This window comes from Ixodes scapularis, unplaced genomic scaffold (assembly GCF_016920785.2).
Source record: "Ixodes scapularis isolate PalLabHiFi unplaced genomic scaffold, ASM1692078v2 PGA_scaffold3__209_contigs__length_174095766, whole genome shotgun sequence".
Lineage (NCBI taxonomy): Eukaryota > Metazoa > Arthropoda > Arachnida > Ixodida > Ixodidae > Ixodes > Ixodes scapularis.
The window spans coordinates 97,574,682-97,688,635 of NW_024609868.1; the positions used below are offsets into that span (position 1 = coordinate 97,574,682).

Genomic DNA, 113,954 nt, shown 5'->3' on the forward strand with positions numbered 1-113,954 from the left:
TCCCGTTGGTCCGCCCCCCCCCCCCCCCCCCCCCCGAAATGAAATCCTGCGTACGCCACTGCTTCGTAGTACCCGATGCCGACAGCACGCGCTCACGGGTAAAATACAAAGAAATCGACGAAAACAAAATGTCGCCATAGTACAGTCAGCGCCACAAACGCGTGCAGAGGCATGCTCTTTCACGCGCTTCTGAACAAAAAATAAAAATAAAAGTGTGGGACAAAATGGCCAGATGTTTCCACCCTAAGCAAAGCGCACACGAAGGCACACTAGGTATAACTCTTGGTGACTAAAAACTTTGCGCATGTAAGGTTTTCGTCACGCTCATATCCAGGGGTAGAATAAACGAACGTGCGCTCCAAACCAATGCTGACAAGCTAGAAACAGCGTCTCAGCTGAGACGGGGAAAGAAAGCATTGCCAAAGCCAGCGCACGAGCCGAGCGGGAGTCCGCGTCTCGAGACGCTCGCGCGCCCCATCCTTTGCACTGTTTTCTTTCAGCCAGTCTCAGCTGAGACGCTGCTCTAGCAAGCCGGCCCAGAGCAAACTGTCACCGAGAGGCCGAGATTGAACGCTTGCGGTCTGCTGATTGGTCGACGCTGTGTCGCACCTTTAGTTTACGCTCTAGCCACGGGGGGAGTATTCGGCGCTGGCGGCGGCCTTTGCTCCGCCCATTGGCCAAACTCTGCGACGTTAATCCTTTTACCAGTTGCTATGGCTACGGGGCTTATGATACCAATTTTTTGTGTCTTCTAAAAAGCCGAAAATACGTTAACTGAAAGAAAAGAATAAGTTGCACAGCCACTTGACTTTTGTCACATCTCTCCTCCTCTATATTTCTTCTTCCTCCCCAGTTTAATTTCGGCTTCCAGCAGTTGCGTTTTTTAATTTATTAAAAATATATGTGACGCTGTAGCAAAATATTGGTTGAGTAGCCTTTCGACACCATAACAAATCTCCTTGAGAAAAATGAAACAAAACTGTTGGAGGGTGTCAGCGTGTCAGTGTCCCGTTTTCTCCTCCATATGGGCAAATCCTCCTCTCCCAGAAACTCAGCGCTCCGATTACCGAGCAAACTAAAAAGAAAAAAAAAAGTCTTGCTTTTGTATGTTTATACAGCCTTGATGTTGGTACGCTTCAGCGGGTGACCAGTCTCTTATCTGTAATGAGACATTTAGCCAGGGCAGTACAACCGCTAGCCTGGGGTTTTTAACGTGCATCACGCAGTAGTGATCACACAAACGCGTGCCGGTACGAAACTCATCCAGATCGAAACGGGCGGGGGTGAGGATTGAACCCAGGAGGCTCCCAGCGCAAGCTTTCGCTCCACACCTCGAGCTGAGACGTGTCAGCCCACTCGGCCACCGATTCCTTGAGCAGACTTTATTTGTCTCCACTGGGAGTGCGGAGGCAGAGAAGCAAATCGTGTGTTGCTTGACAGGCTTCTCTCCCCCACATGAGCGGAGAAATACCAGAAATATGCACAATGTTCTATGTAACGACACAAACACACTTGAATGTTTAAATGGACACTGACATGATATGTGCCCGCCAAGGTTTTTATTTGTACCGTATATGACAAGAGAGCCCAGCTACCAGAAACACAACTTGCAGCTCAAAATTCGGTGTTTTAGAGCGCAGCTCTTAGGGGCCCGTTCCCGGCTTGAGCGGCGTCGCCGTCGGCGTAACCAAGGTCACACGACCCCTAAGGTTATCCCAAGGTCACGTGACCACCCCCAGGGTTACGCGACCCCCCGCCGAGGTCACGTGACCTCCCAGATGACGTCACCGGCATCCGCATCGTCATCAGTGACGTCACTGATGACCTCACCGGCATCCGCATCGTCATCATTACTGATGACGTCAACGGCATCCGCATTGTCGTCATCACGGATGACGTCATCAGTGACGTCACCGACATCCGCATCATCGCTGATGACGTCATCGGAGTCCGCATCGTCATCGTCACTGATGACGTCATCAGTGACGTCACTAATGACATCATCGGCATCGTCACGTGACCCCTCAAGGTCACGTGACCCCCCCAGGTCACTTCACCCCCCCCCCCCCCCAAGTACCCTTCCCTCCTCCTCCTCAAGAGCTGCGCTCTAATTCGGCGTTACGGGGAGTTGTAAACAGCTTTCACTTTTTTCCTCCCGAAAACCGCCGATTGAAAACTGTTCGGTTTGAGTCACATTCACTCACTCTCCATGGTCACCTGCTGTTCAGACACAACCACCAAAAATCACCAAAGTCGTGGGTCACTGAAGGCACACGCTCAATATTAAATTACAAAAAATATGAAACCCATATCTTGCGGTTTCTAAAAAACTAAAAGTATGTTGATCTAAAAAAAGAAGAAAGATGTTTACAATTCTTTGTGATGCCGAATTAGAGCGCAGCTCTCGAGGAGGAGAAAAAAGTATGGAAGGGAGGGTATGCCCCTCCTCCCTTTCCACACCCTCACTTCCTCATCCCCTCCCATTTAGCTGAAAATTTCCGCTAAATTTAGCAAGGAAAGTGAATTGGTGTTGAGGTCACGTGACGTCAATTTCCCCGCTAAATGTAGCGGGGAAATTTTTCTGGTAAACTTAGAAGAAAAGTTTTCCCGCTAAATTTCACGTGTTGTCGCATTCATTCAGGCGACGTCACGAGGGTAAAATTTCCCCGCTAAATTTAGCGGGAAAGTTTTGCCAAGTTGAGTGGCGCCACGTGTAACATCATTCAGGGAAATGTTCCATAATGCAACGCGCGGTTATGCCGACGGCAACGCCGCTCAACACGGAAACAAACGCCTAAAAGCTGTGCTCTAAAAAAAGAAAAAAAAAAAAAAGAAAAACGAAGCACACGCACCGTCGTATCGCGTGAGTCGCGGGCTGGACGAAGCGGACTACGCGATGGTGGCGGAAGACGGGCGTGGGACCTCCACTTTAGAACTGTCCTTCGCGGACTTTATCCGCACGGTCTCCCTAGGCAACTGCATAAGTCAGGCTTCACTACAGTTTGGAAGCAACTCAAAAAGCTTTCTAAAAGTGTAATTTTTTGGGGGGGGGGGGGTCTTTACGTGTATTGGCTCTACTATCGTTTCAGGTTTTTTTTTTTTTTTCTTCTTTTTTTTGTAGAGAGGGCGTGTTATTATTCAGAAGTATGAACTGTGTATAGAATAGTAGGGAAGAGATCCTTTTGTTCAAGTTTGAGGGTGGATGGATGTTGCCTTATCGCGTCGACCTGTAAACATTGTCAACCTTCTTGCATTGTGTGATGAAGGCTGTGGCGCTTGATCTGTATAACTTTGTCCTTTTGTGTTGGTGGAGATGACCTTGAGATTGGTACTATATAAGGAGGTGGACTAAATAAATGAGTTAGCTAAGTTTGAGACGTCGTCCTGTCTATTTTCTGTCCCTTCTACGTTTTGATGTTTCTTCTCTACCCCAGTCTCAGGTTAATTCAACATGGTTAATCTTCACCAGCTCGCCTGCACCCTCACGATTTTATCTATAATTGTTTCTTCTTTGTGTTCAGCGCATGGAAACGTCATTGTGCATGTGTCAAGAACACTGTCGATTGTGTCCCAGTAGACAGTCTTGAGGCTTTTATTTTGCACGAAGAACTGTTCCGCTTTCTTCAGTAGCTGGAAAAGGTTCTTGTTGGGGTGTGTAATGCCTCCTCTGTTCTTCACGTTTCTCAGTGCTGCTTTAGTAGAAGTGTTCTTGTCGATGCTAAAGTGGATCGGCATGCAGGGCAGCGTATAGCTTTTTTCATTTTCCCTCTCAAAAACCCAGTTACATAATATAGTATGCAGTCTACAGCCTTGGTTCCTTTAGCCTTTTCTGCCCAGACATCTTCGGATTGCCAGTCTTTGACAGAAATTAGACTGTCAAGTTTGGTGTTCACTTGTTCAACGAGATGAGGAGACAACGGGCTTTTATTGTATGTTCTGATCTGAACTCCGAGATCTGACACGTCAAGTAATGACCTTTTCCCTTCAGCTATACTCTACGGTTGCCGAACTTCGGAGGCTTCAGGATAGAGTAAATTTGCACAAGGTGGAAGAAATACCCCAAATCGCAGTAGGGAATGAAGCACGTCTTTCCCCTCCTTATAATATAACTTCTCCTTCGGGTTAAGGCTTACCTTCGTGCACGATGGTGGCCCCTGTGATCGACACAGCACCAAAGCAAAACACGAGGCCAGCCACTGGCCGCACACCACAACTACACCGCGAAAAAGGGGAGCAAGCTACGCCCCCGACACCGTGGTCACCGCGGAGAGACCAGTCATATCCACGGTGCTCACACCTCCGCGCCAGCGCGAAACTAACTACTCCTGGCTCGAGGCTAGCTTTGAACACCGATCTGGTCGCTCGCTTTCCGCAGGAAGAGCGGCCAGATGTCATCACCTAAATGTATATTTTCCACCCTGATCTAGAGCCACTAAACGAGCTAGCTATGCTTAGAGTATTGGCACTTCGTTCCCTGATCTGCTGGTGTGTGCCACCATTTTGGTGCTGAGAGCAGAGCAGACGCAACTGTCGATCGAACGCTATATAAAAATGCGACTTCCTCAGCTTTAGATACAGTGTTAGGAACGTCCGGTGGTATTGTTTTTCTCTGTCGCGATATGTTTCATTATTTCTGAAGGAGAGAAAAGTGTTTCCAGGAATTTCAGATAAAGCTTCAGATAGCTGGCAACCATGATATTAAGACACAATATGGCTGAAGTGTCGTTACTCTGAAGCCAGAGCCAGTATAAAGGGCTCTGTCTGAAGTGTAGCTCATTTATTGGCACTAAGCTCATCTACTGGAGGCTACCAAGCTGAGTAGTCTCTGATCTAGGCTTCTGATTCGCGGTGCAGTAATTTTTACGTGCTTTTGTGCAAGACATTACGAAGTGACGAGAAAACCTTTGCAACTTGAATAGTTCATTTTTTTTTTTAATTAAACAAATTTCGCGACATAAACGTTCAGCAGGCCCTTTCTTTCAAGACGCAGGAGGACGAGGACGTCTGCTAGAAAGGTAGCGACGCTTAGCGATTGATTTGGCTGATCAATACGATAAAAACTGAGAACGGCTGGATGTTATTGATTACTCTTTCAATGAACAAAAGGTTAGGGCTGAAACTAGCTGGTGATGGTGTTCAACATATTTTAAGACAAAACCCCGAGACTGGAGAAAAAAAACAAATAACTTTGCTGCGTCGCCTTCGTTTATTTTTCATATCAGTTTCGAAGTTGTCTTAAAATACTGTTTTGCAGGAAGGCGCTGCTGTTAGTATGTAAAATTAAAGTGCCTACAGGGAACGGTATTTATTGAGATGCTAAGTTAGGCTGAGTAAATCGTTCCGATAACTACACTCGATAGTTCTCCGTGCTATTGCGCATGCATACTGTAGGTGTGCAAAGCACCCGCATATTTGTAAGGCCACAAAAATAAAGGAAACGGCACGAAGCATGGCACATGCCTCGAGAAGCACCCGCCCAGTAAAACGTTCCGAGCCGGTTGCCTTGGGCGTCCTCACTCCAGTTGCTGTGGAGCACTTTGTCCATTCCCCAGAGTGCCATATCGCTATCAAAGCGTAGAAAGTATCTGTGTGTCTTCATCCCGATTCAGGCATGGTTTTTCTTGCAGTGAAAGAAGCGCGAGCTTGGCGGAAATTTTTTGTTTTCAAGTTATTTACCATTGAATCGGCCAAGGCCAGAACTGACGTTTCTCCCATCTGTCGGGGATCGCAAGATCGACCCCTCGCGATTTTGTCACTTCTCAAGCAATTGGACTAGGACTCTTCTCAGACACTTTAAAAATAGATTTTATTATGCTAAATGAAACAAAAAAGAAATCTTTTATTTTAAAATATGAAAACAAAATGTCTGACATTCTCCTATTTATAATTTCAAGAAAAGTTTGGAATTTCTTACATCAGGCCTATTTAAGATATTTTAATGACATTGATATCGTCAGAAAGCTCAAACGTAGCTATCATTATTTCATATAATTTCAATATTATATGTACAAATTAAAATCTGTTAAATTTCATTTCTTTACCAATACCAGGGTATAATTTGAATCTATCATGAAATAAAAATAAAATGCATATTTTGTGCATACAACCGGAAATAAAACTTTAATCTTGTTAAACGTGCGTTCAAAAAACGGCAAGCTTTGTTGCGTAGTAAAATCACTTTTAGTCCACATTGCGCACCATTTCGGGTAGTTTTAAGTTTATATATTACATATTCATTGTTTTTATACAATGTTATTATTGGACAAAATGATAATATTTCACTCATATTGTCTGTGAACTCTCCTATTTCGCCATCTTACCCGAACACCCCATTTCATGCTTCACCCATGTCTAGAATTCAGTATCTCTCTAATGTAATTTCTTACCCCGATATGTTTCTTGGGAAAAGTAAAACATCGGTAGCATTTGATGCTTTGTTTTGCTTCCTTCCGTGCTCTTCTTTTTTAGCATACAAGTGTATAATTTCCATAATAGTAGCACTTCAATGAATTTGTACCCTATAATCTTGTTTTTGATAGTAATGCTTATAGTAAATTGATGAATATGCACTGTATAGTCTTGTTTATGATAGTAAGGCCTATAGTGCCCGAGGGTGAAACTGTTCAGTGCCCTTATGTATTCAGGCGATGCTTTGGTTTCTATTTTTGTTTTCAGTGTTCCAATAAGAAAAGGCTTCTATGGCTGCTGTCGGACACTACAGTCAAACCCGTTTATAACAAACAGCAGAAAACGCTACGATCAGTTCGATATAGCAAGTAGTTCGATATAGCAAAAAAACATTTACAACGAACTTCCACTATGACTTCGTTGTACGGCCAAGAGCTTCTCTTTCTTTCTCATCTCTTTACCTTGTAACAACGCGGCAAATATATATATATATTTTTTTTTGCATGTGTGCAGATTTTTTTTTATCTTATCTTTTTTTTTAATTGCTTCTCTTCGTGGGCAAACGTTTTGGGATGAAAAGTTTTTTTTTTTCCGTGCGTGCGTGCAGAGTGTATTTGTTTTAGCTTTCTCCCCCTTCTGAATCGCTTCTCTTCGCTCAATCTTGTTTGCAACTTGAGCTTTTGAAATTTTTTTTCCTAGTTCTTTTGTGCGGGAAAGGGCAGGCTAGAAGACGATTGCTAGCGCGCTTTCGGAAGCCTTCCCAGGGAGAAAAGTTCGATATAGCCAATATTTTGTTCGTTCTAAAACATACTTTTTACATGCATTTTTATTTAAATTGTCTGTGAGTTCGATATACACAATAATTCGCTGTATATGAGTTCGTTCTAAACAGGTTTCACTGTATTAGAAAGTAAAGTAATATTATTATTATTAATTTGAGGTAATTATTCATATTAATGCCACAATATTGTCCAGAATATCACCTATGTGAGGATGCTGCCACAACACACTAGTGATAACTTTTAAGTCTCAATCACAGTCATGCAAACAAAATACTATAGTATTTTCTGTTTATATTTTCTGACAGAACATAATCATGCATTGTTACTAGTAAAACACGAAGCAAGTAAAGAGATAGTTTATAAAAAAAATAGGTTTCAAGCTTATTTTTCAAAATATTTGTTAATTAAAAAAAAGTGTCCCCCCAAAATATTTAGTTATTTTCACAGCAAAACTAAACTATGCATCGCCAAACGTTTATTCTACACTCAAATGTAGTGCTAGCGGTTCTAACCATATGCCAAAGTTTCAGTACTAAAAGTCATCTTATTCAAAAGTTAATGAAGTGATTTCTTTTTAAAAAATTTAAACGAGAAAATGGAATTTGTTTTCGCCTTTTTTTGGAAACTGGTGCCATAAAGCTCCATGTATTCGAGAGCTCTGTCGACCGGCATTTTCCTGTTAAAAATTTCAGAAAATCTTGTATAACTGCTAATTAAAGTTACGGTGTGTGCTGATTCGGTTCGAACCTTGGCATCAGGTTCGAACCGCTTTAAATCAAATTTTTTTTAAATCAAAGAAATTTGATCTAAAATAGAGTGAGTCGAGAGGCAAGCTGGTTTATGTTACACATTTTTAAAAACCAGATACGATGGATGTTCGTACATTTGTTGTCTCCATTTTTTTTTTTAAATGTGTAAAATAATTTTTTTTTTTTCCCATTTTGACTAAAAGACGGCAAATTTTTTTTTTTTTTTTTTATTTGTTTTGCGGTAAGTTTTGCGTGGGGGGCAGAGATAAAGGCTTAGTGCCTGACAAGGCCCCTGCCCCCCCGTACAGTTCAGCAAAGCAGCTACACACACACACAAGCAGCTTCTTGTAAAAACATTATAATTGAGAACTAAAACCCACAAATATTTATTTACAGCCAAGGCACAGGGCATTAAAAAAATCCACTATGCTAAAAACAAGCTGGCATTACAGTTGTTGCCAACTTGGCTGGGCTTGTCGACGCACTGAAAGAGAAATGGCGAAATAAACAGGTCAATCTGCTCAGAGTCAAAGCAAGAACACAGCACTCCTTTACGGTACGACCAAGCAGCAAATCAAGATAATAATCACGAGTCATTACCACAAAGCTTCAAGACTGACACGCAATGTCTAGCCGTTTGGAACAACTTCTGCCTTGTGTTGAGTTACCTGGCACTGGGGGTTGTTACAGCCACACTGGCATGAGTCCGACGTAGTCTTGTTGGTTCAGTTGAGGAAAGTTCTGCGGGTCAAAAGGAAGAGAAAAAAGTCTGCACTCTTGCTTGCTACGTCACATATCGATAGCTTCAGCACAAAATAAAGTAGAACTTCTCCACAGTAAAGACGGGCATTGTCTTTAGTAAGAACATAGTGAATCAATATTGAAGCATGCCTGTATTACTGGTATACCTTGCCACACTGTTATATCAATTTTTTCTTTAAAAAAAGGTTTAGCTTAAAGAGCCCCTCCCCTCCCCTTCTCCGCTCTTCCTCCTAAATCTGCCCCCGATCCTATGTACGTATATACCGTGTTGCTCCTTTTTAAGCCACCTAACAGTTGTCTTTTGTCCCCTTCCATTATTTCATGGACTCGAGAATTTGCAGATTTCTTCGATAAATTGCAGAAGGATAGTGGTTCCGACATGGCAACGTCCGGCCTCCCCAAAGGGACCGCGAAAAAGAAGCTGGCAGTGGGGAATGATTCTCTACTTCATGTGACTACCTCGCTAGAATGTCGTCCGGATCTTCGGACGATGTAACCGGCGTCCACTGGCCTACTGGTAGCAGCAGTTTCTTTTTTTCTTTTTTTTCCCCCACTTTTCTGGTTCTATTATTTTTTTAGGTTTGTGGTTCTGTCGTGTTCCCCCTTCGGCAAGACTAAGTGGATTAGCCATTGCCAAGAAATACCCAATTGTTTTTCTTTAAGTTTCGAGAAAAGCATGACTATACGTCTGGCAAGAAAAATGGGCAGTTACCATAAAATACCGGGGATGTGCCCACCCCACTTTCACTGAAAACTCGACTAATCTAGACATGGGCGCTTGTTTGGTAAAATCGGGCGCTTAACATAGAATTTGTAGGATTCCCAAGTTTAGAACGCGTTAAAAGTGGGCGCTTGAACAAAGGGGGAACTTCCGCGGTATTTTACGGTAAACGAGAAAAGAAATCTGAGCCTCAAAATGCTCTTTCTGCGAAACTCGGCCCGTTCAAACGAAAACTGGTATCTGTTGCATGCTTTATGAATGTGAAATGTTTGTCCAGAACATTACAGCCAGGTTCCAAAATTTACTCAATCTCACTCTAGGCTAGATATAGTAAGTTTCAGCTCAAGAAGGTAGGGCGAGGGAAAGGAAGGTTGGGGAGGAAGAAGCAAACGGAACGCTGGAGAGGAGAGGGGGAAATCTCCTCTCTCGAGTGTTCTGTCTGCTTCTTCCTCTCTGGCCTTCCTTGAGTTTCTTTCTTGAGTTGCAACATACTATAGAGCGTTTGCACCTTGGCACTCAGCAACCTATACTTGCATCCAGCGTCGCTCTGTCTGTGTTATTGCGCGGTATTACCCAATGGGAACACAGTGATGGAAGTGCCATTTGACCTTTTGGAGCAGGCCTTGTAGCAGGCAAAATGTTGTTTTGGAGCAGGTAGTGGCCCTTTTGGAGCAGGGTCCGGCATATGTTGGCATATTACTTGAAAATGAAATAATGCTGCATTGCTATATAAAGCCCATCTCTATTATTGGAACACAGCGCCTGTCGTTTTTTTTAAGACGGGATATATCAAATTCAACAAAGTAAACACAAAAAAACATTTTTTAAAAATAAAGTTTATCTGCTCGTCAGATAAAAAAATACAATTAAATATGTCACTGAGTTCTGATGGTACAGGATATTTAGTTTTATCAGCCTGCACTTCTTTTAAGGTATCTGCAGCAGCATCTAACGACCCTCACTGTTGTGGAATGTTTTAGTCCAGATTAGAGTTGTCTTTCGGGCAGCAGCTTCATATATTGCAGTATCTGATATTCGCTTCAAAAATTCCGATTCATTTTCGATGTGCTGGCGAAGTCACGATCGGATCATGGCGAGCTAACCCGTTGAGTGCGCTCCTTGGCATGCACCGACGCGCTCCAGAGAAGCGACACCCGCGGAGAAGACACCGCAGTCGCGCGAGTCGCGCAGTGCTTTGTGCTCCGAAAAGGACGGTAAGGCTTTACCAGCACTACATCCAGAGTTTGGTGCAACTCAACTATACTTCATTTCAGCTTCGGTGCGAGCGCAGCCGAAGCTGCAAGCGCGCGCATGAAGCCCGCAACGGTGCCCACACTGCACGAGCCCACGCGCGAGTCAGGAATGCACAGAGCATTGGGCTCGCGCTAGCTTTGAATTCGCTGGTAGCTAGCGCACGGGAACAGGGCGGGCCAACATTGAAAACATCCACAAGCTCGGCCTTTTTTTTTTAAATTTTAAATAGGCTGCTCAGTGGGATGGTTCTTCGCTTAGCCTCTGCGGCTTTGGTCTCAGATGTTGCTGACGTTGTTCCTTTCAATGATGATGATGATAATGCGCCCTCGCCGTTTCGGTTTGCGTAACAGTTGCGGCGCGGAAAATACCGCGGTACCGGCACGCGCTCTGATAAAATTTCAATTTTTATTTTTTTACTGCTACATCTCATCTCGGCGCAGGCATGGCGCAATTCTTCGGTAAAATGACAATTTGGCGCTACATGTAGCAGGATTGCGTCCTTGGCACAATTTGGCGCAGCACTTCCATCACTGGGAATAACTTCCCGAGCAAGTTTTGGAACGCAGCCTACTCATTAGTCGAGCTAAGAAAATATGTGGCTGCGAGGACGAGGTTCCTAACTAAACAAGGCCGACTGCGCTCTTACGAGACGCCCGAGAGCACGACGCTACTGCGTGCTCCAGGCAGTGAAGCAATGGCCACTCTGGGGTCGGAGGTCACTCACGTGTCCTCGAGGGCAGCGAAAGAGGCAGCCACGGCCGAATCCTGCAGTCGCCCTGGCCGGGGTCCGCAGGTCACGGCCACCACCGCCTGGGAAGTGGTCTTCAGCAGCGCCTCGGGCAGGGCACCCGCAGGGATGCAGATGCCGTCTGCTCCCCATTGGAGAAGAAGAACTCGAGAGATTTGCAAGATGCTTTCGGGTCTTTATCTTAATAAAAAGTAATCGAAATTTCGTTTGACATAAAAATGCACATCAAAATGGGCTGGTCCATGAAATCAAAAATTCTTCTATATGAAACCAGGAAGCCAACAAAACACTGTACATCACTATACAGTACTGTAAGTACATTCTTTTTGACAACTCGAATGGACGATAAATTAAACAGACTCTGCCACTCTGGTAAAGCTTTAAAAAATAAGGAAAAGTATAATGCCGTCTCTTCTTTTTTTTTTTTTTACCGTAATTAGTTCATATTTTAGGAATTGTGAATCTTTCTGTACGCCACAGGTCTCTTTTTCTTACTTCAAATTTAAAACTGTCAAGGATTGAGGATTCCGAGTTCTTCCATCAGCATATTTAAACAAGTGGAGGTCCAAGCCATGCCACCTGGGACAAAGCTAAAACAACCGCACCACCTCGATGCACTCTTTGTCCGTGCACGAATACTGAAAAAGCCGACAAAGCAGAACGACAAGCTGCCCAATACCGCACACTGCTCCGCCCCAAATTCACACCTTCCGGCGCAAGAGAGGAGCCCGCTTGTGAGGTGTGGGATCTTTTCGAACTGGCCCACGAATACAATTTTCTTTTTTGGCATACAGTCGTGCAAGCATCGTACAGACAAAACAGTGCTTTAAAGGTTATCTATCATCGCCCTACGAGGAGGAAAGCAACCTCCCGAAAGCAGTGTTCCAAAATTAATTGCAAAGCAGGTCTCGCAGCTACTTCAGTAAACTAGAATCTCTTTAAATGGAACTGGAAGTGTCGGCAGGTGCTGGTGCTTTTGCTTGTTTCGTTACAATGTTGAAAAGCTGGTTCTGCAAGAAAAAATGACATACATTTGATTGTAAACAAATTAAAGGGCCGTTGAACCCAGACCGGTTACGGAGCAAAGGTTTCCCGTCTGACTCGTGCAGGCATCGAGACAAAGTGAACTGTTGCTCTTAGCTGCCAGCTAGATCATAGTTCAATCACGCAGGAATCAATAGAAAAACCTCGTCGCACGGTTTCTGAATTGACTACTCCGCCGATCGAGAACTGGTCGATTTGAGTCGCGCTCACTCTCTTCTTCGTGGTCATGTGCGTTTCTATTGTTTAGACACACACACCAAATATAACCAAAGTCGTGGGTCATCGAAGGTACACACCTAATGTTAAAAATAGAAAAAAAAATATTAAACCCATTTTTCGTGGCTTTTAGGAAACTGCGAATAAATTGATTGAAGAAAAAAAGTATCACAGAGAACCGGAAGCACTCTGGACATTCTCTGCGTAATTCTCAGCATGGCGTCGTATTGCGGGAGTCACGGGCTGGATGACTGAACGAAGCAGACTGAGCAATGGCAGCAGACGATAGGCATGGGACCCGAAGTTGAGAATTGTCAATTGCGGTACCGGCGAATCTGTCTAGCTTCAAATCTTTTACCCATCAAAACAATTAGGACTTATTTCGTACGACGCGACCGACCAACAAGCTGATTTGCACGAAGACGTCGCCGAGTCGTCGGCCTTCATGGCCGAAGACATTGCTTGCCTTACGAACACGAATTAATAACAGCCTGAAAAATGCACGAATGTCAAGCACAAAGTGCTTGACTTTTGCGTTTTTTGTGCAATGTGCGCATTTTTGGTCTGCATTGCACAACCTAAGAAAAAAAAAGCCACATGTATTTTGGCAATTTTTTCCTCCTCTACATTTCTTCTTCCTCTCCAGTTCAGTTTCGGTTTTGAGCAGTTGCGTTTTTTTACTTTAATATAAATATATGTGACGCTGTAGCAAAATACTGATTGGGTAGTCTTCTGACACCATAATAAATTGCCTGGTGAAAAATAAAAAAAAATTTTTTTTGGAGGTGTCAGTGGATATATGAATAAAAAACATATGCAAAATAACTTTTTTTTTTTTGATAGCTCGAATGGGATAAGGATGTCATAAAATAAATTTACAAAGGAAAAAATATTTTCATGGCTATATTTGCGGCACACAACGAAGTTGTAATTGGCACCCGAGAGAGCTGCCGCACTGCACCAATGCCACTGCAAAGTTACGCCGGAGCCGTTCAGCGTTGCTGCTGAAGTCCCCAGAACCAACACGCCGCCACCGCACGCTGAGCATGGCGCGTCGCCGGCTGAACTCGTTTCTCCACGCCGCCCCTGTCAATTTCTGACACAGGTCTCTCACGTGGTGCTTGTGCTCTTTCGGGAGTCTCGTATGGGATGTAGAAGCTACTTATTAAGCTTTGGTTTAGGTGCAACAAAAAAACAAAGATTAATGGGTAACTTTTAGAGCCCATAGGAAGCTCCCGAAAGAGCGCAAGCACCACGTGACTACAGCGGCCAGTCACGCAACTTTAGCGGCCACTTTTTCACAAGCTCCCGTGGGCAGCAACTACAAATTTGTTTCTTGCCGTAAAGACAGCTCTAAACTATTTTTTTTTGTCATAAATTTGTTTTATGACATCCTTTTTCTATTTAGGTAGGCTGTTTAAAAAAACTTTTTTTCCTTTGCGTATGTTCTTCAACTTGTCACCGACTATAGTAGAAGCTGCAGCCGTTGGAAGACAGGGCCACTTCGAACGTGCAGGCAATCCGATAAACGCTCGACAAGGCAAAGGTCCAACGGATGCCCCACCACGCAGCCGCCGTTAAACATTCTCTTTGGGCAGGACGGAACAGCGCCAACCAGTGGGGTATGAAAAGAACAGACGGTGGTTCCACTCACCGTCCATGCCATTCTGCTCCCCCTCAAACGTCCGGAGGAGCAGGGAAACATCAGGAGACGGCGACGCCGCGTCGGGGCGACCCCCGAGCTTCCTGCGGAATGGTCGAGACAAAGGTCACGACGAGTGCTACGTGAGCAACTCCAGATCCGGCAGTCTGCCAACGTCGCGGGCACGCAGAGCACCCTGGGCATGCGCACACGCTTCCACGCCTGCAGGTTCGCACTCTCTCGATAGCAGAGTCGACCTATCCGGCAGTCACGCAGAACCGCATGAAAGAACTCCGTATCGAGGAAGATCTGAGACTGGGGGATGGCGTCAGTTTTGAACCCGACAAATGTTCGGCCGTTCCGAGCATACTGCTTCCCCCGCGGGAAACAAGAGAAGGGATCTTACCGCCTGGCATGCTGCCGGAGGGCCTCAAAGCCGTACAGGATCCTCAGGGTCCCCAAGTTGACGATCTCGCCGCGCTGGTCCAGCCCGCGACCCCCAAACCTGAACGACACAGAGACCACCTACCGGGCTGTTAGACACTGCAGGCAGCTGCACCCCGCCCTACTGCCGAGAATCCGTACACGCAACAACGCAAAGCGCGTCGACGCATTGGCCTCTCTCTATGGGCAAACTCTAGTGGCGCAAGACTATCGATAGTACTAGCGATACTATCGATAGCGGAACCTGAATCTAACTATCGATAGTACTACCGATAGCATTATCGATACTATACTATCGATAATCGACCATCACAAAAAATATTGATAGTACAATGCTATTGATAGTGAACTATCATAAAACTATTTGTGAGTAAGTGTCAATAGTTTTTGTTAGATGTCACCGTCCTCTTTTTCTGTCTTACTTTCATTTTCTTAGTGCCAGGTAGCTTTCTAAAAGTTGACTATCGGTAGTATCTATAGTCAACTTAAAGCCAATAATCGATAGTCGACCATCAATAGTTGACTATCGATTGTTTTTCGACACTATCAATAGTTTTGAGAAAGCTATCGATAGTATGGATAATCAATTTATACCTAGTCTTGCATCCCTGGTAAATTCTCTTTTACTCGAGAAAACATTTTCAGTATATCAGTACATTCACTACACCAGCACCTACTATTCCTATACCAGTACTACAAGCACACTTCAACCTTGACTTGCTAGATTCATACCTCCGCTACGTCGGTTGCTAGGAAGGTTATGCACTAGGAGGGAACAGGATTTGCTTGATGTTGCATAGCTTTAACTTCGTTAAGGTCTCGCTGCCATTTGTTTGCAGGCTGTGCTGCTGCGAAAATAGTTGCTCAGTACGTCCCCTTGGAAACGTACGCAAGTACCCGCGTTGATGGTCAGTTGGTTCCAACAAACTTATCAAGTTTGTTGGAATCAACTGTACCTAGACCTACAATGTTAATTTCTTATAAACATGATACAAGTATACAGTACAGGAGGTTTCGGGTAGCGTGTGCACATGTTCTCGATTGCATAACACAGATGTCGAAGACCTTCCGACAAAGTCACTTCCACATGCCACCTGTGTTGTGTCAACGTCAACCACAACGTTCCCGGCGCTTCGAACGAACACCGCACATGTCGTCAAGCTACTGATGCAATGTAAACGAGTGTTGCAATTTGTGATAATCTATTTCACCTACCTGCCCGCTTTATTTTGGTCTCTTGACGACGTGACAATGGAAGTTGTGAAATCGAAACCATTTTGACCGACACGAAATTTCAACTTTTTGCGTCGATCGCTATTTTATTTCTCTGCATCTCAGATTTTATCGGAAAAAGCCTATTTTGCTAAATTAAGAATTTATTTATTTAATGTGGTTTATAAGATTGTTTTGTTAAAAAAGTTGCAACACTCAATAATGTGGTCTGGCCACTCTGGCAACTCTACGAAGCTATCCGAAACACACCAAGGTTCGGCCGTTTTTCCAAAACTTTCGAAACCTGTTTGGGAAAGATTTGCCCCATCACTACTATAAATACAATGTGCTTTTAACGCAATATTTCATAATGCCCTTTCATTAATTCCCCTTTAGAAATGAACCCTATAGAGGTTCATTTCTGCCGTCCAGTCTTTTTGGTCTAACGAAGCCTCATGTCCTGTTTTCTTGGGAACATGCGTAGCAGTCGCGAAATCAGTACTAAGTGAATGGAAGAAAAGTGAAAGGATATTTACTTGTTACAGACAATGTTATAAAAATAAACATACTATGAAACATACAGTAGTTGCATCTGCTAATACACTTTGTTCACATAAACGTGTGGACGTATATTACTGAATTTGACGTGCTTCGGTTGGCAACATGTCTTCCTTATTGTTAATAGATGGGGAAAAACGTTCAGCCTTTCCACTCTCATGAAGGAGGATCAGCGGAGCTGGTACTCAATACACTGCTGCAACGCGCACACGCCTGTTTCTTGTTTCTTCTCGTCCGACACGCCGCCGATCGTGGATACGTCTCCGGAAAACCAGAATCCCATAAAGCGCACGTGATGCCAAACGGGTTCTCCACGAACTCCCTCCGGAACCTCGCCGTCGCGCCCGGGAACTGTTCAGCCAGCGTGGAGTGCAGTCGTTGCCGAGCCTTGCGCTTGGCCTCCGTGGCACGATCGTCGTTCGTGGCATTGGCCCGCCGGCGCCATTTACATTGCTGGCTCTGTTCTCGGCGGAGGCTTTCCAGGCGAGCGATGTGCCCTTCTTTGGCAAGGAAATCTGAAGCGCTCGACGCAGTGGAAGTCGAGGCGACAGCGGCGGTTGCAGCCCCATTCGTGCTGCTGCGTGTGTCGCCGCTCCCTAGTTTTCTTTCCCCGAAAGTGCGCGGCCTACCAATCGTAAGTCCAAACCGAAACTGATAAGAGCATAGGAAACAGCGCAAAACAGACGAGGACGAAGAAACACCCGTGACGAGTGCTGCGCTCGTTACGTGTGCTTCTTCTTTGTCGTCGTCTTTTTTTCGCGCTGTTTCCTGCGATATATTCCCACCAATGCGCCCAACTATCCATTCTTCTACGATAGCTGTAGAGTTCCTGTCCGGCGCCGCTATTCGCCGAATTCTATCAGTTTAACTCCCAGGAATGCTTCAAGCACAACAGGAGCTTACCTTGGACTCGTTGCTACGCAAGACAAGGCGTTCGGGTGTCACGGCCAGGTGTCCGTAGGGTCCCTCCCGTGCCGCCGCGTCTGACGGAGACCACCCGGTCAGACTCGGGCGAGAATCAACCGAGCAATCGAGATGCACGAGCGGCAGCTAACTCTGCTCGCTTCCTTCCGAGCTTGTTTATACCCTGTTCCACCTTACCACGAATCGCGATTAACGCTACAAGCCACTGGAGCCAATCAATACCTCGGAGCGTGTCACATGGCCTTCTCGGAGCGCAAAGTCACGAGACGCGCTCCTAGCTGTTGATTGGCTCCGGTAACTCATACTGTGTGTTGCGGTTTGTCGTAAGGTGAAACAGCGTATAGATCCTTTTGCTTATGAACATAAGCCATCCCCTGCCTCCCAAAAGATTTCCAAATGCACTGTTTTTTTAAATTTTTTATCTATACCCATTTTTACCTCAAGGAAAAAGCAAGCGTCTTGACAAGATAAGATGTACCTAATTTAAAATTCACCTACATATACCTTAATTATGAACATAAAGGGAGAAATTAAGAATGCTCTGCAAAGAGCCAGACTTTTTTACTACGGTTCTTGAGGTGAAAACAGGTATAGACATCAATGGGCAGGCATTCCGAGCCCATTGATGTCAAAATTCCTGGGACGATGAAGTTCTACAGAAACCACGAAGTTGGGAATGTAGCGTTATTTTACATATAAGGGGGGATACCCTGTTCCACCTTACCACGAATCGCGATTAACGCTACAAGCCACCGGAGCCAATCAATACCTCGGAGCGTGTCACATGGCCTTCTCGGAGCGCAAAGTCACGAGACGCGCTCCTAGCTGTTGATTGGCTCCGGTAACTCATACTGTGTGTTGCGGTTTGTCGTAAGGTGAAACAGCGTATAGATCCTTTTGCTTATGAACATAAGCCATCCCCTGCCTCCCAAAAGATTTCCAAATGCACTGTTTTTTAAATTTTTTATCTATACCCATTTTTACCTCAAGGAAAAAGCAAGCGTCTTGACAAGATAAGATGTACCTAATTTAAAATTCACCTACATATACCTTAATTATGAACATAAAGGGAGAAATTAAGAATGCTCTGCAAAGAGCCAGACTTTTTTACTACGGTTCTTGAGGTGAAAACAGGTATAGACATCAATGGGCAGGCATTCCGAGCCCATTGATGTCAAAATTCCTGGGACGATGAAGTTCTACAGAAACCACGAAGTTGGGAATGTACCGTTATTTTACATATAAGGGGGGATTGGTCGTTGTACGGGAGTCTTGAACATTGTCCAACAAATCTCTCGCTGTCCGGTCCTTTAGCTAACCACGTAAAGGACTGGTCATGAAATATTTCACGAACATTGGAAGAAGAGGTGCTATGGTGATGGGCCAGTGTTTGTCTTTTCATTTGACTGGAAGTTCGTGGGGATGCAAGGGGCGTATCCTTTTGGCGTCTTTACGAACAGAGTGCATAGAAAGGCGCTACGACCGGCCGTGTATTGCCTCCAGGGAGGGCGCGCTCACCCAGGGCGAGGCAGACGCAGCAGTCCCAGCGGCCATCGTTGGCGAGGCCAATCTGGCGGGAGGCGGTGGCGCCCTCTGGGAGGGGCATGCCCACGTCCAGCACGTGCAGCGGAGGCCCCGCGGGGTGCAGGCCAGACAGGCGGAGGCGCAGCTCGCCCCCAAACCCGTACAACTGCACCTGCGGCCCCAGGCAGCACTTGTTCATACGAAGCCCCCGGCGTCCAGCCCCAAAAGCCCCACCCCCAAATCCCGGGCTTGCCCCTTTTAAACCCAGAATACGTTTTATTAGCCGTTTTGAATAGAAAAATAAAACGTTCATCTATCACGCTTTACTGTCATGCTCAACCATTAGCTTCACCGTTACACATAGCTAAAGAGTAAACTGAACTGCTTTGGGACTTGCACGCAAACGTCTCACAAAACGCTCCACCTCCTCGTGGTTTTGCGCCATTTCAGCAGATGCCCCCAAAAGATAACCCGCCCCCCATTTTTGGCACGATTTCCCATTTTTGTGAAAAACACTAAAAGATAGCCCACTTCTAGTAATTGCAGGACCCTGGTCAAAAACACCGAAAGACAGCCCACATCTAGTAATTGCAGGGCCCTGGTCAATGGTGACCTCGGTAGAAATGCTGTCACTTAGCCACGACGGAAGGTAAGCAAACATTGCTGACTGGGAAGGTCAGTTGTCTTTGGTTCACCGCCCCTTTTTGCAAGTTTCGTATGTCACAAAATCTAAAACTAGCATTTTTTCAACTTTTTTTTATCGCACACCTAAAGTTAGTCCTCTCTATTTTCACCCGATTTGCTCTCGATTTTAGGTGGGCTACCTCTCGGGACATTACGGGTATGCGCTCCCTTTGGAGACACAGTCACTGGTAAATTTTTTGGGAGACTGCGAGAAATATTTTATATTTCGAATATTTGCGCTACATCGTGAGCCGAACTGCATCGCGATATGCACACCATAGAACATTTGGAAGCCCCTAAGAAAGACACGAAGAATCACATGGGACGATGCCACTTGCAGCTTCTCGACACGGCGCGGCATGCAAACGACCAAGACGGGGTCTCACGCTCTTGTTTTCCGCGGAGGTCGAACTGCGGCTCGCAACGGTGAGACGAGACTGTGCGAAGCCCACGCGGATCGGTCGGAAGGTCACCCCAACCTCGAGGCTGGAGCCCGGTGCCAAAGACGCAGACCGACCGCCGCCTTGCACGGATACCTGCGAGAGAAGCCCTCGAAACTGTTGTGCTTGGAATGCATCTCTTAGAACGCCGGCGACAATGTGGAACTTCTGTGACGTCACGAGGGACTGCATTTTAGGACACAGTAAACACACCAGTCAGAGATGCATATTGAAACGTCTCTGGAAACGGGAAATGTTCCGATTTGCAAATGGCTTGGCCGCTTACTGCTTCGTTGATTGAATTCTCACCGAGAAAAGGTTCAGGAATTTTCCCAGAGCATAAATCACTGCGGAACACTAGAGCTTCACCGGACAAGAGCCCCACTAGTGAAGACAGGATGCCAAGATTTGAGCCCAATACACTGCCCAGTAATTCTCAAGCATGGATGTGTCAGGGGCAAGGAAGATAAAAGGGTAGGAGAGGGCATGACGTCAGCCGTGTAGCCTCCTCAAGCCATGCTCCCTTGACACCTTGCCTCTTTCTCCATTTTCCTCCTTACTCTCCTCACTTATCACCCCAATATGACCACATCACGTGACCGTAGCTAGCCTTCGAACTGACGAAACCTTCGATCTGACGGAGCGCGCGCAAGCCTGTAAAGAATCCCTCTACAATCAACCATCCATCTCGCACGTGACATGTCACGCGCACCAATCGCCAGAGAGATCTGCGGTCACGTTGGCCACATTATTGTTTAAACTTCTTATGACTAGGCTTCACCAATATTGCAACGTGCCCCCTCCTACAGTGAAACCCATTTAGAACGAACCCACGTACAGCGAATTATTGTCGATATTGAACTCACGGAAAATGTATATGAAAATGCGTGTAAAAAGTACTTTTTATAACAAACAACATATTGGTTATATCGAACTTTTTCCCCTTGCGAAGGCTTCCAAAAACGCGCAAAATAATCGTCTTTTAGCCTGTCCCTTCCCGTCAAAAAGAAGAACATAGGAACGAAAGAAAATTCCAAAAGCTCAAGTTTCGAACAAAATTTAGCGAAGAGAAGCGATTCAGAAGGGGAGATAAGCTAAAAAACAAACAAAAAAACTAGGGTTGTGCGAATATTCGAAAGCTTCGAATATTGAAGCGAATAATGCCATATTCGATTCGGACTTCGAAGCGAATAGTACTATTCGGAAACTTCGAATATTTTCGAAGTATTTCGAAGTTTGAACACGGTGCAAACCATAACCTTATTCAAAAGAGGTAAGCTAATAACCCTAGTTACACGAGCGCTCTCAACTGCCACTGAGTCAACGATAGTTGACTCAATCGCAATCAGCCGGAGTTAAACGGCGGCTCCAACTTTCATCGAGCCGCTAATCAAACCTCAGTTCAACTGAACGGACTTCCCCAGCGGAGGTAAAATCGCACCTATTTACGGGACTGCTGCCGCCGACCACGTTTGCGAGGCACTTACTGTTTCGGAGTGCAGGGTGAGGCGCCAGAAAGAATCGTGGCAGCAAACATTCCGGGAAGGAATAGGTTTAAGCGTCCGAGCTGCTGCTCAAACAATCCCGGGTAGCCGGCAAGCCACCAAGCGAGCGAAGATGGCGGAGGGCACTAGTTTCGTTTTAGCTTCAACTGTGTTCTTGAGAGCCGCAAAAGATGACATTCGCGTCAGAAACTGTGTGACCGTGTGCTACGATTGCCAGAGCCTGACTTATTTTTGTCCTCTTGCCTCCGAGTACACTTAAACTAATTTCCCACGTGCTGCACATCTAACGCATACGCCGTTGCTACCGTTACTGAGCTGCCCTGCATAGAAAATAATGATGGTGATACCGATAGTTTCTTCAATTTGGAAAATATTCTCATTTCGATAGTTACGATACCTCTTGAATACCATAATTGTTTTTTTGGAATTAAGTCTGACACGGTCTTGAAATGTCTTTCAAAAGTCGAAATCGCGATGCTCTAAGCCAGGGGTCTCCAAAATTTTTGGCTAAGGGGCCGGATGGAGGCTGTCTCGAGGGCCGGAAATATAAATGGGCAGATGTAAATTATAAAAATCTAAATAAATCTATAATAAAATCTAAATGGTAGCCTAGAAAACATGTTGAAGACGACGCGGATAGCTAAGCCATATCAATGTGCAAATTATTCAAGTTCTCTTTCGTAAATTTTCTCACTTTTAAATTAGCAAATGCAAATTATTCGCTTCGCTTCGAAATGAAACGCTTCGATTCGAAACTATTTGTTGAAATTAATTATTCGCTTCGAAAAGAAAATTCATTATTCGCACATCTTTAGGGGGGGACATGGGCCTAAATTTAAAATTTTTTTGAAAAAATTCATTTTTTAATTTGGAGGTTTTCAGTTTTAAAAACTAATTATACACCCTTACACCAAATTTGATAACCATACGCCAAATAGTTACGTTGATATAAAATATTTTCAACACATTGTGAGGCAGTAACAAAGTAAAGGAGTTCAATGTTTGAATGCATTTTTCTCAGTTCCACTTTTTGCTGCAAATTTCATACGAAGGAATCTTTTGTTCGAAGGTGAAAGTATTCTGTTACCACAATCAAGATGTTTCTGAACTGAGATTTACTCAGGAATCGGGCTATCTACTTTATTTTGTTTTAAGTTGAAGTCCTCAGTGATAAAAAACTAAGTTTTCAAAAATTGACAGAGGACAGATATGCATATCTCATAGTTTGAGGTAACAACTCTTTCTGAAATATTTACATTTAAGTTATTAAAACTAGATAGCCCGAGGGTCCATATCCCCCACTTTATATTCAAGCAGTCAAAATGATGCTTAACAACTTGATTTGCATATCATAGATTTCTTAATGAAAAGTGACACATCATCTTATGCAGGTATGCAAATTTGTCCTAGAGAGCTGAAAGTTTGCACAGTACACCTACATCTGAAGCTCAATCTCCCCTGCAAATTTCATTCCGATCACTTGAGTAGTTAAAAAGTTTGACCTCTAGCCAGTGTCCCCCCTTAAAAAAAACTCTGCACGCACGCAAAAAAAAAAAAAAAAAAAATATTTTCAGCGCATTGTTTCAAGGCGGAAGTGTAGAGATGAGAAAGAAAGAGAAGATTTCGCCATACAGTGGTGGTCCAGCCATTTTAGGTTTTGGAGCAATTTTTGGAGCAAGAAAAACCCAATTTTGGAGCAATTCGTATCACATAAACTCCCCTTTTGGAGCAGGGAAAAGCTCGTTTTGGAGCACCTTGGTATCAGGAAAACTAAACATTTTGGAGCAGCATGAACATAGAGCAGGTCTGTGCCATGTCTTTATTATTATATATATATTACGGCTGCCCTTGTCAATCTTACCTCACCCCCATATATATATATATATGTCTGTGTGTGTCACGAACATCTGAATTTCATATAGTAATTTACAAACAAAAGAACTCACCATAAGAAAACCATTTTATTTATGACCGAACATTCTTGCAGCTAAAGCTTAACTACGTAACAAGATATCACAGATGAAAACTAAAATATTGCTTAATACTTCTTGCCTTTTGACTGTAGGCTATATATCACAGGTGAAAAAAATAATATTGACTCAATGCTTTTTGCATTTCTTTTTCAGTTCGTCCAGCTCGCAAAGAGCGCGTGACAAAGTAGCATTGGCTTCAGCTAACATAGTTTGGCCATCTTCTACTTTTTCCAAGCTTCTGGCACTTCAGTCTTGCACCAATGGTCTCTTCCGCCCTCTTCAGCAACGCACGGCACGAGATCACCCTTTCCTCCAACTGCTTCTTTAAGCGCTTGTCATGAGAGTTGTCAGCATCAACTTGTGCGCTGTCAGGCTTTTTTCTCTTCATGTCGGCCTCTTAAAACGCGCATGCAGAAAAAAAAAAGTACTTACGTTGGCTCATCTTCAAGAGGACTTAGTAGTTGCGATGCAGAAATGAACAGCCCCAACGCCGCATATCAAAACGGTCGCAACAAAACAATAATGCGCAACAACGCCACTGGGCCGGAAACCTGAATTGGATTGTGATGGCTATGGTAACGGCTCTACCCTTTATATCGGGCGGCAGCTTGCGCCACCTAGCCTAGAAAATAAAACTCCCACCGGGTTGCCAGCCGAAAACGCCATTCTTCCAAAAAAGGATTCGGTTTACGGACCGACTAGCCCTTTTTGGCGCAATTTGGCACGGTTTGGCGCGGTTTGGCGCAGTTTGGCGCAATTTGTGTCTTTAGGCGCAGCAAGGCGCAGGTAAAGGAGAATTTATCAAAATGGCGCAATTGGCGCAGCTGGACCACCCCTGGCCATACAACCAATGCAACGCGGAAGTTCGTTGCAAATGTTTTTTGCTATATCGAACTACTTGCTATATCGAACTGATCGTAGCGTTTCCTGCTGTTCGTTATAAATGGGTTTGACTGTAGTACTTATAACCTCCTTGGTCAGGGACCTCTTGGGGACCCACCAAAGTGATGGTGGATCCCATGCCAGTGGGGGAAGGGGAAGGGTATAACATAAGACAACTAATTGCAGTGTGAAAAGGGCATGCTTTACTGTTATAGACAGAAGTGAGAAGCATAGAGTGAAACAATGAATGGACGAATAGATGGTAACAGCAGTACCCTTTCTAACGGGCAGTAGCTTGCGCCACCTAGCCAGAATCAACAGAAAACAATTTTTTTTTTTAGAAGAGAAGCGGGGCGGGGGTGGGGGGCAAAGGCTTTGCAGACCCCAAAAAATTTGAGAACCACTGCGCTACCTTAATTAATAAAAAAAATACTGAAGCAATGCTTTTCTTTTTTTAGGTTTATATTGCAGGGTAGCAGCATCTTACGTCGGTGGCAGACATAGGCAGGATATTTGGCATAGCGGCTCAAATCCTTGTATAGTCTACACCTGTGGTTAGTCCACACCACATAAAGTTTAAGCTTTTAAACATGTATAGTTCGCTGACTATAGTCTGAAACATATGGTACTTTGTCATTTGCTCGGCTCCTTCAGAAATCACAAAAATTTGCTTTCCATGGTGTTGTGGAAAATATGTACAACACTGTGTTGTCTATCAAAAAAAGTCAACCTAATTTTCGAGTAAATATGGTACTCGCCCGGATTGTTTTGATGCTAGAGGCATAACTCCTAAAACAACAGGCCCATCTTGAGTAGTTTACATCTAGAGATGTAACGTCACAATAGATAACATTTGTACTTAACAAGAAAACTGCGTGCTGTACTATTTTTAGTATACATAAACTACCTCCCCAACCTTCTTAACTAAACTATTAGGTTATATACAGATGACTGTGTGATTTATAGAAAAATAAGAAATCTATCAGACTGTGCCCTTTTGCAAGCTGATCTGTTTTATGATGAATCGTGGTGTCGAGATTGGCAGATGGAAATCAATGTTAGCACGACTAAATTCCTTAATTTTGCTTTAAATCAACTGGGCACAGCCCAGATTGGCTATAGACTTTCTAGCATACCACTTAAAGCTGTAACAATGTAGAAGTATCTCAGCATCAAGTTTAATAACAGCTTATCATGGGAGCGTCATGATAAGCTATTATCATAATAGCTTATCATAAGCTTCATCTTCATCAGTCCTTCTCAGAAGAAAAACTGGAAGCTGTTCAAAACCGGGCGACTCGCTTCATCTTTTGTAATTATGTGCCTGCTACAAGTATCACTGCATTGAAAACTGAACTAAACCTCCCTCTTTTGAGACACACCTACACAAAATGTGTTACTACTTTCCTTCAGGAAAAGATGCATACTGTCCGTCTGCTTTCCATATCTCCCCTCGAGCAGACCACCCACTCAAAATTCAGCTGGTTTCACCTAGAACTAATCAATTCAAGTTTTCCCCATTACGACTAGTGACTTCCGACTGAAATTATCTACCCTAGCACATTGTTCGTATCCCAGAATTTGATACTTTCCGAGCTGCCATTGCCACACACCATGCCATTTAACATTGTTTGTAGTATATGTTAAAAATGTAACCTAGTGTATATTTATATTGTTTGATTTTATAGTTAAATTTTGCACACTTCATGTAGAATTTCCTGTGGGCATTTCAGGATAAAATAAACTAGATTAAATTATTGTAATATTAGTGCTCTCCATATGAAAGTATCACAAATACTCATGGCATCCTGAAGAAGGTAGCGGTTCGTATATTTTTGCTTGCCTCAAATTGTGATGCATCGTGTTTCTGGACTGCAAAGCTGACTTCCATCGGAAGAGAGTTGGGGTTTCGGAACATCACGCTCTTGGTCCTGGAAAAAGTGGGCAGGATATTGATGCTGTTGGGGTAAACAAGTGCACTGCTTACACAATGAAGCACGCTATCAAGAATGAAACTGTAAAAAGTATTTTTGCAGCAATTTAGACAGCAGAGGAAACTGCATTATGGAGTTAGTATATGGGAGTAGCATAGCCCGACCATAACAATACTTGCAAATCAGGAAGTGATGGAAGCCCCGCAGCTGTTGGCCTAGGAAAATTAGCAGCGACGTGTTCTTCTTGGAATGAAGCGATTCTCTGATTACCAATTTACTTGAAAAAAAACAAAAAAACTAGGCACAGTGAATTGTGGTATGTTGGTACTTGGGCTTTTATATTTACCATGACAAACTGAGACTGTTTCAAGCACTTGAGCATAATTTGCACAAACATTTTATCTCTTTACTAATCAAAATAAATCTGATTGGCTTTAATAGATCCGTAGAAGAACTTGTAGTTGGGCTAGTTGGTGAACGTTGGAAATCATGGTCTGTATGTTTGTTTTCTCTCTCGTGTCTGTTGTTTTTTGCGCCTTACACCATGATTTCTAATAGATCCATTTGTAGTTTACAACATTTGCTAAACTTCTTGCGGTATTCCTTATGGCTGCCTTTTGCCCAACTTTAAAGATCACAATTTTTTGGAATAACAAAGGCCTCTGTCTGCCTATGATCACCAATACCTACACATTGTCGTACACTACGAAACCTACACTCTAAAAACAAATGACGTAGTATAATAATGGTGCAGGAAGTGCCAAAATCGTAACAAAAACAATGACAATCCACCGTCTCGAATCGGCAAAAAGAAACATGACAGTTAGGGAAAGAAGAATCCAATGCAGCGAGTACCGCACAAACCTACCCAAGCTCTATCGACGTTTCACGGCCGAATGTCCCATAAGCCATTCTGGTCATGAATAAACTTGCTCGTAGCTCTTTTGACCAGGCTCCAAATGACTTGTCGGGACCGTCTCAGTCGGGTTGCACTCGCGAGTCGAATACGGCGGCATGCACGGAGTTATACGATGCGGGAGCTGTAGGCAGATTAAACGAGCCTACCGTTTAAAACCGAAGGACATAGACGTCCGATGCACGTCCAACTATTCCTGCTTTTGGACGTCATTTTCGGGACGGATGTTAAACACACCAGTCGGAGACAGGCGTTCCTTCTAACCAAATTTGTCCCGCAACAAGTAGTCACCCCCGCCACGACTCGCGTGTTCCCGTTGACCGCGAGAGGGGGAACCGGAGCGACGTACGTGGAGCAGCCGACTTGCGTGCCGGACCAGAAGAGGGTCCGCCTGGTCGCCTCCAGAGGGCAGCGGTGCGGCAAGGCCCGCGTCCCGGGCACTCCCCGCAGCTGGGCCAGATCCAGCCTGGGGCCCCGGGGCCACAGCAGCCCCTCCAGCACCCTGGGCAGACGCGGTCCCGCTCCTTTAGAGGGCGCCGGACGTCCTCGCGCTGAGAAAAAAAGCTCGAAATGGCTACAATCTCCGACGGCACTTCGGTTGTCTAGCCTCCGGTGTCCCACCTTTAATGACACTTCGGCACCTCGCGAGCCTCGACTGTGCACACGCGGTCGAAGCGGGGCGAAAGGCAACGAGCGCAAGCCACGACGACCAAGTGTTCGAAAGAGACACCCACACGTGCGGCCAAAGTGGCCGGCAAAAGGTGCGTTCAGAAGAGACGCCCCACCGTTCTCATCTTGCGATTACGATTGGCATAGTTGGTTGCAATTCATCATAAAGGGACATTGACCGGGTATCTATGCTCAGCAAGGTTTTTATTTGAGCATGACCAACAAGAGCCCAACTAGCCAGAACACAACTTGCAGCTCGAAATTCGTATTCTTACCGCCCGAAAACCTCTGGTCAAGAATCAGCCGGTTCCAGGCGTGCTCACTCTCTTTTCCACGGTCATGTGCCATTCGAACTGATGCGTACCGAATATATTCAAAGTTGTGGGTCATCTAAGGTGCACATTCAATATTAAAAACAGAAGAAAATATCAACCCCATTTTTTGTGGCTTCCAAGAAGCGGCCAATATGTCGAATGAAAACAATTGTTGCACAGATCGCAGCAAGTAGATGAGCATGCCATTGTCGATATGGAGATGTACTGCGGGCTGGAGGATGCAATGGTGGCACAAGACGGACCAACGTTGCGACGGACGTGGGACCGCTACTTCGGAACTGTGGTTCGTGGTACCGGCCAATCGATCTTCAAGCACAGAACAGCGAGGGGAAGGAATATATTTTTGAAAAAATTGCGTGACAAGCGGTTTAAGTAATGCCCTCATTGTCATTGTCACGCCCGAGAAGCGGAGGAACGTAAGAATATATTGGGTAGAGAGCGATAGCCACATGACTTCCAGCAGCTCTCTCCTTACAGTCACCCTGATCATATTGCAGTTTGAAGCAGTCATGTTTTTTACTTTATTAAAAATATATTGCACGACTCTGTGGCAAAATATTGATTGGGCAGTCTCCTTACACCGAACTTAATCGCCTGGCAAAAAATAAACAAAAAGATATTGGGGGGAGGCCCGTCTTAATGTAACTTTTTACTTCATCCACATCCTTTTACCAATTGACCCTTAAAAAAAAAAAAAAAAAAATGGTGCAGGACGTTATGACACGAATGCAAGTGCTAAGTCAAAAGAAATTTGTGCGACAAGTAAATAAGTGTTGCCGTTAGAATGAGAATGACGGGAATGGTAGTGCTCGGGTGTCTCGCGAGCCTGGAGCGTGCGCGTGCAGCCAAGGCGGGGAAAAGGCAACGAGCATGTGTCAGAGCAACGCCGGTTAGAATCATGGAGGCACGCAAACGTCCTCCTTTTCATCCGCAGAACGTTGTCAAGGTCAAACGGTGCCAACTAAACAACCGGACCCGAGCCCGGTGCCGAGCGTCCTTCGGCGTTCGGCCCGGCCGAACGCCGCTATGGTGCTTGGGTCCAATTTGGGGTTTCACTCGATCTCGCCGTGACGACGTCGAAATTCTAAAGCACGGGACTCTGTTATTCTACGTGGCGTCGACCAGAGGCCATTAGAAAGAAACAGCACTCTCGCTGGTGGCCGACGTCTCGGGGGAACAAGCCTTTGAACCCCCAAGAACCTCTTCTTTCTGGCAAGTGACGTGTACAAAACGTCCCTTGACAGTCCTCTAGGGCCCGCGAAGGGCGGTGGCGGAACCGCACGAGACGGGTAACAACAGCATGCATCTCCTACTGTGAACGCATCTCCAACCAGCACACTTACTGCGTCCAAAAAAGAGGCCTCTCGATTTTTGCCCGACGACGTCGTAAAAGTGTCGCGACGGCAGCGGTGGACGTGGCGGACGCCCGTCCCGCCGCTGGTCGCTCTCCGGCTTGGTGGTTCATGGAAGCGTCGACAACCGAGAGTCGGGATGCCGTGACAACGGCGATACTCGCTCACTCGCGCTTTTCTTGAACTTGCACGACCTCCAGACTCGCGACATCTGACGGCGCGACACACCAACTTTTGCGAGGTCGGTCGTTCCCACTTTGGGCCCCCTTTCGACGCGTGGGTGGAATGAGATGCCAGACGCACGGGCAGCATCGCGGATGGCCGCACCTACCCGGTACAGTCTGCCGCCCCGTCGGCCAGGGACAGCTGCAGCGAGGCCCCGAGTGAGGGTCCCAGCACGGCCCTGTCGGGGCTCACGCGGAACGGGGTCGTCGCCCGGAACTCCACATCCAGGGGCCCGTTGCCTTGGTTCACCACCCGGACTGCCTTGCTCCCGCCACCCTCCACCACCAGGGGCTGCGAGGGAAAAGGGCCTCGCTTCGGACGACTAAAGGCCCGTTGGCACTCTCGCGACTGCTTGTGTGCCTTAAAACCCCTCTCTCACGACGAGACACCACACTGGCTCCGTCCATCAGGCACTCGTGGAACACTCGGCAACCCAATGGAACACTTGGCTACCCAATGGAAAAAAAAAACATTCAGCCTTTCCACTCTGGTTAAGAAGGAAGAGCAGCAGAGCTGTAGCATCTGTTCTTTGCGGTGGCTTTCCAGGCAAGCAATCTGCTCTTCCTTCGCAAGGAAATCTGAAGCGCTCGACGCAGTAGAACTTTAGGCGATAGCGGCCCCGCGGCGGTTGCGGAACCATTCGCACTGCTGCACACATCGCCACTCATTCCGTTCCTGCTTTTCTTCCTCCGAAGAAATGTTCCCGCCATCTATGAGCGACGGCAGCAACCAGTTGTCTGGTTGCCGAGGCTGGAAAGGTTGCCGCGATTTATGAGCGATGGCGGCAAGCAGACAACTGGCAAACGCAACACTCTGGACAGCTACCGCCATCTATGAGCGACGGCGGCAACCAGAGTGTTGTGTTGAGCACAGGTGTCGACATTTGTTTGGTACCGAACACGATCCTGCTGGGGAAACTAGCACTTAACAGCTCCACTGAAAAAAATATTTCCTAATTTATGAGCGCATTTTTTCTTTTTAAAGCTTCTGACGTTATAAACCGCCATTTCTTGTAGGTAGCATAAACACTTGATTTTGCAAATACTGCAAATTTTTTTCCTCTAGTGAAATGCAGTTCCGGGGCCACTTTATAGATGACGCTGGCGTGCTCTCTCACAAATGACTGCGAGGACTCGGTCGTAAGTAGGACGTCGCAAACCTGACCAGGTTAGACTTCAACCAGGTTCCACTTTTTCCAACTTCTAACGCAAAGTTAAAAAAAAAAAGTTCAACTTCTGCGCACTTGTACAAAAACTTCAAGAAGACTTGACGCCACCCGTCGGAGAAAAAGGTGGGACATCTGTTGGAAGTATTATGTTTTATCGTTCTGCATTCTTAAAGCAACTAAAGCTTTTTTAGGGGCGAAGCTCCTTAGGGTCCAGCCTTGTCCGTCCGGCGTCCGTGCTCCCATCGATTGCCATCCCTACTGTCTTCTTAAAGAAAAGAAAGAAAAAAAGTTTGCGCGGTCGACAGGATTCGAGCCTGTGCGGGGATGTGGATTTCTAGTCCATCGCCTTAACCACTCGACCATGACTGCGGGACGAGTAGGGGGCTCTGAGGTGTGGTAGTAACTCAAGAGCTGGGGATGTCATGGATGAAACGTTGCATGCAGCCGTTCAACGTCTATACAGGAGACGGCGCTGCGGTCAAATGCTTAAATGCGTACATAACCACGTTTCATACCACACATTCTCTTTTGACATGGATGAAAACGATGAGAAAGGATGAGAAGAACCACTGGCTCTGCATTTCACTGACCATAAAGCAGTAATAATGAAGTCAAAATGCAACCCGTAACTCAGCACTACCTATGAGCAATAAAAAAAAATCAGCACCATCAGCACTACCTATGAACAAAATCAGTACCATCAGCACCACCAGAGCTTCGCCCCAATCAACATCATTCACCACATGGAGGTCCGGTCATTTTTTTAGTCACTTTAAAGCATTTTTAGTGATGTTATTTGCAATGCTGTTGAGGCATTTTATTCTGGAATATTGTTATTATTGACATACAAGTGAATTTCCAAGTAAAGAAGTATGAAGTATTATTGACTTTGTATAGTGACTATCTAAAAATAAGCCTTTTGTACCTGTATATGCATTTGTTCATGTAAATTTGATTCAACCTCTTTTTCTGTTAATTTAATTTCAAAGTGACTGCTTTTGTAGTAATTACTTTTTTTTTTCCACTCCTGCTTGGGCCAACCATTGGCCTGCTGCAGACATGTACGAGTTACTCAAAAAGTAACTAAGTTAAGTTACTGAATATTGGCCTCAAAAGTAAGTTGAGTAGAGTATAAATTACTCAAATAATGGCAATCAAGTAAATTATTAACTACCGAAAAAGGCAGCATATTACTTTTGAAGTTATTTATATTTTTTAAGGTAACAAGAATTACATACGTTTTGATTCGTTAGCGAAATTCTGCTAGCCGAAAATAAAGCAGCATCTGTGTTCACAGAAATGCTTTAAAAGCTGGTTCTGCTTCTGCGTGCCAAATTGTTTTGTACTTGTTGTTTTGTCAATGATGTATTGTGGATGTATCATTTCTACTTTGAGGTTTAGCACTGGCTGAGCTTAATTTTGCAAACGGCATTTGCTTGTTCACAGTGTTGCATAAGGTACATCTAAAAAGTACTTGAAGCACAAAGTAAATGAGAGGTCATGTACTTCAAATATAGTAGTAAGTACACCGGGTGCAATGTACTTCAAGTAAAGTACTATAAACACAATGTACTTTCAAGGTAAAGTACAACTAGGGGGGATCAGTGGCCGAGTGGGTTAGTGCGCACCAGCTCGGAGCACGTGGAGCAAAAGCTCGCGCTGCGGAACCCAGGGATCCTGGGCTCAATCCCCACCCCCGCCCGTTTCGATCTGAATGAGCATCGTACCGGCGTGCGGTCGTGTATCCCTACTGCGTGGTGCACGTTAAAGACCCCAGGCTAGCGGTTGTACTGCACTGGCTAAATTGCTCATCTACAGCTGGGAGACTCGTCGCCCGTTGAGGCAGACCAAGTTCTAGGCTGTATAAACACACACACAATCGAATTTTTTTTTTAAAGTACAACTGTTTTTTAACACAATCTTTCACGATGCCCATTCATCACCTATACAGTTTTTTCTATTTTTTTAAGTGGTATGCATTATTTCTTTTGGAAATGGCGGCAAATGAGTCCAGTTGCCTCAGCGTACCGTAGTTGTTTTACTCTCACTGATGCACTATTAAACTGGAATGCTATACTTGGGGGTTGTTGAGAAAATTTGAGGACTTTGGGATCCCCCCAGGATACCCTGTTTAAGAACCCATGGGTTAGAAAAACAACAATGTTTATCTGGAAACACCGGCAGGGACCAGACGTGGGCTTACCCCGTCGCCCTGGACGACCAGCAGAGGGGGCAGCAGGGTGGCCGAGAGGGTCATGGTTGCCAGGGGTGCCCCGGGGACGCTGGTTCCCTCCAGGGTCACCTCCAACCTCGCATCCACGCTCAGACCTGCAGCCAACAGGCGCACCCCGCCATTCGAGCACCCGGCAGTAAGAGTCGCAAACGGCTGGCGATGGCAATCTTATTCTTTTTGTTTCATAATACTATCAGCCCCTCGTGGGACTATGATAGGTAGAGCCCTGCACATCTGCAGATTACCCGCGCATCTGCGGATATCCGCGGTCAACTGGTGGATGTGGATAAAAATGATTCAGATTTGGCGGATTGCAGATCTGATGCGAACGTCGGGGACGCTGACATCACTCTACACTCTGCGGGACGGATGAGTGTAGAATGAATAAGTGAGTGATACTATAAAGTGTATCATTGAATGTTTTGCAAGAGAAAATTACTTTTAGAAAAAAAAAATGTGGATCGGGAAGAAAATTGTTTTTTACGCCAAGAAAGACCTGATTCTCACCGAAGATTGCTTTAAGGCACATTCTTTTAACTGCTTGACCGTAAGACCTTAAAACTTCTCATGACGAGAGAACAGACTGGTGCCACCTATTGGGTAGAAACACTTTCAGTGTCTGGACATTTCCGATTTTGTCATTCTTTCCTTCTTTGCTTGAAATACTTTTGACAATGTTATATACTACAGTCAAACCCGTTTATAACGAACAGCAGGAAACGCTACGATAAGTTCGATATAGCGAAAAACATTTAAAACGAACTTCCACGATGCGTTCATTGTAAGGCGAGAGCTTTTCTTTCCTTCTCATCTCTTCGCTTCTGCGTTGGAACAACGCGCTGATTTTTAATTTTTTCTTGCACGAGATTAGATTTTTTTTTTTTTTTTACCTTATCTTTTCTTCTGAATCGCTTCTCTTCGTGGGCAACTGCTTTGGGCTGAAAAGTTTTTTTTTTTTCTGTGCATGCGTGCAAAGCGTTTCTTTTTTTAGCTTTCTCCCCTTCTGAATTGCTTCACTTCGCTCAACTTTGTTCGGAGCTTGAGCTTTTAAAATTTTGTTTCGTTCCTACTTTTTTTTTGTTATTTTTTTTGGGGGGGGGGGGGGGGGGGGGGGGGACAGGCTAGAAGACGATTGTTTGCGCGTTTTTGGGAGCCTTCCCGGTGGGAAAAGTTAGATATAGCCAATGCGTCGTTCGTTATAAAAAGTACTTTTTACGTGCATTTTGATTTAAATTTTTGCGTGAGTTCGATATTGACCATAATTCGCTGTACGTGGGTTCGTTCTAAACGGGTTTCACTGTATCAGTGACGTGATTGGGCTAAGCCGTTTTGGAGCACCTTTTGGAGCAGCCAAAACAATGTTTTGGAACAGAAAAAGTGGCCTTTGGAGCAGCCATTACAGTGTTTTAGAGCAACAAAAGTGGCTTTTGGAGCAGCTAGAACAGTGCTTTGGAGCAGCAAAAGTAGCTTTTGGAGCAGATAATTTTATAAAAATAAAAATATTTGTTTTAAGTGCTGTACAAACGAAGGACACTTTGCTCGCTGCAATAAACCAATTATAGTCAAGTTAGACCACCTGGGAGTCTTTCAAGATGTTAACTGAAATGCCAATGACATGACAGATTTTACAATGGTTCAGTTAAATGATATGTATACAGGGTGTCACAAAAAAGAATACAAGGTTTTTTCACCGCAAAAATAAACTGGACATCGCCAAACGCTCATTCTCCACCCAAAGGTAGCGTTAGAGGTCACAAGCTGATGCCAAAGTTTCAGCGCGATCCGATATTTTATTCAAAAGTTATGTGATTTTCTGAAAATTTCAATGGGAAAATAGACCCGATTTTTGCCCGTTTTCGGTTTCTGGTGCCATGGAGCCCCATGTATACGAAAACTCCGTCGGCCGCCATTTTCCCGTTGCAATTTTTAGAAACCACTTTTAACTTTTGATTACGTTATCGGATCGGGCTGAAACTTTGGCATCAGGCTGTGACCTCTAGCGCTACCTTTGGGCGGAGAATGAGTGTTCAGCAATGCCTAGTTTATTTTTGCAGTAAAAAAAACAACAAAAAACCTGAAAGATTTTTTGGGACACCCTGTAAATGTATCCGCTATAGGTAAATAAGAACCAAACTGCACATAATAAAATTTATTTCAAAATTACCTGCTTAGTAGTAAATAGCACAGCATTAGGTTGGCTAGTGATATCATGAAAGCAGTTTCCAACTGATGAAACACGTAACTACTGCAGTGCAATGCGAAATTGTCGCGCGAGCGGAGATAGCTGTTCGATCTAAACCATGCCACTCCGCTCCGTCGCCAACTGGTTCCCAAAATTGTAGGAAAAATAAACTGTCCAACATACGCAAAAAAACAGTTTAGCGGCACGTGCTTGCCAGGCCGGCAGGCGAGGTTAAAAGCTAAACACACATACACACACACACACACACAAAAAAAAAAAAAGAACCTGAGCACATTGATGGAAGACATCTCGAGTTAGGGTGAAAAAGTTCTTGGAGCGCTATGTGCCGGGATTCAACTCGAGAAAAACAAGCGCGCTGTGCAGGTTCAGCGTGCAGACATTGCCTTTTTTGCTTTAGCTCACTTCCCTTCACCAACTGTCTTTCGTGGCAGATTTTTTCACGCACCGGGGTCCCCCTCGAAAGAAAGCTTAGCGAGAGAAGCCTAGGTAATCAATACTTTTACACAGCAGTCTTTGAGATAGATGAATTTTTGTAGCAGCGTATTAAACAAGAACAGGAATGTTGATGAACACTAGGGCGAACCTGACGTTTCAGTTTAGAAAGCACCATATCTGCAGCGAGGTGGGGACGGTAACACCGGACGTCGCGCGACCACGGTGACTGGCAGGCAGGGACCAAATATTGTTTTCCCAATGCCGTTGCTTTCAGGAGCGAGTGCTTCAGCTCACAAAGTAACTCCCGCCGCGCAAAAACGTGGTTTCGTTTCACAGCATGACGGCATGGTTGGTATTTAGCACGCTAGCGTCGGAGCGCCCACACACGCCCGCGCCTGTCCTTAAAAAACAAAAAGGGAAAAAATGCAAGACAACGAGGTGCGAGAGCACGGAACGAGAGACGCTAGGGGAAACCATGCAAGAGGTGGGGGGGGGGGGGGGGGGGGGGGGGGGGGGGGGGGGCGGGGCGGGGCGATCGGATGAATGATTGATGCAGGGTACTTTCTGTCGGGCGGCGGGTGGCTTGTTGCGCCACCTACCTCACGCGTGCTCAATTACAGTACTCAGTTTAGTTTCGGTTTTGAAAGACGACCGAAATCGGACCTTTGGCGCATGCTTGGCGCAGATTACCTATATCTTGGCAAAATGTAGCAGGATGTAGCAGGGTTAGCCCCTTGGCGCAGTTTGGCGCAATTGGCGCAGCAATCACATCACTGCTGTATGACAGTTTGTCATAGACACATGTACATCGGGGGTACTACGCTACACGGCGGGACCAAGCGGGATTAAGGGATCGGGACAACGCCGTGTAGCATAGCTCCCCTGATCTCGCAAATATTGCAAAACCTTCACTCCAGTGAAATGAAAGTCCAGGATCACCTCATAGATGGTGGCAGCGTGTTCTCTCGTCCTAGGAGATTTTAAAAGGTTTTAAGGAACAGGGACCTAAGAATGCAAGTGGGTGAATGAGCCTCTGAGCCTCCTATCTCACCAAAAATGTTGTCCCTAAAAAAAAAGTAAAGAATGCGGGACATCTATTGTCCCGGGAAAGCATGTTCTTGTTTGGTAATGAAAGAGCGGAAAACATTCTTTGGGCAAAGACAACCTAAAACGTACAGGCCGCAAAAAAGTAGAAGAAGCTTCCTCAACAAGTGAGACCTGACGTGCGTGTACATTTTTATTTTTTCTCGACAGTCGGTATGTTGTAGTTAAGTATGTAGTTATGTGGTTCGGAGCATGCAGTAGGCGTTGCCATTATTGAATATTGTGATCTTTTTTCAGTGGCGTACACTAGCATTACCACGTTTATGTGAGTACTCTGCTGCGGTGATTGATTGCCTTTCCTCTCCCACTTATTTATTGTTTGATTGAAATAAAATGACACAACATTATTAGTTTGTCCTTTATTAATTTTCATGGTTAGAAAAGATGTGTCTGCTAAAAATCAGTGCTACAGTAGAACCTTGTTTATATGTTCCCGGTTTTTACGTTCAAAACTGCTGGTCCCACCGAGCTCCCACAGATTCCATTGTCAATTTGGAACTTTAGAAGCAGAAAGGACAAAAGAGAGAGGGGAATTTTAGATTCACCAGCTCTTCCTAAAGCACACTGCCGTTCCTCGTTACTTTGATGGGCAAACACACAACTGCTTTTGTTTCATAGTTTATTATTTTCCTTTGAGTAGTCGTTGCACTTACCGTATTTATTCGAATATAAGGCGGTCACGATTATAAGGCGAGGGGGCAGTTGAAGGACCAAAGAAAAAGAAAAAAGTTTGCACACTAATATAAGGCGAAAGAAACGAAAGAAGGCAATTAAATTCCTTACCTTTCAGCGAAGCAGACACAAGTATTTGAACTATCTGCACACAAAGATATTTATTCGGAGCGAGACGAAAGACAAACTTAGAAGCTGTTGTCTTCAGAAGTGGTAGCATCCGAATCATCCTTATCACTTTCGCACTCAAAGAGGTCAGCGTCTTCGGTGCCGTCAAGGGCATTGGAAATGCAGCACTTGCGGAACGATGCTGCAACCATAGCTTCGGGGATCGCTGCCCATGCGTCGACCACCCACTGGGCGAGCATAGACGGGGACGCCCGCTTTAGACGTCCCGACGGCGTGAGGGCCACAGTGTCAGACGCCCATCCATTCATTGTACAGCCGTCTGACGTGTGCCTTAAAGGGCTTGTTAAGACAAACGTCAAGCGGCTGTAGTTGGCTTGTCATGCCCCCCGGGATGACGACCAGCTCCGTGCGTTCGTCCACCAGCTTCTTCTTCACACCCTCCGTGAGATGTCCGCGGAACGCGTCGAGGACCAGCATTGACCTCCGGGCGAGCAGTGCCCCTGGTCTTCGGCACCACACCGACTTAATCCAGTTCAGAAAAAGCTCTTCCGTCATCCACCCCTTCTCCTGGCAACGAATGTGGACGTTCTGCGGGAAGACCTCGTTCTTCGGAAAGGTCTTTCTCTTCAGGATGATGAAGGGGGGCAACTTCCGCCCATCGGCGGTGCAGGCTAACATAACGGTGATCCTAGCCTTCTCGTTGCCTGTAGTGCGCAGGCTCACTTGGCGATCACCTTTTTGGTGAATGGTCTGGGGCGACGGCATGTCAAAAAAAATCGGGGTTTCGTCGGCGTTGCCCATCTGCCCGAGTAGAAAGTCGTGGTCGCGTCGCAGGCCGATAACATATCTCTGAAAAGAGATTAGTTTCTCTTCGTAGTCCTCGGGCAACTTCTGCATCACGGAGGTCCGCCTTCGCAAGGAAAATCCGGCCCTCTTCATATATTTCTGCACCCAGCCCCGGCTAGCTTTGAACTTGAGAGCGGGGATGCCACGCTCTCTCGCGATTTCGCGCGCCTTCATCTGCACGATGTCGGAAGTAACGGCCAAACCGCGGCCTCTCCTCTCTTTGATGAACTGCGTCAGCACTTCTTCCACTTCGGGGAACGCTCCCTTTCGCGGGCCACGGAAAGCCTTTCTCGTCGCTGCGCAGGCGAACAGCGCAGTCTTCTGTTTGCGCCAACGACGCACGTTGTTCTCCGGAACACCAAACTTCCGACCCGCCGCGCAGTTTCCAGAAACCTCCGCCTCTGATACAACCTTCCTCTTGAAGGCTGCATCATAGTGGCAACGGTGACTCGCCATTGCGCTGGTAGCGTCCCAACTTGTTTACAAACTTTGCGGCTACTACTGGCTTGGAAGCGGCTACTGCTGGCTCAGCTCGTTGATATGGTTGAAGGCGTCTGCAGCCATCGCGTCTCCTGCATCGCAGCTGCCCAAACTCGGTAGTTACTATCTGTAACTTGCGTTTGTGTAACATTTTGTATGTTTTATTCTTAAATCTCTGCGTTAGATTTGTAACAGTATTGTCGGGCTCTTTTGGAAGCTTGAAAATGGTTGAAAGGCGGAAACCGAAACTGTTACACCAAAATTGCCGTATTGCTGTACTGAGCTTCGAATATAAGGCGGGGTACGACTTTGAGACTAAGGATTTCGGAAAAAAACCTCGCCTTATATTCGAATAAATACGGTAAGTAGCAGCTGCCTCTCAAAGTTTTCATTAGTTATGTTTCCCCGCTTCCTTGAGAATACATCTTCGGCAACGCTGAAGACACTAGTTCTACTGATACGCTCAAAGGAACGTCAATGTTGTGCTTCAGGAAGAGCTGGCGAATCTGGAATTCACCTCTCTCTTTTGTTTTCTCTGCTTCTAAAGTTCCATGTTGGCAATGGGATCTGTGCCTTCCGGTGTTGGCAACATTCGGGTTCACATTCAGCCTGTACATAATTTCAAAAGATTCAACTAACGAACCTTATTCCGCCCGTTGGGTAAAGGACACTCCCGGCTGTAGAGTTCGACTGACGTGTTCAGCGATAAATGATGTAATACTGTCATGCTGTTCAGTTGTTTTTTGGGTTGCCCATCTGCTTTGTCGCAATAAATGCATACTCAGGTCAGAATTAAAATGAGCCTGTTTAAACGGTGTTGTACACGCTACTCCTCAGAAGTAACGAAATACTGTTACTCGTTACTTGGCTTTAAAAGGAACTAAGTATGTTACTCATCCCTTTTCTAAAAAAGTAACTAAATACGCTACTTGTTACTGAAAAAATGAAAGACGTATACAATCCCCTGTAACGCGGAATTAGAGCGCAGCTCTTGAAGAGGAGGAGGGGAAGGCACGGAGAGGAGCGAATTCCCCTCCTCATCCGTACCCTCCCCTCCTGCTCCCCTCCTATTTAGCAGGAAATTTTAGCTAAATTTCCCGCTAAATTTAGTGGAAAATTTCTCGGCTAAATCTGTCGAGGAATTTTTTTTCACTAAATTTAGCGGGAGATTTTCTTTTTGCTAAATTTAGCAGGAAATATTTTTTCACTAAATTCAGTGGGGAATTTTTTCCACTAAATTTAGCAAGGAACTTTATCCACTAAATTTAGCAGTAAATTTTTTCCGCTGAAATTAAGCAGGGAATTTTTCCCACCAAGTTTAGTGGGAAATTTTTCCCGCTAAATTTAGCAGGCAAGTTTTTCTGCTAAATCTAACGGGGAATTTTTCCTGGTAAATTTAGCGGGGAATTTTTCAACTAAATTTAGCGGGCAATTTTTTCAGCTAAATTTAGCGGGGAAGTATTTCCGCTAAATTTAATGGGGAATTATTTCTGCTAAATTTAGTGGGGAAATTGTTTTGTTAAATTTAGCGGGGAATTTTTTCCACTAAATTTAATGGGAAATTTTTTAAACTAAATTTAGCAGGGAATTGGTTTCGTTAAATTTAGCAGGGAATTTTTTTCGCTGGATGGATGGATGGATGGATGGTAATGGCTATACCCTTTGTAACGGGTGGCAGCTTGCACCAGCACCACCTAGCCTAACATTTTGCCATCCTTTTTTTTTTTTTTAAATTTGTAAACGTTTTATTCTGACACAACCCCCCCCCCCCCCCCCCCTTTTTAGAGTGTTTCAATTGCTTATTTTTGTCTGTATTTTTACCCCTCCTTAGGTTTTTTCCACCAATCTTCCTATCTCCTCTTAGTTATCACAATTCTTTCCCTATCCATTAGTCCATCCATGTCTGCAAATCCCAGTGCCCCCTCCAAATGCATAGTCATCCCCCCAAGAGGGTAGGACGAAGCCCTGTGCACCTTAAAAATACATGTTCTACAGCTTCTGTTTTGCGGTTGCATATGTCGCATAGAGTATATTTCCTAGAATTTATCCCTATACGTTTTCGTTCTTAGCACCCCTGTTCTAGCTTTAAACAGCAATAAGCTCCCCAATGAATTATCATACAACTGTTCCTTCTTTATTTCTTGTTTTTGTGCCCTGCATTTTGTTAAAGCTTGATTTCCCCTAGATTCTTTCGTCCCACAATTTCATCAGTTTCCTTTACTCCCTTTTCTACTGATATGCTCTGATCGGCCCCATCTCGTTGAATGTATTTAGATCTCAGCTTGCGGGTTCGGTTCGTCCACTTAGTGTTTAGACTTTTCATATTTACCGTAAAGTGTTGAAAGAACGCCCACCCATAATGAAGACATAAATGGTGGATAACATGGGGCGGGCTATGTTTCGAGATGCCACAGCAAAACTTAATAAAAAATTAATGATAAACACCTTGGCACCTGCTACAAACCACATGACACGGGAACTGATACCGCAGGTTGCTGACACCGCAAATTCATGTTTCACGCTGCGATAAACATGCAGGAATTCGCTCCTAACTCCTGTGTCATGGGAAAGAATACCGCAGGTTGCGGACGCAGCAAGTTCAAGTTTTACGCAATAAACACGCGTGAATTAGCTACAAACTTGCCTGTCACGGGAACCAATATTGCACGCGCAGATTGCGGTTGAAAACGCAGGAATCCGCGACAAACTCGTATGTTACGGGAACAAATACCGCAGAACGCGAATGCAGCAGAATCATATTTTACGATGCAATATACACGCGGGACCAACTCTCGTGTTACGGTAATCGATATCACGAGAGCAGGTCGCGGAAAAAACGCGGGAACCCACTAGAAGCTTTTATGTCACGGGAACGGATGTCGAGGGCGCAGCATATTCTCATTTCATGATGCAATATACACATGGAAACAACTTGCGAGTTTTGTGAGCCGATATCGCGCATGCAGATAGAGGACAAAAACATTAGAACCTGCTATGAAGTTGCTTATCAGATGTACTGGTACAGCAGATCGCACGGCGGATGTGATTCCCGTCGAACATCGCGTGAAGTCTGACAAGAATTGGGGGGTAGGCGATGTTTTGGAATTTTTACGTTACAAATGTTTAGGTAGAAAAACAGGATGGGTGATTTCTCGGGGGGGGGGGGGGGTCGTTTTCTTGGAATGTTATAGTATATACTTGTATATTTTCGCTGCCCATCGTGAATCCTCAATTTCAGCTAGTCTTTGTTCAAATTCAAAAAGGCATTGGCGAGCACCAAATTTTATCGCTTAGGTTACCGTCCCAAATAAGCACTTTCCACCGGACTAGTTGTTTTGATGACAGCCTTTAAATTCTGCAAAAAATAAACCAAAAAAAAAAAAAAAAACGGTCCTGACAGACTTACATGTGGCATGTTCTGTGGTGCAGCTCACTTCAAACTCGACCACCTGCCCTTGCCCCTTGCCGGGAAGCACGCAACAGACGCTAGGGGCTTCGGTGCAACGTCCGCTCTCATCCCCGAGCGCGCTCAGGGAGAACAGTCCTTCACCCTGAAATGGGGAGTGCACGTCTCTTTGCCTCCCTGGATACCATTTGGGCTATAGGCACGAAATATTCAAAACTCCCTATTGCCTTTCTTTTACTAAGAAAGCCTCGCCGCAAGAAAAATTAGACCTCCATACCGATGCAATACATTGCGTATCGGCTTATGTCCTACATCACTCCAACCGCACTGGGATGACTGGGTGTTGCTGATCAACAATTTATGGTCAGCTATTTTTAAATGCGTAACTCATTTGTACATTTTTGCTCGCTAATGCAGACATCTCCATACTCTTGTAGCACTCCGAATTTAATGTGGTTTCGTGACCTTCAGCCACAAAAGTCTGATGACTGCTTGCTGCTCTTCATTGGAGCAAACGGCTAAGGGCACCGTCTTTTTGTATATGCTGCTCTTTCCATCAAGCATACCATACTACCTTCCCTGTGCAGGAGTTGGAAATGCCTGCAGCGTTTCTGTCATAAAATATTGTCAATTTGCTGTTACTTTCTGAAACACACACACATGATTCTCAACAATCCCGAAAGTCCATGAGAAATAAATCGCTGCGGCAGCTTTTCGGTCTTACTTGTCGATGTCGAAGAATCGCGTGGCTCAATCGTTCAATGGCAAGACCGAAACTGGGTGTCTTTTATTATTTACATTAAAAAACAAGAAAGGGTTGTCCAGGGCAATTTTATTGTTGTGAAACACAAAATTCTGCTCCTTTAAGGATAATACTTTTATTTCCTTAGTTTTTTTACTCGGCAGCATACGAGGTTGGACAAAAACAGAGACGGAAAGGTAGGACCTTCGAGTGGAAAATCCGACTGCATTAAGTCTAAAGGCAGTAAAAATAATACGGCACAAGACTCTACTATTATGTTCTACACCTGGCCTCTAAAACGCAGTTTTGCCTTTTGTGAATATATTTTGTTGCATGAATGGCATCAATGTGATGAATTTCGCTAATCATTTAAATATGAAACCAAAACTTCATTTTGATTACGCCTTTAAAGCTGTGCCACAAAGGGCTTCCAGGAGTAAAATCGAAGATTCTACTGTTTTTATTTTTACACGTAAAAGAATTCTAGAATTTAAAAGTGTAGTCATAAATTTCTGAGTGTTTTGTAAAAAAACAAGACAATAATATTTAGATCTTGTTGACAATATGGTCTGACCACATTCTGAATCTATCCAAATCGCTACAAGATTCGGCCAATTATCTGAACCTTTCTGAATCTCTAGATTCGGGTCAGAATCTCGGCTCGGAAAAAAGTCTGCCCTATCGCTCTGTAAAGATCCTTCCAACATGCTTGAGGCTGAAGATGCTATCGTGTCGGCAGCGAGCGTCTTTTGTACGAGGCAGGTGAGCAGAGTGACTGGGGAGCACGCACCTGGCAGACGGTGATCCTCACGGGAACCGGGCAGGTACTGCAGTTGGTGACGGTCAAGCGTCTTCTGTGCTTCCCGCTGGCCCACGGCAGTGCGTCCCAGCGCAGCCCCCCACGCGGCTCCAGGCTGACCTGGGGCACCTCTGCGCTGGCACGCACCAGCACGCAGCACCGCCCCAGGGAGAGGCGCGACGCTTGGTCGGGCCCTGAGACGGGCGCCTCTGTCACGTCCACCTCCGCCAGCACTTCGCCGGCTTCCCTCGACAGGAAGGTGCCCTGAGGAGAGGGCCGCGCCCAGTGCAGTTGCCAGATGGTGGCCCAGTGCAACTCAATCAGTTCCAGGCCTCCGCTCCTTATTTCCCCAGTAAAAATGTGAGCAAACATCATCACAAAAGTTTTGTTTTTGCAATAAAACACAAACAACTCTAGTGTTGAAAGTGAAAAGACACAGGCAAGCTGGTGAACTAACTTCATAGTGATACAACTAAACAAACGGAAAACCACAAGCACAGTCTAAAAGATTTTGAGACAGAATGTGCGGTTGTAAGTTTCTTTATTTGTTCTCAGTCCCGGGCTTATCATCATAGAGCAGTGTCCCTTTAGCACTCTCTCTTTAAATGCTGGAAAAGCCCCCAAGTCTTGCTGAACTTTAGGCAAGATTTCGAGGCGAGTACAGATATTGTTCTTGTGCTCTGCAACTGTTCTCCTTCGGTTAAAGTAACCTTCGTGTCCCGCCTCATACAATAACTTAAAGGGCAACTCCGCTTCATTTTTGGTTTTGCAAAAACAATGCAGTCCTCTTCAGTATCGCCTAGGAAGACCACACGTCAAATATTACGGCGCAGTTCTGTCTAAATGTTTCTTAAGCGGTCCGGCAAACTTTGCAACTCGCCAAGTTGCCGAAATCGGCTGACTAGAGCGGGCGAATTCAGGCGCAACCAACAGCGCAGTCAAGGCTACGGCATGGGCGGAGCCAACATTGAGCTAAACGTCATCACCATGGCCCCCTTTTGCTTGTTTTTACTCCTCCGATCGAGCGTAGCGCATGACGTCAGCAACGTTGCCTCTCGGCGCTCAGCGGTGTCCACGTGATTGGCGTACGCGCCTGCGCAGCGCGCTTCTTGGGAGCAGACTAACCAACCGCCGTGGTCCCGCCGTTACCGCCGTCTTCCGCGTCACAACCACCGTCGTCGTCTCACCGTTTGGGATTATTGCCTCTCGGAGTTTCGTCCACACTATGGACACCACGTGCGCAGAGTCGCAGACTTATGCTGCAGTTGTGCAGACATCGTCGAATGCCGTAGACACCAAAGCGTGGCAAAGAGTGCGATGCAGACGACACTCGCGCCTGCCGCACGCGGCACGCCCGCCCCCATCCCGCCCGTCGTTGGGCCGAGGATCACGTGACATCTCGTACCACGTGATGGCCATGTACTTGGCGGCCCGAGGCCAATGTTGCCGGGCGGAGCTGAAGTTTCGGTTTCGATTTCCGCTCGTGTTTAAAATTAGATTTAAAAATATATATCCCATTTTTTGCGAAGCAAATGACGTAGTGTCTTTTACTAGGGCTTTTTAATTGGAAATCACTCATTATCCCGAAATCTTCAGAATCGAGCAGAGTTGCCCTTTAACAGGCTACCTCGAGATACGTTAAATAAAAAAAATCTCTCTCGGAAGGCCTTTTGCCCATAAGTCCCGCTACAAAATGCGCGGTGTCCGCCGTGGCGCCGGAAGGAATTCTTGGAACTGACTGTACGGAACTGGTTGTAGCAAATGTTGGAGGCAACGCAGGCAAGGGCGGGCACGCAACTGCGCTACCCTCTCTTTTCAGCGCTATGTGACAGAGGCTGCGGGAGCCAGGAAGAGCATACAGGATATTTCCACAGCTCATTGCGCGCTTTATGCGTGGCCTTCTGGGATTTTTGAAACCAGTATATCGGTTGCCCCCTGGTGCAGACAGCACACGTCTTGTTGTTCGGGTTGCCCTAGGTCACGGGTCAGCAAACTTTTAGATCTCTAGGAATGCCCGTTTTTCTGAATTGATAACACTTCCCGGTCTTGGCATTGACGCAATAAAGCGGCGCACAAGCCCTTAGTAAACAAGTGATGGAAGTGACATTTGATCCTTTGTAGCAGGCATACTGTTGGCTTAAAGCAGCCACTGACACTTTTGGAGCAGATGCCAACTGTTACCACGTCACTTGAAAATGAAAATTGAATTGAATCGCTCAATCAGTTAATATTTGATAATGACAGAAGGTTCCTCTTTGACACTAGAGCATATTACTTATCATCTCCCGTAGTAAGAGTGGTTAGGACGCAAAATGGACATACAGTCGTCTTTTTAGAAACAAGGCTCAGCTCAAAGTAGGTCCCATTTAAAATTGAAAAAATGTTGAAAAATGAAGCATAAGCAAAAGTTCAGTTGAGATGAAGTCTCTCACCCTCCCCCTTTCCCAGCCTCTAGTTAATTTAGCCTGTAAATATCATTTCTCTTATGCCAGCAAAAACCAACATACCCACTAAAGTCCATCTTATTAAAAATACACCCTACCAAGTTTTATGAGCACCAAACTCAAGGGGCTAATATAATAAACTGTCAAAACAACCACCCACAGATATTATGAAAACATACTCATACATTTGTGCTTTAAAAGTGATTCTGCGTTTTAGTTTTTGCGTTTCAATCGTGCGAACCCACGTGCGCCCCAGGTCAGCCGCTGCTCCTAGCACTCCAGTGCAATGCAGTGAAGCTCGGCGAGGGCATGCTGGTGTGAGGCGCGAAGGATGACACAAGCTGCGCAAGTGTCACGGTACACTGCAGCCACAGCATGGAGGCATGCAGCAGACATAGTGTCGGGAGTAAGAGACCCTGGTTCCGTCTGATTACAGCAGCTACCATCACGCTATTTAAAAAAAAATTTTCTCATAACATTTAGCTCCTGAAATCACCAACATCGTCTGGAAATTCAGAAGACGACGGGGTCAGCGCAATGGATGACCATTTTTTTTACATAGTTTCATCGTAATTCATAGCACCGACGACGCTACCGGCCAATGAGACCAATCCAACAGCATTAAAAGCACGACATCATTGCATTCGTCGTCTATCTGTTTGTGATCTTTAATCAGCCAAACCTATCAAGTGCAGCAAATGCTGCTAGACTTGCACTTTCATTAGGTGTATTGTATGTGTTTCAGTCTTCATTTGAACCTTGACATAAGATGAAACAATCTATACGGTGGAAAAAGGTGCCGTGAAATACATATTTGTACTATTTTCGTTTCCTTCAACTTCTCTAAATGTTAAAATCGAGCAATAATAAAATATTGTATTTTTGCATCGTTTAGGCCCACCTCGGCACAGGTGTGGCACCAAGGTGGGTACAACATCTGTGCCGAGGTGGACCAAAGCGCAAAAAATGGCACAAGATGTAGCACAATTAACCTGAGACTGGGGTATGAAATAGAAACTTAAAAGGATTGTGAACCGAAATTTGGATTTAAAAAAAACAATGCTGGAGATGTAGGCGGGACGCTGCAGTCCTTACAACGCTACTAGTAAGGCGATATCTCAAATGGACGGCCATATTTTTGGAAAAAGAAGTCGAGATTGAAGCAGGCCGACGAGGCGCGTGACGTCAAGATACCTAGTTTCCTCCTCTCTTCGCTTCGCTCCCTCAAGGTTGCGAGGCGGAGAAGACGCAAGGCCGTTCCTTCTCCTTCTCGGAGAAATATGACGTCAACATTCCTGCCAAATGCGCCTCTTTTTTTGAAAAATATGGTCATCCGTTTGAGAGATCGCTGTATGAGTGATGCTTTGGTGTTCATAGCATCTTGTTGCACGCTTTTGCCGTGTGTTTTGGGAAATCCAGATTTCGGTTCAGCATCCCTTTAAGCGTAGAAGAGACAGAAAATCGGGAAGAGAAGAATGTTTTCAGACGTTCTCTTCTTCCCTGTTTTTTGTCCCTTCTATGTTTTAGTTTCTATATCATACCCCCCGGTCTCGGGTTTAGCTGCAATTTGGTAAACATCCAACAGCCCGCCTGCACTCTAACCATTAAAAAAAATAAAAAAATGTAGCAGACTTGTTTATGGCGCAATTTGGCGCAAACGGCGCGGCACTTCCATTGCCGCAATAATGCACACACACATAGCTACGCGCATTTAGTGCATAGCTACTCTTCAATGAATGGCTCACATCTCCTTAAAGAAAGCTTAAAGGACACATGTAAAGGAAAAAAACGTTTTTTTTAAACAGCCTAGATGGAAAAAGAATGTTATAAAACGAATTTACAATGAAGGAAAAAATTTTTAGAGCTATATTTATGGCGCAAAACGAATTCGTAGTTGGCGCTTACGGGAGCCGTTGCGGGTCACATGGTAGACCCGTGCACTGTCGCGCGGCGCCACTACCGCCTCAAAGTCCCGCCGCCGCCACGCAAGTTCGTCTGCTCTGCGGCGCCACTGCCGTCATCTGAACGGCGCAAAGGTCTATCACGTCTGCTTGCGCTTTTTCAGGAGCGTTCTTTGGGCTCTAAAAGTTACCTATTAATCTTTGTTTTTTGTTGCACATGCAATAAAGATGGATAAGTAGCTTTTAGAGATCATAAGAACCTTCCGAAAGAGCACAAGTACCACCTGACAAATAGCGGACAGTCACGTGACAAATAGCAGCCACTTTTCCGCGGCGCCCGCGGGCGCCAACTACAATTTTGTATAGTGCCATAAATCTAGCTCTAAAAATATTTATTTTTCGTTGTAAATTCGTTTTATGACTTTCTTTTCCCAACCGGGCTGTTTGAAAAAAAATGTATTTTTCCTTTGCACGTGTCCTTTAATTGTTAGAACACTTTACTTAAAAGCAGGAATGGCCGATGAACCTTTTCGAGTTCGAGGAATTCCCGAGAGTGGTCTGGGGAACCCAGTTTGAGGACGCTGGGGAAACCTCTCTCGTAGAGTGGCAGAAGGGTTCCAGACCGGGGCATGCAAGGAGCACAGTCTCGAGAGGAGGCAAAGGCCCTCACCTGGACCTCCGTCGTGCGTCCACCTTCGAGCGTCACGGGGGACGGCAGGTCGACGCGCACGGCGGATTGCTCCGCATCGGCCACCGAGCGGGCCGAGTGGCCCAGGTTGCAGCGCACCGCCGCCGCAGACAGGTTCACCAGCGTGAGCACCAGCGGTACGGGCACGCCAACGCACACGTGCCCCAGGGACACCTCTGGACGCTGCAGCGGGCCCCCGATCACCGCCACTGGAACGCCGCCACATGCAGGTGCTCACAAGCACTTGTCACTGCAGAGTTTGTCTATGCTTCGTCTCACCTTACGTTTGGAAAGGGCCAATGCTACCGGCTGATGGGACAAATCAAACGGTACCCCACTGGGCCTTTCCTGTACACGATTGGTTCGGCAATAATAGAACACTTGTGAAACGTGATGAGCGCCTTGCTAATGCGCTTTGACGCCATACGATTGGTCCCATCGGCACGTAGTGTCGGCTGCGTCCAGATTAGGACAAGAAAATTAGACAAGTACATAGATTATTTTTTAAATGGAATGCTGATAGGCTACTTATCACTTATCGTAATCTTCCGAAAGAATGCACACCCAAAAGAAAGAGATAAATGGTGAAAAAAAGAGGCCGCATCTCCACATGGTGAATGATGTTGATTGGGGCGAAGCTCTGGTGGTGCTGATGGTGCTGATTGTTTTTTTATTGCTCATAGGTAGTGCTGAGTTCCGGGTTGCGTTTCGACTTCATTATTACTGCTTTACGGTCAGTGAAATGCAGAGCCAGTAACTCTTCTAGCAGATCAGCTTGGATCCGCTAGAAGCCGTGGGAACGCATCTCGACCGCTTAAGTCAACGGTCCACGTCGGAAAGAGAATGTGTGGTAAGGAATGTGGTTATATATGCGTTTGAACATTTGACCGCAGCGCCCTCTCGTCTATAAACGTTGAGCAAAGTTTAATGCGATTAACGTTTAATGCAATCTATAAACATTGAGCAAAGTTTAATGCGATTATATACGCATTTGACCGCAGCGCCCTCTCCTGCATAAACGTTGAGCGGCTACATGCAACTTTGGAGTGTAGCATACTGTTTAAGACGTCTGCCTCGTAAGCAAGCGGTCCTGAGTTCGAACCCCCGTGTGGGCGTACATTTTTTTTTTTAAAGTGGGCCGATCCCGGAGGCAGTGCAATCGATGTGAGCACGGACGCCGGACGGATGGACAAGGCTAGACCCTAAGGAGCTTTGCCCCTAAAATAGGGTTGGCTACCTTTGCAGTGATGGAAGTGGCATTTCACCCTTTGGAGCAGGTGCTGTAGCAGGCAAAATACTCGTTTGGAGCAGCCACTGACACTTTTGGAGCAGATGCCAATGTCTGTTAGCATATCACTTGAAAATAAAAAAAAATAAAAAATTATTGCATCGCTAAATGAGTTTATATTTGATAATGACTGAAGGTTTATCTTTGATACTGGGGCATATTACTTATTACCTTTTCTAAAAGAGCAATAGGGGAAAAAAGGAAAGGTACATAGAGCTTTCTTTTTAGAAATAAGGCTCCGTTCAGAGTAGGTTCCACTAACAATGAACACTAATCAAATTGATGAAAAATGAATCACGCTTCAGTTAGAATAAAGCTGCCCTTCCCGCCCACTTTTACACCCGGTAGTTTATTTAACCTGTATGTATTGTTTCTGTAAAATGCCACCAAAAACCCGCTAACAAGTCTATCAGTAAAGATGCACCTCCCAAATTTGATTATTACCAAACTCAAAACATAAATATTATAAATTTAAAAAAAAAGCCATTTACAAATGCTATAAAAACCTACTCTTGCGCTTACATATATTAAAATAAAGCATTGCATATTTTTTTTTCTTTCTTGAAACAGCACTTGAAAACCAGATCATGTGATCGAGACCAAAGAATGTGGACCTGCAATATTACTGTGCATAATTTACATGTACATCGTGCTAAACCAGACGCTCACCCATGGCAGCAGCTACTCCAAACACTCCGGTGCAAGGCGGTGAAGCTCGACGCGCGTGGGCTCGTGAGAGGCGCCATGGAGGCATACGGCAGACGTAAATAGTCAACTGATCTCACCAGGGATACAGAAGCCTGGTTCTGTCTTAACGCAGTATCCTACTGTGTATTTTGCAATGTTTTGTCGCCGCTTTTGGCTCCTGACATCGTCTGACATTTGAGAGGATGTCGGTGATCAAGTTGTTAGCGCATCAACCGGCCAACGCGGTGGTCGAGCAACCTTAAAACTTCGTTTAACCTTAATTTAAGGCGCAGCCGAAGCTACGAGCCAATGGGGTTAACCAAACAAGGTCAAAGCGCGACATTGAGGCATCCAACCATCTTACAGTATGTGTTCTTTCATCGATTAAACCAATCAAATGCAGCGAATGTCTCGTGACTTGCGCTTTTACTGTGTGTTTGTGTTGTATATGTTCGAGCATTTGACTGTGGTCTGACCTTAGATGATACATTGTATACGGTGAGTAGACACGCTCTGAAATACCATATTTCTACCGTTTTTCTTTCTTTCAACTTTTTTGAATATTAAAATCAACCAATAAAAAAATATATAAACTTTTTTTGCCCATCTCGGCGCGGGTGTGGCGCAATTCTTGGCCAAAATGGCACTTTGGCGCAAGTTGTAGCAGACTTTCGCTCAAGGTGCTATTTGGCGCGAACGGCGCAGCACTTCCATCACTGTCTTTGGGAATGTCACAGCAAAACTTTATCAAAAATTAATGATTAACACCCTGACACCAGCTACGAACCCCAAGACGTGGGAACTGATACCACAGATTGCAGACGCCGCAAACTTGCGTTTCACGATGTGATAAACACGGGGGAATTCGCTATGAACTCCTGTATCAAGGGGAAGGATAATGCAGGCTGCAGACGCAGCAGATTTGCATTTCACGGTGTGAAGGACCCGCGGAAACCCGTGGAGAGCTCGAGGTAAGCTCAAGATGGCGAGAGAGCCAAGTCTGCGAATGTGTGTAAGGGGACGCTGTGCATTGGGCAGGCGACGTCACCAACCCATCAACCACGGCGGAATTTTCGAATCGGGCAGATCCAAGGGTCCCGCATAGAAATTGTATTATTGACGAAACTATCACACTACTTTCAAAACCAATTTAGCAGAAATATAGAAACAAATAACGGGCCGTAGCAGGGTGGTTTCATTTGAAATCGAACACGCTTGTCGGGGTGGGTCTTTCGAGTTTTATTTACAAAATATATGTAATTTTCCCACTTCTGGAAAGAACAAAACCGCTTTTCAATATTTTTTAACAAATATTTTGCTTCACAAAAAGATGTTGAGTGGAGCAGAGTGAAATACTGTTTTTTACTGCGTGATTTTTCTTCCCAGTTCTGTACGCCGATATGAATACGGAAAGAATACAAAACTCACAGTAATTTTTTGTGCTCTTCTATGTTATTTTGACTATTTTTTTAGTTTAAAGGAATATACTTTTGTATTTTTGTTTATTGAGGTAAAAAATGCCAAACATCGTCTCTTTGACAATCCGGTGACATCTTCAGAGCCTTGTAACTCATGAGTTATTATATTTGTCGCTTACCAAATACTATGCGGGTGTAGTCCTATACATGGGCTATCGACGGGCATAAGTTTAATTTATTTTATTTTCACAGAATATTTTATATACAACTTGAAATATTGTCGAAAATGAGATTAACCGATATTTTGAACTCACTTTTTTCGAAAAAGGCCATTTTTTATTTCGTTCAATTTTTATATTATTGCTGCCGATCATATAAACTTTCAATTGGCTTGATGCGATTTCCTCCTTTTTTGTTGTATCTTTTGTAGAAGTGATCTAAATCGCTCCCACTTTCTCGGAATGGCCAAACGCAGTTTCCGCAGGTCGGCTTCACTGCAAAGACTATATACTACTTATTTTTGTGTTCAAATGCAGCGGGTAAATTCAGTTTGATTCAGAACACTTGTGCTTGGCTACATATTGTATTTTCTTAATTTTGTAATGATGGCGATTGACCTTCCTTAGTTTGATCGTTGGCGGTGCGGCGGATGTTCTATTATCCAATGTCTAAAGCCAGGGCACAAAGGGCAGAGAAAACGGAACGAGCACTTCATGTAGCCAGACCGGGGCCATATCCTATTTGTGTTATACACAGGTTGTAAGGCTTGAAGCACCTCGCCACAGTACACAATTTTCGATCGCAGGACGGCTCTAGATACAAACGGCAAAGGACTTCGTTGAAAATAAAAATAAAAACAATGACAAGATGTGTTGTGCTTTTCGACTTACCGGAGAAAGAAATCGATATATTCAGGAAGCTCAAAAAAGAAGAATGGGCCTCAGTAGGTGGCCGCACAAGATTACGCTCCTCACATGTGTGGTGCACAGTTCGCGAGCCAGGCCAGGAACCTAAGGTGACATCAGCACGAGACGTACAGTCTCCGGCAATATGAAAGACATATTCGCCGATGCTGTTTATGCAGCGGCGCAAGTCCGCCTTGGCCGGACGCGCTTTATTTTGAAGGAGAAAATAGAATGAACCTTTATATATTCCCAAACCAAAGCAATGTGTGGCTAGCCAAAGCAAATCTAACGTAGCCATCTAAAATAAAATCGCCAAATCGCTTTTCCATATTCCCGAAGGCTGTACAATCTTTCCATTAAGCTCAGTGCGACAAAGTGGAGAAACTAAAAGTAAGTGGCTGCTTTCGCTGCCTTCTGTGCATGTGGTTTCTTGTTGTTTCTTGGCATTCAGAGATATCGATCAGTCTTGAACAAAACCCAACACTTCTATTTTTAACTGTACACACTCGCTCAAACAGAAGGGCCACCGACTTGTGTTCACCGCTCGCTCGCTCGCTTTGGCTCCAGCTTTCATTCTGTCCGTCTTGACTTACCACGCTGTTGAACTTCTCGGCTGCATCCGACCCCTGCGGTACAAAGTTCAGCTCGCCCCCGCGCTCTATCTTCTCCGCAGAGGCAAGCCGATGCCGTTGTCAAAAAGTGTCAATATTGCGTTGCTTGTGAACTGGACTATTTAAAGCACAGCAACATATTGTTTTATAAGTGCATCCTAAATATATTAGCGTTAATTAAAAAGGTAAACTCAGTCCATTTTCTCCACTTTTTTTTTTTGTGTAAACTGCTTTTCCTTCTTAAAGGGGCCCTCCAGAGCGTTCTGCGATGGTCTATTTATGGCGGTAACTCAATCTGCGGGCCCTAAGGATCCTAAAAATCATAAAATTACGGTCATGCGCGGCGGATTTCCCTACTAAAATGGCTATCAAAGTCCCCGGCACGACCCCCTTTCTGAGATGACCCCGGAAAACGGGAGGGGCATCTCTTTAAGCGTCAGCCAATAGCAAGCGAAGGATCCCGGCGTCACTGCGCGTCACCAACGCCGCCGACCGCCGACCCACGGAGGAATCTCTCGAACACGCGCGGACGGTCGTCAAGGGACCCGGACTTAGTGCTCGGCAGTTGTCGTTCGTCGCACCGCACCGTCGCGCTGCTGCTGCAATACGCAGTCGCATTGCACAGATGACAAGGAAAAGTTTGACTCATTGACGTGGAAGGATCGCAAAGCTGGCTTCGTAGTCGGGATCCACGGGAAGAAGGAACATGTGTCCCGCAAACGCACGCCTGCAGACGCCCCGGGAAGCAGACGCGCCGACGCGCCGATGCATCACCCCCTAGCAACAAGCTTGCGGGGAGAAAACATAGTTCGCTGGTTTTGGAGCGATAATTGCGGATTGTGTTTCCAGCACCACAATCAGTTTACGTTTTTCTCAAACTCTAATTTACAACAAGCTTAAAAAGTGTTGCAATAATAACGTGCGCATTCACCGCGGGACGCAGCATTTCCATTGGTCAAGTTTTAGCGATGGGCAGGGAATGGGGGATTGTCTTCCAAGAGAAAATTGTCCCGATATATTTCTTCTGCCATCTGCTCAATAAACGGTTTTGTAATCTAAAACTTTGTATACATATGAACTTGCACCTACTACGCAATATAACAATATAAACAGACGATCGCAGAAAGCTCCGGAGGGCCCCTTTAAAGAGGGGCATGTGATATTTCATATTTTTTATATATACACTGACAATAAAGTACAGGCAATAACATGGTTATTGGAGTGCACGCGACAAGACACATCATGGATTGGCGGCCCGTGCCGGATGCTTCCTGGGTGTAATGGAGATAAGCCTATTTGCGACTCCAGCAAAACGAACGGCACCTAGCGGGAAGACACTGAACTGGCCGGAACAGGTCCCTTCCCGATTTCTGCTCGTCTGTTCTGGCTTCCGTGTTTCTATGTTGTCGGTGGTTTGCGCGACAGAACAGTTCTACCGGTGACTGTGTCGTAGCCGTAGTATCGCCTTGTGACCCAGGTTGCTCTGCACGCGACCTATGGAACCGCGTGAGCCAGACATTCTGCATTTCTCAACGTTCATCAGCACCGTGGAAGGACAGTAGGCAGTCCTTTCCTCGTTTCCTCGAAGAAAGTCAAGCCTCTGGAAGTTCGCTTACCCCAACACATCGCACATCCCAACACATTCCAACACACAACAACCAATCTTGAGTCCAACGCTTACTTGCTGGTGCCCCAGCGTTGTGAGTTGAGCTGGCAGATGGCACGGCACGACCTGAATTCGACCGCCATATTTGCCCGATAGTGGTGTCCCCTATAGGTCGCTGGAGTCGCGAATAGCGCGAAGGGCGGGGCGTGCTGTACGTGCCTTACAAGCCATGTATAGCACAAACAGATATATGATCCCGGTCTGGCTACATGAAGAGCTCGTTCCGTTTTCTCCGCCCTTTGTGCCCTGGGTTTAGACATTGGATAACAGAACATCCACTGCATCGCTAACGATCGAACTAAGGAATGTCAGTTGCCATCATTACAAAATTAAGAAAATACAATATGTAGCCAAGCACGAGTGTTCTCAATGAAAATAAATTTACCCCCTGTATTTTAAAGTCATATTTCATATTCATATTCATAGTCATATTTAAGCGTCTACCGTATTTACTCGCACAATGAACGCAGTCGCGTAATGAACGCACCCCCCAAGTCGGCTCTCAAAATTTCGACTTTTTTTTCACTCGTGTAATAAACGCACCCCCAACTCGGACGTCAAAATTTTGACCCCCTCCCCCCACGCGCGCGAAATGAACGCACTTTTCTATCCTGGTGCAGCGAGGTCGCGAATGCATGGGCAGAGTGGGCGAACAAAACGCCTTGCAAAAGGCGTTAAAAACATTTGCAAAGATCCAACGGAAGCAAGAAAAAAAAACATGGAGAGGAGCTTTTTTTTTTTTTTTTTTTTTTTTTGCATAGCGCAGTCTGCACTTTAGTGTTCGCGCGCCGCCGTGCGCAAGGAGGTAAGAAAGAGAAGCGGAGAAGCGCTCTAGGCGAACGAAACAGCTTGCGAAAGCCGACAAAAAAAATGACTCACCGAGCTAAGAGAAAACAAAAACAAAGAGCTTTTTTCCTTCTTTTTTTTTTTGCACAGCGCAGTTTGGTTCTCGCGCCGCACGCAAGGAGGTAAGAAAGAGGAGCGGAGAAGCCCTCTAAGCAAACGAAACAGCTTGCAACAAGCGGCAAAAAGAAAAAAAAAAAAAAGCACCACGGGACTGAGAAAAAGACGAAGAGGAGCTTTTTTTTTTTTTCTCCTTTTTTTCTTTTTGCACAGCGCAGTTTGGTTACGGAGGGTCGCGCGCCGCGCGCAAGGAGATAAGAAAGATAAGCGGAGAGCCATCGTCTAAGCAACGCCTAAGCAAACAAAACAGCTTGCAAAAGGCGAAAAAAAAAACAAAAAAAACAACAACAGGGAACTAAGAGAAAAAGAAAACGAAAAGGAGTTGTTCCTTTTTTTTTTTTGCACAGCTTAGTTTGGTTACGGGGTTGGGCGCCGCGCGCAAAGAGATAAGAAGTTACTTGGATTTTTCAGGATAAAAGGTCGGTTCATTATGCGAGTAAATACGGACCCAAAAATTTTACTTCGCATAATGAACGCCCCCCCTAACTTTGCATCGATTTTTCGGAAAAAGAGTGCGTTCATTCTGCGAGTAAATACGGTACTTTTTTGCAGTTTCCACGTCTCTTGGGGTTTGGGCAAGCCAGCGGGCACGGAGAAAGTAACTAAATATCAGTGAGTCAAATTTTAACCGGACAACGCGGAAACCTCCTCCACCTACGAGAGTAACCCGCGTTGCCGAAAGCGTGCGATATGTGACGTCTTTGGTCCTGGGCTTACTACTGGTCAGAACCACTAAAATCTTTTTTTTAGTCGAGATACAAAATATAAGCGTCGCGAACCGTTTAAATTATGTATGAAAGTAGTTTTTGTTCTGTATTTTACATCATAAAAGAAACAAAGGCAGTTTATAAAGTATGGAAACAATGACCCGTCGACATTCCCGCCACCAAGCGGCGGAAAAAATGACGCATACTAGAAAGGGCAAGTGGAATGAGGCTCCGATGAACGGCGAGTGTAGAAAGGTCCCGGATGTACGCGGCGGTACTGCGGTCGTATTCTGGCTCGAGGATCCGATTCGTTCCGAGCGTACCGAAGGCTTTCGGCGCGGGCTTGGCTGGCGATTATGCCATTTGGCGGTATGGCAGCGCGAAGTGGCTCCCGTTCTGAACTGATATTTACCCCGTGCTTGCTGTCGTTTGTGGCCAATGAAGTGTTATGCCGAATTAGTCTTTAACCGTGCAGCAAATGTAATGCAAGCCGCCGAGACCGTCCGCTTCATGCAGCCTATCCAACACATGCTTTAGTGGCGCCCTCTCGAGCCGTCAACACAGAGTGCGGCAGCCGTGAGCGCTCGATGGGCTCACTGCCCCTCCTCTAGCTCACGGCCACTCAAGCCAGGACCTACGACGTCATGAAGCAGGTTATTATTTTGCTTGTTTTTGTAATTCCAATTTGCCTATAACTTTTAAAATAAAGCGATATTTGAAAAAAGAAAAGTTTCTTTAAGTTACTACGTTCAGTGCGCTCAGGATCGATGCAAATTAAAAACCAGTCGAAAAGTTGTTGCAGGGCCCCTTTAATACAAAACAAGCAGTATAGTCTTTGTAGTGAAGCCGACCTGCGGAAACTGCATTTGGCCGTTCCGAGAAAGTGGGAGCGATTTCGATCACTTCTAGAGAAGATACAACAAAAAAGGGGGAAATCGCAAGAAGCCAATTGGAAGTTCATATGATCGGCAGCAATAATGAAAAAATTTAACAAAATAAAGAATGGCCTTTTTCGATAAAGTGAGTTCAAAATATTGGTTAATCTCATTTTCGACAATATTTCAAATTTCATATAAAAAATTCCGTAAAAATAAAATAAACTAAACTTATGCCTGTCGATAGCCCATGTGTAGGACTACACCCGCATAGTATTTGGTAAGCGACAAATATAATAACTCACAAGTTACAAGGCTCTGAAGATGCCACTGGATCGTCAAAGAGACAATGTTTTGTATTTTTTACGTCAATAAACAAAAATGCAAAACTACTTTTCTTTGAACTAAAAAATAGTCGAAATAACATACAAGTGCACAAAAGATAACTGTGCATTTTGTATGCTTTCCGTATTCATACCAGCGTACAGAACTGGGTAGAAAAATCCCGGAGTAAAAAACAGATTTTCACACTGCTCCACTTAATATTTTTTTGTGAAGCGAAATATCTTTTTAAAAAATTTTGAAAAACGGTTTTGTTCTTTGCAGAAAAGGGGCAATCACATATTATGCTTTAAAAAATAATTGGAAGACCCACCCCGACAAGTGTGTTCGATTTCAAATGAAACCACCCAGCAATATAGTTATCTCATTTTTATTGTTGGCATGTCCTTAACCCCTGGGTGAAAAAAGTATAAAGGAAAAGGTTCACCAAACTTCCCACACAATTCGGCCACCTTGGAACTGCAGAGCCCGAAGTCGGTGGGCCCTGACCGCCGGCCAGGTTTGAAGAAATGCGAAGCAGCGGCGAAATATCGTTTGGCGAGGTCAATACCTAGCCTTTATCGGCTTTAACGCGCAATAAAGCACCAATGTTGAGCATCTCAGAAAAGAAACTACAGTTGACAAGCGTTCAAACAACTTCCATGCGTCGTGGCAATATGAATGCACCTGATGTGTTACCTGCTTTTAATGGGAAAGCATTAACTGTCCCATGGAGTGAGCCGACGTCATCGGCTTTGAAGCAGCGCCAAACGGAACCTAAACTCCTTTCTCCAAGTGAAGCCGGCTCCCAGCTTTGAAACCATGCGAAAAGCCTAGCCAAACGGCACCTAGTTTCCCCGATCCCAAAGGAGCGGAGTGAAGCTGATGGATTTCAGCGTCGGTCCCATTGGCTGGCGCGCGTCATAGTGTTAAGGACCAAGGCTCCCCTTGGCCTCTGTGTGTCAGTTTCAATGACTGCCACCTCATGGCACTGCGTGTTCGCGCCGTCAGCACGCCAGTAACACAAAGCGTCCAAGGTCAGAGCAGCGAGAAGAGAGCGCACTCTGCCGTCGACGCAAATATGCCGCAGACAAAATAAGAAAGAGGAAGAATGACATGCATGCTTTCGCATTCAAAACTCATAAGTGCTTAGGTGTTCCTCGGGCCTCTCTTCTTCCTGTTTTACGTTGCTGTGTTTCTCGTTCTGGCTCTGGGACCAACCAGTGTTAGTGTTTACAATGTGGCGTGCGTCACGCCCGTCTCTATCCCCATCTGCAACGGCGTCCGTCGTATTTTTGCAACAAGGCCGTTAGGAAGCTTACGGGGCTCTTGGTTTGTTAAAGAGACGCCGAGGACAATTGCGAGACCACTTTTCTAACGGTGGTGCTTCTCACTTTCCTTAGGTGTCTCTCAACTTTGTTCCTTTACAAAAGTTTTAAAAGAAATATTTCTTCCCCAAAGAAAGCGATTGAAAAGTGAAGCGCCAGCCACCAGAACCCAAAAGGCTGCCAAGAACTGGGCGTGACAATCAGGGGCGGATGCAGGAATTTCCTGAGGAGGGGGTCAGGTGTTGGTCAGCGTACCATATGTTTAGGAACCTCCTCCCCTCTCCTTCGTTTCACGCCCTAAATTTTACACATGCAGAAAACAAGAGGGGGGTCAGGACATCCGGACCCCCCCCTCTAAATCCGCCCCTGGTGACAATCCAGTGAAACCTGGAGATTGAAACGTCGCATCTGATGCCTCTCGCCTTCAAAACAGACGCCTCCCACTACCGAGATGGTACCGCCAGTACAGTCGGTTCGGAGACTCGCTATGTCTACTTACCTGCGGGACTTGCAGGGATAAAAAAGTTACATTAGACTAGAGTTTACGAACACTCTGTGTTTTCGGTGACTTCACTCGACACCGTTTTTCCACACCAACGTTTTCGAACTATACCCAAGGTTTTAGGAACCCTAGAGTTCTGTACGCGAGCCTTCCGCAAGCCAGGGCGGCGTAAATGCCGAACAAAACTTGAGAGAAGCTTACGCCGTGGCAGGGACTCCTGGGATCTCCTGGAACCAGATGGCGTCGCTTGCCCGTAGTAGCCAGATGAAAGCGCCGAGCAACGGGCGCTGCCGGCGTCGTCGTGGAACAGCTCCGAGCTCGACGAGGCCGCCCCCTTCGAAACGACCTCGACGTCGAGACAACCGCATTCGGCGGCAAGTCTCCCACCTTCTGCGCATCCGCCGCCAAACCTTCGAGGTGGACGGATTGGTGCGGCATAGTCCGTCGGCACTGCTGAGGGCGCGGGGTCTGCGTGCCGCGAGCTCTCGCCGGGCGGAAGACGTTGGGCCGATGCAGGTTCCGAAGGCGCCTCTTCGGCTTCCGCGCGGCCGTCCCTCGAAGCGGCGGCCTTCTTGGAGCGGGGTGCGGCCGTGAGCGGCTGCTTGAAGGTGGCGTCGCCAGAAAACTCGTTCCGCTCCTGCGGGTCCGCTCTGGGGGGAGGCTTCTGGCTGCGCGTCGCATGAATGAACTTGCGCACCATCGCAGAGGGACTCTCGCTAATGGAGATGTCTTCGAGGACGTGGTAGATGGCGGAAGTGGACGGGCCCTGTACGCTGCCGTCCGGGACCACCAGCCGAGGCGTACCTTTTTTTTGGGGAGGGGCAAAGCGGAGCGAGGAAGCTCAAATCCCCACAGCCCCATCGATGAAGGCGGAGGATGCAAGCGCGAGACGAAACAGCTCGTTTTTCGCAACCAGAGCAAACCTCGAACACTTTCTGCTACAAATAACTTTAGGCTCGCACCTTCACAAACGAGACGGTAAACTTTATGGGGGAAGAAACAAGGCACGCGGAAAATGATGCACCATTCTCTTGTTCTTGCAGACTTGATTTATCTAACTCACTATAACCCATTACGTCCGCCATGTCCGTTACTGCGTCCACTAGTTTACCAGCTTTTACCCCAACACATGAATCACGCACATTTATGCGTGCAGAGTATGGCCTATTCACATCGTACTACTGTACCAACAGATTTACAAAAACGAGCTAAACTCGGCGTGTCACAACGGGGCAAATTCCACCCATTAAAAAAATTTACCGTTCGTTGTTGCATATTCTGGGGCTTCGTAATTTCGTGAAAAGTAGAACTAGTGTCATTATATTGTCATCCTATTGTAGCCTACTGCCATCCAAAGTACCTATCATCATCCTATTGTAACAGATTGAGTACTTTACACTTCTTCCTTTTACTTCTCGAGCAGGAGAAGTGAAAGGGTGGTAAGCAGATTACCCCTCCAGAACAACAAAAGACAGAAATGACAGCTATTGAGGATATGAGCTGACACCAGGAGAAGATGCATTCCAGGCAGCCAGCGGTGTGCTTTGGGCATGCGTGGCAGAGAAGCGGTCGGCCTGGAGGCCCCTTACCCAAACCCAGCTCCTGTACAGCCATCTCTTCCAGGGACTGGGCCGTGAAGGTCTCGAAGCCAGGCTCCGCCGCCGCCGGCGCAGCCACGGCGTTGGACTGGGTGGGACAAACAGAGGAGCCGCGCCCTTTACTCAGACTTCCATCTCTCCCTTGGCTGTCCCCTAACCCATGTGTTAACACCAATAAAGTGAAACAAACGTAAAGCTAGAAATGACGACATGTTCACTCAAGCCGTTCTTCTTGCAAGTATGGCAGCAGACGTCAAATTTCTATTCTTCATATATAGAACAAATCTTTGTTTGGTAGAAACTATTTTTGCTTGGTTTTGGACATACATTAAACACCTTCGAGACACAGTGCACTTGCATCAATTTTTTAGGAAATACTCGAGTAGGCCACATTAATAACAAATCCACTTCACCAGAAAAAAAAAAAAAAAAAAAAAATTACTCCAATATTTTATTTATGAGGCACATTGAGTATGGAGCGAGTTTGTTTGCTCGCGCATGCTGGATCAAAAGTAGCTCTTAGTAAGCCGATACCAGGCTACTAAAACTTGAAAATAAAACTCACTTTGTTAGCCTCCAATTGGCTCGAAGCAGCATGAGTGAGAGAGCTGGCCACCTCCCACTTCTTCTCTGTGCCTTTTTCCTCTACTGCACACTGCGAAACAAAGCTCGAGAATCAAAAAAAGAGGAAGATTTGCTTCCCCCCGTTCTATCTGCGGCTCCATCTAAATTGAGTCTTGCAACATAGTAAATATTGTGGAGCAGATGCCAACATATGCTGGCATGTCACTTGAAAAAAAATGAATGGTTGTGCAGTCGATATTAAACCATATTACTTTTTGCAATAAGACAAGCATAAAAAAAAATGACCGCATCTCCATGTGGTGAATGATGTTGATTGGGGCGAAGCTCTGGTGGTGCTCATGATACTGATTTTATTGTTCATAGGTAGTGCTGATGGTGCTGATTTTTAGGGGCGAAGCTCCTTAGGGTCTAGCCTTGTCTGTCCGGCATCCGTGCTCACATCGATCTTGCTGGTACTCGTGATCGTGAGCTCACGTGCTCACAAGCACGTGCTCATGTAAAACAAAAAAAAAAAAAAATGATAAAAAAAATAAATAATATTGGCGCAGTTGACAGCGTTCGAACCTGTCCATCGCCTTAACCACTCGGCCACGACTGCGGGACGAGCAGGGGGCTCTGAGATGTGGTAGTAACTCAAGAGCTGGGGATGTCGTGGATGAAACGTTGCATGTAGCCGCTTAACGTCTATACAGGAGAGGGCGCTGCGGTCAAATGCATATATAATCGCATTAAACTTTGCATGCATTTGCTCAACGTTTATAGACGAGAGGGCGCTGCAGTCAAATGTTCAAATGCATATATAACCACGTTCCATACCACACATTCTCTTTCTGACATGGATGAAAATGAATGAAAGGCTCGGCATGCTGTGGCTCAGCATCTACGCAGACAAGCGCCACCAGAGCTTCGCCCCAATCAACATCATTCACAACGTGGAGATGCGGTCATTTTTTTTTTATTGCTCATAGGTAGTGCTGAGTTCCGGGTTGCGTTTTGACTTCATTATTACTGCTTTATGGTCGGTGAAATGCAGAGCCAGTCGTTCTTCTAGCGGATCAGCTTGGATCCGCCAGAAGCTGTGGGAACGCATCTCCACCACTTAAGTCAACGGTCCATGTCAGAAAGAGAATGTGTATATGGAACGTGGGATACGCAGATGAGCATTTGACCGCAGCGCCCTCTCGTGTATAAACGTTGAGCCAATGCATGCAAAGTTTAACGCGATTATATACGCATTTGACCGCAGCGCCCTCTCCTGTATAGACGTTAAGCGGCTACATGCAATGTTTCATCCATGACAGAAACCCCAGCTCTTGAGTTACTACCACATCTCAGAGCCCCCTACCTGTTCCGTACTCCTGGCCGAGTGGTTAAGGTGATGGACTAGAAATCCTTGGGGTCTCCCCGCACAGGTTCGAATGCTGTCGAATGCACAAACATTTTTTCTTTTTATGTGAGGACGGACGCCGGATGGACAGACGGACAGAGCTAGACCCTAAGGAGCTTCACCCCTAAAAAAAGCGTAGCAAATTGCTGGGCAATTCTGTTGCACATAAAACGTGTGGCATCTATGCCCTTGGCGCACTTCATCGATTAGTTCAGTGACTGGCTTACCGCGTGGCTTGTGCACTCCATAGTAATGCCTGGAATGGAGATACCAGTGCTAACCCAGGTTTTAAAAACGTGCGACAGGGTGTTAAGTCGCTATCTGCCATATGCAGAGCGGGTGCCCCGCAGAGCTTTCCCGACAAATAGCCCCTTAACTGAGGTTGATGTGTCATGACATGCTGGAAAGACGCCTAATAATCTAAATGGTCTGGGTTCAATTCCCGCCAGCGCTTTCTTACTGCAACGGCCTTTTCCTCCCCAACTCCAAACGGTGGCAGTGTCCCAGCATCACCTGGCTTAGCCAATCAGCATAGAGATAATCGGCAGCTTCACAAAGTTTTTAGACCCCCCCACCAACGAGGCGAAAAATGTTTCAGGTGAAAAAAAATGAGCAACTTTATTTTATATTTTTTTTAGAGGGAAGGCTGAAGTCAGTCAGTCCTGTTTATGATGGGTATTAAAACAATAAAAGAAAACAGTTGAAATGCCTCAATTTCAAATAGTACAATAAAAAGATCTTCGGTGTGGATCATAGTGCCCCACTTGGGTCCTCCTCTCCAGTGCTTTTATGAGCAACCCTCGAGTTCGCAATGACTATGCAGAGTGGCGTCGGCCGATGCGTGGACAGCACTAAGGTAACTAGATGCTGAAAAAGCAGCGCCATTGCTTTTCCTGCCTGCTAGCCAGACACAGAAACTAACAGACAAACCAGCAAAACCTCACAAGGGGCTGTTCGGTTTCCGTTGTCGTGGGACTCGCCACTTCGGTGCTTTCAAACCATTGAAGGAGTCGTCCCCAACCAGTCGCACCAGGATATTGTTCTTTGCGCAGAATTTGAGAGAAAAATGATTTTTTAATGCTCCTAAGCATCAACGCTGCGTGTGGTATCGGTACAAAAATGTGCGCTCGTTTCGCCGACGTGTAAATAGCAAAAATCTGGGTTGACGAGAGAGCAACGTGCCACTGCAAGGAAAAACCGCTCATTCCACACACCAAAATGTCGACCATACGAGGAGCTTGGTGCTACTTTTCTAAGACGCAGCGACTTTAGATGGCACGGGACGCCAAGGTCGGAGAAACGTGCTGTGCGGCGAGGTACAACGCCAAGCAGGTGGGCACTCACAGGGAGGCCCTCGATGGGCGCGGAGCGCGCCTTGAAGTAGCTGGAGATGGACACCCTCTCCTGGGCATTGGGCAGCCAGGACGGGCGCGTCACGTCCTGCTTCCAAGGCTGCCCTTCCAGGCTCTCCTCCGACGCCTCTTCCGCTGTCTGCGCAGGCCCACGGTCTCGCTCAGAACCCGGAACTACCGGGAACGTGTCTTTGACTCGCGCGTTAAAGGCAAAATATTGATGGTCGCCGATTTTTGTAACATTTTCTCCATGCTCTAAATAGCCATTCCTCAGTGGCTACCAAATATCTAATCAAAATACGCATTTTCTTGAGAGAAAATGAATTTCGAAGTTTACACACACACTTGCAAATCACTGGCCGCTGCTCTACTGGCAACAACGAGCGGCAGCGGCACTGGGATCACTGCGATGTTAAACGTTGTATCCAAGGGCAGATACTCCCTCCTCTACGGCGCCGAAGCGGTAGTGACTGTTTATGGTTTTACGAATTGTGTCTGGTTTAGGCTATTTGCGGCGTGCGATGAAGGCAATCCGTGCTATGCTGTAGGGCGCAATAACAGCACGAATAAATAGGGCAAAGTGACATCTCGTCGTCACTTTGCCGTATAAGAAGACTCTGTAAAGGAAGTGAGTTCGAACAGTCCAACGCCAACGCTGGCTACCGGCATTCGCATTGCACTAGCAAGCAAAACCTTCCATACCACCCTGCTTCTGAAGCGGCATCTGGGTCCACGTGTTGGCAGATCGCGAATGCAGCCGCCAAGGGCTTTTCCCTCGGAGGCGACGGCAGCGGATCTAATGCAAACGGCGAGTCCTCCGAAATCTCGTCAATCTCGCCCTGAGTCTTCAAAAGTTTGCCGGTCATTGCTCGACTTGAACAAACACAATGAATAGTAGCCTATTGGTTACCACAGATGAACGTGATGACCTTCCGACTGCTTCAGATGCCGGGCGAAAATGGCTCAGGCTGCCCATGTGCTATATAACATCTGACATCACTACAAGATGGCGGACCAGTAAAGTTGCAGGTTAGTTTCGGCTTTATCGTATTTATGCGATTAAAAATTACGTGCATTCTTTCAGAAAATGTTTAGTTGAAAACGTGCATATTGACGCATTTAACCTAGAAGAACCTGAAGTGTCACACCGAGATTCTAAGCGGGTGAATGGTTGGCGACTCTGCGCAGTTCACGTCATTTTCTGTGACCCTTCATGCTCTGCAGGGTCTGTTTACAAAAAGGCCGATCCGCACTTGAGAAGATACTGCAGCTAGCATTGCTGGAGTCCGTTTTGGCAAAAACTTGTTCCTGTTGCATTCTATATCCACACTGCACATAACCAAACTAACGCAAGATATTAGGAGCTACGCTACTTCCCTGAGAGAATACTACTAGTACGTATTACTTTTGGCCAAGCCAGAAAATACGCGAGTGTCTCCACAATTGCTACAAATGTGTAGCTTATGGAAGGCACGCAGCTCGTACAAGAAACAACGAACAGAGAAACACGTTTTTCTCCGAGGTCATCGAGAGATAGCCTGTTTTGTCATTAATTTATGTTCCCCGCTGAATTGAAAAATTAATCCACTAAGCATCTGAATTGTTTGGCCTGTGTCATAAAATGGTGGTCCTATTTGCATCCACAAAAAAACTTTGTTCTCAAACCATTCCCAGAAATGCTAGACATTGCAGGCTATATTTCTCTTGGGCACATTTTACCCGCCAGCCTAGCTTCATCCTGCTAAACTGCATCAACCCCCAAAGCTAATATATCCGACCGTGCCGCAAACTGCATCTCACAAACAGTACTGCCAGGAACTTGCAAAAATTGCAAGTAAAGCTGGCTTGCAAGGCGAAAAAGACAGCATTTTAGGTGACTTAGACACAAAGGAATCACACTGCTACCATTTCCAAACATAGTATAGATTGTGGTCAGGAACAAAGTCACCCCACTTGCCTGAAATTCTCCACCCAGCTTTTTCAACATTGAGGCTGAGGTTTCTGAGGAAAGGTAGAAGAAAAATGCCATCTTTTAATCTGGTGCACCTCTACCTGCGAGACAGACACAAAGATGAGGCTAAACAGGTATATGTATTTAGTTATTGATAATCTTAGATTATCAATAATACATAATACTGTTGAGAACAGTTATAACGAAGTCAATGGGGATCGGATATCACTTCGCTATATCCGCTATTTCGTTATAACCGACTTTGATTCTAACGAAGTGCAAAAGGGAATGGGAAATCGTGATGGCTTCGCTGTAGCCGCTATTTCGTTATAACCAACTTCATTAAAACCGGTCTCGAGAGTAGTGCAATTATAATAATTATTAATACATAACAAAACTTGTTTAAAGCTTGATGTCTATCTTCAGCATAACGTGAGCCGTGACACAAGAATCCTTGTGACACAAAAATCCTTGGGGGGCATGACAGCAGATTCGGCAGGGAAATCATAGAATCATTCGCCATGACCACAGCAAAAAATAACGTGTCAAACCCTTCCCTCCTGCTGACGAAAACTGAGTGAGGTTGAATTTTTAAAATCTGAGATAACCCTACCACCCTGACTTGCACTTCGCGTGTTTTATCTTTCCTTCTCTCCCCTTCTCTCCCCCACTCCTACTGGGTATAGTCGGCTGCTCGCTGTTGAAAGTTTACTCGTCTGTTGCTAGTTGAAAGATGTGGTTGTGTTGTCCCTGTTTTAATTGTTTATTCTTTCTTCATCCATGACAAGACAGAAGCATGAGGGTTTAGTTGCAGGAAAGACGTCTTAAAATATTCCTTTTTTCTGCGTACCGTCTGCATGTGGAACAAGTAATCCCTCAGCGTGACGAGTATTCTCTCTTTTTCTACATTTCCTAGTGCAGTTGATTAACTTCTCTTCGTTAGAAGTGACTCCACAGACTAAACCATTAACTTTTTTTTACTGAATACTTATGCCTATTTATTTGCTTTCCTGACTTTTCTTTATTGTTCTGCCTACATCATGCCTTGGCCTTCAAAAGTTGGCCAGCAGTACCTTCAAAATAAATATACGAACAGAATATACAGGGTGTCCGCCCAAAAAATTTACATTGTTATATTTACCTCAAAAATAAATTATACATCACCGAACGGTCATCTTTTGCCCACATGTAGCCCTACCGGTCCGAACTAGAGCCACTGAATGTTCCCAGAGTACAGAAACTCCCAGCCTTGAGGCGCCAAGATGGCGGCTCCATCTTTCAATGCGAAAGCATTAACTGGTCCCGTAGAGCACAGCCGGCGTTGTCCGTAACCGCGAAAAACGGCACCAAGTCCCATTGGCAGAGTGTAACGGCACGTAAATGCAAGTCATCAAGCATGTGCATTCAGAAATAAAACACAAAGAAAGGCACAGCAACGCAGATGCTTCGTCACGGAAGCCGACAGGGGCGCTCAACGTCAAAGCAGACGCGCCTCAGAAATAAAACACGAAGAAAGGCAAAGCAATGCAGATGCATTGTCACAGAAGGCGTGGAGCCGGCGAGGTTCGCCGCGCCTGCACAGTGGAGGAGCGCAATGTCACCGCCGGAGCGCCATGAGCGATAAGAAGGTGTGGCACACTGCTTGTAGGAATACTTTTGCATTCCTACACGTAAGCAATTTTAAATCTCTCTGCTGATTTTGTTTTTTTTACTGTGGTCTTTATGAGTGTTTAGGAAGCATGTTTTTGCGTAAAAACAAATGGGAAGAGCTCTTTTTGTAGGAACGTTTATAGGAGATTAGTGCAGAACGACAGGAGCGTGACATTTTCATAAAATTTTAGTTTACAAACAAGGCTCTGCGGCAGAATTAATATTGTTTTTACACAACCATGTTTCACCGGTGATTTCAGGAAGCACGTTCCGACCTGGGCGCGTCCTAAATTTGGTGGTAATGCACGGCGCGTCCACTTGAGAGACGGGGGTCAACAGCCCTGAGACCCCTCCACCCTATAAGTTTTGGTGCCAAAATGGCCGAACAAAGCCAAATTAAACGGCAAGAGCGGATGCTATCGAATGCGACACTCTGGCAACATACAGTGACTCTAGCTCGAACCAGATTCCAAAGTTTTTAGAACTAACCATTATCTTATTTAAAAAGTTACAAGTGATTTCCTGAAATTTTCAATGGTAAAATAGGGCGCATATTCGCACATTTTCGGTAACGGGCGCCATAAGTGCATTATAAGAGGTTCATCGGCCGCCTTTTTCACATTGAAAATTTTAGAAAATCGCTTATAACTTTTGAATAAGATCACGGTTGGTGCTGAAACTTTGGCATCTCCTTCGGACCTCTAGCAATACATTAAACAGAAAATGGGCGTTTGGCGATGCATACCAGTTTATTTTTGCGTTGAGTAAAACCCTGTAAATATTTTTGGGGGACGCCCTGTACAGTCTCATGAATTCAACCTCTCTAATTCAAACTTGCGGATAATTCAAACTGCCCAACTACCTTAATTCAAACTAGCCATGCGTCTTTATGGGAGGAAACTCCCGTTAATTCAAACTTTGCTTCATTCAAACAATTGTTCAGTCCCCCTCGAATTAACGAGATTCGACTGTATTTATTATCATAATAATAACTGTAAATTTAAAATACTAAGTCAGGACGAGCTCAATAATAGTATAAATTTCACGATAATAAAGGTAATGGAAGAGACAAACTTTGGAGATCCATGCATTCCATCCTTTTGAGTTACAAATTAAAACTACAGGCTAGAACCTCGTCGATATGTTTTCGGTTGATGCGGCTTCCCAGATTCAAGAATGCGAGTCCCGTCTCCCAATTTCTCGCCTCTTGCGTTTACTTTCCCGGTCGTTACGTCCAGCCAGCCGACCTGACCAATGGGACGCCCCCCTCCCTTGGCTGCCCCATCACTCTTTCACCTCTTGGCCTCTCTGTGCCGTGATTCTTGCCCGGGTGGCAGGGTGAAAAAAAAAATCATAATCACTATTTTCTAAAAAAAGTAAATCTGATTTATTTGATTTAAATCGCCGTAGTTTGAAAACAGAGAATCGTTATCGAAAGATGTATTTTTAAACACGGCAAATTAATTGATAGATTTGTCCAATCCCTGATAATATTGCGGAAGAAAGAATTTCTGTAAACTTAGTAAGCTAGTTTATGTAAAAACATTTTATTGATGCAAACCTGCCAAGTTAGAACAAAACCATACTGATTTTCTTAGTTAAAATGCTCTATCTGCCTTCTCTCTTGCGTTCTGATTTGCTTGCAACAGGACATTACTTTTCTTGTTTTTTGTTTCTTTCTTTCGCATTATGATTTGCTTTATGTAACTGATGAACAAAGCAGAAGGTAGAAAGCTCGAGGCTCCGACTGATCAGAAGAGCACTGCTTTTTGCTCGTGTTCAACTTGATATAAATATTTCCTCCTCAGTGATTATTTGATTTAAATCAACAAATGCACATAAAAAGAAAGAATAAAATGATAGATAACTAGAAAATAAAAATATATTTTTTGGGGATTATTTTTGTGGGAAAGGTTTGATGTAAGCCCTCATAGTAAAACTGATCTGATAAGTAGCATGATATAAACCCTCTAGATTTCTATTCTCCACACAGTCGGGCAGGCACGACCTCAGACTAGGCTCGAAAGGAATTATGGCTTTTGTAACAGCCGACTATTCTTCCATCTTTTTTGCACACCAGAAGCACATGCGTGCTTCCACTGTGCTCGATTTCCCCAGTTCCGCCGGCATCATTTCACGAGGACTTAAAAGTTGGTAATCGTGCACCGTGTGGGTGCGTGCGCATAAAGCTTCATTGCTCTACACCGGAACAGTAGCTGACCTGGGGATGCATCAGCCCCCAAACCTCAATGAACTGTACCAAAAAGATTATTATTCACCGTGCCTTTATCGAAAGGGTTTTCTATTTTCTTTAATCACTCGTCTCCAGACGTCGGAGAGAATGTTACGTAAGTATCTACCACTACCCGAATAAAGTTCTCTGCAACCGTGAAAGCCCACAGTAGACAATTTGCTACGAGAGGGTTTCTTCCTGTCTCCCCTTCAGGCCCTAAAAGCGTTATTGATGGTTACATTTTCAGGTTTACGCACATTTTTACTGTGACCTGCTGAAAAATGTATAGAGGAGGTCCTAGCGTATTTCTAAAATCTAAGCAGAATAAACTGTTCTAATAATGCTAATAAATAAAATACTCCAACAACAGATCTCATAACATGGCCACATTTTGGTTAGAAGCAAATGCCAAATAAAAAGTTATTTTTGCGTGCATTTGGGGTTTTTGGATTTTTTAATTGCGTTTTGTGTAGGTGTGACAAAGAAAAGATTGAAATTGTAATCTTGAGGGACTGCAAGCAAAGATTAGTACTATTATTATTAATAGCATAGGAAGAGGTATTGGAAAGAGGCTTGCCAGCACTGATGAACTCTTCCTGAGAGGACAGCTGCGGCACAGAACCTGAAAGCAAATGCAGCGGGCATGAGTGCACTGGAAGCACAGTGTGCCAAGTGCCTGCTGCAACCCCCCTTTGCAAGAGCGGCAAAACATTATTTGGACTTTCCAAAACAGCGCGTGCTACCTTGCGGATTTCGACTGCACCAAATCCCAGAGACCGTCATGACAAGCCTTTCGGCGCAACAGACAGTTTGGCACGCTGGCTGCGGTGGCAAATGTAAACTGTCGAAAGCATTGCACGTCTCGAATACTGAAACCGGGCCTTTGCCAACACATAGAGCTCATAATCATTTACTAAACACCAAAAGGTTACGTCGGTCAAAGGGAACAGACGATATGGAGGCATAAATCTATCAGACACTGCATTCGTACAAAGCTAACCGTTTGCTTCGCAGGATAAACGTGGACAAAGCCCGCCTCAACTTGGAAGAAGTGTTTCTTTTCTTTGCACGCGACATTCTCGTGGCCAGTATCACGACGTAAGCTGAGACCTGGAACTTTCATTGTCTGTTTTTCCGCTCGCCAAGAGGCCAGACAAAAGGGGCAATTGTCCACTTCAAAGCTAGGTGCAAGAACAGAAATGCAGCCGAACATGACGGGGCAGAACGGACAAACCTGAGATCAAAGCTGCCCCAGTCTCCACGGTGCGAGTTGCCCGCTTGGCACCGCAGGGAGGGTCCTGCCAAGGGGGACCGAATTTTTCATTCAGAGCACACTTATTCAGAAAAGAACCTCCGTCATTGAATACAGCAAAGGACAACTAGGTGTCATATCTCAAGTCTGATACAGAGTTTCTGGTTCTGGATGCCAAGTTCTGGCACCATCTGGCAAAATAAATATGCGCTTACTTCCTTAAGGCCAAATCAATATCAATCGGTGACACGGTCGTAACTCCGGCTCATAATATGATGACGAAGGTAACCAAAAAGCTGAGCGGTAGTGCGCAAAAGTGAGTGAAATTGCGAATTAATTTAGGGAACATTGGTTTAGTTGTGGAGTGCGGCAGTGAGTGCAGAATGCCTTTTTTTAGGCTATACAGACCGCTTTTAGAGAAAGCCGCAAAAGCTACGACACTAATGCGAGGCACTCGTGCAGCAGACGTCAGCCTGGCTGTTTGAAAAGATAAGGGATGGAAAACAGCACAGGCACGTTTTCGCACCCACAGCCTTGTGGGAGCGAAAACTCAAGCTGAGCAAGTGTTAACTTTGGCGCATAACCGCACTCCAGATCTTTCTAAAACGATTTACAAGTTTTCAATGATGCGTCGGAGCGAGGCACGCAACACCACGTCGCAACACTGCACCAAGGAACCGGCTGTCCTCCGCTGCAAAACCAACCAACTTCGGATAAACATCCACCACCGCAACATTGCCGTCCACTAGAGTAGTTAGTTCTTCGGAAACACTTCACGAAACAACCATACGCTTAATTTGCCCGCAAATCTGTGGCGGACACTATTGCCAGGACGATGTTTTAAAGGGATACTACAACGAAATTTCGGCGCTTATTTTATGGTCTTATATGTGTTCAAAGGAACAGTATCACATCGAACAAACAAATATATTGTTAAAAAAGTCACGAAAAGGCATTTTAAAACAAATTAAACGATTAGCAAAGAGCACCTGGTGGATGTCGCTAACGCCTCGCTTGTAATGCCCGTCTAGGAACCTTGACAGCTAGTGACGGAGGTTGTCTCGTATCCGGCCACGACGAGAGAAGGAGGGAAGGAGGAACTCCCCTCTTCCCGAGAATCCCTTTTGTGTGTCGCAGAAGTCGCTATTGTCCCCCTACAAGATTATAGAAGATTAACCCGTCACTCAAAATTCGTACAAAAGCAGCCGCTTCGGTGGCTGGAACGACTAGGCCATCCTCTCGACGTCAGCCTCGCCGTAGCTTTGCTCGTCCCAAGACGACCTACGTCACGATTGCGTCGGATGTCACGTGCTCAAAGCTGGGCCTTCTCCGAGGGCTTGCTAGACTGGCCCTTTTATAACAAAAAATACAGCCACCGGGCTCAAAATACAAACGTGCGATTGTCATTTATGAATATTGTGGATCATATTCAACCTATTTTTGAACATGACGGATATATTTCCAATTTCGTTCAAGTATCCGGAAGCGGTCACTTACACGGCTGCAATCGCTAACGGCCACGGCGCTACGAGGAGAAAAACATCTGGACCAGATAAGGATGTGGCGTCACTAATTTGGTTTAAATATAATTGAGTCATAAATTCATCAATATTTATTGGTTAATTTTTTATATACTCTCAACAGAGATGGAACTGCTCGAGTTCAATTACCCTTAAACGAAAACAAAACCCAGAACTACGCTTTCTAGCAGACGTCATTGTTGCTTTGGCTGTATTGACGCCTCCATAGCCTCGACCATGGAGTGTTATCACCTGACTTGCTCCGACAGTCTTGTTGGATCGCGGGGGCCCCAGCCTTTACAATTTGCCACGTTATCATGAAACGGAGTAGTAACACAAAAAGAAGTGCGCCTAAAGTGGCACCACGACATGCTCTGAACGAACGAACATAGATACAAGAAAGGCAGGAACTGCATCACAACGTAGGTCCTCTCGCCCTATCATTGATTGAACATTCTCATCACCATTGTTGGTCCCCTGCTTCGTGTCTGTGTAGTAACTATGTTAAAATTCCTTTGCATTATCATGCACATTGAGCTAGTTTATCATTCTCACTAGTTTTTCGCAATGTGCGAATGTGCCAAGGTTTCCACGCACTCTGATTTACGCCTTGGGAGTTTTCTTGGCCACAATTGAGCATGTGGATTGGCCACTGTGCATAAACAAGACGCTGATGCCTAACAACTTCTATGTGACATGTCACAGCTATCACCTTGGCTGTAATGTAGATTAACGCAGGACTGCTCAATTTTTTTTTTTTTTCTGATACTCGCAACATTCTTTTTTACGTTGAAAGGCTTTTTTAAGTTTGTTTATTTAATTACTTTTTTGTCATTTATAATTACTCGTTTGATCCGGCCCTTGAGACTGCGACAGATCCTTAATCCGGCCCCTTAGCCACAAAGTTTGATGACATCGAAAATTCAGCACTACAGCTTTGTCATCTAGTACTAGATGTTGCTGTGCAGCACATCTCGTATTCCCCGTTCAGGTAAAAGAAAGCGCCATAGTTCTCTATTGGCTCAGAGCCCATGTCAAAGCCCGCATGAAAGTAGAGGCCGCCGCTAGCCACGATATGCCAACCTTTCTATAATCAGCATCCTCAATCCTTCCCGTAACTCTCTGCAATTAGTATACGGCCACACACTTTATATGGAAGCGCATAATTCGAGATAGAAACCTAGAAAATATTTTTTTTTTTTTTTTTTGTGTGTGTGTGGCTATATAACATGTGAATTTTCAATAAACATCAGTTGAGAGTGCGCCTTGTCCTGTTTCCCTTCGTCTATGTCCCTGTATTTTTTCGGCGCTTTTTGCTTGCTAGAATATGAAGTGTTTATTGCTTCCAGTGCATCTCTAGGCAATTGACGAAACGAAGACATAAAAATAAAGTGATTTTCCTAGCGAATGTTTGCATCCCTGACAGATTACCATAAAAGTCAAATAAGCAAAACAGGTGAAACACATCCAGACAGACTGACAGAAACACAAGACGCATTTCGTGTCAATCGGCTTTGTGCAAAAGTATTGAGGTACTTCTTTTTAGGAAGCAGAAATCTTATTAAACTGGGGACTACAAAGAGCACGAGCGAATTCGAGTTTTGCTCGTCTTTGTCACGATGGTGATTGCAGAGACAAATACCTCGCTTTTGCCGGCGTAGAATTCTCCTACTGAGAAGCTGCTCTTGTCTGCAAAGGGGTGGCAGAACGAGACGCCCGGCTCTTCAGATGGCTTGTCCTGCAAGAATCAGCGAGCATCTGCACCGCTGGCAGCATTCGGGTGCAAAGGGGATATGCGTTGCTTAAGGGGGGACACTACCCAACACACTAATGCACACTAGTAGAAGAATGCTTTGCAACCATTTTCTACGGAGTCATCCTACGTGTGAAAATAGGCAAGGCCGAAATGTCTGCCAGGAACATGTCTCGCTAAAAGATGGGCGCCTGGAATTTCACGGCATCAAACATACACCTCAGTCCGAGCAGCGACCTCCAGACAGCTGTACAAACCGGCTTACCTTAGCTGGCAGATTGTCCTTCTTCAAGCTCTCCCCCATGAATGTGGATGCAGTCCCTCTAGCGAGAAAGAAAGCCCCACCCGAGTTGCGGTCTGAGACACTCGTCCCAAACAATGGTACAGCTAGCAAGAGCAGGAGGAACTCTCTAGAGCGGCCGCGACGGCTTGTGGTTTGTGCACGCAGCAACGTGCTGCAAGCTTCTAAAAGAATGCCCATCTCGAGGGAAGGGGTGTGGAAAATGTCAAGTGGGCAGTGAAGCTAAGGACAATGCAACAATCAACAAGCGTGCTACGAGCACGTGTGACATGGGGACCTATACCACGGACTGATGGCATGCCAATCTTGCATTCTGAGGTTCAACGGCAGAGATCTCGGCACCACGTCGCGCGGCAGACCGAACCAAAGTAAAAGACAACTTTCAATGTGCCACCAAAAGAGATTCCCGATTCCCTCGCACACGTCCGCTTGTCTCTTGCTGCTGCCACCAACTTGGCAGTGCAGGCCGCGAACTGACTCCAGACATGTGCACATTTGAGTACACCCGGTTTCTTTTCATTATTTGCACAAATCTTTTTTGTCATAATTGAAAACAACTGGCTCAAGTATGAACCTGTAAATACTGAACCTTGGGATCTATAATTAAAGAAAGTATTTTTGAATTGTTTACTGGGTTTGTCATTATGACTTACGGCTGTGGCTGAGCAAAGAACTTTGGAAACTCGTACATGGCATCAAACGAGGGAAGAAGGTAGTGCGTTGTTGGCGACTAGCAAAACACCTGCACCTAATGAATCCACCCCCTAACACTGCACTGCTATAGTCTGTGAATCCACCAAGTTGTAAGGTAAAAGGGGTGGGAGAGGACGACGAGGCAAAGCCTCGAGAAGATGCGGCAGCACATGCCAGGAAGAAAGACTAGATGGAAACATTAACCATTTTTCTCGCAACATGCAATTCTGCATACTATGGTGTTGAGAATTATTTAAGTTTAGTGTTGGGAACTACTTTACGTACTACACTGTACTTCAAGTACCTAGGTTTAGAAAATATCTACTTTACCTGAAGTACATTTACTAAGTCTGTACTTGTACTTCTTTTATTATTTTTTTAAGTATTTTTGTTCCAGTAGTTTCCGAGGGAAGCACAACTCCCGACTTGAAAGTACATTCCCCAAATTTGGTCTCGGTGAAATTAAGTTGTTTTCAAGAACAATGCACTCCTGCCCTTGTTTTTCCCAGTAACGTCGAGCCCAACCTCCAACAAAAAAAGGGTGTATCGTCACGAAAAAACATGCAACGCCTTTCGAGACGTCATCCAGTCAGTTCTCCGAGTGAAGTAATGGTGATTATAAGATTGATATAAATAAGTGCCTTGTAAGTTGATTGTGTTAAACAGTTCGCCAGCCGCCAGCGAGATTAAAAAGAACTACTCTTAGGCCACTTGACTTTCTCCAAAATTCACCGCCATTTCTGAAACTAACTGATGCACCTGCAGTTACATTTGGGGCAAATGCATACCCGTTAAAAATAAAAGACTGTACAAAGAAATGAAAGTGCATCATGAAAGATTGAGTAGAAAGTACCTGTACTTTACTTCAAAAGTGCATTGTATTTATAGTACTTTACTTCAAGTACTCTATCTTCCAGGCTATAGTCCATACCCGGCGATAGTCTGCACGGGCCCATTTAGGCTGACAAAAACGTTTTTGCTTAGGCAGTCTGCACCTGGTACTTAGTCAACACGAAAACCTTCTCATACAAGGCACACCTTGAGAAATGTCTGCTTTCTTAGCTCACCAAGAAGCTTGTATTATACATAAATCCCTCCCTTTAACAAACTCTTTCATTAAAAAAATCTGTCACGTCTCATCATAATGAACAATCTTGAAAAACAAAATTCCTGTATAGTCCGCACAGCCTAAAATTTTGATTTTAAAATGTGCAGTTCGGGACTATTGTCCGGAAAATATAATACATTGCGCCCGGTGAACTTGCTACTTTACTTGAAGTACATACTAACCTCTCATTTACTCTGTACTTTACTTCAAGTACTTTTTAGGTGAAGTTTACCCAACACTGTGTCTACTGGGTTTATTGTTGCACCATGTGATTGGGTAAGTAGAGCACATTTATTGGTATTCGAGGCATGGCCAAGCGTTTTCCTCTAGGCTTACACCTGCTCCAGAGTTTTTCTCCATAAATAGTGCAACCCAGAAGGGCATCAAAATCATTGCTGGCCTCAAATATGAAAACAGCAACCTTCATAGGGTGGGCATTTCTAGGGAATTTCACGAGGCACAGTTGTACACGTAATGGAGGTGAACAAAACCTTGCTCCAAATGTGCACACACATGATGTTGATGCGGGACTAGTAGTGCAAACTTACAGGGCATCCTGGCTCCTCGTAATCTTGACAGTGCCGCAGTGGGTACCTAGGAGGATAGAATTCCAGATGAGATTGAATACTTTTATACAATAAATCCACTGATAAGAGAGGATGAGCCAGGCGTACTGACTCCTTACTAAAACGACGGACCTCGAGCTACCAGAACCCGCTCACTCATGTTAGGCCAGTCGCAACCTTGGCACGAGTGCCAAGCATGCGACTATCCTCAAAATATTACACCGCTGCTTTTTTTTTTTACATGAAATTTGTGTGTAAAGAGATGTGAGCTTTTTTCAGCACTGCAAGCCGGTGCAGTGGTTAAGCTTAAGAGAAAAGAAGGCATATTTCTCATCTCAAAGGGTGCAGGAAGAACAACAGCTCTTTATTGTTTCAGCCTTTGTTTGTGTAGATTAACTAATCAAGTGCTCCAGAATGAAGATGATTCAATACGAGACCTCTTCTGGCAAAATGTCTTCTTTAGTTTAAGAATAGACCAGTAGTTGCTTCAAAATCTATACGGCGATGTTTACTCGCAAAAGATAAACTTCACACGAATTCGACTTGTCCCAGAGAATGGCTCGGAGAACCTTTCAAAGTGACATATTGTCAAGCTTTCTTGGAATACTGCGCAAGAGTTGGCACTAATATATAAAATTGATGTTTTTTCCCCTTCTTATACAAACAAGGTATCGTCAAGGACCAAATTCTTTGCCCAAAGCATCTCGTTTGGAGTATTAAATGAACACCTTCCCCCACACTAGTAGGGCAGATGACACCCTTTAATTCCAAAAGAAAAGACAAGAAACCAGCTGTCGATCGGTCATAGCAACTGTGCCTGCTCCCTGCGTGAGCGCCGACACAAGGACCAATTTGAAAGTGCGATTGGAAAGTGAATACAGCGCCGAAAAGAGGGCGACAAAGGAACGTCAGCATACCCAGCTTCCGTTCAGACGTCCGAGAGCATCTGATGACAGCTGCCAGGCGCTGCTTGCTTTCTTCAAGCATCGTGGAAAGCTCAGCCTCAACCTGCTGCAGAAAAATCGCAAGAGCTGCACACTGTTTTTCTAGCTTCTTGTTCACTTCAGGGCGAAGGAAAACAAATTACGCCGTATTTCGATTCATCCCCGAAAGAGGGAGCTTTTAGCTTTTCGTAGTATTTTATCAATATTATAATTATTAAATCATCTTTTCTCGTTTGATACCAAATATAGCTAATAATCTTTTCCTGGTTAGATTCTTTCTTAATTTTTAATCTCCAGTCTGCTACCCTTTCCACTGAACTTTAGGTGTTCAATAGTGCCCACTATCCGTAGACAATATTGTTGCTGGTAACTTTGTACAGGGATTCGCCTTACAACGCTCAGTCATGACGCAAAAGACCGGATTCTAGGCAGATCAACAAAGCAATACTGCCGGAAATGGATTGATTCAGAATTTGTGAGTATGTCTGAATGCGAGGTTCCTGGGTACCTTGTCCACAGCCATCTTCTGCGCATGGCCAACAGGGCTGAGGAGGCTGGTGTCCAGGGTGTTGTCTGAATGAGGGACAACAACCGGCTGTCATAAGCACTGCTGTCCAAAAGCTGGCTAACTTGTGGCACCCAACAAAAGGGCTATCGTTGTGCAGCCCTGCCGCCAATCAACCGCAAAACAAAGCACGAGGCAGCGAGTCTGCAAGCGAGCTCTAACTTAATGGCAAACTCAAAAGTTTTCACCATGACATAGGTAACACAGAGAAGGGGTGTCCATCCCCATTTCTGTGTTACCTTCTTGATGGTGGATATTCTTACCAACACACTCGTTTTGTACCCTAAATTTCTGCTTTGGATTGTTGCATCGATGGAATTTGTGCGAGTTCTATTTCTCAGACTTAAAACTACATTCGGCCCGAGCGAGGATTTGGCCCGTATTAAAATGCAGGAAAAATATAAGTATTCTAAAATATCTTAATTTCAGCAAAAGCAAACACAAGCAAGTGCTCTAACACACAGTCATTGACATCAACAAGTCTTGACAGCGAGTCTAAGAATCTAGGGTGCTAACACTATGATTACCGTAAACGCAGTCAGAGTAGCACCTACCGTAAAATACTTCGCATCCGCCCATACCACACTAAGCGCCCATACCCAAATTTGTAAGGTCTGAGAGTATATGCACACTGCATTGATATGTAAAATTGATGACCGGACAAGCGCCCATCCCCCATTTTTTCGCGATTATCTCTAAATTTTGAGTGGGCGCTTGCCCGGTATTTTACGGTAGGCAAAAAATTGTGCCTCCGCCTCAGTGCGAGCATAGCAGAAACTATACTCAGTCTGCCCCTAAGCTGACAGTGAAATGGAGGCAAAGTTATCAATGGGCCAGTGATATGGCTACCTTTTGCTAAGTGAATAAGTTCAGGTAATGAAAGGGAGGTGTTTGATTGGTCCGGCAACTGTGTAGCTCCCATCACACTCTCAGCAGTGAACATAGCATACAAGAGCAAGTTCTGGGACTTTCTCGACGTTCATGCCGAACCCACACGCTCGTGCTCGAAGCCTCAGCTTCACTCGCGCATAAAGTGAAACAAACTACACGTACTGTGCATGGTGGTATGTTTAAAGCTTATTGCGCTACAACCAGGATGTCTATGTAACTGAATATCCAAATTTACTCCTACAGGATTTTTGTGGCCATCCTGTCAAAATTTCCTCCAGAGGTTCAGTACACAAAGCTATCTCAAGTGGCCAATGACGACGATAGTGGTACACCATACTTGCGACCAGTGACCTCACATGGGCTAAAAGCAATACTGAGGGCAACAAATATCTCTAGGCACACTACCTTATTCTCAAAATACACTAAATACATTTCTCTCCCTCTCCGGTTTTATATCGAGCCTGCACTGCAATTCATAATAATTTTTAACGTGTTAACAGTGACGCTGGAAGTATATTTTCAGTGGAGGGGGGTTGAAGCCAAGTTTTCTTTAGTGCTTGGTTCCATGGCTTGCACCTGGCATGGACGCACGGGACGAGCACCTGGTGTCTCCCCCTAAATGGTTTTATATAGTTTTATAAAAGGGCTCTGGCGCGCCCCGCCCCCGCTCCCGCTCCCTCCCCCTTTGATTCCGGCGTCACTGCGTGTCTATGACATTTCTTAAATTGGAATAAAACAAAGCTAACGTCAAGAGCAGCCCGGTCACCTGAGAAGACGGTGTCCGACAGGATCCCCAGGGAGGAGTTGCACGAGGGCCTGCCCTGCATGGGCACCGGCTGCGCATTCAGCCAGGACCTGCGCATGTTTGTGCGCTTGCATCAATCTCGTCTCTGATGCAACAGGAAAAAAACCTACCATATTTTCTAGTCCCCAAGTCTCACCGCGTATAACTCACACCTCCTCCAAACGACAGTTTCCACAAAAAAGTTGGTACATCAGTCGCACCTCTTTGAATGCAACATTTGGGTGAAGTGGCCATTGACCACTTCACCCGAACGCTGTGTCCGGCTGGGACCCGTGTTTTATCTGTGAGCTACCGATTGAGTCCCAGCCGAACGTTGATGCAGTGTCCCACTTTGGGCCTCGCGTTTCATCCAGGGAGACGGTGTGAAGAATTCAGTCCACGGACCTTGTGTTGGGTAAACACTAGCTGTGTGGCAAACTAACTGGACAAAGCACACCCTATATTTCAATCACCTTCCAAATAGCGCATATCTGCTTGTAGCTTTCAACTTGGTCAACCCTGGGACTCGTAACTGTTGACGGGGAAACATGTCAAGCGGGTGATGTTGTAGTGTTTATTAAAACAAGCCAATCAGTTTCTTTATCTCGAGGTTTGCGTGCAGCAAACTATACCGACCCTCTGCAAAAGCTGCATAGGATGTGGAGTGTCAATCTGTTGTAGGTAAAAATGCCACCTAGAAATCAAATACCGACAGATTAAAGACAAAAAGAGAACACTGCACAAAGGCTGGACTTTACAATGTCCAGCCACACCAAACACTCAGGGTGTGCCTCAAAAGCACCGGATCTTGAGAGAAAAGAAAGATGGTGCAAAGGCCTCACACATTTCCGGCAAAGACCCGAAGGAACTCCCAAAAGCTTCATAGAACTGGCCGACATTTCGTCGGTAAAACATTGTGTAGCAAACTGCTTGGTGCTCCACGTGAAATGTTCTGGTATCGCTTTGGAACGTTACTAAGCCCGACGCCTACGCTCGTGGCGCTCTTCATCAGTTAACGAGTGGCATATAAACTTGATGGCATTCCCTGGAATGAAGATACAGGCACTAGGAAGTGTCCAGAATTCCGTCCAGACGAAACGTTGACCACCACTAGAGTTTCGTCCAAACCCGGTGCGCTCATTGCCAGTGGCACCATCTAGGTGCGATTCCCTTGCGCACGTCACGCCGCCACCTGCCGTTGCCATGCTTTCTCCAGTCCAGTTTGTGTAGCGCCATTGGCACTGCCCTTGTGCCCCGTCCACGACAAGATGATGAAGTGTGACAGAATCGATTCCACAACACAAGCCGCAAGTACGCCGCCACTTGCATGCACCATGGAGGTTCACGCAAAGTTTGTGATGCCCCATCTGGACGGAACTTTAGTGGTGGTTATCGTCTGGACGGAACGCTAGCCACAGCCTTTAATTAGCACGATACTGAAACAAAATTCTAGCACCTATTTTACTGTCTAAATGTCAACCACATTCTGGCGACACCACGTCACTATGCGTTTAAGAGCAGCGCTGCTCCATAGAAGTTTGGTGGCAAGCTGCGCGTACGCGCAAGCCCTATTGAACTGAATTTTCGTTCTCACACGGCCTGCTCAAACCTTGCGGGAAGGGGGGGGGGGGGGGGGGGGGGGTAACCAAAAACGGCTAGGTTGTAACACGTTTATGACACCAGGCGGCAGAGCTGATAACCACACTGGTGCCCCCAAGCAGCTGTGCCAGTGCTGTATCAAGTGACGTCATTTGGTACAGCTCGCGTGATGCATAGCACTCTTCAATGGCTGATTTTAAGTGCTCGCTGGAGTCATTCCTTTGGAACGAAAAGTATAGTCATCCCTTCAAAATACGAGCATGCAAATGTCATTAGCAGATTGAGGTGATAATGTTTAACTTATTCCTGAACGTGAGGACGAGGTATATATTAGTTTCGATTCAGTATCCCTTTGAAACCAGGAGGTATCCCAGAACTTCCCACACTCACCTGAATCGGCCAATCAACATTGATCACGTGACCGTTCCTCCAGACAATCAGCGTCGAGCTTTGCAGTCGATTTTTTGGGCTTCACTCAAGCGCAAATGAGTTTTGTTTGCGGGCCGAGGCGACGAGCCAAAGAACGTTTCACATTACAAACTCCGGGGTTCATTGCGGCCGCCCCGCTGTTTCAGAGCCTCATATGAGCCCAAATGTGACATCAGAGATTAACTTGAGCGTCGCATCTGCTCTGCTACTGCGGGCCCCACCTAGAGGACAGACCAGTCGTCGTTCGCTGCTCTCAAACGACCCTGGCTTTTCCCGGGGCGCAAGATATTACGGGCTTGTTCCCCTCGGCTTGCAAACAAACTCTGAATGCAAAGTGATCTCCAGTGGCTGACCAGAGAGAGCAAGAAAGCAGCCGGCAGTTCAAATGCCGCTCAACGGCAACGCCATCGCGCCGTTGCGATTCGAAGCTGCTCACCTCGTTCGATCCTCCATCACCGTTGACGTGGCTTGGGGTGTTCTGTGCAGGTTATTCAACTGCGACAATGAGGTGTCGTCCAAAAAGTGCTTGGACGACATTCTCTTGAAGGAACGACGTCGAAAAGACGTCAAATTGCGCGGCAAACGTGACGAAAATGAAGGATCTGGATAGTGAAGCTGGTGAGGCTGCTAAGCCCGGATTGGATTGGATTGTTGTTTGCACTATGAAAACATAGATCACTAAAATGAAGGAAGGGAAATGTAATGGGCGGATGCGTGTGTCACCTGTAGTGCAACATTAACATTTTTTAATGTTTCATAAATACCGCATTAAATTCACAAATTTTCTAAATTTAAATTCTGTACGTACTATTAAAGTTCCTTTGTTTTGTTTATTAATCTTATTGACTCCTTATTTAATCCGATATATATTTGATATTTAGGCCACTTCCGGCCGCCATGACAGGAAACCGAGAACACTTCTGGTTCGGGTTATTGCTTAGGTGATGTTTCGTGTGTTCCTTCGCCAATTAAATCGGTCTTCTGTTATGATTTTCGCGTCCACTGGCCTCTTGAAGTGCTGTACTGTTTTGCAATTGACTGGGAAACTTTGCTGTGGCAGATATCCTCGAAATAGAAGGTGCAACGAGCCACGACTCCAGAACCGCCGAGCGCGGACAGTCTTCTTTACGCGCGCGTCGATTTTACGCTCGTACTAGGATCGCTTAATTTTGCAATCAAAGATGCACACATCCGACTGTTCTGGACAGCGAAGAAACTTGAACGAATCACACTCGAGTTCTAACACAAATAATGAACTGGATGAAATATTAATTCATATTCGCCTAAATATAACTGGGCGGTTTCATTTGGATTCCGGCAACGAGGTGCAGTCGTATTTCTTATTTTGCCTCAAATTTTTATATTTTGTGGTGCATCTTCCAAGAAGAACAATACTTTTTTTTTATTTTAATGTCCTGACATGTTTCTGAGAAAAACACAAACCTCAAAGATGCGGGAAAGAACGACGAGGTTTTGACGATTGTCGTGTGTGGCGTTTTTGAGTCGCTCTCAAGTATTCAAAACAGAGCGCGTCTATATTTTTTTTATTGCGATACACATGCAAGTAGGTAAAACGAAATTATAACTACTGTTTATAATTCGTCGCTCTAATCTTTGCAAAAGAAAAAAGAAAACACCAAACATGCTTTCGCGAGCAGCTGTGACCTAAATTACGTTTTTTTTTTTGTTTTTTTTTTTTTCTGAGTTGACTATGTTTAGAATAGCTTTTAAAATAATACCACGTGTAGAACCTTTCATTGCCTTCCAAACGAAGCAAAGCTTGTGCTTTTATCATGTACGAGTACTGGGAAGTATATCATAAAACAGAAAAGGTTTTCCCTTTTCGTTCAATTTCAGCAAGCTGTATAAAAAAAAAAAAAAATGATTTTTTTTTTTTTTTTTTTTTGCGTTGCACTCTTTTCACATTCTTTTTTTTTACCCAGAATACATTCCGTAGATGTATTTGCAGTAGTTTTGAGTTTTAAACCTCTAATAAACTAAAAAAAAAAAAAAGAAGGCCAGATGCTGTTGATGGTTTTTGACGATTGTCGTGTGTGGCCTTTTTGAACCACTCTCAGGATCAAAGTATTCAAAAGAGAGCTTCGATATTTTTATTGTTATATATATGCAAGTCTGTGAAACTACATTCCAACTACTGTTTATTATTCGCCGATCCACTCTTTGTCAAAATCCCCAAACATGCCTCCGCAAACAACTAACCAAAACGGCGTGTTTTTTCTTTTTTTTTTAGTCGATTTAGTTTAGTATTGCTTTAAAAAAATACGACGTGTAGAACCTTTCATTGCCTTCCAAATTAAGCAAAGTTTGTGCCTTTATCATGTACGAGTAGTGAGAAATAAATTATAAAACAAAATAAGGTTTTCACTTTTCTTTCAATTTCAGCACGCTATTTAAAAAAAAAAACAAAAAAAAAACATTTAAATTTTTTCCCTTTTGCGTTGCTTTCTCTTCGCACCTTTCTTTTACCCAGAATACATTCCGTTAGAGCTATTTGCACTGGTTTTGAGTTTTAAGCCTCTAAATATGCTAAAAAATTATTCTGTACTGTTATGTAATTCTCCATGTTTAACCAGCACGCTCCATTTCCATAAGAAAAATCTAGGTTTCTGATAGGAAACGTATTTTGCTATAATGTTTTACAATATTATATTTTGATATTTCTAACGCAGTATAGATTATGTAGCGCATAGGGTTTAGGCTTGGGCCTCTCCAATCATGGCAACGGCGGAAATTGTCTGAAAACCCGCTTTCGGCAGTTGAGACGTTTGGAATTGCGAACTTGTTATTATACGCCTAACGACATCAATGTCTTTTATATGAGTATTTATTGAACGTCCCTTAGATTATTATAATAAAGAATAAAATATACAGCTATAACCCATAAACCCACCATCAGCATTTGCTCTTTTTTAGCATACTTAAGACTGAAAACTACTGCCTATACTCTAACGGAATGTATGCTAAAAGGAGGGTGCAAAAAAAAAAAAAACGCAATTCGAGAAAAAAAAGTAAACGTTTTTTTTTTTTTGTTCTTTTTTTTTTTTTTATATACAGCATGTTGAAATCGAACAAAAAGTGAAAACCTTTTCTGTTTCATAATTTATTTCTCAGTACTCGTACGTGCTTAAGACACAAACCTTGCATAGTGTGGAAGGCAATGAAAGGTTCTACACGTGGTACTATTTTAAAAACAAAACTAAACATAGTCGACTCAAAAAAAAAAAAAAAGAAATTCGCAGTTTAGGTCACACTTGTTCGCGGAGGCATGTTTGGGGATTTTTACAAAGATTGGATCGACGAATAATAAATTGTAGTTATAATGTAGTTTTACCTATTTGCATATATATCGCACTAAGAAAATATAGACGCTCTCTTTTGAACACTTTGAGATTGACAGTGATTCAAAAACGCCACACACGACAATCGTCAATACCTCGTCATTCTTTCCCGCTTCTTTGAGATGTTTTTTCTCAAAAACTAAACATGTCAGGACATTAAAATAATTAAAAAAAAAAAAATCTTCTTGGAACGTGCGCCACAACATATAAAAAAATTGAAGCAAAATAAAAAAATGCGAGTGCACCTCGTTGCCTGTTTTCACAACACGGACTACTGACACAGACCAACTTGGTACTGCATAAAACATTTACTAATTTAAATATGAACGAGTTTTTTTTTTTTTTTTTGTACTTTTGAGCGGTATTTTTACTGACGTCAATTTTCGGGTGCATGCGAGTTTGTAAAGATCGGTTTACGTGAAAGTCTTGAACAAAGTCCAGCAGAAAACCCACGGACAAACTAAAAGCAAAGTTCCGAGGACACCTATAGAGCAACACGCGGCCCTGACGCCACGTAGCTGTGGTGGCGCTGTCGACGACACGGCGCATGAGCAGGCGCTTTACTTCACGCGAATTTGGTTTCTGCGCATGCGCAGTGCCCACACCTGGTGTGGGCAAACGCGGGCTTGTTTGTAAACGGCGCGTCGGGCTATAAGCACTTCTTATGAGTTGCGAATGCGAAAGCATGAATGTCGTTCTTCCGCTCCCTTAGTTCGTCTGCGGTGTACTCGGTGGAGGGCCACGTTTCGCTACCGCCGAGGTTGCGGCCGCCGACAATGTACAGAGTGTCACAAAAAAAAAAAAAAAATTACAGGGTTTGTTTTACCGCAAAAATAAACCAGGCATCGGCGAACGCTTATTCTCCGCCTAAAGGTAGCGCTAGAGGTCACAACGTTTCAGCCGATCGGATACCTTATTCAAAAGTTATGTGATTTTCTGAGAAGTTTAATGGGGAAATGGCGGCCGACGGAGTTTTCGGATACATGGGGCTCTATGGCACCAGAAACCGAAAACGTCCATAAATGGGCTCCTATTTCCTATTGAAATCTTCAGAAAATCTCTTATAACTTTTAAATAAGGTATCGGATCGGGCTGAAACTTTGGCATCTGGTTGTGACCTCTAGTGCTACCTTTGGGCGGAGAATGAGCGCTAAGCAAAGCGTAATTTAATCTTGCAATAAAAAAAAAAAAACTGTACTTTTTTTTTTGTGACACCTTGTAGATATTTTAGGCGGCGCCATGTTTCTCGGCACCGAGAGGAGCAGGGCTAACTGGCTTGAAACAGAGTCTCAGCTGACACTGGGGGAAAGAAAGCACTGCCAAAGCCTGCGCACAAGCTAAGCGGGAGGAGCCCTTGCTGCATCTCAAGACGCTCGTGCCCCAGCCTTTGCAGTGGTTTCTTTCACCGAGCCTCAGCTGATAGCCTGTTCTAGCAAGTCGGCCCTGAAGCGGCCGAACTGATATCACATTACCTTTTCTCAGAAAGTGACACACGTACACTTCTCATTCCTTAATTACTTTTAAAACAAAATAAAATTAACAATTTTTTTCTTTTTGGTTTCTTTTTTAGAGCAGAGACGACAGTTAGAAGGTTTCGCACGAATTGAAGCGAGAGAGACATAACGAAAGTCTTCTCGGCACTGGCATCACAATGGCCCCCGGCTGGCCGGCGTGTGGCCGCCCCCACTGATCTCTCAATACAAAGAAAGCAAAACAGAATAACGGGACACAGCAGGGACGGCGCCAGGATTTTCATAATGGAGGAGCAGTGGGGAGGCAAACCAAATTGGGGTGGGGGGGGGGGGGGGGGGGGTGCTTTTTCGGAGTTAATGATTATCAAAGGCTAAACCCAGTGCGCAGGCGAGCCACCAGCTCGCCTGCGCACTCACTGTTTATTTATGGGTATGGACATTGTTTAAAGCACACTTTATTTTATCTTTTTACACCTATTTACAGCCAAGTTTTCATACAATTTCGTTTTTAAAATATTTACCTGTATCTACAATTTTACACGCTACTATCCTCCGTTTCACCTTACGTCCAGACGCAGCGGACGCTGCGATCCATTCCAGCCAATCCCGCTCTGTGGACGTTTACCCCGTCATACGCTTTCCGCGCGTCGCTGCGCCCCCTCTCCAAGGTCACGTGATACTAACACAACCTTGGATTGGCTAAGATGGATCGTAGCATCCGCTGCGCTCGGACGTAAGGTGAAACGGTGTATAGTCCAAAGTTTAGTGCAGGTGAATCCGCCAGTTATGATGGGCAGCAGCAAAGGCGTGGACTAGAGTGCCTTCATGTACCCTAGCGTCGACAATGTCACTCAACTCCAGGCTTTTTGCAGTGGCTTTTTCCACAACGAGAACCGCCAAGCTCATGAGCCTTTCGTCGCACATCCTGTTTCTCAGATACGTCTTCAGCCGACGCAGGCATGCAAACGTACGTTCATATGTGGCACATGAGGCCGGAATTGTCAGAGCTATGACATATAGACGATAGGTTTCCTGGAAGGCTACCCGAGACTTGCCTAGAAATTCAGCAAACATTATGGCGGTTGTCACCTTGCACTGGTCCTTTTCCTCGTATATCGCTCCAGAGCTTTAGAAATCAGTTTAATCTCAGCCAACAAGCTATCCCAGTCGCATGAGTGATGGCTTGCCAGCCTCTCAACCAGTGTAATGTCCATGAAACGGTTATGCTGAGGCTGGAAACAATTAAGGCCTTTGGGAACATCATCGTTCTCGCCAAATCGTCGCTGAAGTTCTTCGCACATCCTATCCAAGATGGGAAGAAAAACGTGCACTCGGTAGTCATTTTCGGTCCAGTGGCTGGTGTCTTCCCCGGGCAGCGTTGCTTCTGTCACATACTTTGCAAGGTGTGCAGGCAGACGACTGATTCGTCGATCTGTCGTGAGACTAATACCATCTTTTTTTTTCTTCAAAGCTATACTCATTGACTTTAAATGCTTGTGAAGTCCTACTGCCTCTCAGTTTGCTGAGCCACTCACATACTCCAGTGATCATCATAAATGCTTGAGTAAGGTCGCATGTTTTGTTTTGTAGGTAGTCTGAGATGATCTGCAGTGCAGCTCGCCCAAGACTTGGCTGAAGATGCACAAATGTGCAACAAACGTAAAGTTCATCTGGTCAAAATTCCCACGTGCTTCCAGCCATCTTTTTTCGGCGCTTTCTGCGATCTGTGTGAGCGTAACAATGATTGCGGGGATTGTGCGGACAACGGCTTTGCAGGAATTTACTTGGCAGGTCCACCTAAAGTCTCGCTGATTCCTTTAAGTTCAATAGTCGTGCCGCATACCTGCTTCTGGACTGCGAGAAACATTGCATGACAAAGACAGACATGTACAGGCTTTCAGTTCACAGCACAGTTCAGTGGGCTCGGCACTGGTATACGAGGCAACAATGACTAAACCACTCGTCCTTTTATATCAGGTCCTGACAACGTTGCTGATCTGCGCGGATCTCGGAGCTCTCAAGAACAAACGCAACACTCTCGAGAACCAACGCATCACCAGTGTTTCCCATGGCGACAACGCATGAGGAGGCGTCGACCATGGTAGATCGGCACTTGCCGGCTTTGCAACAGTCATCGCCATACGGGAACCCGTCGCCTACGGGGCTGCCGGCGCAGCCTATAAAGGACCATCCGACTCAGACTTGCGCCAGTGGGTTCGGCACTGTGGCTACGAGGCAACAATGGCTAAACCGCCCATCCTTCTATATGTCAATTCCTGACAACGTTGCTGATATGCGCGGATCTCGGAGCTCTCAAGAACCAACGCATCACCGGTGCTTCCCATGGCGGCAAAGCAGGAGGCGTCGACTAGAGTGTAGATCTGGTAGATCGACACGTACCGGCTTTGCAACAGTCATCACAACACGGGAACTTGTCGCCTACGGCGCTGCCGGCGTAGCCAATAAAGGGTCATCCGACTCGGACTTGCAAGTTGCTTCAGTGGGAGTCCTTATCACATGAGCGAATGAAGTTTTAGCGAATAGCGACGTTTGAGCGAATCGACGTTTTAGCGAATAACGGGGGCGCGCGTTAACCCATCCGCCGCGCTGCGCTTACGCCGCTTCGCGGCGACAGTCTGCGGCTGCTCATTAAAAAAGTGTGAACCCACTCGGCCCACCCGAAAACGCCGCTTCGCGGCGTCCAACTATTCGCTCAAGTGTCATTCGGTGAAACGTGGGCGTTCGCTAAAACGTCATTCGATCAAGTGAGTGCCTCCCCTTCAGTGGGCTCGACACTAACTACGAGGCAACAATGGCTAAACCACCCGTCTTTCTATATCAGGTTAGTTGGAAAACCGTTTCCAAGTCTTTCAGAAGTAGCAGTCAGTTTTTGATAGTTGTGCCGAGCCCAAGGTGCTGTCTGCTTTTGTTGATGGATTGCGCATGTACGCTTATTCTTTTGGTTTGTGGGGACAATGAGGCAAATCCAGGCCCGTATACGCAAGAACTCACGGAGAAAATAAGTACAAAAGTTGAAAAACTGCTAAAGCTAACAAGCAGCCTAGAAGGGAAACTAAAAAAACTTCACCACAAGGGTAGCCGCGACAAAATCTCGATAAGAGACACGGGTTAATTAGCGATATGTTCAGACTCTAGAACAAAAAAATCAACGATTTAGAAAACGGGGCACGTAGAAATAACCTAATCATATACGGACTAAACGAAGCGACAAACGAAAACCAGTCTAGCCTTAAAAGTGTGGTGCTCAATGAGGTATTGGGGGATAGGTTGGGATTAACCACAACCACTATGGAGCGCATCCATCGCCTTGGGACACTCAAGGACCGCTCCCAACGCCCTGTAATATTAAATCTGATGGACTATCGCGGAAAACAATTAATACTCCAGAATGGAAGGAAACTGAAAGACACCCGTATCTTAGGAAAAGACTTCTCTTTTCGTGTACGTAACAGCAGAAAACTACATTGGAACAATTCACGTACAGATAGGGATAATGGAGACGGGGTCTCATTAAGCTATGATACATTAAGAATAAATGGGGCACTGTACACTTAGGACTACGAGAAGAATGATAAGGTAATACTAACCAGTTGATGGGCCCGACAGTGGACCAGCCGTTGTCTACCCCCGGGGCAGGCCATCGGGCGAGCCAGCAGGCCAACAGTCAAGTTCAATGGCGTGACGTAGTTCACTAACGAAACAAAGAGAGCTGAGGCTTGTATCTACAAATGCAAGGAGCGTTATGCATAAAGCAGATCAACTAGAGGCTGTGGTGTTTTCCTATGACCCGCACGTTATAATGATCACCGACACATGGTTAGAATGCGAAATCCAAGATGCAGAGGTGGTGCCCCCAAACTACAGGTTAATACGAAAAGATGAAAGGCTACCGAGGGGGTGGAGTTGCCACAGCCATAAAGAATAACCTTATCTGCCTTGGCATGATCCAGATCGAGAATTCTGAAAGCACATGGTGTAAAATAATTTTTTTAATGGATTGTGGATAACTCTTGGAAAGGTGTACAGAAAACCCGGTTCATCACCCGATGACTTAAGTAATATCCTTGAGTTTTTGCTAACACATACTACCAAACAGAGCAAGATCTGAGGCGATTTTAATTCTCCCAACGTAATTTGATCGGATGACGGTGTGGCCTGTTACGGAACTAGTCTATCTGATGCGTTTATTGATATAGCATTTAGTCGGTATCTTCGTCAGTCTGTCGAAGAGGCCACGCGGATTACTGAAACATCGCGCACATACTTGGACCTCTTACTCGTTAGTAAACATTTTGTGGGATAAATCATTTTAGGCTGGGATTTTACTAATAGCACATCGTTCAGTGGGCCAAAGGAAAAAAGGTAGAAAGTCAAAAGCCTGATTTTCAGAGTAAAAATTTGAAAACACAGCGGACTATTTCGTACCTCCTCCCTTCGTAAGCTCTCTGCCTTTTCACTGTGATACATCCGCGGTCCCAAAAGCGCGTCATCGGGTCCAAATGCACGTCACACGAAACCGGACCTTACTTAATCCCTTCACCCCTAAGCTGACATTGTGGTAAAAGCTACGCGCTTGCCGAACCAATCAGCCGCCTCCCTTTCATCACCTGACCTCATTCTCTGCGCGTGGGTATGCGTGAAGGAACGTGATAATGTGGCAAATGTGGCTGGCCCAGCGAGCACGTAGCTTCCACAGGAAGGACTTCCATTAGAAAGCCCTTCACAACCACAATAATGATTTTAACATCCTTTGCAAACCCGCGAAAAAAAAAAATCCCTTGCGCGGTTAATGGACGTATCGTCGAAATGGTCGTTTCCAGACTGTCAAGCACAAAGAAACAAGCTATCTTACACACTGTGAGAGGGGAACGTCCACCGTCCGCATAGATCAGGGATGGCAAACAAACAAAACCACTAAACCTTCAAGGGCCGCCTGGAAAAGGAAAGGCAGAAAGGAAGGGGGGGGGGGGGGGGGGGAGGGAATCATACCTTTTTAGCGCAACAAATGAAACCTGAACTCCCAGTCTAAAGCAGTTGAACTGTCCGTATGGTACAGTAGCGCAAGACTACCAAACCGCAACCTGTCTTTCAATTTCAAACGCGTTCCTCTTCTCTTCTTGGGGAAGTGCTCGTGTGGCCAGGAGGGGGGCGGGGAAAGGGGGCGTAGGCGGCCCGTTTGTCATGTGCGCATTCCTGGCGGCGGGGACGAACGTTTTCCACGAAGGCTCCGCATCTCGCACCGAACGACGCGAAAATTTTCCTGTTTTCCGGAAAAGACTGATACCACGGAAGGAAGGAGGACGAGAGGAAAAGAAGGATAATACGGAAACGTGAGTGGGTCGCATATTACCGGCAATATCGACATTTTAGAGACAAGCCTACCCCCACGCGGGGATGGCATGGAGATGGACGAGACGGCCGCCGATGGCGAGAAAAGAATAGGCGGAATACCCGAGAGGGGTTGGAATTACATTATTAGAAAAAAGGATAAGAAAGTCAGCTCGTCCACCAGCGATGTCAAAAACAACATGGGGTCAACCGAGGAGCAGAAGCCAAAAAGGAGGAGATTCGGACCGATGCCGGGAGACGAGATAAAAATTACTGTTAGACCCGAAAAGGGTCTGAAACTCGGAGACACCAGAGAAGGATCCGTAGGCAAGGCACTAATTAAGGCCATCCGAAGAAACCATGCCCTCCGAGATGAGGAAATCACAACAAGAATATTGAAAGGTACCAACGCCATAATAGTCAGCACGAAAAGGGAAGACATCGTGAAAGCGGTGACAGAAATCGAAGAACTTGAGATCGAAGGGAAGAAGCACAGCTTCAAAGCTAAAGTCATCATGGAGGACACGGTAAAAGGAGTGGTATACAGAGTCTCTAAAGAGTTTACAGACGAAGAACTGGGAGAAAACTTCAGTGTAAGGGGCAAGTACGCCGACATTGAAATAATAGAAGCCAGAAGAATCAGGGATACGGAAGTTGTGGTCCTCACTTTTAGCGGGGACCGTTTGCCAAACCAAGTGTGCTTATACGGGCAAATGGCACACGTGTGGGAATACAGGCCGGTGAAGCAAGTATGTTTCGTCTGCATGAAGCCGGGACACAGGAGTGACGTATGCCCCACGCCAGACGCAAAGGGGTGCCGAAATTGCGGCCGAACGCACGCGGAAGGCGAAGAGAATTGCAGGGCAAGATGCGCATTCTGCGAAGGGGAACACCCCACCGGGGACAAGGAGTGCAAAAAGCGATACAAAGAACCGACGAAAAAGGTGCAGCCCAAAACTACTGATACACTGACCGACGTCAGCAAAAAGAAGGCGTGGGCGGAGGCGCAGAGCAACATAGAAGACTTCCCTACGCTGAGGTGGGTTACTGGGCAAGCCAACTACCCCACAATAGAGGGAGAGAAATCGGACAAGCAGAAAATTTCCGAGATGGAGGAGACAATTAGAGAGCTAAAGAAGGTGGCAGAGATACAAAGGGAACAATTTCAGAGAACAATGGAGATACAAAGGGAACAATTCCATAAAATGGAGGAGCAAAACGCCAAGATGGCGGAAACCATTAAAAGACTGGAAGGAAACTCTTGGAGACAAGAAGAGAAGCACAAGAAAGAACTGGAGACTCTCCGAAGACGGTGTGAAAACAAAACGGACGAGCCGAAAACTCAGCCGAAGCCGGCAGAGGCACCGAAAAAGACGCCCAAGGAAAGAAAGGGTCCGCTCGAGGAAAGAAAGGAGCAACTAGACAACAAATTCGAGAACAAGTTTGAGCTACTAGAAAGCAAATTCGAGCAACTGGAAAACAAATTCGAGCAAAGATTCGCTAAAATTGAACAGATGCTCGCAAGTTTACTGGACGGGGCGGCGGGCCCGCCTAGGAGGAAATGTGCAAAGGACGGCTACGAAAGCGATGTCAGCTGCGTGAGCAACGAAGGAGCCAAAGCAGAGGCAAAGCAACCGTATGGAAGGTAGGCTTCTGATATGGCAGTGGAATTGCAGAGCCTACCGAGGAAAACGAAGCAATTTTACATTTTATCTACAGGACGAAGTGGAAAAACCGCACCTAATCTTGCTGCAAGAACCGAATTCAGAAGCGAATCTGAGTGGGTACTACGTTTACGGCAACGATAAGAACAAGCCCAGGGTCGCCACGCTCGTCAATAAGAACATCACGGTCATACATCACGAAACAAAGCAAGAAGTAGAGAACGTTCTGACGGAAGTGGTGCCTAGCAACAAGGGAGGCAAGAGCACATTCGTGCTAAACGTGTACGCGCAACACAAGGGCTACAAGACCGAGGACCTCGCGGAAATCATGGAAACGGCATGCAAGATGGCCGGCAAGGACAACGCGATAGTCGTCGCGGGAGATTTCAACTCGGCGCATACGGAATGGGGCTACGTAAAGGACACGAAGAGGGGCAAAGAGTTACTCAAGCTAATCGAGATGCACGAACTAACGATCATCAACGACACAGACTGCCACACTAGAGTGGGAAACAGCGTGAGTCGAGACACAAACCCGGACCTCTCGATGATCAGGGGAGCCACGGCGGGATGGATAAACACGCAAGAAACCCTCGGAAGCGACCACTGCATCATTAGGATCGAAGTAGTGGCAGACGCCAAGCGTCGACGCATAGGAAAGAATCAGAGAACAGACTGGAGAAAGTTCAGACAGGAAGTGGAAACAAGACCCATAGACGACCTTGCGCGGTGGACAAGGGAACTAAAAAGAGCCAAAGAAGACTACACCAACGAGGTAGAGCTGACCGAAAAAGTCACTGCAGTTGACTCGCGACTCGAAACGCTGTGGAAGAAAAGGCGCAATTTGACTGTAAAGTGGAAAATCAACAAACTGAACCGGAATTTGAGACGTCGAGTGGCGGAACTCAACGAGGAAATAGAAAAGTACGCCGATGACTTGGCGCGACAAAACTGGTGGCAAAAATGCGACAAACTGCAGAACACTTTGGAAACAAAACAGACCTGGAACCTGCTCAAATACCTGGCGGACCCGGCATCGACAAGAGGCGAAACCAACCGAACTCTCACGAGGATTGTACACAAATTCCAAGGAGACGTGCTAGAATACATCAAGAACAGGTACGTCCCGGATCAAGGGACACCCGAAACCGGAAACGAGTATACGGGACGAACCAACGAGAGTCTTGACAGAGACTTTGACGTTGGGGAGCTGGTGGCAGCCGCCGCCGAAACGACCAACAGCACACCGGGGAGGGACGGCATCACCAACGCCACGCTACGGAATCTACCGCAGAAGACTCAGAAGCAACTCACAAACTTTATTAACGAGGTATGGAACAGCGGAAAAGTCCCGGAAGAGTGGAAGCACTCGCAAATCAAGCTCATTCCCAAGCAAGGAAAAAAACCGCATATAGACAACATGAGACCTATCTCGCTAACGTCGAACGTAGGCAAACTCATGGAACGCATGGTGAAAAACAGGCTACAGCGCTACCTGGAGGAAGAGGGGCTCATGCCGCACTGCATGTACGGTTTTAGGCCACACCTGAGCACTCAAGACGTGCTACTTCAGATCAGGGAAGAAGTGCTGAGCGGCAAAATCCCCGCCAAAGGGGAGCACATCGTGCTAGCCATAGACCTAAAGGCGGCCTTCGACAACGTTGCCCACTCCGCCATACTAGACAACTTGAACGCCACCAACGGAGGCGAAAAGACCTACAACTACGTACGCTCCTTCCTGGAAAACCGCAGCGCCACCATCCAGATTGATGACACAAAGACTAAGACGTTCGACATGCCCAACAAGGGGACGCCGCAAGGAGCGGTGCTGTCACCCCTACTTTTTAATATAGCGCTCTTCAAGCTATCCGAGAGACTGGCAAAGATCCCGAACATAGAGTACGCGGTATACGCAGATGACATTACGATATGGATCACAAAAGGGTCGCTAGGAGAAAAGGAGGAAAGGCTGCAAAAGGCGGCAGAAGTCATACAAGAGGTGGCAAAAGCAAGCGGACTCCACTGCTCGCCCGAAAAATCAGAGATTCTGAGGATTCATGGACGAAGGTACGACAGAAGCATACCCATCAACGTCACGATAGAAGGCCACACAGTGCCCGAAGTGAAAGAACTAAGGCTGCTGGGTATGTGGTTACAACATAATGGGAAAGCCACGCTACAATGGGAAAAGATCTCCAAAACCATAGACATCATGGGAAGGATGATTAAGAGAGTCACCCACAGGAAGTGGGGTCTAAAAGAACGAGACGTGGCGAAGATTGTTCAAGCCGTCGTCGTAAGTAGGATCACTTACTGCATGCCGTACCACCGGATCACCAAAACAGAAGAGAGAAAGATCGACTGCAAAATGAGGGGAGTGTACAAGCTAGCGCTAGGACTACCCATTACCACATCAACCGAAAAACTCATGGCCATGGGCATCTCTAACACGTACGGAGAGCACAAGGATGCCATGCTGACGGCGCAGAAAGAGAGACTCGGACGCAGCGAGACCGGAAGACGCCTGGCGACCAAACTCGGCTTCAACGACGTGAGGACAAAGGCGACCAGAACGGCCGACCTAAGCGATATGGCGAAAAATACGTACATCGTACGACCCATACCAAAACACATGAGACCGGATACGCATGAACAACGAAGACTAGCCAGAGCCAGGTACTACGAAAGGATAGCCAAAAAGGGAGAGGTGGCGTACGTCGACGCTGCCGACTACCCGGACCGGGATGCAAAGGTAGCCGTATACCTGGACAAAAACAAGATGGAGAAAAATAGCTGCTCGATGCCCAGGGCAACGACGGAAGAGGCCGAAGAGAGAGCCATAGCGCTCGCCATGATGGACGGCTATAGGAAGGGCAGTAGCATGCTCATCCTGTCGGACTCTCAACAGGCCTGTCGAAATTTTCTAAAAGGCAGGATTGGAGCGAGAACCGCCAAACTTATAAATAAGGTCACCCCGAAAAGTGCTGGAGTAACGCACGAAATCGCGTGGATTCCCGCTCACGCGGGCGTCACGGGTAACCAGGCAGCAGACGACCGAGCCCGTGCTCATACCTTCCGGGCCGGTCTGACGCAGCCGGGGAAAACCGTTATCGTGAACCCGAGCTACTCGGAGCTACTTGACCACTACAAGGCCTGCCGATTCCAGTTTCCGGAGCCCGCGGACAGGTTCGACAGAATAGATGCCGCCCTATGGAGGAGACTCCAGGCGGGCAACTTCCCGAACAAGGTGCTGGCCAGACACGTGGATCCGGACAGGTACGAAGACGACAGCTGCCCCTGGTGCGGCTCCCGAGCGACACTCTACCACTCCACGTGGGAATGTACGAATAACGACGAGCTTCCCAAGCTCCAAGACGAAGAAAAAGGCCAAGCCGGCTGGGAGAGGCTGCTGCGGAGCAGGGACCCCGGAGAGCAGCTTAGGCTGCTCGAAAGGGCCAAACTTGCTGGCCAGCTTCTAGGGATCCTGGAATGAGGAACCCTCCCCGCTAAGGCTCCACTTCCGTCATCATCAGCATCATCCCTCATGTTCCAATAAACGTTTTCCTCCTCCTCCTCCTGCGCATTCCTCATACGCCAACTGGTAATAGGCTTGTCCGTCACAGCGGAACATTCGTCATAGGGGAATTCGTCACTAGGAAGTTTGTCACTGTGCGAATTGGATATTCGAATATGCCCAACTTATATCAATTTGGCTTTAAATGCAATAAAAATTAGTACGTCATATTTCATTTTTACTGAAGAAAGGTAACATCCAAACAAGTCATCATTGTACTTAGAAATTAACAGGTTTATTGAGCTAAAGAAAAGCAAATTAAAAAGCGATATTCCGAGCTGTCGCCCTCAGGGTTTCAAGACGATTGCGACCATCGTAGCGGCTCAGAATGATCTGAAGACGCCGGTTGCAGTCGGCGTGCTTCATCTCTGTCAAGGACTGCTCTTTCCTGATGCAGCCCAGGAATGCCCACGTTGTTCTGTAATAAGAAGAAAAAAGAACACACACACTCGTGAAGAAAACTTTCTGAGTAGGCACCGGGCTGAAATTTTCAGCCAGAAATGCAAAAAAGTACAACAGAAAAGTTCCAAGAGGATTAGGCCAGTTCTTGCCTGCAGTTCCCGGTGCCACGCTTCGATGATGTTGTTCGTCGTAGGCATTTCTGGTAGTGTTGATTCTCTGACTGGCCAAACCAGAGGAGGGAAGGTGGCCGACGACAAGCCGTTTCGACAGGGTCTCCCGATATACACGTCCTCGAAGTAGTCCGCCACGAGTGAGGCATCGGTCGGGAAATCCTCCAGGTCCTGGAAGGCCTCAAGCGCAGTGATGGAAGTGTCATTTGACCTTTTGGAGCAGGCCTTGTAGCAGGCAAAATGTTGTTTTGGAGCAGGTTGTGGCCCTTTTGGAGCAGGGTCCGGCATATGTTAGCATAATACTTGAAAATGAAATAATGCTGCGTTGCTATAAAAAGCCCATCTCTATTGGAACACAGCGCCTGTCGCCTTTTTAAGACAGGATATATAAAATTCAACAAAGTAAACACAAAAAAAAACATTTTTTAAATAAAGTTTATCTGCTCGTCAGATAGAAAAATACAATTAAATATGTCACACTGAGTTCTGATGGTACAGAATATTTAGTTTTATCAGCCTGCACTTCTTTTAAGGTATCTGCAGCAGCATCATACGACCCTCACTGTTGTGGAATGTTTTAGTTCAGATTAGAGTTGTCTTTCGGGCAGCATCTTCAAATATCGCGGTATCTGATATTCGCTTCAAAAATTCCGATTCATTTTCGATGTGCTGGCGAAGTCACGATCGGATCACGGCGAGTTAACCCGTTGAGTGCGCTCCTTGGCATGCACCGACGCGCTGCAGAGAAGTGACACCCGCGGAGCAGACACCGCCGTCGCGCGAGTCGCGCAGTGCTTTGTGCTCCGAAAAGGACGGTGAGGCTTTACCAGCACTACATCCAGAGTTTGGTGCAACTAAACTATACTTCGTTTCAGTTTCGGTGCGAGCGCAGCCGAAGCTACAAGCGCGCGCATGGAGCCCGTAACGGTACCCACACTGCACGAGCCCACGCTCGAGTCAGGAATGCACAGAGCATTGGGCTCGCGCTAGCTTTGACTTCGCTGGTAGCTAGCGCACGGGAACAGGGCCAACATTGAAAACATCCAGATGCTCGGCCTCTTTTTTTTTTTTTTTTTAATAGGCTGCTCAGTGGGATGGTTCTTCGCTTAGTCTCTGCGACTTTGGTCTCAAATGTTGCTAATGTTGTTCCTTTCAATGATGATGATGATGATGAAAATGCGCCCTCGTAGTTTCGGTTTGCGTAACAGTTGCGGCGCGGAAAATACCGCGGTACCGCCACGCGCTCTGATAAGACTTCAATTTTTATTTTTTATTGCTACAGCTCATCTCGGCGCAGGCATGGCGCAATTCTTCGGTAAAATGACAATTTGGCGCTACATGTAGCAGGATTGCGTCCTTGGCGCAATTGGCGCAGCACTTCCATCACTGCAAGCGTATCGGTGACTGGCAAGAAGGCTTATGTTGGAAGCCTTCTCATCTGAAAATCCGCAAGAAATAAAGTAACCAATTGGTTTAACTGAAGACAACAATAAGACATATACAAACGATGCTGCATTCCAGAACAGCAAACTCTTCATCTGAATTATAGCGACTCTCGTGGCCACTGGAGCACACCTTCCTGTACACCGACTGGGATAAGTGAAAAAGCATCCCTGAATCCTAGCGCCTGGAATCATAACTCGTATCGCGTTGACGGCCGCCATCTCGAAGTCCGTGTAAGCCACCTCAAGGCAGTTGGCCCCCATGTGACTCAGCACGACGTAGAACACCTTAAAAAGGGCGAACATATTTTGAAGTGTATGAACACAGATCCAATAATAGGGCCACCGAGTGTTCCGTTTTATACGTTTATCAGAGCTCTTGGATGCTTAACTTCTGTAGGTAGCTTCAGATTTGTTGGGCAGCAAGCCGTAAATCATTGGCACTATCGCGCCATTGGCTGCGGCACGCACCGTGTACTGTTGGTAGAACTGTGCCGGGGTGACTTTAAAGGTCCCGTTCGCGAACCACGTAGTCGCCTGAGCCAGACAGCTCAAGCTGCGGTCGGTAGCAAAGATCAGGAATCTTTCGCTGTCGCCTTCTCCGCTGTCGTGGAGGGGAAATGAATCTCCCTTGGCTGTGGTCTGCATGCAGGTAAAATAGTCATTATTATCATAATAATGCCGCGCCCAGGGCTGAGAAAGCAACGCTCGGTCACGGACCTCCAGAAAGTTCTCGTTTATTCATGTACCGCATGTAACTTCTATCATTTATTCCTGCTTTTGTTTTCTAGAAAGTGCGTGTTCATTCTCGCCCGATCACGCGACGCTCGAGCTGCTTTCGCCGAATCTTCGAGATAGCGACGCACTCTAGATAAGAGGCCGCCCGCGACCTTGTCGAGTCAGTCTCGCCTCTGCGCTCGATCCTGCGGTTTCGCCGATATCGACGCCCGCGACGCTCTGCTGTTTTCTTTTGTGCCCTTTTTATTTTTGGCACAAGTTCGCCACATTAAACGTTTATTTCTTCTTGTTCATTTTCTGTTTTCTCTTGGTCACCACCCGTGACATTTTGGTGGAGGTGCGGGGTACCGCATGTTCGTGCAGCGCAGCCCCCCAAGTTCCCGCACTGCAAGTCCGAACCCAAGCTCCCGAGGACACAACGAAGACCAGATCGAGACTCGATCAAGTCGCCGAACCCAAGGGCTACACCCGGAATACGGACCTTTACCACCCAGGACCAGGCAGCCGACGATGGCCAACCAGTCGCAGACCCCCGCCGCTCCTGCCGTCGTCTACCTACCCGTCGCTCCTCGGACACCGGCTCCATTCCGGCCACGGCGAGCAGTACGAAGACGTCGAAGACTGGATTGACCAGTATGAACGCGTTGCCCGCCACAATTGCTGGACGGACGAGCAGCGCCTACACAATGTCTATTTTTCGCTTGAGGGGACTGCCAAGCACTGGTACGAGAATCATGAGTCCTCCCTGACGTCGTGGGACATTTTCAAGAACGATCTCAAGGCTACCTTCATCAACCACCACCGCCGAGAGAGAGCCGAGGACCTACTGCGAACCAGAACCCAGGGCCCCAACGAGAGTGTCACCGGCTTCGTAGAGGACGTCCTGCGCCTGAGCGCCCGCGCCGACCCTCGGGCTACAGAGGAGAAGAAGCTACGAATCCTCATGCGGGGCGTGAGAGAAAACATCTTTGGTGGCCTTGTCCGGAGCCCTCCGACAACTGTCGAAGACTTTGTCGCCGAGGCAACGAACATCGAGCGTGCCCTGCAAGCCCGAGCCAGCCACTATCAGAGGCTACCCGGCGTCAGCGCGGTTCCGCCGTCCGCTTGCGACCTTGGGTCCAGCATCCCAAGCATTCGCGAGATCATTCGCGACGTCGTCCGGGAGGAGCTGCGAAAGCTACTACCCGCCGCGGACCGACCAGCTTCGCTCTCCATCGCTGAGGTCGTGCGGGAAGAGGTGCAGAGAGCCATTCAACCAGAGGCTCCCATCAGCGCAGCAGTCTCCGAAGAACCCGCGCTAACTTACGCCGCAGTGGCCCGACGGCCACCGCCTCCTCGCCGCACCTATGTCACGCCGCCCCGACGTCAGTCTCCTGCGCCGCAGCACGACCACCGCCGCGACGACCAGGTCCAGTACGCCTACCCGGAGCCTCGCGCACCCCGCAAGACCGACCTGTGGCGAACGCCCGACCGACGCCCTCTGTGCTTCCATTGCGGGGAAGCGGACCACACCTACCGCCGATGCCCATACCGACGACTCGGGCTACGCGGGTTCCACCCGAACGACCCGCGCCCCCGTCATGGTGAACGCCCTATCGAGATCAACGAGTACCTGCGACGACCTCAGTCCCCCGAGCCTGCGTCCCGCCGAGAGTTCCGGTCGCCGTCACCGCGACGTCCAGCTTCGCCGATGCACCGACCGCGACGTGAAAGCCTGTCCCCCCTCGCTCCTCGCCGGGGAAACTAGGCGCGGCAACCCCTGGAGGTGGAGTTGCCGAAGACGACCGACGCCAAGATCCTCCACGAACGTCGGGGGGCCCCCACTCGAACGCCACCAGAGACCAAAACGACGCCGCTGCAGTGGTGTCCAATACCCTAAACGTCGTCATCGACGGCCACGACGCATCCGCACTCGTGGACACCGGAGCAGACTACTCAGTCTTGAGTGGGAGGCTCTCCCGCCGCCTTCGAAAAGTCATGACGCCGTGGGATGGACCACAAATAAGAACCGCCGGAGGACACCTCATTACACCGGTCGGGAGATGCACCCTTCGCGTCGAGATTCACGGCGAAACATGCCCTGTGAAGTTTGTCGTTCTGCAAGACTGTTCGAGGGACGTCATTCTCGGAATGGACTTCCTGTGTGAATACGGCGCCATCATCGACCTTGCGGAGAACAAGCTGACGCTTCGGAAGCCTGCCCCATCGGTGGAAAATACCAAACCGACGTTAGCTGCAGTGCGAGTCCTCGCCAGCCACGTAAACCTGCAGCCGCTGTCGAGTGTCTTTGTGCCCGTCGGGACGGAAGGAGCCACCTGCGGTGTAGCACTGCTGGAAGGAAGCGTCCAACTTCTCCTCGGACGAGGGATTGGCAGTGCAAGAGACCACAGGAGTGACGCCCTTCCAGCTGGTGTATGGCCGGGCGGTGACGACTATGCTAGACTCTATGTTGCCGCACGAGTCAGTCAACGACGGGAGCGATGACGCCCAGGTGGTTGCTCAACGGGCAGAAGAGGTCCGCCAGCTAGTCAGACTACGAATTCAAGACCAGCAACATGTCGACGCTCGCCGGTATAATCTTCGTCGCCGCGACGTCCACTTCCAGCCCGGAGACAGAGTTTGGGTGTGGACGCCGATTCGTCGTCGCGGTCTCAGCGAAAAACTCCTGAAGCGCTACTTTGGGCCCTACAAGATCATCCGACGCCTCGGCGATCTGAACTACGAAGTTCTACCCGACGGAACGCGCCCATCTGCAAGACGTCAGCCGCGACCCGAGGTGGTGCATGTCGTCCGGCTGAAGCCGTATTACGAACGATAGGACTCTCCACTCTCGTCGACGAGTGAACTGTGGACTGTGAACTCCGGCTAGCAATTCTGCTGTCCTTTTGTTTTTTTGTTTTCCGTTTTTGTGCTGCATCGGGACGATGCACTTTTAAAGGGGGGGATAATGCCGCGCCCAGGGCTGAGAAAGCAACGCTCGGTCACGGACCTCCAGAAAGTTCTCGTTTATTCATGTACCGCATGTAACTTCTATCATTTATTCCTGCTTTTGTTTTCTAGAAAGTACGTGTTCATTCTCGCCCGATCACGCGACGCTCGAGCTGCTTTCGCCGAATCTTCGAGATAGCGACGCACTCTAGATAAGAGGCCGCCCGCGACCTTGTCGAGTCAGTCTCGCCTCTGCGCTCGATCCTGCGGTTTCGCCGATATCGACGCCCGCGACGCTCTGCTGTTTTCTTTTGTACCCTTTTTATTTTTGGCACAAGTTCGCCACATTAAACGTTTATTTCTTCTTGTTCATTTTCTGTTTTCTCTTGGTCACCACCCGTGACAATATGTCGCGCACTATGATTTTGCGCTGCAATGCCTTTTACCTTAAACTCTGTGGGCCTTCGTATGTCGGCTGTGCAAGATGGTACCCTCTACTCGAAATTCGCCCGCTGCCTTTGCCTACGGATTGTGCGCCGAAGCGTTGACGGTGCGGGAATCTGCGATGCAGTGTCGTCACTGACACAGGCTACCGCATTCAGAAGTGTTTGATGCGGTGCTAGACGGCCTTCCACTGGAATTAAAAAGGACGTTAGTGAACTTGTTTAGGGAATATAAGAGCAGGAACAGATTTTGTACCAGGCCTTTCCCTTCATCTTATGACGAACCCGAAGCCCGTTTATCTCGGTGGGGTCACCTATGGTCACTGGAATAAGAAATTACACGAGTCTCGGCGTGATCGGTGACTATTTTAGTTTGACAAACTCCTCTTCGCCGGCAGGCCCAATACAACGCAGTTTAATGAAAGTGTAGGAATGTCCTTCGGGAAGAAGCATATCGCCACCTCTCAGAGTAGTAACTACCTCCATTTAGAAATCGAGAGTGAGATGGGAAGCAGAAGAGATCCGTCTTTTATAATCCGGGAGCAACCAGCGTAATAAACCCTAAAAAAAAAAAGTATCGGGCTCAGTGGGCTTTTTCCTATTGTGAACTTTATGTTCTCGAAGTTTTTTCGTTAGTAAGGTGACCCAGATTAATACAACATGCAGGCTAAAGGCTGCATGTTGCCTTTTCTTGGGGTCAATGGGACATGCTTTTGCACCCGTTCGTACAGTAGTCAACCTCACTGACCTTGTACAAACATGGTGGGTTACCCCTTTCGTAACTTTCGTACAAAAACAAAATAGAAAGAAAAAAAAACGTTTAACGATCTTGGGGTCATTGTGTGACGAACTGCCAGCTTGACGAATCATCCTATGACGAATGTTCCGCTCTGACGAACGGGCCTGTTACCAGTTGCCCTATGACGAATCGACATGTGACGAATGGGCCGTATCCCTGAAAAAGGGGGGGTGTTATGCTTACTATAAAAAAGGGACATTGTTTCTTTTATCGACAACCACACCTTGAAAGTACTACTTCGTGCAGAGCATACATGATGCGCAAAACTTTTTTTTTCTTGTTGTGACAACTGGTATACTGCTTTAAAATCATAATAGGAAACAGGCGCGAAAAGAACGGACGAAGAACCAGAACTAACAGGTCCCAGCGCAGGGTCCGTGCGTTCTTGTCAGGGATGGGCAAAATACATGCAAATATGTATCGAAATACAAATACAAAATACTTCGTCAAAAATGTATTTAATTACAAATCTAATTACATTTCTAAAAAAGCATTTAGTAACAAGATACAAATACAACCAAATGTATTTTGTCTCCTCCAAATACTTTTCCAAATACATTTCTCAAAATTTGCGTCAGCGACTTCAGGGCACCTGCAACGGGTTTCTGGGTATCTCATTTTAATTTTGCATCGCACACTCGGGAGTTAGTGTGCGAGGCTCTAGTAACGTACTATAAATATAATCACAAAAAAATGTAATCAGCTTGGACGTAATAGGTGAAAAAAGTACAGAGCTTCAAGCAGCTTTTTTTGTTGATTACGTTTTGGTATAGACCAACAAAGAACCGAGACGACCAAGACGCGCAGCGCTAGCCAGAGAATTTTTTATTGTTGCAACTCGCACCAGTTACGAAAATCTGGACGACCCACGCATTTAGAATGTTCCAGGCAAAGATATGGATGGAAATCATGCTAGAAAGCATCACAAGTTGTCACAGGCACTTATTTAACCAGTCTTCCTGTGAACGTCGGTTTCGGCACTATTCTTGCCCTGGACTGGCACCGTAATCACAAAGTCACTAAACGGTTGTGCTTGATTGAGAGACACTTCATTTGATGCAGAACGTAGTTTCCTTCCTGCTCTGAACACGTCTTAGGATGAGCAAAATGAGACGTGACAATAAATTTGAGGGATGTATTTTTGCCCAAAAAATTGTATTTAATTACAATTGTATTTGAAATACCCACGTTTTAGTATTTAAATACACACGTCAAATACATTACCCGATTTGTAATTAAATACACATGCAAAATACACAAAGTATTTAAAATAGGTATTTCAAATACTTGTATTTGAAATATTGCCCATCCCTGGTTCTTGTTCACGACCACTGTCTTTTCGAGGCTGTTTTCCATTACGTTGTTGTACCAACTCGCCCCACTTTCGACCCTTTTATGCGCTGAAATCTGCATTACGCCCCAAAATTCGAGATAACAGAACACTCTCATTGCCAACAAAATTGAGAAAATAATAAATAGAGTGGGATATAATGTGCAATCGTCGTATGATATTCAGATGTGCTTACCCTTAATTTAAATAATTCACACAGTTTAGACACCCCACGTCCTATTGCTTGGAGCGGTATAACATTCAATGCATTATATCCTTCAGACGATGAGAGGACAGCTGTTATATTGCTGCGAGGAAAGCGCGAGAAACAACGAAATTTATTCATCAGGGGCACTATAACTATGTAACTATAATGATAATACTTATTTGCACTCAAGTAGAGATACTGGGATTCTTTTATTTGAAATCAAACAAGTATGTCGTGGTGGGTCTTTCGGTTTTTCTCAATTGAATATATATAATAGTCTGAAAAAAATAAAACCGGAAAGGGGAGGGGGGAGGGGGATGACGTGACTAAAAAATACCACGTAATCCCCCCCTTCCCGTAGGTTTGGTCAAGTTCGACAGGGCTCGCGCGCATGCAGCTTGACGACGCGTACTTGCGGCGTTGCATTCATGGTGAGTGGGACTCAACGACATCCGGTTTATTTGTTTTAAATAATGTTTTGGTGTCTTTTTGAGCAAAATGATCGGTCTACGCGTGTTGTGGCCAGAACGTGATTGGCATTTAGATATTAAATAGGCGTCAGAACTTTGTCCCAGTGCCCCTTTAAGATTGTTCTTTCTTTATACCTTATCCAACATAAATATTTTAACGGTACTCACGCTGAGCTTTGTTCATACTGCACTAAAGAAAGAATATAATCCATTCACTGCGGGACCCATGCTGATAACTTTGGCTTACATAGCTGTACCACCAAACGCTGGGTCGACCTCATAGTTTCTGTACACCGAGTACCACGTCTCTACGAAAGGCATGCACATGCAGCGACGACGATGAGCTCTTCCGTACACTATAGTCTCCTCATGACGCGGGTTGGATCTGTAAGGCCAGTGAATCGAAACATCTTGGAACTGCATCTTCCGCGGCGTTGGTCTCGCCAAAAGGCCGCCTTCATTCCCCTACGGCCGCATGCAGGTGGCGGAAGTGCATCGTAGCCTGGTGGAGACTGCTATATCGAAAAATGACGTGCTCCTGGGAAAAAAGATTCTATTCATTCTCCATTCCGTCACAGAAGTGAAAAAGAAAAAAAGATACAGCTCGAGAGACAAAACTTGTTGAACACCCCTCATTCATGAATAGCATGTGAAAGTCGCCAGTCATACTAGTGTTACCAAACTTATTGCAACATTAATGTCACTTCTACATAGTCAAAAATGTTAAGTAACCATTTGTTCACTCTGCATTTCAAGAAGCTCCCGAGAGTGTAGTACGCTGCGACTCACTCGAACACCAATAAGTTCACCCAATAAAACAAATGAATGCGAGTATCATGCTCAAATTGCTCCGATGTCTAAACAGTAACAATAGCGAAGAGACACGCACTGTTTTGACCACTGATATCCCGTGTTCTTAGAGCCACACTGCTCGTACATGATACAAAAGACACGAGAGTTAACGTTCACGCTTGAATCATGCTCGAAGCACGTTTGCTTTATACATGCTTCGGACACGTCTGCGGACAGTTTTTTGTGTAACTAATGTAACAGTCATACAAGTAAGAGATTGTCTTTTGTGCGATGTATGTGACCGCGGTTTCAGGGCGCGCTACCGCTCGTCCTCCTCAATAGAGGGTTTTCGTATATCGTTCCGACGACTCCGATACACCCGATAACGATACGATGCACGCGCTAAGGCGGCGGCCAGGTATCGGGTATCGTTATCGGGGTCATGGGTACGATATACTACATCTCTAAAGAGTGTTCCGAAAAAAAAAAAAAATCTACGGAATTTTTTTCCACGCAAAATTAAACTACGCATGTCAAACGCTCGTTAGGGAGCTTCAGGGAACCGTTTTTGTCCATCCAATACGAACTGCGCATGTGCGAGACTTCCGTGGTAGCGCATGCGCAGTTGGTACCGAAAAGCCCATCGTACCGTATATGCAAAAACGGTTTCCTAAAACTGCCTATTCTCCGATAGAGGTCCGAACCAGATGCCGAAGTTTCAGCACCAACCGATATTTTATTCAAAAAGTTATATTTCTGAAAATTTCGTAGGGAATATGGCGGCCGACGGAGTTGTCGAATACATGGAGCTTAATGGCTCCAAAAACCGAGAACGGGCAAAAAGGGGCTTCATTTTCCCATCGAAATTTCTAGGAAATCGCTTATAACTTTCGAATAAAATATCGGATGGTGCTGAAACTTTGGAATCTGGTTTCGACCTCTAGCACTACCTTTGGGCGGGGAATGAGTGTGCGGAGATAAGTAATTTATTTTTAGCGGTGTAAGAAGAAAAAACAAAAAAAAGCTTGCACATTTTGGGGGGGGGGGGGGGGGGGGGGGGGGGACACCCTGTGTATTGGATAGACGGATTGAGGGAAACCTATTACTAGTGTTCCGAGAGCATTACGGAAAAGTATACATGCAAAAACGTTTAAGAAAGCAAAAAAAAAAAAAAGACACACAAGTTGGTTACCTGAGCAGCGTCCTGGTACATTCTGAATACCGGGATCAGCTCAGGATATGACGCGCTGGCGCTGGAGCATGGAGGAGCCGAAAAAGCACTGACGGCGAACAGACTGATGAACATTGCTGCCATGATGTAGGTCTTCCACATAGGCTGCTTGTCCTATAAGTGGCACACGTAGTAGAGCTTAGTTATATAATAAGGCTTATAATAAGGCTTTATTGCATCGCCAGGAAATAGTGAAGAGCCGACCAGATCCCCCTTTTTTTTTTTCGATGGAGTGTTTTTTTCACAATATGTTATGAAGTGTGGCCAGGTTACGTTATCGTGAGAGGCGACAGAATGAAGGTTCGACATTTTGAGTCGAACGCTTCAAAACACCCTGCAGTTAACGATTGCACACGCAGATTGCAACTTCGGGAGTTCAAAAGCCAAAAACAGAACCATCCGTATTCATTATCATCGAAAATGAATGCTTCAGCTGTCCTTTTACTATAGTTGAAAGATCTCCAGTTTTCACTGGTATAAGCTTGAACTTATACTTTTATTTAGTTTTACTTTAAAGTGTGGCCAGTTAAAGTTTACTTGGAAGGCGGCAGAGTGGGAGTTCGAACATTTCGAATCGAACGCCTCAAAGCATTCCGTAGTTAACAACGGAAATGTTCCCGATAAAAAACAGCGCGAAAAACACAAGAGGAGAGAATCACACACAGGATAGCGCCTTGTCCTGCGTGTAATTCTCTCTTCTGTGTCCTTGTGTTCTTCGCGCGGTTTTTCATAATGAACGTATTAGCGGCGAGATGTTTTGGTGGCGCCCTCCTATGGTTCCCCCTTGTGAGGTCATTACCTTGCGAACAACAAGTTCGATGGTGTTTGTAAATAGCATGGTGGAAGCCTGAAATCATTGCGCTCTCAAAGCAACACTGCCAACACCGTCGAAATTAAAGTTCTTTCATTCCTCTTATTTCCGTCGATGGTATACCCTTTCCGACGTCATAGTCAGCTTTTGGGCCAATCGTGGAAGGCCGAAGCGACGCTTTCGGTCGCGCACGTCGCCAATACCAACCAGCGCAACTGTTAATTCTAGTAACAACGGCGACCCATGGTGTCAGTGGCCCTCAGGTTGTAACTTTGCAGGTTCAAGAACCAAACGAAACCGTCCGTATTTATTAACCTCGGAAATGAATGCTCCAACTGTCCTTTTCCCACAGTTGAAGGACCTACAGTTTCCAGTGGCGTAGGTCTGTAGCTCTCAAGTTTTGGCCCCTCGCTACCAAAATCGAAAATTTTGAGGTCGCGCTTCGGTTGCGTGTTTTTACGCTCCCTCTCGTTGCTGAAAGACGCTATAAAAAGAAACGTGGAAAAAACAACTGAAAGGAATGCAGTTTTGTGAATTCCGACAGGATGCTGTGGCCAGCTTCGCATTTTTTTGTTTATTATATTTAGTTTTCTTTTACGCGCATGAAAATGCGCTGAAAGACGTAGCACTCGAACGCGACTCGTGCATGATCGAACGCTAAAACACCGCCTTTATGGTCGCGTCTTGTGGACGCACTCACGCCCCTGGCCGAGTGCAACAGGCCTATAACATCTAGAAACGTGACAGCGCCAATCTGTCCGGCCGTGGTAAAACCGCCGTCGCATCAAATACGCAGGGTGTTCCTTGTACGTGGCACGTTCTTTGGCTAGGTGTTCGGCATTTCGGGAAGCCCAGACAAAAGTGAAGCCTGGATAAAAGCGTGGCCGCGAGGCTCAACACTGAATGGCTGACGGGGGAGAGAGAGGAGGAGTGAGGTGCTCGACACTGATTGGTTAACTGGGAGGTCATGTGACCAGAGGGATAGGCGAGGAGGAGCTCGACCACCTGTGCGCACTGAGGGAGTGGAGCTCGAGAGAATGGAAGGCTAGATCCCCGGGTTTATTAGCCCGATTAGCGGTAGTACCGCTTCATTCTAGGAACAACTATCAAGTGTACACATGGTACGCGTTAAACTACCTTGATAAAGAGCGGCGTGAACCTAGGCGTCTGGAAACTCATGCTTGAACGTTTCACGTATGCAACACAATTGCCTAGCAATTTGCGACACATTTTTTGCTTTCGTTTTATAAGTATATTGAAATTATTTTCCGAACTTAATACCTGCGATGGTTAATAACTGCGTTCGATTTACTTGCACCTCCTGCACCAGCGCAGAAAAGTGTAGGGCAGTGTACTACCGGTGCGTGTAGTCAACGGTACTAGACCAAGTAAGTTAGGAAACTGCCATAGAACCTGCTTTGAAAAAGTGGCTTCGATCCGTACTCGAGAACCGAACTAATAGCGATGGCAGCGCCCCCATTTCTCCAGTAGCGGCCACTCCGGGAACTGCACGCCTGCCCGTATCGGTTCAGGTCGAGTCGCGCAATGGCCGGTGGCGTCTCGCCGTGCCATTTTGTAGTAGTAATAACAATGAACGTTCATGTTTTGTCTAGTCGCCAAAGGTTAGCGCTGTTATCGTATTTAGTTTGGTCTTGGTGGACGCGAGCGGTCCGGGTCTGAAGGGTGTATTTCCCAACTGAGTGTTTTAGTAACGTTGCCTGGTGTATTGAGATACTACCGGTAGCACACCGCCCTACACTTTTCTGCACCGGTGCAGGAGGTTCAGCTAGATCGATCGCAGCAAGTGTTAAAGAGCGTGGCGAACCCCGAGCCTCTTATTCTCGCAGCCAATGAGGTGGCGCGGCATTCGCCAATAAAAACATCAAGGAGCGTTAACATAATTAGTCCTTTCTTTATTAACACCCTAAGCTTAACTCGGTAACCTATAAGGTTACCGGAGTTACCTATACAATAAAGGTTACAACGGCAGTCGGTTTAATGTTTAAATTATTGTCGTCAACACTGTTACAGGACACAAATTGAAATCCACAAAGACGATCTATTTGGGCAGAAACTGGGAAGAGGACGAAAGCGCGCCTGGACGTCAGAACACCGAGCTCTGGTTGGAAGAATTCGTGGGGAGACATACTGAGAGTCCACGCGCGCTCTCGTCTCATCCTCTCTTGTGGAGACAAATATGCAGCTCTGCCTTCTCTGCACTTCTCAACGCGTTAGAACGCTGAACGCCAGCGTCTGGCATTTGGCTTTCGCATTCCAGCGAGTTCGACGAATGCAGTGGAGACAAGCTTCACGTCTACCCCCTAATCCTTCCAACCAGAGCTCGGCATTCTGACGGCCCCTCTCGTCTCTCCCCGAGTTTCTGCCCGCCGTCAGAACCCCACGGTGCGTGAACGCGGCACCGATGCCCAACGTCTTCGACGTGATTGTACCGCGGTTTAACGCGGGACTGGTCACCCCCCCCCCCCCCCTCTTCTCATTTTTTCCTGTAAGTCGGTACTTTTTCCCCTTTTTTATTGTTACAGTTTAGTTGTCAAGCTTTGATCTACTCGTGTTTAGAATCCGTGCACTGCTATCGTATACTTTCTCTGTTTTCTTACTTTTTCGTCTCTTTATATGCGAGCTTCTTATGTGCAGCTTTTTTTACGTTTGTTTCTTATTGCTTCGACGAATGTACTTGTATGTTATGTTCCAGGTGGAGGGTGGAGGAACTTGGTCTTTTCCAAAAGTTAAGCCGTTCTTTTGCATTGTTTCCACAAATGCACTTCTTAGTTATATTCCAGAATGAGGGTACTGTGAGTCGAACCGTTTTCGGAGTTCAGCCGTTCCCTTGTGCCAATACGCAAGAGGGAAGGTTCCTGATTACAAGGCTACTGGACATCTAGTAGCCGCCGAGGTAACGCAAGTGATGTTTAGACCATTATTTTTTTCCATTCTATTACTTTGTGGATATATCCATCTGGCCTTTCTGTCTATCGTAACACTTTTGTAATCATTAGCTCAAGTCCACCCGTGTTTAAAATTCGCGCACTCTTTGTATATTTTTTCGTATCTTTTTTCCCTATCTACGTGTGAGCTTTCAATGTGCAGCTTTCTTACATTTTTACAGCGGAGCTGTTAAGGGCTAGCTTCCCCATGATCGTGTCCAACAGCAAAGAAATATCAACAC

The 113,954-nt window shown here is 46.0% G+C and overlaps 2 protein-coding genes across 2 annotated transcripts; both read right to left on the reverse strand.

Moving 5' to 3' along the window:
* Positions 1-8,281: 8,281 nt before the first annotated feature.
* On the reverse strand, positions 8,282-78,386 carry LOC121837105. The gene is made up of 25 exons (XM_042292564.1): positions 78,356-78,386; positions 75,971-76,028; positions 75,595-75,690; positions 72,415-72,478; positions 71,758-71,802; positions 67,304-67,347; positions 65,339-65,485; positions 62,588-62,677; positions 62,014-62,110; positions 60,626-61,228; positions 49,136-49,362; positions 44,112-44,384; positions 42,580-42,724; positions 33,275-33,399; positions 30,010-30,194; positions 27,672-27,824; positions 26,316-26,403; positions 20,059-20,208; positions 18,983-19,160; positions 17,444-17,523; positions 14,733-14,851; positions 14,339-14,430; positions 11,401-11,545; positions 8,608-8,680; positions 8,282-8,423 (listed from the first exon to the last, which is right to left on the reverse strand). Exons 2-24 carry the CDS (start codon positions 76,007-76,009, stop codon positions 8,665-8,667), a joined length of 3,201 nt encoding a protein of 1,066 aa, XP_042148498.1. The 5' UTR covers positions 76,010-76,028; positions 78,356-78,386; the 3' UTR covers positions 8,282-8,423; positions 8,608-8,664.
* A 224-nt stretch (positions 78,387-78,610) lies between these two features.
* Positions 78,611-84,211, reverse strand: LOC120837641. Its single transcript, XM_040207149.2, has 5 exons — positions 84,022-84,211; positions 81,540-81,628; positions 79,826-79,890; positions 79,291-79,384; positions 78,611-78,654 (listed from the first exon to the last, which is right to left on the reverse strand). Exons 1-5 carry the CDS (start codon positions 84,120-84,122, stop codon positions 78,611-78,613), a joined length of 393 nt encoding a protein of 130 aa, XP_040063083.1. The 5' UTR covers positions 84,123-84,211.
* Positions 84,212-113,954: the final 29,743 nt, after the last annotated feature.

Excerpts from the sequence above, each read along its gene's own strand:
- LOC121837105 (XM_042292564.1), bottom strand. The coding sequence starts at position 76,009 with ATGGGGGAGAGCTTGAAGAAGGACAATCTGCCAGCTAAG. Across the intron at positions 62,678-65,338 it reads CGCCCATCGAGGGCCTCCCT|TGTGCAGTAGAGGAAAAAGG; the intron begins GTGAGTGCCCAC and ends TTTGTTTCGCAG. Across the intron at positions 62,111-62,587 it reads GCCAATTGGAGGCTAACAAA|TCCAACGCCGTGGCTGCGCC; the intron begins GTGAGTTTTATT and ends TGTCCCACCCAG.
- LOC120837641 (XM_040207149.2), bottom strand. The coding sequence starts at position 84,122 with ATGTCGTCCAAGCACTTTTTGGACGACACCTCATTGTCGCAGTTGAAT. Across the intron at positions 81,629-84,021 it reads GTGATGGAGGATCGAACGAG|GTCCTGGCTGAATGCGCAGC; the intron begins GTGAGCAGCTTC and ends AAACATGCGCAG. Across the intron at positions 78,655-79,290 it reads GACGTCTGAACGGAAGCTGG|TGCTGAAAAAAGCTCACATC; the intron begins GTATGCTGACGT and ends ACCGGCTTGCAG.